The sequence below is a fragment of the Lepisosteus platostomus genome, chromosome 6 (assembly GCF_059453375.1).
Source record: "Lepisosteus platostomus isolate fLepPlt1 chromosome 6, fLepPlt1.hap1, whole genome shotgun sequence".
NCBI lineage: Eukaryota > Metazoa > Chordata > Actinopteri > Semionotiformes > Lepisosteidae > Lepisosteus > Lepisosteus platostomus.
In genome coordinates, this window is record NC_142616.1 from 63,479,351 (window position 1) to 63,623,529 (window position 144,179).

Sequence of the window (144,179 nt, forward strand, 5' to 3'; positions counted from 1 at the left end):
AAATGAATGTTTTTAGCCTCTGTAAAAAACTAGGGGAGGGTGATGCAACAAAGTGGCAACATTCAGGATCTTGCTCAAATGAGGAATGCTCTAAGTACTATGATTTCAAAGGCTGTGGTATGTATTCCCAGGAAGACTTATACTACTCACTCCTTCTCGCTCTGACAATTGTGAATGAAACAGCTGGATCTTTAACAACCTTTGTACAGAACTTCTGTAAACATTCTAACAAAACATTTTTTCTTATCTTACAAGTCAAGTTTTCCTGATAGTTATAGCAATTCAGGCATTTTTCAAACTTTAAATCACTCTGATCTTTCTTCCAAGTAAATATGTAGGAGTGTGAATAAATACTTTCGTATTTATCCAGTAGCAAGATTTGCAATACCCTGCCCAGTTTTCTACAGATGGAAATACACTTTCTACAAAAAAACTATTTCCCTTTCCATGAAATGTGTATGCATTATTCTGAACTCATTAAAAAAATGAAACACCCAAGATTGTAGTTTAAGAGCACTTTATTGTTCATTGAGGCTACTTTTAAGTACAAAAAAGGTGGCCTGCCAAAACCTTTTTTTTATTTTCAGGAGAAACAAGGCCACAGAAAGAGGGTATAATACAGATTTTACAAAACAGTTTAGGGTATTTAGAAGTACACTGTAGATGCATCTTCCATGTAAAGGAACTTTGTAAACAGTTTGTTTCAATGTCAGTTATCTAAGGAAGCACAGCTAGTCTTCCTCAGGAAATCAACTATTTAAATAACTTTTAAGATTAATCCCAGGCAGACCGGGTTCAGTGTGGAGTTACCCATCTCAGACGGGTAATTCTCTAGCTGAATACATTTGTTCAATTCGCTTACATAAGAGGCAAACTGCCCACAGATCAGCATCTTCAGTGTTCGATATTCTACTGTAACAATGCTCAGTAGCCTTTAGCAATAATAAACTAGTGGCTATTAATGCTAATGCAGTGTTCTCATAGAATAACTGTGTTCCTGCACTTTTTAACCTTATTACAGACAAATCTACAACAAACAAAAAAAAAGATCAACTTTTTTCTCAAAAAATGCATGATTACAATAAAGAACAGGGAAAATTAAATAGCTACATATCATTAACAAATTAATTGTTCCTCAAAAAAATACCTACGAATTTTTTTTCTGTACATTCGTTACGCACAGCGTAATGATGGTCTTAAAGTTACCTATATAAAAAAAGTGTATTTTTTTATTTAGTGATTTTCCTACAGTGTGTAGGGTATTGAAAGCCAAAGCAGAGACGAGTGTTTCCCACCCAGAAGAATGGAAGTGAAATGTGAAAAATACCTTAGGACACTTTACGGCTGTACTCCTCTCCTGTTCATCGGTTGACAGAGGAAATATCACGGCCAAATATGACACATGACTTTTCTGTAACATTTGCATTGAATTAAAAAAAAAATCGACAAGGAATTCGGCCGTGAATTTTTTGTTTTAAAGACGCCTTGATTAATCTCCATTCAGACATTTGTTTCAAATTGCAGCTGTCTGGCAGCCAGCTACCCTTTTCTAAAAAAAAATAGATTTATCATTTAGCACTGTCATATAATGTTTGAAACGTCCTATGACTGAATTGGGATGATGGAATGTATGGACACATGACTTCTATACAAGAATGCAAGATGAGAAGCGGTTTAGTAAAAGCCCAGCTGTGTTATATGAATGCTTCTGTCATCTTTGCTTCTAGTTAGTAGCTATCAATATTGAGCAAAACATAATGCAATACCTGTACAAAGTTCTCTAATGGAGGAATGTATGCTGCCTAGGCACAGGTTGATAAGTCAATAATTCACAAGCTGCTGCAACCTGCTACATAGCTAAGTTGTTTAAAGTAGCAGTTGAAACAATTAATAAAAAAAATAGGGAGCAGGTCAACTCTGAAGCTGACCAGTCTACAGCTGTTTATGTATACCTTATTCAGTCATGCGCAAAGCTATAGCATCCTGTACCACGGATTAACATTATATAAATCTAACTGTTTATATATATATATGGCCTGTCCGGAGGCTGTCCTCTGTTGCTGGCTGCTACCATAATGAATATCACATAAAAAAAATATTGAGTACAACTGTACCAGCAGTAAGTATATCTAGGACTGTTACTGACAAAAATAAACTAATCTGAAGAAAGGCTAATAGCATTAAGATTCATAATATCTATACATTAATAGATACCAGCTATTTAAAACATGCATCAGTAAGCACTATTTTACCCTTCAAACCTCAACTATGCTAGCAAACAGCAGTGCTAAGGAAACAACTACAAAACACATAAATGCCCATGTTTAGAAAATGATGCAGTCCAGTTGTGAGCACCAAGCATTAATAAAAGCATAGTCTGAAAACAGAGACAGAAAGACCTATAACCTGTATGAGACCTTCCCTCACCAAAGCACTTCTTTTTTGCCTTCATGCAGAAAGATGCAACATCACCTAACCATCGTTGTCAGCAGTTTGCCCTCGGAGCACAAAGAAAACGGTGCACGCCTGACATGAAGTCGACAAGCAACTCCTACCCATCTCCCAATAGTGCAAATCAGACCTGGCCTTTCTTTTCAAGTAAAAACATACAACATTACATAACGGAGGAGATAAAAAGCAAACCACACAAACTCTACACTCAAGAAACAAGAAAACAGGGAGGAAAGCACTGAAAGAATGGCTTATTCTTTATAGGGGCAGCAGATTTGCATCAGAGGTTTCTTTGGTAACTGAGGCAGGTGGTTGGGATGCTATCTGAAATAATTTCCTAATAAAAATAGTTCCTGCTAGTTTCTTTTTTCTTATTTTGGGCATCCTTTACTGCAAATGCCAAGCAAGTATGCAAAGGTACTTAAAAACTTCCTCCCCTTTCTCCAAATTGTTTGAATAGATATATATATTTAGCACTGTTCCAAGCTCAGCCAAATCATGCATGTTGCTCTGAGTTGAAGGGTTTGTGGTCCACTCTTCATGACACCACCGAGGGGGAGTGATTGTGGTTGACCATGTGAGAGGACGGAGGGGACTGGCCCCTTCGAGATGCCGATTCAGGGCTCCCGGACACGCTGCTCTTCGCAGCCTTGATCTGAAGCCAGGTCTCACCAAGGGCTTTGGCAAAATGGTCGTCGACGGAGCCGGTAATGGAAACAGAGTTTGTCACTGGCTCCGGCTCCTTGTAGTTCTTCCCAAGACTTCGGCGGAAGTGCTCTTCTATCACCGGGTCGCACGCGGTGTTAGCTAGGTGGAAGGAGACGCAAAAGCAGAAACGTTGAAATAAAAACGGTTCAAGGAAGCGCTTCAAATCGAATTGAAACTCCAGTGAAGGTCTGTTAGAAATGTACATACAAAAAGTGTATGCTGCGTAGTATTTAACAGATCTACAGCATTTTCTTCGAAATGTAAAGGAAAAAAATATACATCTGTCCTTAGAAGAAAAAAGTGGTTCCTTGTGTTCATCTCAAATTTAAAAAAAAAAAGCAAGATCCTATCAAAATCCCAGCTGACCAATGAATGTTTTTCCCGTGACCTGAAACTGGCCTCTGCCCAGCCAAGGGACAGAAAGTGCCTGTATTCCATGTCACAGCAGCATGGGTTTGTCAAAGCAGTCAACAGGGACATAGGCTGATGAGTTTAAAATTGGATTTGAAGTCGAGTACGTTTCTATGCAATTGGAGTTTTGATTTTACAACATAAGTAGGTGATACATCTACAGCTCAGAGTTTATATATATATTCTAAATTTCATCTTCATGGCACTTAACTGAACACTGAACAGACCAGAAGTCCAAGATTTCATTCTACAGTATTCCACATGATTCCACCTTTTTTCAGGTCAGATTCACAGACATTAATACATGCATTTTGACTTCGGGTGCTTTAAGGTGGACTGATTTCTGTTAGGGATAATTCCATTATATAGGCAGCACAAAGAAGAACAACAAGCTCTTGTAGGTCTTATAGAGGGGAACTGTGACTCACTGTTGGAGGGTCTCCTGTAGCTGGAGGGGAGGCTGGAGTTGCAACCACTGTGTGAAATGGGGCAGTGAGAGAGGTTACAATTCCGGTTGTTTGCAGAAGCACAGGTGATCACCGAGGGACGATTCTAAACAAATGACAAAACAAATATTTCACATTAAAAATCATTTTTTTAAATAAATTCAATCCAATTTTCTTTCACACTTTTAGTTTTATTAGTTACTAATGTATTTGGCTGCTGCTTTTATTCAAAGCAATTTACATTTGCACCCTTTCATACTGCTGGGTATTTTCACTGGAACAATTCAGCAAAGATACAACAGCAGTGTCTTGCCCGGGTTTTGAAACCCAAGTCCAGATCCCTGAGCACTGATCCATTTGTGGATAGTCAAGGCCCATATACACATGAACTGTGTTTAACAACACTGACAGGCTCTGACTGATGCTGTCACATTGCATCCAGTTAACGTCCAGTTAACATTGCATTAACATAACGTCCAGTTAACATTGCATCCAGTCCTCACAGTCACCACTGTAGGGGTACCTCACCTCAACACATTTACATGTGGCCATTGAACTTGCCGGTCTCGTTTACAAATGACAATGTGGTGTTGCAACCAAGAACGTAACGACATCTAATCTTGACTATGAATCTGGGTTTAAATTTCTAAAATACTGCAATTTATGTGCACAGTTAGACTCTCCAATACGGTTAATGATCTACATTCACATATTCTTAGCGGATAGTGTTATAAATAGTTTGGTGGCTGGCCATACGTCCAACATACTGTCAAGACTGAGTACCTAAATGTGCAGTGTGTGTGAATACGTTTCAATATATCTGAAGCAATCAAAATGTGGGCTTGACTCAAACTTTCCCACAAAACCTGATTTCAAATGCAAAGACTGTTCGAAAATAATGAGAAACAATTAATGACTATTATTATATAATACATACAAGCAGTACAGTCAATGGGAGTGTTTTGATTGAATTTTGGAGAAATCGCTTTAAACATTGCATGACAATTGTGTGACTGTAAATTGTTGTTGACTGTATCCAATAACGCTATAACGCAGACTTGAAGATTTGATTCCTCGTTTGCTAAGGGTCAGTTCTGCCGGAGCAATATGAACCAGCAGACAGTCGAGAGTCCTATTCCGGAAATGAATCAAGGGCTTAACACAGAGATAACCGCAGGCCCGGCACCGAGGAAAGGAGAGAGGGGGGGAAAACTGCTTCCACTGGGGGATGTCTTCTCTCCTCAAAACGCCTTTGTCAAGTCAAAGAAAACGAGGACTTCCTGCCACCGGTTTCTTACCTGCTGCCGCTCAATGGGGGAGATGGAAACGGTCCTGGCAGCGTCCATGCTGTTTTTGGTCAGTGCCAGTGGCTGATCCATTGCCAAGCTGGGCATGGGGGCATACACGTGATTGGCATGGATACTGATGGCAGGCACCGCAGCGCGCTCGATCGGGCTGCGGCTGCGATCTCTGTGGTCCTTGCGGTAGTCCCCATTGGCTGGCTTGCCTCTGCGGAAGATAAAGAGCTGTTATGCGCGGCCCCAGACGGCATGCAAAGTGCTTCACCTGTACTGCCCACAGAGGACTCCTCAGGACCCGGGGAAGCTGGGCAACGGCGAAGAAGTGGTCGGAGAAGCTTCTTTATTCGAATTTTAATTTCAGATGGTTTGCGTCTTTTATTCTCTACTCAGAGAAGAAAACACCCCAAATAAAACTTTGCTTTGCTTTCGGTGAGCCATGTAATTAACCGCCCAGTGCACTATAGTTACCCATAATAAACTGGGCTTGTTGTCTTTATAAGCAGAAATATCACGCTTCATCTGAGCAGCTCACCGTTCTTACAACAAGCAACACATTACAGCGTTCATTATGGGAATGGATGTGGAGGTGATCCAGACATGAAACAGACACCTGAGTGACAATATCAAAGGTGAACAGACACCTGTACACTCAACTGGTTCCACTGGCTGCAGGAACAGTCATGCTCTTGTGGGGAGTCATTTGTGTAAAAGAACAGCACCTCAATAGCTTCCATATTCACTGTACTCTGCTTTTATTCAAATTCAGTTGTGAATTAGAAAGCACAAACATTTAACATGTAGCCTGATCGAACCAAAGTCTGAAGGCACGGATTAGTTTCAAAGGTGACATTTACAAGACAGGATCTCTACTAAAAAAAAATGAAGAATATGAGCTGCACAGCTTCAAGGTCTCCTGTCTGTGCAGCAGGTTTAAATACCAGAAATAAAGTGAATTTTCTTACTAAGAGAAAATAGATGGGTCCTCAGTCTGCTTAGGGAGAATTTCACCTTCAAACAAGAACATCCAAAATGTACCAATTCGAAAGAAGAGAGGTGTATTTTCTCCCCACCACAGTGGTGTTGTTATACAGTACATTACGCCCTTCCTGTAGAATCAGGCTACACATGCTGCCAACTGTACAGAGGCCCAGGAAGGGGACTTCTGGGCTGTTCAAAGTTTAAATCAGAGCTTCTAAGAAGCCTGACAATACTAAAAATAATAATAAGTGGCTGACTTTCCGGATGAGTTTATAAGGACTGTGTAGTTGCCTTTGTTGATCCTGCAGCTTCTTTAATCACAGATTTGTGGTTCTGATGCACGTTGAGAATGTTCTACATCACAGCGGCACCACAGATTGCTTTCACACTCACAGCCTTTCAAATCTATCCCTGCAACAACTTCAGGAAGCAAAATCTGCAAAAGTATTCAAGCTTCAGAGGGTAATTAACTTTCTCAGTGCACCCATTATTAAAGTCCTTCCATAAACTGATAACATTTATAGACAGATCTTTGTAGTTTACATAGTCTACAATGACTGAGTGGCAATACAGGACAACAGATAGTAATGCCTGAGAAGTTCAGTAAGCTCAAAACTGAATAAAGAAATAAAGAAGAGCTTGGTTTGTGGCTCCAAGTCATTCTGGCTTTAGGCCAGGGGTCTAAAAACTTTATTGGTGGGCCTGGTGTCTTCTGTTTTTTGTTCCAACCTCAGTAGTCGATTAAGTCATTACCCTATTGTCTCACACCCATGTAGGAGTTTTCTTTCACCGTTGATTATGCAAAATTTTATTTTTCTGCCAAACACCTTGGAGAAGTATTACAATCATGCAATTATTGAATGAGACCAACTACGTAACTCAGAGGTCAGGTGGAACAAAGCCCACAAGAGGCCCTCCAGGAGTTCAGGTTTGAGAACCCTGGACCCTGTTTTGGTTGTGGAAATAGTTACCAGGTAACCAGACAGACAAGGAAACTGCACTGTACAGTGTAACATCCACCAGAAATGTCTTTTGCCACATAAAAATGGCCTGACTGAGAAAAGCCCATAGTACTTGAGGGCCAAGCAAATAAAAAAAAAACACAGGAGACTCAGTTTCCTTCCTTCTGCTCCTCTTTTATATTAAAATGTAGGATATATTCTGGTCATTTACTCCAGACATTCAAGGTCAAGCATCCTGTATGATCTCCTCTTTGGTAGCAGGAAAGCAGCTCGCAACACTCAAAACCATTCACGTATGCTCAGCAGTAGCTTGGTTTCTTTAAAAACAAGATACTTCACACTTCTTTAAATGGCAGGCCATACAAGCCCATTTCCCATTTCTTCTTCTCCTGTAGCTCAGCTTTCCGGCAGTGTTTGTATGGCTAACATGAAGAAACATTACTCAGAATTCTGTCTAGCCCCTTTTCTAGGCTAGTCGGGGGGGGGGGGGGGGGGGGATGGCTTCAATCTCCTAGACCTGCATTTAGTAAAAAGATACTGACCTTCAGCAACTGTTTATATCTGGCTCCAGTGCTCATCTTATTTTATAATAGTTGTGTAGTTCCAACAGTTCCATGGAACTAGCATTCTCATGTTCGCCTGGTAGCTTTAGTGGGTGTAACGTGATACTGTTTTCTTTCACTGTATATTTTGCTACAATACCAATATGATTTTACTTCTAGACTCTGTGGCCGATAGGTCAGAGCCCATACCTGTAAAGTCTTTTTTATAACTCGGCTAGTCAGGAGTTTGCTCACTCTCATGATGCCGATGTGAGAGCTGCCACGCTCATGAATGAATGTACAGACTGTAAACCCCATCAAGTTTGACAAACCTGCTAGCCAGAAAACAATTCAAATATGTCTCTGAATTTCAAGATTTTTTTCCCCTCATTTCTTTCCCCGTCAAACTTTTGTACTTCATTTCATACAAATAAAAGGAAGTACACAAGTATTTTTTTTTTACTACAACAAAAAGAAGGGCATGTATTAAATAATTCAACTCCTTTCACACCCAGAAGCAATAGGGAAGTTACAAATGCTCCAGATCAAGCCAGGCAAGAAAAATGGAAGATTCCACAAAATTTCACTGATCACTGATCAAAACTTGTGTGGCAGGCACACGTCTAACACTCAGAATGCACCTGATATGTCCTGTAAAGAATGAATGCGACAAATGATTAGTCAGAAGGGGTTAAAGGACAGCAGTAATTTGTTCCTCTCCTCAGCTCCTCTCGCCAGCTCCAAAGCAGCTGAAATATTGGAGGGGAAATGGGAGTGTGTGGGGGGGGATTGTGGATATGGCCTGCTATCTACAGCCAATAATTGCCTCTACCTCTATAGGAAAGCGCTACCTTACGGTTCAAATTAAATTCAGATGAAAATATGAGACGGCCATCTGTTTCCACAAAAAAAGGATAAGGGAAAAAAATGGAAGTTTTTTTGGTACTAACCTAACTTTAATCATTGCCAAAAAAGCATGAAGACGGCCCAGCGTCCTCCCACAAGAAAGCCTTGGGCCTCTGAAACTTGGCATGTTGTCTTCTGGAGGAAAAAAAGGGCTGGGCACCCTTCCAAAATAAAAGTCTCCTGCTTACCCTTTGTGTTGTTCTGCTGAATTAAAAGCATTGGCCTACTACCATATCTTGCACGGCGCACACATTTAACTTTGATTTCAAGATGACCCGTTCTATTCCCAAAAATATAAAACTTAGTACAACGGGACGGCACACTACGTAATGTAAAGATGTTCATAAACGTAAGAATGTTCCTTTTACAAAGTTCCTGGTTATGTGCAGGCTGCAATTAGTTTTTTTGAATGGATATAATATTATTTAGTCTATTATAAAATCATGATAAGCCCACAGGGACCACGTGACAAAGCAGTTTCTACTACCTTATTTAAGCACATACTCTTCCTATCAGTCTACAGTAAAGGGCTATATTTATAATATCCCCAAAGCTGCAGGCACGATGCTCTTTTACAAAACGGTGTGGCACTGAAGACCTTTGCGAAGGTGAAACATGGACCAAGTATTCAACGGTTTGCCTTGATCTTAGCCATTATCCTGAGGTGTGCAATTGCGTTCTCTCACACTGGTCTAGGAACCACAGAAGCCCTGATCAATGAAGTTAAATGTTAAATGAGTCTTGGGCTTCCTGTACAGTAGGCTTGAAATTAAATATTCAAAACCTCTAGGTCAGTTCTTTTTAACACAATTGGTTTTATTTCAATTACCCATCCCTCTGTAAACAAGGTACGGTCTAAGTTTGTAAAGTTCCTGGTGAAAAGCAGCTGTCTTCCTGAGTCAGTTAAAAGTGAATTCAATAATGACCTCTGAGATGATCTGATATTTTGTCCCCAACACTCCTTAAGTTAATGAATTACATGAATTGAGTCCCCTTTATCTCCCGACAACAACATAACGTATTAAGGAGCAGTTTAAATGCTTATCCTTAAAAAAGCTTGAACTTTTATTTTTTCTTCTTTTAACTCCTTGGAGGGTTGCTTTGGAAAGATACAGGAAACATCTGGGACAAATAAAAAAAAATGGAATAGACCACAGGATACAGCGACTCTCTGCAATTCCACCATGAAGGGCATCTCTCACAATCTTGATATATGGCTCAACACCATTTTCTGGCCCATTGTTATTGCAACACCTGCAACACTACAACAGTATAGTAAACCCCTGTGGTGCCCTGCATGGCTTGATGAAACAGTTTGTCTATATGATCAGTTTTAATAAATGCATTATATTGCTTTTATCATAAGAATGATTTAAAACTTGAAAATAGAATGAACAGAACATCAAACCTGTATTTAAAAGTCAGTGGTATACTCTGTTTGAGTTCCATTAAACTCAATTTGAATAAACTTATTTGCAAATAAAAAAAATAGGAAAGAGGTGAGAGTTCTTGGCAAATGTGTTTACATACAGTCTAAAACAAACACTACATTCCATTAAGTTACACACCCAAGATTTTAAAGGTATAATCGAAAATATCATGGAACGTGCTTACAGGTTAGGATACGTACAAGTTAGAGGTTTGTGGAATTTAGGTTATGGAATAAGATATTCAGCTCCAGATAAGAGAGAACTTCGCACCACACTGCAGCTGGTCTCTTTTCTGAATTTAACAAAGTCACTTGACTAAATATACTCTACTGGAAACAAAGAAAGGAGTTTCAAAAGACATTTGTCTATGCCAAGGTAGGTTGAAAACTTTGCAGAGCTAGAAAACAATTAAAAAGCACACATAAAGGAAAAGGGAACATATGTTATACTTATCATACAGTTGATTCTTAACAGCAGGAAGCTACTCATGGAAGGGCTCTGGGTACAGATTCTTCTATGTCCTCATCACGACAATGCAAGGAAACCATAAAAAAGCAAACAATACTTGGGTATATAGCACAAAGTGAGGGATTTAAATGGAAAAACCACGCTTTACAAAGCTTAAGTAAGACCTAGCCTAATTTGCAATATTTAGGTTTTGTCACCATACCACAAAAAGGGTATTATAGCTATAAAGAGTTTGAAGAGCAACAGAACTTTTTCTTGGTCTCAGAGTAATATCATATACAGGTGGGTTAAATGAACTAAATGTTTCAGTCAAAAAAAAAGGAGAACTCATTGAAATATACTATATCCTAAGGGGATACTACTTTAGATTCGGTAGTGAGAAAAAGGCAGCGCAACTGAATCGGAAGCAACTGGAATAAAACTTTAGATTCACTTAGTTACCGAACTAACAAATGAAGAAGTAGGTTGTATGGCATATTCTATAAACATCCTTATATTCTTAGGTTAATTATTATGCAAATAAAGCAATGATAACTTAAAGGTGGCTAGTAAGCTGTACATCCAGTTGCATAACAGATGTACAAATGGGAAGATTTTTGAAAATTGAAAATAAAAAATATTAAAAGCAAAATAAGTTTAGGGATTTAAGAACGTGAAGATGCTGATTCTTCATAATTTTTTCAAACTGCTGTACAAATCCATGAGAGTTCTGTAGTTCAATATGAAAATAAGAAAACTAGGATTCATTTTTAGTTTTTTAAAAAAAGTTTTAAAACAAGTTAGCAAACAAAGCACAGGTCAGGTTAAGTTACGGAAATGATCGCACTGCAAGAGCTACATCACTGAAAAACCTATTGCACTATAAAGGAGAAGTCGTCCTTGGAGACGTTACAGCAATAATACTAAGATTGGTAGTTGAAGGTAGGGATTTCAATTTCATACACCGGCCAAGGAAAAAAAAAAACAATACAGATTATCAAAGGTTTGTTCAAAGTACAGCCTTCTGATTCTATGAGGGCTACAAAGCGAGGTACAAGTTAAAATAACAGTGAATTAGATGATTTCATCAGCTCTAGCTACCTTGGCTTTTCCTAAGCTACATGTGCTGTTTGGCAGGGCGAAAACCATGAGAAAAGGTTGTTCTGGCAGTTCCCAGCTCCCAGCACTGACTCTTATGGCAGCAGAGGCGCCTGATGGGGGAAAGGCTGATGTCAGCCCTTCTGAGCACTGCTAGCTGACAGGATAAGGAGGCCTTTGTTTTCAGCTGAACTGTGAAAATGAGAAAATGGCTTCAGCCTGACAAGAAACCTACACAACACAGGTTAGCAGGAGCCCGTGTGTTGCTTTACCCTGTCCGCTGAATATTTTTTAAGCGCAAAAAACAATACAAAAAAAGCCCCGTTTTTTTTTAATTCATAAATGGCGGCTACTTGCCGATGAAAAATCATAAATGTTCAAATGTATGCTGGTGTAAATGTATACTGGTATACGCTTAATCTTCATATGATACACATCGTGTTTCTTTTTAACAGTGACACAGGGCGTCACAAAATAGGAGGAAATAATTAACAGGTGTGGTACGCTCAAATGAAATGGGGGGAAAAGCATCCTACAATAATTTCACGGCTATGTGCAGTGAGCTGCACTGATCTTTTAAAGTGGAACTTTGCAAACAGGATGTTTGAAACCCACAATGTCCAATAGCTCCATTTTGTTTTCAAAAAGCTGCTTTTCTCCAAAAAAGTATTGTTTAACACAGAAGAGAGAATCTAATTTCAACATTTTAAGTATAAAGTGTGTCCTGGAGCAAAAAAGATTGGCAGGAAAGGAGTAATTTTCCTCCCACAATGCCCTAGCCTGCCCTTCGTAGCCAGCAAACCATAACAGAAACCCGACACCTCCTCCATGACTGCTGGGCTAGGAAGTGTTAGGTATCAGCACTTCACAAAAACAACCAACAATGGGGAGAACTCTACTTGTCTCTGAAGTTCAGACTCCCCTGGACAAACCTTTAAGAAATGTAAGCCAGATATTTCACAAAAGGTACATTTTTTGGAGTGTATATATTTAGTCTTTAGTTTGAGTTAGAATATTCAAATATTCACATCCAGTAAAAAAAAAAAAGGCTTTGTGTACAAAGTGGTGTAAAGTTAAGAAAATGAAGATATTTTTTTAAATGAAACAGATCCTGTACTTTGTAAAGGCTTATCACCTGCTGACCAATATAAGACTACACACTGCACTGTCCAGATTCTTTCTATAGATATATATTTGGATAATTTAAGTCCAGATGTGACCAATTTAAAATTTGGTGAATTCCTGACATCAGCTGCGTCAGCATGCGTAGGCTGCAAAGGAACAAGTAATAGGTTTATTCCATGCTGAAAAAAAGAAGAAAGAAAACACAACATTTCGGACGTGGAGCCTTCTTCAGGTGTGTGAATTTTAGTATTACTGCCTCCTAACACTCAGTACATGCCACACTTTTCAAGATCTAGAAACACTCCTTCTACTACTACTGTAGGCATTACAATACACAAAAAATATCCTCATCCCAGCTTGAAAATGCCACCAACAGCCACTTTTCTTTTCCTCTGCAATTAACAAATTCAAATCACATGGTTAAAAATTAACCTTGATGTGAACAGAAGAGCACTTTCTTCTAAGACTGAAAAAGGCCTTTTGTAGACAAGGACAGGCTGTAGGAGTAGTTGAAACCACAGTGCAAAGATCATTAATTTAGTGGGTGGAATAATGCGCTACATAAAAAATCTGTTTGGTGCTTTTACATGTCAGTGGTAACTAAGCTGTGGAGTACCAATTTGAAGTACAAATGTCTTCAGTCGCAGTATATTTCAAATTCTATGACCTTATTTAAATGAAAAGATCCAAGTCTCAAAATTTTAAAATCAGTAGTTACTGAGGATTTACAGTAGTGAGTCTCTGAAGCGTCACAAAACTCAGTTTTTCGTGTTGCATGAAATTCACTGATTTCCAGTCAATGACAAACCCAGTACTAAAGGAGTAAAGCAGCCCAATTCAAACAAATAGATCACACAGCCATCCCAAATTTCAACACAGTCATCCCAACTTCACCACAACACTTTACTTCCAGTGTGATCAAAACATGTTTATTTGGCCCTGAAAACATGTTTCAAATAGTTAAAGGGATGGGATAAGACAGTGATTTGCCAGCTAAATAAAAATGTGCTCACTGCGTTTAACAAAAGAGATCCATTCTTTTTTCAAGCCGAAGCACCTCGGATTGTTTGGTTCCCTCCAGCACTTGGATCCTAATTTGTTACGCAAATTCCAAGGCCATGAACTACAGACTGGGTGCTCTGACTAACACCTCAGTGAGTTATTTAACAATAAATAGCTGTGTCTGTAGTCTTATGACTGAACACAGTGCCTTCGAAACAGGCAGGAATCTCAGGAATCCAAAGGCCTCTTGAGCAGCTACCATGAAGGCATGGCCAAGCACCACAAACAGACTATATGCTCCAATCACCGTCCAGGAATGCAAGGAATCTTTAGACCTCAGCTCCATGCCAACCGCTGCAGTATTCCAAAGCCCGAGAATTGTGCAGGAAAAACCCTTTTCAATTGATATGGCCTTTCTATAACCTCAAAGAAACAGACAGGGTTTCTGCATCTGCTATGTTTACCCTGCTCATCCACGAGTTAAGAGAAATAAATCCATCAGGAGTAGTACACTTCAGCTCCATCAAGCTTTGTAAATGGATGTAATATACAAATATGAATGCAAAGTGCTGTGCTTTTTATCCTGCACATCTAATTGACCATTGAATTGAATATTCACTCTCATTGTGAAGCCGAGAGTATTCTGATTGATATTATGACATCACTACAGCCAGAGTAAAAACTGTGAAGAATAAGAAAATGACAAAAAACAGGAATAATTGACTTACAGCTGTGCAGCAAATAATCGGCTCATTTTGGCCACGTGCTCATTGTCACAGTCAAGTTCATCCTCTACTTGGTCCCCACTGAATTTCCTCTTATTTGGGCTGATGGGTGGAGGCCCTGTCCTATGATTGGAGACAGAAGACATAGGCATGGACTGCATTCTGGGCTCTGCTCTTAAAGCAGCGTCACCTGCAAATCAGAAGCAAAACAATGCATCTTAGTAAACATGATTAATAAGACACCATGTGATGAAACTTAAAAAAAACTGAACTTAGACTTCAGTGTGCATGCTAATTTAAGTGTTTCACAAGACAGAAAACTCAGATACCATATCCAACCCAGGCAACATTTAAATGTTTAAAAACACCAGGACTACCACCTACCAATATAAACTGGTTTAAAAAAAAACATTACTGGAAAACCATCTAAGAACGATTTCATAAAATTGATATATTCACAGTCTAAAGGGATCAAAGCACTATTAAGTGCAATAAAATGTGGTCTTAAAATCATATAAAATACAGACATTCTAGGATAAGGAGCTTTAATTTATGTTTAAAAACAATTTGACAACAAAATCAAAAGATTTATAAATGGCAACACATAGCTGCACAACTAAAATGTCAAATTACCATAGAATATATTCAAAAGCATAGTATTAAATGCAGCAATGTATGAATCATATGGTCATTGCTTTTGCTTCTTGCTGTACAATACAAGACACTACCAAGTCTTTACGATTCCTGGGTGTTTTTAATTAAAACACTGTGTACAACTGTGTACTTTCAAACTACAGTACAGTCTCTTTGCTGAATATAGCATTGTGTACACAAGAAAAGCATAATTGTCAGTTGGGAGCACACATATATTTTCAGTATATCTGGAACTTGACAGGAACAAGTCTGCCTAAATACTGAAGGATCTGTTTGTGAAATGTTTAGCAGAAAACCAGTGTTTTCTAGATACAAGTGAAAAACATAGGTACTGTATCTCACGGTAGACCATACAATAAGATGAGTAGGATAACAGCTCAGTTTCAAATAGCAGTGACAAACGGACCTTTCTGCTAACAGAAGGTTTCACTAAAACAGGCGAGATCACAGCTTTACAGTGTTTAGCAGTGCTATGTATATTTCATCCTTTAAAGACCCTCTATAACCAGAAAAAAATCATTCTTTCTGTTGAAAGTCATTGTTTATCATAATGTATTATCTTTTTACTGTAGATCAGGCGCTTTTCAAGTCACATTCTTTGCCATTAAAATTCCTTTGCAAAATTAGACTACGGCAAAACCGTTCACTCTCAAATCAACACAAAGGTAGTAGCCTTTGAGGTACATTTCCTTCCTTAGAAAATGAACTCCCACACAATCCACAGGTAACTTTTCCTCTGCAAAACCTTTACAAAGATATTAACTCCCAATTAATATTTTCTGGGCTTCTACTGGATTTTAATGACTGTAAGAATAGTAATAGAAATCATTGTTTGTCCCCATCAACCCATTTCAATTTTAAACACAAGGGAAAAAACCACAGCTCTGTCTTCTAAACAAACGGCCCATTTTCCCGACTGGCTTGTCTCTTGCAGTCTGACCGCGCGCCATGGCAACGGGAATGACATCATTGGCCTGGCAAGAAAAAGCTCTGATAATACAACTACATTTCTGCAAATACTCCGTGTCACAGCTCCTGCAGCGTATTACTTAACTGACATGTCTGCTTGAGAAAAGTAGAACCTACGATATGCAACAGCTTATCTGCAAGCAGTTAAAGGATAAAGTGTTCAAATACACTTAATGCACTTGCTAATATGAATAAAAAGGGAACAGCCTAAAGACTGCACTGAAAAACATACAGCCACTGTAAAAACGAGTTTACACATTGAGATAATCCCAAAACTGGTTTCACAAAGTACTCAAAAAAACTAGTACTAAAATAAAGCTAATTTATACAAAGTTACAATGTAAATGCATACAAATCGGGTCTTTAGCGTTCAGTTCTACTACCAAGCTATAAGAACAAGAGGATAAAGGGAAACTTGCACTCACCCTTCCTCCCACCCATGCATAAAAAATGTTTTTTATATCACATTCAGCACATCAAAGGGCACCACTAACCTAAAAATGGAGCATGAGCCACATGAGTTTTGACGATCAAAATATTACCCAGGTTTGTTTTTTTCCTGCCTAGAGTCTGTAAACGAAACTGAAATGTAGCCTATGCACAACAGACGTGCCAAAATACAAATCTCTGCATCTAGATTTCAGCCGGATGATTAGGTTGAAGATGCATTGCACTAAACTCTATGAATGGAGGCAGGGGCTGGGAGCATATCTTGCCAGAGTTTGTGCTGAGACAGAGCATTATAGTACAGTAACTTTTGTTGAAGAAAAGGTCCTGAGCCATAAAGATCATTATCTGTCAAGAAAGGCGCATTAAAATGTTTGATCTAATCAAAGGCAGTCATTAAGTGAAAATGATCAAAGCAAGGCTCTCTCTTGCTACTTCAAAAAGTAAACTCAGGATGAGATCGTGTTTCAGGGCTATATGATCATTTTTTTTTTCACAGCTTTATAGCAAAGGTGCTACACTAATTTCAGCAGGCAGTTCAGGTTACGGATGCAATCCGACACAAAAGTGCTGCTTTTAAAAAAAGGTAGGAAAACAACTGGAAAAGTCAGTGAGAAAACAATTATAGTGTTAGAAGTAATGAAACTTAAAATGACTGAAGTGAACACGAATCATAAAGGCTCATAAGTGGGGAGTCTTTTCCGAGTTCCCAAAGATAAACTTTTTGTACTTCAGATGAATACAAAGACAAAACACTCGTGACCAGCTGCACATTAACACGTTTCACAAGTGTTTGGGTTTTACCCTTAACATCCAGAGAGCACGATCCCCTCAAATCACAACACAAGCAAGACTGAACAAAACGGCAATGGAATATCACTTTGAGGTTTTCACCTTTCAGCTCAAAGCAACTTTTTGGCCGCGTTCAGCAAGAAAAGTGTCAGTGTCAGCATTCTATCTGCTGGCTCTGTGCGATTGAATTGAAGCCAACCACAGAATGCAATTGCTTGCAGGGATGCCATCGCAGGCGGCTTGAAAGCCAGCAGCAGCAATGCGCACCAGATGTCATACAAGGCCCGAGGAGGCTGGAGAAAAAAAAACTGCCGACCCAATTCGCTCCAGTCAGGCGCCGACAGCCCAGCCTTAGGCTCATGTGCACTCTTCACTCTAAACAAGTTATCTCTTGAAAGCAATTAATCAAGCTTCTCTCCTTTTTAGGCCAATGACTGTCAATGAATGGCACTGGATAATGAATACAAAAAGGGAGACAGCTTTAGGCACTGACTTTTTTTAATTTAAAACTAGTTTATTACATAAGCACACTAAAGTCTGATACAGAATGGTACTTATAAAAAGGCCTAATACGCCATTTTCGCTTATGGCTATGAAATGTCCTACTGCATTTACTTAAACACAACAAATAAAAGTCCCATCTTGCTTATGTTGTTCAAAGCCATGAGTCATGAAGAAGAAAGTGGTCATATAAAGTGCACAGAGGTGTGTATGAAAAGTCTACAGCTCCAGCCTTCACTAGGCCATGTTGTTAGTTTTGTCTGGGGACTCGATGAACCTCTTTTCATACCTAGCCCTCCAAAAGGTAGTAGAGTGGGAAAATAAACTCAAGTCGTTTCATGAGGGAAGAACAGGCATTTTTTGGGAGAATCCAAGGCTTCATGGGCTCAGGATTTCTGCGAGTTGCCTTGATGGGACCTAAAAAGATCTAAACAAAGAGCCATCAGAGGAAGCAACCTCTCCTGTTCCCACGGAGACGACAGCATCGGAAGGACATAAAGAGTTCATAGATAGGAAGAAGAGTAGAAAAGCTTTTTCTGTACTTTCTCAAAACACAGATCATATTGCCATCATGATTATATATAGCTAACTAAAAAGGTATGCACTGATGTGACATTTACAATAAACCAGAACATGACCAGATTGCTCCACAACACTAACATGGTCTGGCTCAGGAACAGATTCACATAAGATGTAAGGCAAAAATCTGAAACACAAATATTCACAGGGTGAAGTGAGGCTGGAAACATTTCGAGAAGCAGGTGATTGTTTTGAAAAAACACATTTTGAAAAAGCACCAATTCTTGAAGAACTCTTAGAACTATTTCTCATTGAATGTGTTCAGCCTCATATGAAACAATTCTACTGTGGTGGCAGTGTGGTATCACACGTAGGGCCCCGGACTCACCATGTGAAAACTGTAGGCTTTCTGTTTCACAGGTACTTTTACTTTTCAGACTGCCCAGATGCATAATAATAATAATATTATATGAACCAAATAATAGTAATAAGATGACTTACTCTAGCAACTGTCTTTGTCGTCAGTGCCCTTGCAGCTGTGAAAACTAACCCTAGATGTTGATGGTGTTTTCACTAAAAAGCAACTCAGAAGCAAAGACACTGGTTGAGGAAACTAAAATTAAGAAATCAGCATAAACCAAAACAATAGGACAGTAAACAAACCTAAGTCGGAAGTTGACAACTCCAAAAAGCTTGAAATTGACTGCAAAACTGTGGTCCAAATCTTACATTGTTAAATTAAAAATAGGACACACATTCGCTGTGCTACTGTCTTGAATGGTGGCTCTGATTATACATTTCTACCCTCTGTCACTAAGCCATGTGATTAAACAGTGGAATGGCTGGGGGGAAACATTCCAGCTAGCACCCTGTTCATTAACTGGACCTGAGATCTATTATGCAGGCAGTTAAATAATGAATCCTTACATGTTATACCAGGTTAATACTTGAAAACAATCCCTGGAAAGCAGTAGTACCTCTTGTAACACTTACAGTCACAGTTACAGTCAGGATTTATTTTAATAAAGAGTATTATTAAAATACTTTTCTTGCTTAATCAAAAATATAAACCTTTAGCACACTAGTTTAGAACAGACGATAAAGGAAAAGTTTTCCCTGCATAAATAAAAAATATTAAAACTTAAAAATCGAATGTTTCTTTCAGTTATTGCAGGAAGAATATGCAAAACAGAACTCTCCTTTATAAACATCCATCTTTTTTATATCTGGTCAACAAAATAGCCACAGCTCAGACAGTGAAAAGCTGCCTGTTGAATTCTATAAATGCAAACATGGAGGACTGGGCACAAATACACACTCCTTCATGCCAAAGATGTGGAAAGTTACAGACCAAGAAAGATCTTCAGGTAACTCAGAAATAGTGCATGCGTTTTAAGATGACTCACGTCCAAAGTTTTTATAAAAAAGTAGGCCACATGCAAGTTTAGTCCTTACTATTTCTCTCTCTCCTCCTTCTCCATTATACTATTATACTAATACTACAATGTCTTGTGTATTGAGGAAGACTGTCCTGTTACAGAAGCAGCTTAATATCCTCATAGCCTATGGTATCAGACTATCAGTCTCTGCATTTATGCCAGACAAACACAAAGTGTTGTCTGCACACAAGAGTCCAAAATGCTTCCATAGGAATTTAGTAACAACTCTGTGCAAAACTTCAAAATATGGGCGTAAGCAAGTATTTGCTCAACTCTGAGCTTTCCAAGACAGCTTATAAATTATGCCAAAAACATACTTCACAAGTGTCTAGATTTTGTTTCAGGGTGTAATAAAGCTGAACCACCATAAAGACAACGTCAGCTGATTAGCCTTTCTCAGAATCAACAGTGAAATACAAACCAGAGGAAAAGTCGAAGCTATGGACAAATATGTTTTAAACTAAGAAAGGGAGGGGCTTCCTGACACAGGGTTGAGGGGAGTCTGATCTGATTCTGGACTATTGTTTGAACCATTAGCCACTGTTTATACTACACACTCTACACAGGAAACAGAACTCTGGCACACATGACGGAAATCACAAAAATGACTTGAAAATTCTAATTACAGTGAGTCAGCCCCATTCGAGCATTATGAAATTTGTATTCCCATCAAAACAAAACGCTTGGAAATGAAAAGCAATTCAGTATGGCTTATTATGGCAATGCTTGTGTAATTGCACAATAAGGCTGTGCAAATGGAACTCAGAACAGTACCACAGACAGTATGTAGCTGCAGTGCCGATTGCTACGTACTGTACTTGATAAAACGCACAACAATAAGTGACCCTATTCCACAAGTTGTGAGCTGTGTGGCACATGAAAGGACCGATTCATTCTTCACAAATGGAAAAAAAATCTGTTTACAGCACATAGACAGCTGTACTAAAGTTCAATGTGTGTTCACTGGAAACAGCACATGCAAGCGAGGAAGGCAATGATACAGTATGTAAAACTTTAAACATTTGTCACATATGTTCGTGGTTCAGCTATTTATACTGGAAAACAATTTTAAGGAGAGAAAAAAAACAGTGCAATAATGACAAATGACTTTCACTATTTTTAAACCATGTTTTTTTTTTTAAATCCTCATTCCTTGTTTAATGGACATAAGAAGGAACAAGTGACAACACATACTCCCTAGCAAGTCTTCCTGAAAGTGGAGCATTACAGCGTAAGACTGAGTCTTTGCATCTATAAAACACTATAAACTTAACATTCTTCATTCACCTGAAAATTCAATACATTACATAAGGGATACCCCAATGAAACCAATACAGTAGTTCTTAACATCCCAACCTATTTTACACTAACGTTTTTGAAAACATTACTAAATCCCTCCATTCCAACTTTCACATTTTACTTTTGCAACAGTCTGAAGTGTTAATTTCTGCCGATTTATACAGCTGGGCTTCTTTACTGAATCGGACTGAAGTACTTCAAGAGGATTACAGCAGTGCCTCACCTGAGATTTGATGACTACTACACAGGACAATTGTAAATCCCACTTTGCCATTAAGGCATTACAGTGAAGTGTTTCTCAACAGAATTCTGCCTCTTTAACAAGAAAAACATTCTATTATATAACCTAATACCTCTGTAATATGTGGAGGATTACACAACTAATATAATGCCTCCAGCAAATAAGTATACTAAATTAGCAGTAAGCAGTATAATTCTTTTCATAGCACATTCAGCTAAACAAACTTTCAGAAATACAGCAGTAGAAGAACTGAAGGTTTGAATGTGAAGTCTTAATTCTAGATTCATATTGGAATTAATGTACAGAGAGAAACTACAAATATCCATCAGACAATTAAGAAAGACCCAAGGGAGTTAAATACAATCGAAGGTAATCTCACGAGATCATAATGGATGTATCACAACAATTCAAGAATTTATGACCAAAGATTGCCGATATTTAAGATTTGCCACACTTCGGGGGTTCTTACAAATACTTTCTTTGGTTTGACTGATTGCAGCAGAAGCACCTACTGAGTTCAAAACACTTTAAGCCCAAAGCATGCTTACTAAGGAATTTCAAAGAGAAGAAAGTCTTTGAGAGTGCAGTGCCTAAGTTAGCCATGTAGTAAGGATCACTGGAAAGTTCTGGAAAGTGTCTTAATCTAAAACCTTTTCTTCTTACTGTAAATTTACAGTTCGAACGCAGAAACATTGCAAAGCAGGTTCTGTATATATTCAATAATATTTGGAATGGCCTTGTAAAACATTGCACCTTAATGGCAACATGGGGAATCACATGTTGCAACATAACTTCTCCTCCACACGTGAGAATAAACTTACAGCTTAGTTCGTTGCCATCGTCTACGATTGGCCTTTCTTTGCAACTGTAAATTGGAGAAACGGATCCAAAACCTTCCTTAAAAGTTCTGTAGCACTAACCCTGGCTCGCCAACGGAGCAATTAAAAGTTTTGCACCAGGACTCCACATTTTCTGCTACCTTCAGAACTAGAATATGAAAAACCTGACCGCTTTGTAGCTTCGCCACCTTACAGTGCACTGGCTTCCTGATCTGAACAGAGTACAAATCAGAACGAACCACAGATGTTTCTGCTCAGAATGCAGCCCATATCACATTACTGTCATTTGACAAGTGATTGCTGTGAACAGGAGGCTGGTACAGAGTGCTTCAGCTGCCCAGACTCCCAGACCATTCAGACAAGACCTGGAGTTTCTCTGATAAGCTCAAACCTCAAGACATTCAACAGATAACGGGATCCCTTGAACCGCTTTTAATAAGAAAACCATCAGCAGATCTCACTACTCATGCCACACTAGCACAGAAGAGTGTCCATTTGCTGCATTGCTAACTTAAACATCATACCTCAGCTCAAATATATACAGTAGTACTAAAACACAGATAAGGCTAATCTTGAACTTTAGAGTATCTGATAAGCCCAGGTTTTAAATGCTGTCTGCTGTAGTGTTTTACAGTCAAGATCTTCAGATAACTGGAGATGATCACAACTGGAACATTCTAACAAGACAAGCTACAGAAACATTGAACAAGTACTGTATACGAAAGTTGGTTTTGATCTTACAGAAACATAACTACCGCCATGTCTTTAGTTTCCCCACCCGGTATAGTTGTTAAACCCTGAAAAACCATTTCAGGACTGCGATTTCTGTGGTTATGATAGAAATCAAAGATGAATTCTAAAACTGAGAGCGTTTTATTGTTGAACTAGGTTTTAAATTACCGGACACATCACAGGAAAGCAAAAAAGAGAGCACAGCAACTGGACTGTAAAGAATCTTCCTTTAAACAATTAAAGATTTTAAGCTAAGTATGAAAACCATATGTCTCTTTACAAGGACAAATCTCTCCTCTCCAAATGACAATGACGCTAAACTTTCTCTCAACTACTTCCAAACTTCGGGAAAGCGTCTGGCCTTCCCTAGAAATAAATTGCAGCAACTGTCTGTGTGCGGTTTCAGTTAACAAAAAAAAACACTGCATTCTCAAATCTAATTAGTCGAGTACGGCCTTCTTTCCGTTATGTCGGCAAGCCATTGTAATTCGTTCAGTTTGCACGTAGTAAAGACGTGGTCGCAAGATATTTCACCGGACACCTCACTCAGCACATATTTCATAAGCAGCACAGCAATTAACTTTCACTACACGACGAACTCGATCTCCTCATTGATAAAAGCTCGCTTTCCTTCAAGGAAGGGAGGGGTTAGTGTGTCCGATTACTCCCCACTACGGGGCAGGAAACATCGTCCACTGTCGGTGATTTTTTTTTTCCCCCGTCCTCGGTTCAGCCCAGGAAATAAGTCAAACAAAGATTGAAGTCTGTACTACACCCGCCCCAGCTCTGAACACTACCATTTCAACACTGTCAAAAACCAGACGACGGCATCCCTTTGTGAATACGAAGTCACGTCTCCGAAACCATGTTATTTTAAAAGTAGTAGGAAAAGAAGTAGTCTGAGCACTGTACCAGCTAAGTTGGGACGTGATGCAATTTCCGTGCCCTCAAGACACTTTTTCCCCCCCGCCAACCTGTTACATTACTAATTATGCAACGTAGCAAGGAATCTCATCAAATCGTGTTAACATTAAATTACAGAGGCGATATATTTTCATGTAAGCAAGGTTTTGTGTGCTAAAAAAAAGGCACCGATCTGAAGACGTCACTAAAAAAACATCTGAAAACCCCCTGGATAATTTGACACCGCTACTACAACAATGGCCTTGAAAAGCAACAATGTAAACGCTAGGGGTAAAAGAAACACACACGCGAAAAGTTACGGTTTACCTTCGTAGCAAAGAATCCCAATGTTGTTGTTCATTTTGTCCAGATACTGGTAGTTCAACAGGTCCATTTTCGTAAGAAGCATTTATTGGGTTAGCAAAAAGACCAGCTTGTTTGCTTCCACCCAGGAGAGAGAGAGAGAGAAAACGGCACGACCGCTCGCTCAGCTTGTCTAGCACACAACTTCAAAAGCTAAAGGCCCAGCCTTTAACTTCTCTCTAAGCAAAACAAAAAAAAACTTCAACCCGTCAAGGGGTGATGCTTTCTTTAAAAGTAAGGGGCCGTATTGCGGTTTTCGCAAGGTTTTTAGAAAACCCTTGTGTATGCTGCGCTTTAAAAATAGATTTTGAAACTGTTGTTGGGACAAAAAGAGAGGCGCGCCAGTTCTCCTCACAGCCCGCTGCAAGTTAACTGCACTGACAAGCAGGCTATGCGTGGTATGACTCGTATGTAAACCAGTTTCCTCTATGTAGGCTCTGGCCACTGGGCATGCTCGTTAAATCCCTGGAGCGCCTCAAATGTCAGGGATTTTTTCTGCACAAGATCAGCCTCCAAAAGCGTCGAGGGCTTGAGCGAGTGAGGGAAATCACGAAGAGATGGAAAGGGGGGCCCCCCAAAAAAAGGCGGAGCCATGTTAGAACTGCGTGTCACAGGAAACAGTGCTGCCTCTGCGAAAATAAAATACAAAGAGGTCTTTTCAAGGATGCACAGTCTCCTTACTTTCCCCACACATAGTATTTATATTTAGAGCATTTCAGTCATTGGAGTTCAGTATAAAATCTGCAAGAGCACAGAAAAAAAAACCGGTTGATCTAATAATAAAGTCTTGTTCCATACAGAGATTGTAAGACTGAAATCTGCCCGTTGTACGCCCAAATATTATTTGGGAGTTTTGCTTGTCAATGAACTGATCTTAATTCTTAAACTATCCCGCTTTTAATTGGACAAAAAAATATTCACAAATGTTCATATTTATTTGTGGTGGTGGAGGGGAGTCACTATTACCTGTAAAGCGCTTTGAGTGGAGTGTCCAGAAAGCGCTATATAAGTGTAAGCAATTATTATATTAATTATAAAAAAAACTGTGTTTGTTAAAGGCAAAGCTGACATGACATCGGTAATCACCAAGCTGCTGAAACAACCAAATGTCTCCGTTATTTCTACAATTTTCTTGGCAGGCCACGGCTACTTTATCTGGTTTTTAACATCTGTATTTGACACAGTAACAATTCAAAAGTGTAACGACACGTTGATAGCGACAATAACACAAATAAACATTCAAAAACACTTTTAAGGTAAAATCGTGGACTTCAGAGCAGTAAGACATGTACACAATATTGCAGCTTAGGAAAGTCTCACATTCTACATGGATTAAGCTATAGCGAAGGCCCTATCAGAAATGTAAACAATGCTTTATACAAGATAGAGGTATCAGAAGATACAATCTCTACAATAACAGAGGATTGTGGTTTTACACTGGAAAACCCCTTTCCAAGAAATCCCACTTTAACAGCCAAATCAAATAATCAAATGTATGTCTATAACGTGTACTAACAATGCTACAATTAATTACAAAATATTAAAAGTAGATCTACAGGCCAGGAGCAGAATAGAACTGCTATAGAAACCATGTGTATGAGCAGTTTTATTTCTTAACATTTCATCATTTTATCATCTTGTTGCATATTGCAAATGAAGACGCAACCCTGAATTCAAACATTTTCCCAAAGAAAGCTTCTGCATAGTCCTTGTGTTTTTAAAGATGTCTTTAGATGAATTATCAGTACCTAAACTCCAGTCTTAGTTATGTTTAAAGGTTATCGTACTGAAATGCCTGCTTTGAGTTTAGAATAAAAAGCATGTTGACATATAACTTCGAGGAGGAAAAAAAAAACACTTTTTATATTGAAAAACCTTTACAGTAAAGAAAATAGTACTCATATGAATGAGTTTTAGCCCTCGAAGGCATGGTAAAAAAGTAAATGTGAAGAAATGTATTTTTAGGAACCGTCTCCTGGAAGCTTTTAATTCTGTTGATTATGAAATCTCCCAGGGTTCTGTGGTATTCTAAGGATTTTAGCCCTACATAATCTCTCTCAAAGAGCAAATACTGAGAAGTCAGTATTGTTTTCTGCGTTAAGTATGTTCTAGCTAAGCAGGATTTATGTTCTCCACAAAAGTAAACATCAGGTTCTGGGAAGAAGTTTTATATAACCATCCAAGATTACCCAAAGTAATAGGTGTGCACACATCCTGCTTAATGCTTTGAAATATGATGACAGAAATTAAAACATTAAACAGACTAAGAAAGAAATGTTTGGCTTTAGATTCACTATGGTTAGTCATGAAGTTGTAGTTGCATATACATCTACGATTAACTGACACTTTTTAAAACAGTTAACAGATTTAATTAACTCTTTTTAAGACCACTTTCATTAAAGATGAAACTTGAAAGACAATCTAGAGACACAGGGCAGCCATTCAGTCTGTAAAACCTGAAATAATTATAAATACTACAGCACAAACATATCCTTGATATTAACAAGGAGAATCAGAAGTAAAACCAAAGATTGTAACTCCTCCAAAAAACATGAGCACAAACCATAAATTCAACTAGATGCTTGACAATCCATCACTTGCAACTTTTTTTGTGGACAATCCCCAGCTAAATTTCTAAATAAAAGATATGAGCTTTAATGCTGATCTTGAAACGCAGTATGCAAAATTCCATGCAATACTACACTGACCCCTAGTGGTAAATATATCCAGAATTCAATTTTCATGACGTTCAAGGCTAGGTCTTGAATTTAAAAATTCAAGCCAGCATTTTGTGGGGTTTAATGATAGGTCTCATGAACTCTCACTGAAGTAAAGCAATTCAAAGCATTTTTGCTAGAAAGTGTGTCCAACAAGGATGTTTTAAAAGGCATGAACAGCTTGTCTTTGAACAGACAGAACATATCATTTATTAACAGGCTGCAATAAGAAGACGAAACCTCTAAGTAAAAATTTTCCTTAATTTTCTCATCTACCAATGTTACTACTGCAAATCATTTTTAGTAATCCATGATCTTTACTCTGTTTCTTTAACATGCTGCCCAGGAAGCTTTAGAAATGGTAAAGAAGTGGACTGGAGTGTCCAAAAAAGTGCTATATAAGTGTAAGGAATTATTAATTAAGATGTGGGATTAGTAAGATTTCAGTAAGAAGATGATCAACAGCACTGTCCTACTGATAGATCTTGTTATACGTTATAAAACTATTATATATGCACGTAAGGCCAGCACAGAGCCACAGTTATTATCACTGGTCTCTGGAATGATCCTGGAGTTTGCATATACTCCTTATGTCCACATGGGACTTTTCTGCCTGCTCCGATTTCTTCACACCTTCCAGGGATGTGCTGGCTATGATAACTAGCATCTCTAAATTCTCCTGGTGTGTGTGCATGCCCTGCAGGACACAGACATCCCATCAAGGGTGCCCTCCTTGCATGCCCAGTGCTTACAGGAAAGGCTCCAGGTTACAACACCCAGTGGCGCACATTGTGTTTCTGTACTGTCCAATAAAGAGGTAAAAAAACACATCAGAGGTAGTTTCCAGAACATGTGGTTTCTCATTTGCTGCGGATTGGGTTTGCCTTGCATTAAGATGAAAGAAATGAAATATAGCAACGTCTTCTTGAATTAGGTTTAAACACGCAGGACTCACAGGGCTCCACCTGAAACGTGTTTACACTGCACAAAACCCGACTTGTCTAGTCCACCTGGATTTAGAGCCTGACAAGACGTTAGACGATCACAACATCGCACTGCAGGTGGGTAGACACCCAGGTGGTAAGGCTTTCACAAACCACCATTACAACACTCCCAAAATCCTCTGCTCTGCACCTGCAATTTATTCCAGGTCATCAGAGTGATGAAAATCTCATCAATCAGGGCAAACCTCACTACCTTCAATCAATCCACACTGCAGCTGTGACTATGGAAGGTTTGTGAATGCATTTCATTAGACAGTTAGATGGATGACTGACTCCTAAGGGGACAGGTAAAGGTGTAAACTATCCAGAATCACAGAGTCGGCAATCCCCCCACCCCCAAAAGACTTGTTCTGCTTCAGAATAGAGGATTGAGAATAAATTACTGCTTGGAATAAATCTGCTTCACTTCGCATTTTCAATACCCATCAACCAAACACTCAGAAGGGTCAGCAGGACACCAGCCACAGTGTCTGTCATTCTAGGTTTCACTAATTGCTAGAAATGCTTTGTTGACCTTGTCAAATATTCAGTCAAATGCGGACTGTTTTAAATTGACAGGTCCTAAATGGGTTTGAGGCAGAGAGAATAATAGCTGAAAAAACAGCAGCGAAAACAGATCTAGGCTATTGTTTCACACATTTACACACATAAAGGACATTCATGTAATAATAAAATTAAAAGGCTGACTTCCAAAAACTCAGGTTATTAACACAAAAGACTTTTAGGGCAACACGCTCTACCGCTGATTGGAAACATTTTCTGTAGCTATACTGTTTGATATAAAGGAACCTTTACTGTACAGCTCTAAAGCTCATGAAAGGCTAGTCCATCATTTTGTACTAAACTATTACATATTAATATAGATCATATTACTTATGATCTCAAGAATGAAAGTGAACCATTCAAACAAAAGTCTTGAAATCCTTTGCATGTGAGGTTTGCCAACGGTGTCAAAATTCAGGTTTTTCAGGTCACACGTTGACAATATTGATTCATGCTTCAGTTTGCTGTCTTGATGTTTGGTTGACTTCAACATTTGAAACTTAAGATGTTATTTACTTAAAGCAGTTTTATTAACATATGCTACATATATTACCATTCATGTTCCTGGAGGATATCCTCAACAGTGTATACCCAAAAGTACATGAAATGTTGAAAAATGTTCAGTTTGTGTAAAGAGAAAAAACGACACTGTTGTTCTGACAGCTAAAAGTAGGATAAGGAGGAAAGGCTGCCTCACCCAGATTAATTTACACAGCAACTCCCTGCTGAGTATCAATGTAATTTTCCCTCCGGTCAAAGCACCACACACAGTTAAAAACTGGAACTTCTTAGTTTCAGACTTCATCCAGTGTTTTCATTTTAAAAAGTTGTTTTTCGAGTTTGAGGCAATGTTCAGCAGCCACAAACGTCACGTCTTTCTTTCACAGAGCTCAGAAGCAAAGCACATTTCAGCACCTTGATATACAGTAACTAATGATAACAAATGCGTATGGATACACACCTTTCCACTTATACATTCCAAACGTATTAGTTAACAAAACAGAGCATAATGCATTATATGTAATTTACTTCTAAATGAACATGAATCCAAAACCTCCAGCTTCCTTTGTTAGGGTGCTTAGAGAGTTAATGAAAGGGGTGTGCCTCTTCTTTAAAGCCTTATGGACAAAGCTCAAGCATTGGTTTACCTTTTGTTTCCTCAGCAGTTTTTGTAAGTACAGATCCACCAAAGCACAAAAACATGCTCTATTTCAAATATACTGATGTTTTTTTTTTAGATTTCCAAATTAATATCTAGCCAATGCCAGACTCCCTGGATTTCAGTTCAGCAAATGAACTATTTTCAGTGGTACTGCTTAATGTAACCGCGACCCTCACCAGGAAAAGAGGAGTGAAAACGGATGGATGGATGGACTACTTCATGTTTTAGATATTTGACAGAACATTTTCATGTTTGTATACTAAAGGACAGCACATTAACTCCTGCACAAAAGAAAATAAAGTTTACTGCTCAGTAAAGGAGCCTTAAGATTGTACAGAAGAGCTCCACATTAAATTTCCATTCTTGCTTTCTAATAACGTCCTGGTAAATCCCTGCCCTTAACTGTACAGGACTGCTGTAGGTGAAAATGATTTTATCCTCTGAAAGGTAAGAGCAGCCCTGTACTGACATATTTCATCTCCTTCAATGTTAGATCATCCAAATGCGCCACAAAGAAGGGTCCTCAGGTAAACCTAACAACATTCGAAGCAGCTTTGAAAAGATTTAAATGGTCACCTATGCCTTTGTACCCACCAGCCTGTGTGCAGCCTGGGTATTTGTGGTGCACAAATTCACGGTAAAAAAAAAAAAGTTACACTTATTCAAAATTGAAGCAGCCAGCCTTTGACATCAGCCAATTGTATTGTTCTGTTTCTATGGTTGCAAGACCTTAGTCCTAAGAGCTTTGCTCCTGGCCCCACTTCAGCTGACGCAACTCCCTCTGCTGCAATGAAGCTGTGACACTAATGTGAATGGGGGAGCCTCTGTGCCGGGTTATGGTTTGGGAACTCTGATTCTGCAGCAAACTGCAGGTTGCTACAGCTGCCCCACACATTCACTGTGAATTGCTTACAGCAGCAATGGAAAGTCTACCACACTTTTTAAAATTGTTTACCTTTTCATAGTTAACACTTGTTTTTTTCCCCCGATAAAGGTAAAATAGATTAAGATGTTGATTAAGATATTTAATACTACTGGATAAGATGTACTGTAAGTAGCTTATTTGACAGTATTACTGTAAGTTCCATGTTTTTTTTTTACCATTATCCCACTTGTTGCAAAAGTTGATAATGTTCAGATTTTCTGTAGAGGGAAGAATTACACAATCACCGAAAAGTACCAATCAGAGGAGTTTCAATTTTATTAAATGAGTAATTAAATACTCACTCTGAATACTTCACCCCCAGTACATGATCAATTGTTAGGAAAGAAATCTGGACATTGGCATAGGGCTACCTTCATTTCTTGCTCACATCTCCCTCCCTCCCCAGTACTGAATCAGGAAACATTAAACCTCACTAACCTCCAAAAGACCTTAATGCATTCTAAATAAAAAGCAGCCCACAGATGAAACAAAATAGTGCACCAAAGGGATTATTTAAACTAATTCCATGCTTTTCAATTGACCTCTCTCATCACCAAGACTATAGACCTAGCTCTAACTTTACTCTCACTTGCAAAGGGATTAGTGGGGGTCTATTCACACTGAAGACCTTGCCCCCACACCTCTGTTCAATACTAAAGAAAATGGTTCTCATTGGTTTTAAAGACCCATTGTCTCAAATTTCACACACTCTGCAAAATATCCAAGCCAAGTCAGAACAGTACCCCCATTCAGTGAGTTGCTTAATCCATTGTCTACAATTGTGGGTAGTTTAAGGAGACAACAACGGCTCACAAACACTGTATAATTGGAATGGCTCTGTCAACAGTGTGCAACTGGCCCAGACTCCATTGGGTGAATAGAACAGCTAGCATATAAATATACAATGCGGCAATTCAGAGTACTCTGGGCAAATAAAAAATAAAATAAGGTGTAATATACACATTTAATTACATACAGCCCTAGGCCTATACATATGCCCACACTCACAGAAGCAGTAGAATTTGTGAAACTATCGACTGTCAATTAATTTTAACCTAAAATATTAGAATAACCAATTTAGATCCATTAGAGTTGTCAACATCTGTGAAACAGGGCATATTTTGCGACTGTGCTAATTTAGAGCAGGACTGTGCACTCCAGGTGATTAGATATGGCAAATAATTGTGTAGTTTAGATGGGATGGTTGCAATTTATTTATGATCTCGTAAGAAATGGACTGGCATTAAGTAAATAGCAACCAAATGAGCAACGTGGACCAGATAGACTCTTCTTGCTTTTAAACTTTGTAATTATGCTTCTGTAGTCATATTAACCTATCCCCAAACACACAGAACATAAAACTTTTCTTTATGATGAAATATGTGAAACTAGTGGCCACTCAGAAAATGCCTTCAATGGCATGTTCATGTGATCCGAATCGTGGTATACTGGTAATTAAATCACATTCTTTGCTAATTTACAGCACCATGCTGGAAATTCAAATTTGGTATGGAGACAACATCAGTCGAGATTTTCTAATTGCACTTGAGCTTTCAGATATTTCAGACTATATTTAAGAAATGCATTGCAAAGGTACCAGTTACACACATGAAGGGCACGATCTTGTCTTATCCAGCAAAATTAATTAAAAACTCATGGCAGGGCTCTGAAGAAAAATTAGACTTGCAAATAGTCTGAGAAACTACAGTGTTGTAAACCCACCTGCACTAAAAGCTGAAATTACAGGAACGTACTCCATATATGGATCTATACATTCATTAATCCTTTTTGTTTGGGGCAGAGGACAAAACCCTTCTGTACAAAGGCTTATTTCACACTAATCTGCCTTGTATGGATCCCTTTTCGAATGAAGTAATACTACCTTAACATGTACAACCTCTGTGCAAACTGCTTCCTTTTAAAGAGGGTTTCTTCTCTTGTCACAACTTGAACACCTGAAGCATGCATGTTCAGATTATGCAAGAATAAAGCAGGACTTAAATGCCCTTAAATTTCCTTTTTCAGAAACTTTAATGCTGCAACAGCAATGACATTAGACAGGATCAGGATTTTGAATGTTTTAAAGGGGTTAATCATTCAAAATGACATAATTTGTTCAAATGTCGGTGAAATCCCTATTTGTGCACAAGACAGAATTAGATCTGTTGAGACTGCGGTAAGGCGATTAAAGGTTACACAACAATTTTGAAATTTCCAACGAGTTGAACACGGTTTTCCATGCTATGATGTAAGCAACCAGTTTTATTGAACCAAAGAAAAATCCCTGCCTTATTTAAAAGAAAATTCAACAGTCATTTCCAGTAGAGATTTTAAGTATGCCTCATCTCAGAAAAGAAATGAGCAATTTAAGGATTAATACAGTTTTTCATATGCAGGAAGTACAGTCAGATCATCCATGGAAATATTCAATATTTTGCAGCTTCATCTTTTCTAGTTCATTCTAATTCTAGGTCTAACTCATTGTCTTTCTCAATGTCATTTACATAATATAGGACAGCAGGAGTTCTCCCAGCTCTGAGTGATTTTAAGCAGCCCAAACTTCTGTTCTATGGGAGGAAAACCTTAGATCAGGCCTCAGTGTTAGCTTCCTGTGAAACAAGTTTCAACAAAACACTCTGATCCACTTCCTGTTTGGAGGAATATGAAGAAAAATGGGGGCACCTACGGGTAGTTGAGTAAAGTGTTTGGCTGTTAAAATTAAGCACTGCATCTCCATGAAGGAATTATTTTATACATTTTTTAGAAATTAATCTTAATTACAGCCTTTTTTATACACATATTATTTCTCCCAACAAGAGCCTGCAACACAAATAACGCACTGATGGCAAAACCTGTCACTCTTATAAAACTGCAGTTTTAAAGAGGGAAAACATTTCAGTATGAGTCACACTTTAGTAGAGATGACATTCTCTTTTGATCAAACCAAGAACTACTGCTCTTGTACACAAAAATGCAAGCTCCCCTTTTGACTAATGCTTATTAGCATAAATATTAGTTTATACATATTTTGATAACGTGGTGGTGTTTAGTTGCGATGGCAGTTACATTTATTTAGCACGTACCACATACCAAACATCGACTTAGAATCTTATGACAGTGGTAACTATCACATCTATAACCAGCAAACATATCACAGTGAAATGAGAGTTTGAGGGCTGTGAGAGGTGACAGCCCTCAAAAGAGCAGCTTAATTCTAACAAATTTAGAAACTCTTGATAACTCTTCACCATCTGGATGCTGACTTTGCCAGTCATGATAGTTAAAATCATGAATCAACACAATGCTGTGAAAATAAAGCACACTTCATGTCTAATTGTTTACATGTATTAAATGTCAATATATTAAATCACTCTTTGAGCAACCACTTTCTATTAGAGCAGAAAACACAGAAGATGTCAAGCAGCCCATCCATACTGCATACTTTTCACAACACCCAGAGAAAGTTCAATCGTAGCACTTCATTAGTGAGTATTACAGTATTTATACCTGCTGCACATACCCAAGCACAAAATACTTCATACACTTCTGGTCTCCAGATATCTGTTATACTCTCAGTGCTCTCTATATATACTGTACATACTAATTGTACAATAAGTGTGGTTAACTTCAAATCAGTGCTCCGGGCTAACCTGGGAAAGAAACATAAGGACCTCAACTAAATATGGCTCATAGACAAAAATAAACATTTTGGTTTTGTACAAAGTCAACATTTGTCATCTTATCCAAAACAGACAAAAAAAACTCCTAATACCATATACGGTTTCCTTCTTGTCTGATATATATAAAAAGGAAACATCATTTTACATTAGAGATCACTCTATATTTTAGTATTCTGCACTACAAATTCTAAACAATCCTCAACTCCATATCAGTTTTATTGCTTGTAAATTTGGAGACTTAAACCAGCCAGCCATGTATTATGCAAACTTTATGAGATATGGCACTACTTATGTCAAGGGGGAGAACATTTACAATACTCTTTCTTCAAAGAGGTGTAACGTCTTGTCACATTTCACAACCACTCTTCTCTGCAGGTATGGGTATTTTCATTGACAAAACATACAAAAATGTTCTTAGCAAGGAGGTCCAGTACAAATAAAATCACCAATTTGCAATCATACTTAACGATTTTACACCCAAGTACCACAACACACATTGCTTAGTATGTTCTTTAAGCAGCAGTGGCTACTTTTTCTCTTGCTTTTTGCATTTTTATTCCCCCCCCACAAATACACAAGTCTCCATGTTATAACTGTGCGAAACGGTAATTTGATACTACCCTCTCCACGTGGTTAAACTAACAGCATGGTAAGTAAACGCAGAAGATTGACTGACTCAAGAGTGAAACTGAATCCTGTAGTACATTCCTGCCATTATGCACAAAGATACTCAAAACAGAATCTCCTGCACTTAACTGCCGGCAAAGTTGTGTGTATCGTTTCAAACTAGTCTCTCAGCCACATTCAGAACCCTCATTTCTCCAATAGCTGCCTGCCTTAAGTTTCTTCATGTTTGTACCGTGTTGAGCTTGCATTCCAGTTCAGAAACTGCACACCACAGGATCTCCCATATCTGGTTGAGCAGCTGCAGTTTGCCCTCCTTGACCTCCTCTTTTTTTTGAGCACTGCATGCTGGTATCACCTTCAGAACGGAGCACACAATATGATTTAACCTACCCCATTCGTTGCTCAAAGATTTATGCGAGCCCCAGAAAAGGGGAGAATGAGGGCAAGGAGCCTAACACTCCAGCCTATCCAAGATATAAGTCACTCTATGCTCCTGCTCAGCATCCAAGTCCTTTATGAACTTTGGATCAGCTATTACTAAAGATTTACTAGTCCTGTCAGTAAAAGCAGAGGTCGCCCAGGCAAGGACAAATCAGTATGCCAGAACATGTTTCTTTTGGCAGAGGATGATCAACGGCAGCACTACAAAAACACATGAAACCCAAGACCTCTAAACCAAGCAGGCAAAACAATGCCATCAGACAGATGTGTGGAAAAAATATATTTTGTTTTATCGAAGCTGCTGCTCTTGTGCTCTCAGAAACCACACACAACAGAAATCAACAAGAGGAGGAGGTGACTCTTTTTACCCCAGTGGTGTATTCCCTCATGTACTTTTTCTGAGGGAAAACAGCTTTTTTTATGATGAATGGTTCATATACAGTATTTAACAATAATTACATTAATACTTCAGCAGCTCAGACACGTCCCTTTATTTCATGCTAAGTGTCACTGGCCAACCTACGAAGATCAAAGAAGGAACAGCAACTATTACTCATATTTTTGCAGCACAATAATTATTATTGTGCTACATGAAAGGATCAAGTCTTTTTGACAGAGTGCCAAAAACCATTGTTCCAGCTCTGGCTAGGGCTTGTCATAATAGCCTGGGGAGAAAGCAGATAAGCAGTTTTTTCATGTATCTTACTGCAAGCACCCAGGGAATGATAACTTGCCAATACTGTTCCTCCTCCAAATAAAAACAAATAAAACCAGTTATGCTTATTAACCCTTACGTTTCCTTCTCAGTGCTCTTGCACACAGAGAAGTATCGCCTTACTCTGCTCATATCAGATTCAGACATCAATACACCCATCCCTCAATTTATAAACCTCATTCAATTATCGAAAACATTTGTTTCAACAAGGTATTTCCTTTCACTTTACATGTCCAACTGTCTGATCACTCAGTTGCTTATTTTTACCCTAACAGAGCATTGATCTGTCCAAGTAGGATCACTAATAATCATTACCCTATCTGCCTTAATGCAGCGGTCAAGACAGACAAGATAAATAAAATGTTTAAAAATCCTATGAACACACATGCACTAAGGAACTCTTTTTGGGAGGTGACAGTGGGAGATCAGACTTTGAAGACAGCATCTTCCATTGTAAAAATCTCTTTGTGAGAGAATAACGAAGTATCCAGAGAAAAATAAAATCTGGCCTGCCTTAAAATATACTTTGAAGTCTAAAACAACTATTATTGTTGAGTCTTAGGGATGCACTAAGTAAGAGTGAATAAAGTCCTGAAGATTGTCTAAAATCTTTCATTGATCAATAAAGTCAATGAATCAAAAACAAACTGAAAGATCAAATAAGACCAGACAGCATCCGCTCATTTGCTGCCTTACAGATGTTCTGTCTGTTAGGATGTTGTGTGAAATCATTGTCTCGATAAACTGGGTGGATGCTTGGATGCTTGGTATGGAAACTGTGCCGCATTACCATATTCATCTTAAACCCTTTCTTCCAGACTTTGGAACTACAAAGTGATATTAGGCTGAGATTCCCTAAAAGCATGTCTTCCAGGAGATCTATGGAATGGTAACAAATTTAGAAGTCAGAATAAAAAGAGATCTTATAGGAATGGATGCAAAGAGATTGGATTTTAAATTGTCCCTATTTTTGAAAGCCACCCAATTTGCAATCTGTAATTATTGTTTTATTTAAAGCTCATCCGACCCGCCCACCCTTTAAGCCCATTCGTGGTTTGACATGCTGCAAGCACCACAGTGCCCCCACAGGAGGGCTCGCACTGATTGGAGGAGCAGTCTGTCACTCACACATGTCACTACAAACCTGCGGGTTCACAGGAAGCCACAGGTGCAATTTCACCCAGAGCCAGCAGAATCCAGGCTCACTAATCCATGCCCCTCCTCTGGCAGAGCTCTGCCACTTACGTTTTACCACATGGGGTCTCCACGCGACAATCGGTGACATGACTCCGGCTTGAACTTACAACAGGCTATAGAGCGCAACCTGTTCTTGAAGCAAAGCCCCTTTATTGGTCAGGCCAGTCAGGAACTCCAAGTTGAAAATAAATGCAGTACAACAACTTCCCAGCGCATGGGAATGTGTAGGAAAAGGTTTGATTCCTCTGAATACTGGAGTACCAAAATGATACAAAGTCAAAAAAAGGTAAAAGAGCAGTGTTTTCACTTAACGAATTAATCTTGATGGCTGGAAAAACTGACAGACCAGACCAGTTAAGAAATGTACCCGGGAAAGAAAATCTGGATTAGACAGACAACAGGTGGAAAGAAACTGAAGATAAAGAACAAGGGACAGAAGAGGACTGGAGAAATTCTCATGGGGTAAATGTTTTATTCCTCTGTCACTTGCAGTGAGACCCAGGTACAGTAGGTAGAGCATCACCGGACTTCAAAAGATCCTCTGATCCTCTGATGCAAAACACGTCTAAGTTTTGGTTTCCAACTGCCCATTCAGCAAGCGTAGATTTTTTCCATCGTTAAAATGCAAATGCATTCTCATTTGCATCTTTTCATTATCTGTATAATCAGATGCAACTGTAGTTAACTTTATTTTGTTGGTTTTGGAAGTGTTTTCGGGAAGTTTGTTTGCATATGTAAGCCATTTAGGTAGATTTCATGTTGGTTTAGCCTACACAAAGGAGTGGTAGGGAGAAATTCCATCATCACCCCAACAATTTGCAAAACCTTTTACGTCTTTGAAGTTTCACAGTACACATTTCAGATGTTTCTGCACCATTTAAAGTGACTGTATACTGTATATACTGTACACACAGTATTTTAATGCACACAGACATGGAGATTTAATAAAGTGGGTTTATTTTTGTTTAATCAGTTCTTAGCCAAAGAACACTACAAAATTGAACTCTTTGGCATTCGCAACTTTGTTGATAAAAAGGTCTCCATTCTCACTTAAAAGCTACTACTGGAGGTAGTGAAATACTGTTCAATGTATTGTTTACTACCATTTTTGTGGTACCTATATATTATAGCTTTAAGATATTCACTGGTGATGCCCAAATACCAGAGAAATTGTTTTGGAGGTGACACTTTGGTAAAAACACTTTTTGGAGCTTTCACCATCATCATTGTGGTTTACCTCTAAATTATACATAACGTCTACTTCTAACATTATCTGTATAAGCAGAATTCAGATGTTAAATGAGTAATAAACTTGTCTGTATGTCATAGCCTAAGGCAAAGCCAGAAGTAGGTTATCTTTTTCACTTAATACCAAAAAGGATGCCTTATATTGTGCAAAATTGTACTAAGGAATGTTTTGTTTCAGTCAGCATACAAAACTATGGAGTACTGGGATTCCTTTATTGAACTTACCTGGAAAAGATTTCAAGAGTAGACATTTTGCCTAATTAAATTAGCATAATTGCCTGATTAAGAGCATTTTGTTCAGGGGTATTTTGATACACCAGTGAGAAAATGTAAAGCATAGACTCAACCCTATTTTTATTAGGAAATTTTGTTAATGTACGTCTTTACACAAAGACTTGTGTGGGATCTAGAACAAGCTACAGAGGCAAATTTACACCACAGGAAATCGCCACAAGATTACCTACTTGCAGCTAATTAAGCGAGATGTGTCAAACAATCTCCTCTCATGTGTAACTGTTCTTTTATTTTCATGTATTTCTAGCATTCTCTACTGCAAGACAGCATCCATAAAAGAATCTGAAGTCAATTTTCCATTCCTACACACATTTAATATTACCTGTACGTTTATCAAAACACTCAGGACTGAGGTAAGACAAAGCACGTATGTCTTGTCTGTATCAAGGGTGGTTTTGGTTTATGCCCAGCTGTTTCACTCTTCATTCTGACATGAACGCACTCTTTCCAGGCTGGAACATCAAGCTATATCTTGGTGCTGGAGGCATGAGGCAAGCAGACATGCCTGCTGCCTTGGTTTTGACAAGAAATTCAATTATGTGCCAAGTGCCGGGGGAGGAATGGAGATGCACACCGCTGAAAGCACTCGTAGCTCAGAGACTCGGGTGAAGGCAGGTCTCGCCCACATGAAAGCAGGCAGTTCTCAGTTTGGAATGGGCTTTCACAAGGTCAATCAGCAGCTTCTCGTGCTACACTTATTTTTTTTTAGATTATATATATATTTTTTAAAAAGTGCCGATAATAAATAATGTTGATATGAGCTCGAATCGTTTTTTTTCACTAATGACTAATGATGAAACCCCCAAAATGTCAGCTTTCAAGAGAAATCTTTCCACCAACACAATGCTCTTATTCTGTTGCAACTCACCATTACGAGTTACTAGTGGCTTTAGCTACAGTACCACCACAGGAAGGAAACTGAAGTTTAAGACAAAACTGCTCGAACTTGTAGCCACCTTGTTAAAGAACACTAAAGATCTGCCCTACCTGGGTCAAGCGAACAGACAAATCTATAGCTTTATTTTAACCCTTGTCAGTTTTAACCAAAACTGGCTGCTAACTACCTTCTTAATCCCTATGGAAGCAGTAAGGGTGTACGTTTCCCACATGGTTTCTGCATTTTGGCTTACTTTTTGTTGAATAAATGATGACATGTTGAAATCTGTGATGTGTCGTCTGTTATCTGAGGATAGATTTGTCTAATTATAGAAGTTGTCGAGGACCAGACGATTGTTATTTATGCCCTGATATGTAAAAGCATTGAACTGAAAGAGGGTGTACTGTCTTTTTCATCCGACTGTATATTAAAACGATACGATTATGAAATATACTTATGGAATTGAACATTTTGAAATCAATTTGAGAAAAAATAAAATCAAAGCTAAATCACTTTTTTTTCTCCTTGCACATTAGGCCTTTATTTAAAAAAAAAAGATTAAAATTAAACTTCTCTGCAAGCTGCTTTAAGTTAATGGCAAGAAAGCATATACTGTACACAGTGGTATTTGCTACCGGTAATAGCAAACAGCTGCATCTTTTTCTGTTTTGTTCAGAACCATCCGGCAGAAGTGGAAGGGCTACCTATCAGCAAAAGGGCTTTATTTCTTAGTATACTAACTGAAAAGGGAATTATTCCATAGTTATTCTTCTTTCGTCCTCTTATATTCAAAATCTCTTCCCATCTCCAACAGCTGCAATTGTCTAAAAATATGCAAGATCGTGATCATCTGTGCCATGAAGGCCCTTCACAGACTGCACTTGTACAGAATGGCTCCTCCAGCACTTTGTGTACAGCAGTGCCCCCAGATTTATATCAAGTGGGGGAATTAAAACACAAAGCCCCAAGACTGTTCTGTTTTTATCTGTTCCATTGAGGCAATGCTGGCCCACTCAAACTTAACATGTCATTGGATAGGAGTCACTGGTTATTTATCTCCCCAGAGCGTGACAGGAAATAAGACTAGTCATCACCTGTAACACAAGAAAGGAGCTGTCAGGAATATCAAACGTCCAGGGTACTGAATCAGAAAGGACTTTTGTGCAGCAGAATTTTCTGAGGAAAATGCGTTTTTAATTTGTTATTGCCACGCTGTTTGTCCAGGATGACTGGCCCGCTGCAGCCCGCAGTTACCGTAGTTTGCATCTTAGGTCGGCTTTTACAATTGAAAGCAGACAACGTTAATATGCAAATAAGCACAATAGTTCTGGAAAATCTGAAATAATGCAGCTTTTGTCATTGTACGCCTTTAGCTTTCACAAGATTATTATATAGGATATATTTTAAATATTCATATCAAACCAAGCTGTTACAAAGAAGATACTAATGGAGGTCAAGGGAAAGAAGGCGTCACACGGGCCAATGCAAATTAACTCTTATCTTGGCTGAAGGGGAAAGGTGCATATAATGGATTATAAAAGCAGTAATCTATTGTATTAGAGAATGATACAACACTTGTAATGTACTGTACAGTACAAAACGTTAAATTTAAGTTGCGAGAAATTATTAGATGTTAAAGTACAGTATAGCATGGCCTAGATCATCAGCCTGTACAAGTTATTTGGCGTCCTGGCCAAATTTCCCATTGGCCCTTACCAATCATGGCCTCCTAATAATCCCCATCTATGAATTGGTTTCCTTACTCTGCTTTCCTCCCCACTGAGAGCTGATGTGTGATGAGAGTTCTGTCGCACTATGGCTGCCGTCGCATCATCAAGGTGGATGCTGCACATTGGTGGTGGTGGGGGGAAGTCCCCATTACCTGTAAAGTGCTTTGAGTGGAGTGTCCAGAAAAGCACTATATAAATGTAAGCAATTATTATTATTATTATGCCAGTCCTTTCTACCTATGCTGGATGTTAGACTTAAATATTAACTAGATTCTTAAAGGAGCGGGCACTGATGAAAGCAAGTGCAGAGCACTCACACATCACTACAAACCAGCTTGGAGTACTACTGGGAAGTCATTACTCTCACTGCCTTCTGGAAGCAGGTCCATGCTGTCACGCTGATAGCTCTTTTTAGCTCTGTTGCGCTTGCAAAGGGAAAGGCAACAGCATGAGGTCTGTGTATTTCTGATGATAATCGGTTTTGAAACATATAATATAATAACATATAATATCTGTTTTGAGACATAACAGAAACAAAATAACATATTCATTCCACTTGATCAGGCAAAACCTTGTTTTCCAAAACCCATTCACAAAATTCCAGTTAAAGATGACACAGTCAAGAACCTTTTAATGGGAACTACTTTCACAAACAGATCTGGCTTGACAGCGGTTTATAGTTTGAGGTGCAAGAGTACAAAATGGTTTAATTTACGATGCTCTGTATTTTCACCTCTGAAAGTAAAAAGAGAGAGACACCCTCTTAAATACCATACACAAGACTCCTTTTCCAAAGACAGGATACACCTAGTTATCATTGGGGGTAGGAGATGATTATTTTTATTTTATTAGAGGAGTGGAATGTAAGTTTCTACAGATTCAGTACAGGATGGTACTTGTAGATCTGGAACAATGACATATACATACCCTTTTAAAAGGCCCGAGTAATATACAGAGTGGTAGAACATAATATAAGCATGCAGGCAGTTTAATGAATCCTGTAAAACAGGTAACGGCTCACACGAAACAGAGTGTATATTTTCTTTTATTGTATGTATTCTGAAACTCACCATCTCTTCTCTGGGTAGCAGCCTGATATCCTAATCTGCTGTTCACCTTCCATAACTCTACATCCTGAATTAGCCTCTAACTTTTTAGTTACTTCACAACAAATTCATTTCTCCACTTACTGAAAGTAAAGAAACCGTCAACCTTCTTGTGGACTAAATAAACACTCTTAGTCCCTGTCTCACCTTTACCACAGCTGTGCTTACCAAGTGCTGGCTGTGCCCTCAACCCTCGTTCTTTTTCCCACTCTTTGAATCAACGGGCTGACAATCTTCGCAGCTCTCTTTGGCCTTTTCTTTTCTCTCACTCTTAATCCTGGGCACCTGTACTCAACACCACCTGTAGCAGGTGGTTTTCCAGACAGCCTCATGATATTTTTGGTTCAATGGATCACCTCGCCTCTCAGTTGCCTTCTGCAATTACTATGCGGTCCTGTTCCACGTGTTTTTGGTTCGGCACCACTTTTTCACATGCGCCATTCAGATCCGATCGCTTTCTGACCCCCATCCCTCCCTCACTCCTTCTTACAAACAACTCCCACACTCAGAGTGTCCTTAAACCTGCACAGAACATTTTACTACAACAGCAATGTTTTGCAAGATTTTACACAAATTTTACATTCAGTGGTAGGAAACAAAAGAAACCAGTACTTTTTACCTTAGATACTGTGCTAAACTGGCTTGCTTTTAAAGACTGATTCCAATGTAAAGGCAATGTTTGCTAAATAAAATCTCATTTGAAAACATGTTCATTTTGAATTGTGTTCCTCTACACGTGGGTATGCCCTGACAGCCATTTGACATTGTTCAATTTCTTTAGTGCGCTTGTTGTGTTTTCTCCTAGGCTAAAAACCCTGCAAGAACTGGCCTTTGCCCTGTTTTGAACCAGTCCTAGCACCCTCAAAACAGGAGGTGTCACCTCACTGCCCCCTTAATAGCAAACTCTGTCAGATGCAGGAACTTTGAGAAGCAAAAGGCAGACTTTCAGGATCCACAGCCAGGAGCTGCATTGATTGCTACTACAGCTGCCAGCCCATTGGTCAGCAATGACATCATTTTATTGCATTTTTCTTCCCTGTGAGGGTTAGAGACCTTGAAAGTAGCTGATAAGCAAACACAATAAGAGGAGCAGAGCTTTGTGCCTAACCTCCCCAACACACAAAAAACAGCTCAAAAGAACAGCATGGAACAAAGGAGTAGCTTCTCTATGAAATCTTATATAATTGCACCACATTAATGAAGAGCAGGCTTCATATCCGCGTTACATCCAGTCCAGTAAAATGTAAACCATTCCTATACGGAATGTAGGGTTTGTTTTCAAATTCAGCCATTTACCTTTTACTACAATTCATTTGAAAAAGATCAAATATATAGCACAAGAGAGAACAAAATCTAAGAATTCATACAGCCAGCAAAACTTTGGATAAGAAGGATGAATTTGTTCATTCATCCCCTGACTTTTACTAAGACTATTCATTTCACCAAAACAAAAACGCTGCCTTTCAACCCCATGTTCATCAGTTCGAAGCGCCACTCTGCCTCAGTCTTTTATACCTACAGATTGAGTGGCTTTGTAATGAACTGATAAAATTTGCTTGGCAAATTGCTTTCAAGGCAGCCATTTGCATATGAAAAGCATGTGACATCTGGAGCAACCACTCTGTGTAACAGCCGAATGCTTTATTCCCAGGAAGAAGCAGAGTTTAGAAGAACTCTATTCAGTGCAAGGTGCAGGTGTGAAATATTTACTTGCTGGTCTACAGCCTTTTTCAAACGTGCCCATCCAAAACGATAGGCCGCTGTGGCGTAACCAGTCAAAGTTTCAGATGTTTGGAGAAAGAAACACGTGGAGGCTTCTGGTCAACTGCGACACAGCGCAAAACCTAAAAAATAAGAACATGCTCGCCAAGAAGGACAGCAGCACACATTGTGCAAACACTTTAGACACCAACACCACTCTGCCCATTAACCACAACTGGCCACAGGTTGTATAGACAAAAGCATTGCAGTGGAAGGGAACGTGTGTGTTTGGTACTGTACTGAATAAATGCCACGGGGGGGGGAATCTTTCACAGGAAAATCATTGAGCAGTAAAGGTCAGCATCCAGCTCTGTTCTGTGTGTTGAAATTACAAAACCAGTGGCAAAGCCAAAGCAAACAGACTTTTCCAATGAGCAAGTTTCAGAAATGAAAAACCTCTTGCTAGGATAGAGCTCTAATGCATTCCTTATTATAGAAAGCATTGTATATATTTCTCTTTCTTAAACTGGCTGCATACAGTAGGTTGTTTCAGCAAAGAAAGGCCTTATTTTGAATAGATATTTCTATATTTCTATATTTACTCTTCACAGTATAGGGGTATGCATTCCAAAGGTTTGTCATCAATAGAAACAGAACAGCAGTGCTTCTGGGTTAGCAGTGCTAATTTACTATTATGGACACAGATCTGTTGTACACTGCTTGTGCATAATGCTTTGTAAAAATACAACACCATGACATCTGTTCTATTCATAATGAAATAGAGGATGGGGGAAAAACAAGGGGTTTTGAAAAAACTAGTTCACACAGTATACATTAAAATTCCACGCTATTTTATTTCTTCTTTTAAATGGAGGGAATGATTTAAAATATCTCAGTCTAGGATCTAGTTATTTTTACAAAGGAGGTTTAAAAATCATATTTACCTATTATTTTGCTTGGAGCATTTTGCAAGAAGTCCTTAGAGTTACATAACTTGTTGAATCATAGTATAATACTTCATATGGTAGCTATCATGTCCTGACCGGTTTCTTCATTTCAAGTCAATTATAAAGGACATTCAGAGTTGCTTTACACTCAGCTCCATAAGAGTAATCCAAATAATCTGATTAAAAAGCACACATAAGTACTTCTACTAAATCAGCAGTGAAAATCTGTAATTCAGTTATTTTTATAAAGAAATCATAAACAACTTCACGTCAAACTGGCCAAGTAAGAAAACTGCCTGCTGAGCAAGTTTGTTTGTCCTAATCCAAGCAAGAATTTGCCATGTTTGAACAATAGACAGAATAGAAAGCCTACACCTTTACAAGCACTTGCGGAAAATGTCTACAGCAGCAATCTGTTGTAGTGTCTCTTTGGATTGCACAAAACAGAGATACAGTAAGTAACACGGATAAAAAAAACCACTATGCAGACAAAATATGTCCATCATAGTTCCATTTGACAACTGTCAAAATGATAGCAACAAATATTGAAATTGCAAATATCCTCCTTACCTTAGCAGGAATAATCCCTCTAGAGTAATCAGCCTGAATATTGTTAAGCTCATGCTAAGATATGTGTGTGGATGACTATATCAGCTCCTCCAGCTGGAAATCCTAAATCCTAAAAATCCTAAAAACTCAAGATTTTTTTCTCCAACTTTTCAGATGTAGCAATTTTATTTTAAATGTTCTCCCCAGGAATTTTCGTCATGCATTACCTGTAATAACGTTTTTTTTTAATTTTCTAAATGAAGGAGTATCTACCAAAATACCAGCTTGAAGGAAATCAAGGCATTAATCAAAGTCTTGCCCTTTTAAAGGCAGCCAGCAGAGCTAAGCTAATTATAGGATGTTTCCTGCCACATTTCCCTGTGGATTAAAACAAGCACACAGCGACTACCACCTGAGCTGTCCTCTGAATGACAGAAATTCCCCCGAAGAGACAAGATAGCTAAAAACATCAAAACAGTCACAAACGACAGAAGGCCACTCAGCCATCAAGCTCCTTTCCTTCTATTTTTCCATGAATTCCCCTTCGAAAACACCCACTCCAAACTGGGCATTTTAGAGTACCCAAACAAACTTAACTTGCATGTCTTTGCGGGTGAAAGGAAACTACAGTCCCTGGACTAATCCCACACACCCAAGGTAAAAACATGAAAGCACCACAAAGACTGGAAATGAACCCTTAACCTGGACCGTGGAGCTGTAAGGCAGCTGTGCCAACCAGCATGCAACTGTGCCAGTGAAATATACTTGGCTGCTGTTTTTATCCAAAGCCACTAACATTTGATCATTATATAAAGCACAGTTTTCCAGTTACTAGTCCTCAGCTCCACTCTGCTGCCATCAGATGATTAACAATGTCCAAACTGTGGACTTACCATGTAATCCGGAAACAGTACTCACGACGGGTAATGAGCTCTCAAATTCAGAACAAAACAATGCAATTTTCTCGCCATACTGGATGAAATCTCAGGTTAACAAAATGTTTTGCTATCATTATGTCGAGTGACATCTTAACAAAACACTCAAGTGATTGTTCAGTTGCCAGAAGGTTATTTGCTGCTTTTGCAGGTGTCCCACAAGATCATCATTATTTTCTACCTGCAATAATTTGAGTAGGGATTTAGCTATTTCACACTGACAATCCCCATGTTGTTGTAAAAGAATACTGCTCTATAATCAAACTCACATTAGTGAAAGTAAGCCCTCACACTGACTAAATAGGTGCCCTTATTAAGCAATATAATAAGTAATATAAATATAAATATAATATAAATAAATGTAAATATAAATAAATTGACTCAGTGTGCAAATGGAAGAAACACTGTACACTTTACAGTTTTTGACTATGCATGTTTCTTCATATATTCCACCTTTCCAAACAGAAAATAAAAATGTATCATTTGCACGTAATATCATATTACACCCTATTTCATTAATTAATTGGATAAGTCTCAATTAAGCCACCAAGCCACCTACATTTTCCTGTTTCTCTTAGGGTATCTTATTCCCCTAATTCCCTCAATATTGTTGGCACAGCATCCTTGATCACATTTTGAAACTTGCATTTACAAATGACAGGTAACCAGAGGCACATGTCTTTAACATTTATGGAAGAAAAACTAAATGACTTAAATACAATCAATTTTAATTTGAGCATTAACATGTTTCATTTCCAAATACACCAATTACAACACTTTAGGTTCAGCTTTCAAGCGTATTTAATTTGAATTGTGACTGCAGTAATACAGCCAGCACCACAAGTTATCTTAAAATGCTTTTTGACTCAAGTTTTCCTTAAACAACAGGATGTGAAGAAACATGAAATGATTAAGCCTAAGCCTATTTTAGTCAGTTCCAGTAGTTTGAAAAGTGCTCATAAATAAATCTAGTATTAATTTATCATTTGCTTGTAGATGCACATTCAAATAACTATATTAAGTATACATCCCCAAGAGACCATTTCGACGTCTTAAATAGATTCTCAACTTACGTTTCTCATCATCTGCGTGTACTAAAGACGCTGCTCTTGACAAAACATCCAAAGGAGTTTCCATTCTTGGCAAGATCCTACAAGTAAAATAAAATATTACAAAGTGTTGCCAACTGTGTTGTTGAGGGATTATGAAAGGAAGAGACTTTGGCTTCATTTTATCAAGAAATGTCAAGTATCCAAAACAAGGCAGAAACATAGTAACAGAACAACGATTCACGGTGACGCATCGTGCTGCCTTTCAAAGTCAAAATCTTTTGTATAATGCATCTTTATAACTGCACTGTGCAAAAAAGAAATTTAACTGGAAAAAAACGTACTCGTAGTTTCAGTTACAGTTCATTGGCCCCAAGCTCCTTGTTTACGTCTACAATAACACATAATAAATGATGAATGAAAGTGAAGCACCGTAGTTTAAATCTTAGGATAGAGAGCATTGCTACAGCGAAGTCTCATGTGTGCGTCCTACACTTCTACATTCCAAGGATACCACTTATCCTATACTTATTGAAAGAAAAACGACCATTAAAACAGTGGCAGTTAACCCAGCCCTTTTTTAAAATAAGCAACTATAAAATACAGACAATTCAGAGTATAAGGCATCTTTTAAATGATTCTTGAGAGGAAAGTGTATTCAATTAGCATTCCCAAGACGTTTTGTATACATCTCAAGAAATGATCGTCATTAGACAAATGTTAGCATATCTTCAGACGTAGTTCTATACGGCATTCAAGCATTTATTTTTAAAGGGACTTGAAATGATTCAGCCTTTTGTTATTTTCTCAAACATTTCTCCATAGAGGGAGTCAGAACTTTAAATCCATGAGCCGTATCAGCACGTCAAATTTTCTAAGAAAATGACACAGGATTGCAAAATTGTCGAATGGTTACAAAGAACGCATCTGCCGACTTGCACGCTGCGTTTCCCTCAACACTTCATGCTCTCGTTTTGTGAAACGTAAGAAATGCACCGCGCTCATAATGACGTTCGCATACCAAGAAACACGCTACGTTTTGAAGTTAATCGCATGTTTTATGCGTGCAGCGCTTTGACAAATACTGCACATACTGTAGCGTTCAGAGCTTTACGTAAGTTTTCTGTGCATCCTCAACGGCTTCTTGAACGTAGCGCAAACACGTTACACGTTACACGCTACACTTCACAATACAACTTGGACACACATTCATCAACCACTTTTTAAGACCACTTCAGCGTGCGCGAAGCTTGCTCCGATCACTGAAGTAGTCTTCAATGTTTCCTCATCCCCTGTTGGCGATCAGCATTCCTACCACTGTTCTCCTCCATGTACATGCCTGTTGCCATCGTAATACATAGGTACATACCACCTTGTAGTGCCACTTTTGGAGTCCTGAGGGTTGAAATGCAGAGGGTTTTGCTGTTACTGGAACTCAACTCCAGATCCAGTCTCGGGTCACGGAGAATGCCTATGAAGATGAAGTATCCGAGAGCTGAAACAAAGGCAAAAGAGCTTGTTCTGATTTAGGACCTCGCAGGGAACTACACAAGAGGAAGAATGTGAGGAATGATGGAATTCTCTTCCTAGCAGGTGGTGAAAGTGAAGAATTCTTATTGGCTAAACTCTCCGAAGTGAGATCAGCATAAATTATGATAATCGCACGCGTTACATCACATCCTCGCCAGCAGCAGGTACAGGACAATAAGGAAGTTGCAGTCTCATATTCCAACAACAACAAGCGTGCTTCGGTGTTTGATGGGGTGCAGGATTCCTCTTGGTCCTAAACGCAACTGCTGTGTATCACTATGTGTGGACGAAAGCAACTCATTGAAATTAAAACGCTTAGCTCTACGGCACCCTCTTTCACTCCGTTCTGCAGGATTGAATCTTTTTTTTTAATAATTGCATCCAGTTTTACTCCTGTAACCTGTTATGTGGGATGATACAAAGCAGAGAAAGTAAATCAATACGGAACAGAGCCAGAAAGCAACGCTTTGATGTCATCTACATCGAGTAATCTACAAAAGTAGTATTTATGCAAGTAAACGATAGCTTCACAGTTCCGATCTGTAAAAAAAAAACACTTTGTGTGCGTAATGCTATCAGAAATATTGGAACATTCATTAATTTCACTAAAACACGTAATGTGGTGTTGTGTATCAAAGTAATGAAATAACAACTGATAAACCCATTTATTCATTTATAGCCAAAGCAGTAGCACATACCATACTTGAAGCCATAAAACAACAGAAGCTAAGCAAATATACAGAATAAACAGTAGTTACTATACATTACTTTTAGCAAATGTCTTAAGATGTTTTCCGATGTTCTACTATTCACTCAGTGCTTTTCCTTCTTTATGTATGTACATGTACTGTACTGTATGTTGTTGTTGTTTAAAGATCATAGTTAATCGTGGCAATTCTGTATTTTAAAGTAGAAAGAGCAGCCTTTTCTATCCCTGGTGTCCTGGCCATAGTCCACTCAGGTCTTTTGCAATTTGGCCATCCTCAGATATTTCTAATTAGTTAACAATCAGTATAAACTAATGTAATTAAAAGGTTAGTTACTTGAAACACTAAGATTTAGCTCTTTGAATATTGGCAAAAAAAATCAATAGAGTGATATGTTATAACCTAAACTTTTAATATTGTTGAACCATCACAAATTAAGAGATTTTAAGATTGTAAAACACCTACCCAGTTTATACTGTTTTCAAAAATGTAATTCATACCAGCAAGGTAGGATTTTAATTTGAGCTCATTCCAACTGCTCCTTAAACCTTCAGTTTGAGGCAACAGAGCTGTCTTAAATTCTCCAATCCAAATCTACATAATTTACTGCGCAGATTTAGGGAAACAATTGCCTTTGTTAGGTATAAGCACCTAGAGTATTAAAGATTACATAAGACAAGGCACATGCTTGCCATATTTTTTCAACATGTAACTGATTCGTTACACTTAGAATACTGAATGGTAGGAACGGCTGTCAAATCAACATCATTGAAAGCTTAAATGCCAGATGCATTTTAAATAATCTTACAACAAGCAGAGCCTGTAAAACTTTATTTTCACTTTGGAAGGCCTGATTTCACAGGAAGCATGGGGAACATTCCAAGCTGCCTTTCCTTGACCTGAATTGGTGCTTGCCAGCTGCCTGCCTTTCCAATTCGTCCCCAAGTAGCTCCTTTCCCCGAACTTACCACCTGCTTTAACGATCTTGGCGTTTGCTTCTTTTCGGTGTTGAACAGCAATCCTAAACATCTTTTATTGAATTCATGTCGACTAATGTGACTTTGTAATATTGGACTTCTGAGCTATGGGAATAAAGTGAAATTATTTTAGAAACTTCTTAGCACATAAGGCTGCCCAAGAAAAGCCTATTCCTCTTGAAATATCAGGAGGAATGCCAAATAGTTTCACTTGCACATTTATTCGAAAACCAGCATAATGCAGTAGGTCATTGGGTGAACATATTCTGAAACACAATGGAAGCAAATATTGCCATGGCTGGTGAAGCCACAATGATGCTATGTTGTCAGGAAAAAGGCAGTAATGTTAAAACTGTAAGCTCCTCCATGGTTTGGCACAATCTGCATATAATCATACTGGATAATGTTATGTGTTTGTCCTTTTTTGTAGTTTTAGCATGTTTTAGACATCCAGGTACTTTAGTATTGCTCTTGCCTATCTCATAAACAGACAAATTCCACATATGGTTAATTGTCCTAGCATACACAGATAGGTGATAAATGGTTTTAAATTGTTTTATTTATCATTAACAAGATAAGGAGACATTTTTCAGTGGAATTGATCATCACTAATTACGGGATTTCTAAACCACTTTAAGAATAGCAAATGAATGTGCTATGAATGACAGACAGATAGGTCTAAACAAAGCTATATTGCAGGACTCATTATATAAATGCTATAAAACTTAAGTAATAAGGCCAAATTAATCTTTGACAAATAATGGGATACATCAGCACATATCCTTTAGTATAAATGCAAAATGTCTAGGTTGGCATGATAAAACAATTATCCAACACAACATCAGGAAAAACACACCAAAACATTTAAAAATTGTTCTAATAAACAAGGAGTTAAGCTGCATCGTTATGGTAGTTAACGGTTGTAGATCATTTCTAAAAGTGAGACCTCAAGCCATGTGAATAACTACAGGATAGCAAAGTCCCAAGAGAATTGTGCAAAAATAACGTCTTTCTGCTGCAACTTCCCATGGAAGTGAAGCTTGTAAATTATTTGCCAGTTTGCTTTAGTGAAAAGGATAAAATTGACTCAGCATACAGAGCTCTGGCCCAGAAGTAAAGCAAAAGGACAAATTACCGTGGATGAAATGAGAAAACGCTGAATCTGTGTCTACAAGATCTGTTGTATGGTCACATCAGAAAACAGTTTCAAATTTGAATGTGGTGGAATTTTTGAAAAATTCAGTAAAATAGTTTTGCTATTTTACACTTTGCATAAAAATTTTATTTAATATATTTGAGGCAAAATTTTGGGAAGAGAATTGAATTGTATATGTATAGGTAAATGCTCTGGCTGAATTTACAAATGTGGAGAGGAACTCTTAATTTACACCTTCTGTTTCTAAGTAAATGACAAGGACATGCAAACACTAAGGCTGGAATATACGATGAGAGGCTGTTGTTACCGAAAATAACCCGATTGTGAAACAGCAAGATTGATTTATTTGCCTAAACTATAACCTAAAACATCATATCATGAACCATCCAGAAAGGGAATATTGTGAGAATCCTCCTGAGTAACTGTAGATCAGATTCACTTGTTAAAATAATTGCTGTACATAATTTACAACCAACCTGAAGTCAGACATTTTAATACAGAGATGTGTCTGTAATAGGGCAGCAAGATTGTACAGTGGTTAGCATTGCTGCCTAATAACGCTGAGGCCCTGGGTTTAATTCTCTGGACCTGGGGTGCCATCTGCCATCTGCATGGCGTTTTTATATTCTTCCCATGTTCGCACGATTTTTCCCCTAGTCCTCCAGTTTCCTCCCACAATCCAAACACATGCTGGTATGTTAAGTGGCTTCTGGGAAAATTGGCCCTGGTGTGAGAGTGCGCAGGTCCTGTATGTGTTTGTGGCAGCAGTTCAAGCAGGTAGCTGCATCAGCATGCATAGGCTGCAAAGGAACAAGTAAAGGTTTATTCCACACTGAAAAGAGAAGAAAAACACAACGTTTCAGCTGTGGAGCCTTCTTCGGGTGTTTGTTTGTGTCAGTCTGCCCTGCAACAAACCTTTGGCCCTCCAGGGGTATGACCCTGCTTTCTGCCCATTTCTTGCCAGGATAGGATCCAGCTCCCACACAAGTTTTGTGCTAACATACCTCATATTTCATGAAACTCATATCTAGCTTTTTGAGGAGCACATTTTCCAGAATGTTTTCCCCTCCAGAACAAAGAAAGCTCTTTAAAACCCAGCCGTAAAGGACCAAGAGGGAAATGCACTTCAAATTCAAGTGTTACCTTTGCGTTGATAAGTGAAGTTGTCAAATGAAAATAAACAAAGCAATGAAACTGGTGACTTTTATAGCAAATATATTCAACAGGTCCATAAAGTAGATGACTTCATTCAGGTGGACTTCCTTCTTGATCCCTTCCACATTTTCCGGAGCTTTTTCAGACTATATGATACAGTTTTTATCAAGCCTGAGGAAACAGAAGATGTTGAAGTAAAAAGCATCTTTCATCTTACACATTATGCACATTACTTACTTTTTAACCTACGGGGTTGACAGTCATTCATTAAAAAGAAAATTAAAATAGTCAAAATAAACCATTATAAGAGAGTATTTTTATTTCAAATTTAAATCTGCATCTATTTTTTAAATGTTACATTTTTACACAAAAGAGGTACCCAATATTTTTCCCTTATTGTCTCTTGCATTAATATAAAAAACAGTATTGTATTACTCTTATTTATATGTAAGATTTCCAATCCCATATTTAAAAGCTGTTTATCTTATAACTGAAGGCAACACACATCCATTCAGCAGCCCAGGCTGACTCTCTCTCTTACCAGCAGTTACAATGCCTTTGGCACTCTGTGTTAGGCTTGATGTCTTGACAATTGAAGATATTCCTGAAGGAGCAAAATTAAATAAAGTGAAGTGTCATTTTGTGACATGCTGAGAGAAAAAAGTACTGTGCGCATTTAAAGTTTAAAGAAAAGCCTAGAAAATGACTTATTTTAGTACTATGTAAGTAGAGGTCAGTGCACTAACTGGAAACTTGGATTTCATACGGAAAAACACTATTAAGTCTTGATGAGAGGCTTTGTTTAAAACTTTTGAGGTGAAATTGTTTCAATTACAGAACAATTACAGAGACAATATTTTGTGCCTTTTATAAAGACAGCATAGTAGTCAGCATTTCCTATGAATGTGCACCTAGCACTGAAAACTGTAAAAAAGCATAAACTCTTTTCAAGCGCAGATTTGAAAAAAACAACTATTTATTTTACTGGAATACAGGTTCTGGAATACACATTCTGAGACAGAGACCCATCCTGCAAGTACAAGTGTGTCAAAGACAGAAGATAATTTGAAACAACAGTTTGAAACAAGCATTTTATTAACTCCTGTCTCCTGTATCATTCATGCCAACTTTATATGATATATTTAAAGTAAGGAATCAGGTAATACAAGATTTTGATATTTTCAGGTTTGACAGGTTCTTCAAGTACAGGTTTTTAAATTGCTGTTGCTTAAACTACAGCAGCTAACTATTTTTATGGTTATAATGATCAAAACACTTTAAGAAAATATATTCTCATTTATTATTATGCTCCCAATAAGGTTAAGTGAAATTCTAAAGTTTGACACCATGCATATTGGCAGAAACCCTGCAGTTATGATGAATGGCGTGAGATAGTCTGATCACTGCAGGAAATGTAATATTTACTTTTCCACTCCATTCAAAGGTACAATTGTCCAGGTAAAAAGAGGAAGTGAAACAGAAGATTCATTGAGAAGCATGTCACTTTGTGGATAGGTGCAGACATCCAGCAAGACAAAATGAGCAATGCTGAATTCAGGGAGAAGTCAAGAGTGCACAGATGAAGCTTACCTTGCTGCACCACTAATCCACAGTCTGGATCCTGAGCCACCTGCAGTAAGATTTCTTCTACATCCCTGTTCTTTCCAGGTGGATCTACAAGACGTGTAATCTCTTGCTGAAGAGTCCTGGGTAGCCCCATCAGCTGTGTGAACTGACCCTCTGGACTTTTATCAATCTTGAAAAAAAAGTATTTGAAACAAAAGTAGTTTTTAAACACCCAATTACAGTCAGGAGAAATCCTGCACATTTGCTTTTATTCCAATACAGCACTCCCAGCATGAATGAATGAAAATATCAAGATAAATAATAAGCATTCTTATTAATTATTAAAAACACATTCTTTGTTCCATTTGCAGCATCGCGTGTTCATTATACATAAGCATAACAATTTATAGCTTTGGATCTACTGCATCCTTCCTTCATAAACCCGGACAGATTCTCACAGATTTTTTTAAATTTATTATTGTAGTTATAACCCATTTTCTACCACTTAATTCAGATTTAGTGCTAGCTTTTTCTAATTGGGTTAAAACCTGATTTTTTTAGAAATGTAATTATTATAACTGGATATCCGTAAAGGATGTCCAGTGTAGGTCGTTTTGTGCAGTGGACAGCAACATTTGAAGTACAATAAAGGTGTTCTGGCATCGCTCAGTAATTTTAATGAGATTTCCTCCTCACTTAAGAAGAACCGTAAGAGCCATCACTTATGATGAGTATAGGCATACACTGCCTGGTTACCAAAAATGATTGGTTACACCCATCTAGCAACAGGGGACAGCATAAGAGGGGTATGGATAGTAAAAATGATGGAAGAAAACAATGGCACAAAATCCTATTCTGCGTTGTGAAGGGAGTGTCTGTACTCCAGCCCTACCTGGCACTGTAAATGGACTTAGCAGGCTGATTATGCCTCTCAATCTAAATCATTAAAGTAAATCCAAACTGAGGTTCATGAGCCAGATGTATTAGTGGTTCCATCCTTGATACTCTCTGCTTCCCCCACTGGTAGTACAGTGGATTTGTACATACTGCTCAAGGCAAAGGCACATTCAAGTAAAAATCTTTTAAATCTGTGTTTGTGTGGTAGTCTCCAAAATCGTGTTTTCAAATTTCCTGCGAAAACAACAAATTAATGCAACAAAGGAGATGTCTCACCTCTAATTTCCCCTGCAGTGGCTTGTAAACCACCTGTGAGCATTCATGAAGAATGTTGCCGTAGAGGTTCTGAAAGTGTGGCAGATTACCCCTGACAATATTCAGAACCTTGGATCGGTCTTCTCCTATTACCATCCTAAAATCCCCTACGACAAAAACAAAGGGTATTGAACAGCCTGTACAGTAAACATACAGGACATATCTGTAAAACCAGGCAGTAATCCACAGCTATCGCCGATTAATGTTTAATATTAATTCATCTAAAACCTCATATGATGAAGCCCAGTTTTACTTATTGCTAAAAGCTTTAAATCACCTCAGTGTCACTTGCACAGGTGTTAAGTGTTTATTGTCTTTAGTGTAGATGATCCAGTAGGTGGCACTTTTTCCAATGCAGCAGAATTTCCAAATCAATGTAAATCACCTAATATGGTGACAGGGGACGTTGCATCTTTAGATGAGATGTTAAGCCAAGGCTCTGACTGCCTGGGCCATCAAAGACCCAGGAGCACTGCTTAACAGAGTAGGAGTGTTAACCCACAGAACTATACATACTAATGCTACTGCTGTACCTATATATTTCCTTTTATAGATTTAACGAGAATCTCCCCCTAAAATATTGATAAAGGCCTATGGCACAGAACACGTGGTTTTAAGATAATCACCGGCATAGGAGAGTCCAGCAATTTGGACAAAGAGATCCTCCACTGAGAAGCTCTCAGGCAGCATGAGAAAGGCGGCCGTGACTGCACTCTTCAGGTTACTGACCAGAGCCGCCCGCAGCTTGCTGCTGTCATTCTGAACCAGGATTTTAACCTAGAAAACACCAGCTGTCATCCATTTTTACAGCTTTGTGGGCACTCAAGATACCAAACCAATAACAATACATATCAAAGCAATGCTGTAAAAATCATGCAAGAATAAGAATTAAAGATAAGGATTACAAAAAAGGAAGATGTCAACTATCAAAATTTGTACCACTTTATTCACCCCCACAAGAGCGCTAATTACATGTCACTCCTTCATTGTTTTTTTTTCTATTTCTTCATCTTATAAAATAAAAATTCCCTAGTAATTACGAGAAGCAGGAAAAAAAGTACTGTTTGAAGTGCAAGGAATTAGAGATTTCTCATTCACTTAACCCTTGGGCCAACACTGATTTTTAATTCTAAATTATTTTTGGATGTGACATGAGGATTTGTTAGTGAATGAGATAAATAAAAAAAATCTTCTTCAAAGACTCTATTAAAGATCACAACTTCAAACTGAAATTAAATTTCCCTTTGAACCGATGCAAAAGTCAAATGTATTCTGAATCAAGCCCTCACTCAGAAACATTTTTTAATAAATACTGCCACCACCTGGCCATTAAATATAATTGCACTCAGATTAAGTCATAAAACCTACATTTCCATTTATCCCCAAGGGCCCTTTCAACTAAAATGCTCTCATAAATACTGGAAATACACATCATTACAAATGGCAATTCACTGTATGCTTTTAAGTAACTATAGATAAAGTCAACCCATTTCATAGGTAGGTAAATGTCTGTTTTATGTCCTTACTGGTTTATGGAGCCTCCCAGCAATATATAAGGTCTTCCAGTGAAACAAGTCCTCAATCAAAGCATCTGTGCTAATGACCCCATACTTGATCATCTGTAATATAAAAAATGGCTTTATCATTTTGCTTGTAAGATAAGAATATTAATTTTCACTATTTACAATTTTATATCAAAGCCTTATATGGTATAAAGAACCTGTAGAGCAGTTTTATGCAGCTGTTAACAAGAAAAGACTCACCCTGCCATCACATTGTACTAATGTGTTATAATAGACTCGAGCTCCATGTTGGCTCTGAACGTTGCTGACATGTCTGGGACCCAGGTACCTCAGGAAGGAATAATGCTTGTGGTTTTTCTTCAGATTCATTGTGTGCCAAGAGACTGGATCATCCACAGCAAACACAAAATCAAGCATATTACTCTGGGGGAGATTTGATCAAATAAAAATAAAAAGGTTAGAATAGTACACAATAAAATCAAATACACATAGACAAATTGTATTTCCTAATTTATAGTATTGTAATTCTCAAAAGTAATTCTACATGTTTAACCGGGAATTTTCAATAAGCGATTGAATAAGAACTCAGAAAACAGGTAATTAGACGTTCTGTCTAAATTGTTCAAATTACCAAATTAAACTCAGGGGAGCTGCCTATCTCCTATTTAAATACTTCTATCCACTTTCTGTAAGCTGTCCTACCTGAAGTCAAGTAAGTTGTGAATTTTGCATTACTCCTTTTTCCATTTCTTAGCAAAGACAGCTGGTGCATGTAAATTATTGGGGGTGTCAAGCTCAGTTCCAGCAGAGCCTAGTGTGTCCTGGGTTTTGGTGCACCCTGAGCTCTCAGTGATATACTGTCACAGCCCAACTAGATTAGAGCATAATTGTAACCCTTCTAACCAAGGTGATTTACAGGTAACTGTACCTTTGAGGAATTGAATGTTTAGAGCAATCAATTACAACAGACTTTAAGCAAACCCTAGATAAGTCTAAGAAAATAACCAAAATATTTTCAAAGATTACTCAGTTGGGAACAAACCCCAGACAGAAGACACAGGTCACTCCCGGAATTGAGTCTAACACCTAAGACATGGTCGACGAGTCTATCTGCACACAGAATGAATATTCTGATGTAATTGGCTCTAATGGGTAGATGGTTTTTAAGTGTACTGAACATAAAAGTACAAAACAAAAGTGCGTTTGTATGTACTGTATATACTCTAACTGCAAATAAACCTTTTCTTAGCAACGTTCACGTTCGATTTAACAGATGACGGGAAAATAAGAAAATGTGACTTTGCTGAAAAATGCTTGATGCTATCCCGCCCATTTAAAGTACAAAACATCTAAACCTTTTAATTTTAGTCATTTCTCCTTAAGTTTCCTCTGTGCTTACCCCCATCTGCCCATGGGTTGTCCCAGATTGTCTAAACACGCCCGATCCGTAGGCAAAAGCCAAGCTCATGTCCTGGGGAAACCGAGACAAAATCTTGCGGTAGATGACACTTGTGGTCTGTACTGCTGGTAAAGACATGGTAGTAAGTTGTAAAAAAGAAAATGCATAAATAATACATTCAAATGAAGGCAATATTCTAAGAAAAATGAACGTTAAAACTAAATTCTACCGATACAACATAGTGCCCGGCTTTCTCATGAATACCTAGCAATCACTGCCCACATAAAACTTAATATCTACGGACATCAATAGTCCTACAATATAACCCTTCCACATGTTGTAACTGTAAAGGTTACTGCAAAATTCACATGATAAATGTTACAAAAACCATAGAACGGGAAACAAATCAGATTAAGAGAATTTAAACAACTCCCTCTAGTGGTGTGGAGGTTTTTACTGTCACTGTAGGGAATAATATTCCCAAAATTCATATTTGCAACTATTTGGTGTGTTTTATTAATGTAATATTTTATCAAATTGACGGTGTCAACTAATGTCAATATCCCGTAAATAGAGTATGGGTTCACAACAATTAATATTATAAAAATAGGTACGGGCAAGTATACATTCTATACATAACAGCACCATTATGTAATTCTTTTAGTAAAAATGGCCATTTTAATAAAATCTATAATTACTATTAACACTCTTACTGCTACAAAAAGATGATTTGATACTTTCGTGTAAAGAGATTAATCATATGCTATATGTCTGGAAGAATAAACCCGAGCTTGATACTGTATATGCCTTTTTACGTTTTTCACATGTGCCATAAAGAAAAGTATTTTTTCATGCTTAATGAAATAAAGTGAGGTGAATGCATTAGACGTGTAAGGAATAATTTTAAGGTTGAAAAACGACTAATTGCTGAGGAATGGATGTCAAAAAAAGGTTATTAAAAGGTTATTAACAGGTTATGGCTGGTGACATTTCGTTTAATAGGGAAATGGTCTTATATGTGAGGTTGTTTTTTCATTGCATGCTGATTCTGTTGCTGGATGTTTTCCAAATTTCTAGTACAAGGACATTAGAGCACCCTACAACAAAAGTAGTTTGGGTACAATACAAGTAATTTTAATACAGCATCGAATTTATTTTAATGTCATGCTGTGAAATCTGAAACAAGTATAACTGAATAGGCATTTGATTTGAAAACATTTAAGTCGAGATCGAAGATTTTTTCGCGCACATCAAGTTACATACAGCCTTCCTTTTCTGACCCACTTATTCTCAATAGGATTATGTGTCTTTCATCTTCTGTGGTGCCTTTCTTGCAGTTCTGATGATGCCTCCGGAGATTAATTTTACTGTCAGAACATCTAAATATAAACCTCTTTTCATGCTGCAGTTTTAATTGGCCCTTTCCAAACAAAAGTTTCTCTACTGTAACTCAAGCTGTCTGAAATTTACCGACATACTTGAAAAAGGGATAAAGGTCTCTCTTTGGCTCAGATTTGTGTAGTAGGGTACAAGACAGATTTACAGGGTTATCATTAAATTCAGATATTAAGCATTTGTATTTTATTTAGTTTCTAGAAAGAAAAATGTCGACATTCATATCTATCACAAAAGCTGTCATATCCATGATTTACACTTTGTTTACATTTGACTAAGCAAATCATTTCATTCAGTTCAGCTTAATACGGAGATAATCGAGAAACCAGATGCCTTCTGCATTAAGACATGCATCACTGTCAGGCAGAAATTTTGAACCTGAGACAATTTTCATTCTTTAAACTGATTTATTTTGGATTTATATTTTTTCAAAAAAATATTGCAGGCTTTATTATCCTTTTAATAAACCTAAATTATATTTTGTCTTCTTCCAGCATTATTACAACGTTTATTTCTCAGCTGCATGAAATCAACATTATACACAGGGTGTTTTTATTTGCTTTGGCAGTTACTGTTGGGCAATATACACTATTTTGGGTGCTTATTACTAGATAAGCTGGCCCTCGAGCATTTCCTTTAAAAACTTTACTCTTTTGTGCATCTGACATCTGTGCCCTTGCACTGTAGGTAATCCAGTTTGCAATCTCTTGAGCTATTTACGCATACAAGTCTCCCAGGAGCAGGAAACAGTTTTTTGAATCACACTGTTGTCTCCTACAAAATGTGAAAGACTCCAACAGCATCAGTTCCATATCTTGCTGCTCCCTCTTGGGAACATCAAATGAGTTGAAGTTATTCCTCTTGCAATATTAATGTCCCTTTAATCTAATTACGCAACACATAATTAAAGCACGACAGCTTGGTAGCTTATGCATCATAGTTGTTATATAATTACTTTCAGGTCTTTAATAAACTTGTTAAATTATATGTACAGTATTAGAGCACAAGATTTGTGTTTGCTTGTTTTACTGTCCCAATCCCACAATCTAACAAGACATGGCTGGACTGTGATACTCAAGCACAACTGGATCCACTCTGTGTTTGTACAGAGGCTGTAAGCTATCTCTATCAACACAAGGTGCTTCTAATTACTTGAAATGTTGGGAATGGCTGTTGAAATCATAATGGCAAATGGTGATAATCAGGAAAGTTACACAATGGCACATGTTAATGCTACTGTATGTGTCTGCTATATAAGATGCTTTAAAAATGTACATTATTCAGTACAAAACAATGGTAGCCAAAATAAAGACGTGCGTTTGGGTAAAAAGAATTACCTATTGTTTGCAGAAATAAATAGAACAATCTGGGTCAAAGGCCCACTCAGCAGACGAAATGATAATAGGCTGGAGATATTTCTTTCACTCAATATCACAGTGAACATGCTAGTGAAGAAAGCACATCTAAAGCAACGGGACTGCACAAACAAGGTTTGCACTGAGCTAGAATAGGTTCAGTGGGCTGCTGTTAATTGAGAAATGATCCAGCATCCAATGGTCACCCCAGGCTTATTGTAGATATCTGAAAATGAGGTCTTCTTTTGTGATAATCTATCTCATGAATAATAAAGTGTCTGTGCCACATGAGTGTAAAAATACACTGCAAATCGGAAAACAATGATGAGCACTTCAGCTTTCTATTAAGAGATTTTAATTATCCTGTCATCAACATAACAATATTTAGGACACACTCTTGTAGGTAAGTAGTTTCTATATCCAAGCCAGGCTCATTCTGGTTTCTGTGATGTTAAGTAGACAAGAGAGGATATGACTCCCACCTCACCCGATGTTGCATGAGGTTCTAGCTCTGAGATTACTCCCAAGAACGCTAATTTCATTCATACAGCTGGGTGGGCTGCAGAAAATCGAATAGAGTACCATGAACCAGGTATAACAGCAGGGGCTGCAGCTGGGGCTTGAAGCCACAGCCCACCAGTTATTAGACCACAGATTTAACCACTAAACTACCCCAAGAACTTTCTTGACGCACTTAAATTTCCTTTTTCCTATTGAATGCAAATTTGTCTAGATAGATAATGGCAGAATGGATCTGGGCAGCTAGCCTTATGAAATGTTGTGGCATCCTGTTAAATATGCTGAATGGTATTTTCATCTCAAAGAGATTCCATTTCCTAAATTCCATTTCCATATGGAAATATTTTCATTTTTCGGCTATGCTATAAAGAACAAGGTCTCACTTAGTTAAGAAGCAATGAAAATGCTGAATGTATATTTAACTTCACCAACCTACCAGGCTGTGGTTATTAGTTGCACGTGCTGTATTTTCTCCATTTGTAATCTTAGAATTTCTGTATAACAAAATGTTGTTGGTATAATGTATGGCTAAAAAAATATGTCTTGATTGCTAAAGATTTTTAACTATTACTGCTTTAAAACGTAAAACGTTTCGACATCAAATATCAGATCGATAGTAAATTTGTCAGTACTTGGTATTTGGATTGTCTTGTTTTAAAGTTAGTTATTTTTCAATAATAAATCAAAAAGGAGAAAAAAATCCTCAGAATTAAGTAATCTACAGAGGGGACAAAATGTATAGGTAATAGGTGATCATACAGATGATCTAAGCATTTTAAATTAATTGTTCAGATAGGTAATCTTAGGTAATATAAATATGGGACATTTATTTAAGAATTTCAAGATGGACTGAGTGTCGATGACGTTGGTTTGATGTAATCTCACAATATGGAAAAACAGGTTCTTTAATATGACTTTCTTGCATCATTACCCATCATTTTTATTACAAAAAAATAAAAATGTAGGCACATAAGAACCATCAAGAACTTAAAATATGATGAAATACATTGATATTTTCATATTTTTTGCAGTATGAATTAAGTATAGAAAATATATTAGATGATATCCATAATTTTCTTTAGAATTGTCATGTGGCATAATTTCAAATACACAACTGCTGATTACAAAACAACACACTGGAGATTTGGCAAGTTTGAATTCTGTATTTTTTAAAAAGCCATTCAAAGTAGAAATGTTTATAATTATGTATGTTATCTGTATCCCTGATTGTGGCAAAAGATACAAAATTATCATAGTAATGAAGTATAATTGCAGCCAATTAAGTTTGAAGGCAGAGGGGTAACATCCATTATGTGAGCACCCTGCAATCAAAATCTTATATTTGAATACTGTATGCAATTTCAAAAACAAAAGAAGAAAACATACTTCTTCTATCATGTTGGAAACCAAATCTGTTCAAATTTTTTCTTATAATAAATTGATATTACTACAAAAATGATTACTCAATGCCATATTTAATATACTTTTTAAAAAATATTTGTGTGCAATAAATAAAATTAAAAAAATCAGTAACAGGGCCACACCGGTATTATATGTGTATAGAACTGTTCAGTTCGCAAAAAAAGAGAAAATTGTCACGTTGTGGAAGTTTGTGTGTTTTCTTTTATTTGTATGAGAGAGACGTTAAAGAGAAAAAAGTTTTGGTTTACCCGTAAATATGGACATGTTTTGACTATTAACACCAACGTGGAAGAAGCAGAGAGCTAAACTGTTCAATGACATATGCATTTAGTTAACACGATGCATGTCAGTGATGGTTGACTTGGTATAGTTGTTAGTTCTGCTGCCTCACAGGGTCCTGGGTCAGTTTTCACATTGGGAGCCTTCTGAGTGGAGTCTGAATGCTCCCTGTGTTTCAATGTGTTTGGTTTGCCCTGTGCCTGACAGGTGTCCGATCCAGTCTGCAGCCTGGCCTTCCTCTCTATGCATCTACACCTACTGTACCATCAATAAGCAGCTTCCTTATAACTGATTTATAAATCATATTCACAGTAATATTTAATGATTTTTACACTTCTGTGGAAATTTAATATTTGGCAGCAGTTAAAAAACTGATTTGTATCAATGCATACAATTTAGTCACAACAGCTATATCTACATCGTATGTTCTAATTCTTACAGCTCTTTGATGTGATACTAAACATAAAAAAATGCAAGCTACACATTAATAGTCTTTATGTCAGGCTCTAATACAAACAGCTCTGGGATCTTCACCTTCAGGTGCGCTCACTGACTCTTACAGTTTTCAGCGGACAAGACAAGAAAATGTAGCAAAGACAACTACTGTGATAGTTCAATTTCTTTAAAAAAAAGCAAAAGCTGAACAACATGGACTGAATATTAAAGGCTTCTAGCCAACTTAAGAAGCATTCTGTGAATGGAGTAAAATTCATTTTTTAAGCTGTTTTACATAATTATTTAATAGTATACTGTATATGCAAACTGCAGCATGTTTTGACTTGCTATCTAATTCCATGCATTTCCAGTCAGTGCTTTATGATTTATAACACAGTGATCCACAGTATAATTCTTGAAATACCAATACACTACAAGTTTTATATTTATGGCTGTAGAGTCTTGTGAACTATTAATTAAGACAATTTGATTATTTAATTAAATGAACAAGAGCTAAGGTGGATGAAAACAAGAACAACCTTTATCTCTCCAGAATCAGAACTGAGTAAGAAAAAACCTAAAAGATATTAATAAATCATGAAACTGGATAAATAAAAATAAAGTATCCTACACTATTTACTGTAGAGGAAACTGAGATACAGTATAGCACTAAACCACACCCATTTACTAAACATGTGCCCTGGACTTTGGTTACTTTCAGAGCATTATGTTATAGAAATATCTGGGCACATTTTCATGTCACAGTTGGCTTTCTGAGAGAAAATTTTCAAAAATGCAGTTGCCATGGAGAGCCAGATGTTGATTTACTGCATACTTCCAAAAGGTTTAATACTCTGGCAACATAAAGAAACCAATGGAAGTTACAACTTGGTGACGTATTAAATACAACAATTATGTAATTTTGTCTGAGTACTCCTAAACGTGAATGCATCTAGATCACACATCATTTCATTGTTCAGAAAGATGGACAGCCTGGCTGCTATGCGATTAATTTTAATTTGTTTTCTGTATGACTGCACCTAACAACCAAGCCAGTTCTTTCTGCACAGGCAAGATCTGTATTTATACTTGTGAAAAAACACACAACTTGCTTTAAACGTGAATTGGTTTAAATCATTGTTTTTGTATGATACAATGGGCTTAATGTTCAAACCGTTTTTGAGGACTAAACAATTTAATTCCCTTTTTAATTTGTATATCTTGATTAACAGCATGTGTTGAAATCACCATAAATGTTGAAACTAAGGAGATTCATTTAGAGTGTACACTTTACAGAGTGTGTTGTTTTCTGAACAATGTTTTTCAAGTAATTTAATTAAAGAAAAAATTAGAACCTAAACAAACACAAAAGAGATGCGCTTGGCTGAACAAGCTTTACTTGAAAATTCTGTCAGTCCACGGGTTAACACTTAATGAACACAAACTGAGAGCAAATGAGGCTGAATGCGATTAAACTAAACATCTCTTCTTTCTTTTTCCATTGTGCTTTTTTGTGTGTGATTTAAAAAAACAGACAAGCACACAAAACAGACAAAAACAACATATGCAAACGCTAATGTGCAGGATATTTATTTTAAACTTTCTGTATTGTCAGTTTAAACTGTTTTTGTTATATGACTGGTATGTGAAAATTAACGTGAGCAGATATACAGTATAATTACATGACCTTAATAAAATAATCTCTTGCTCTATCATATATATTTTTTATTTTTAATCTCATAGATGGAAACTCTAGCACACCAGAACAATACAGTAAGTACGTATTACCCTTTAAGAATAACTGGAGTCTGAAAATGGACAAGTCGCAGTTTGTTTCAATGTCTTTGAAATGCATTCAGGACTCGATCACATATCCCATTTTCAACCACTTCTGTCATGTTTAATCAATCAGCAGGATGTTTCCAGCTCTCTGCAGAGTAACTCTTCACTAAGAGGCTTAAAAAACAACTTGTGGAATCTCTATGTGCTGTTCTGGTGTTTGTTGCTTCAGTTAGAGCAGATTTTGTCTGTTCTTCACCATACTTTTATATCACTTCCTATCTCCCTGATGCTTGTTCTTTCAAGTTTGAATTATTCCAAAGTTGCTGTTGAACTGCTGACCCACGTAGAACCTTCAAAACTGTGTAGTGCCTGAATTATCAACATTACAGCAGTGATCCACCATGAGAGACAAGACACTGGTTTGCTGTAAGAAATATTCTGTATTTGTTCTTTTTCACAGTAGTGAGATATAAATAGCCCATCTTAACAGCTTGCATTGCACGGAGTTCCAGGACAATAGTCCACTGTAAAGAACTGAAACACAACACATAACCAGAATGCAGCAATTAATGAATTTAAACATAAATGTAAAACGGATATCAACTTAATATTTTTGTACAACTAATTATTTCTTGCATAAGAACATAAGAAAGGCTATGGGCCCATCTACCCAAAATGGCAAACAAAATGTTAAGATACTTAAGAGTCTACAATTCAAATCAAGGGATGTTACAGAGACAAAATACGGTATATAGTATAACACATTAGTATGGCCTTTTTAGAATATTGTGTTTAATTCTGGTCAGAATGTTACAGAAACTAATCACTGTTCTGGATTCAGTCCAGGCGTGTCCTCACTGACAGGCTGAAGGGACAGAGAAGAGAATGAAGGTTCCCGATAGACATGTTAAAAAATCCGCTGAAAAAAGCGGCATGACCATCTTCAGAACGGACGATGAAACAGGAACCAGAGGAGCTGAAAACCGAGAACTTGTAAACAATACGGAAGCGCATTTAAAACAGAGAACAGCTACCCAGGCGTGCTGCTGAAATTCCTACTTCTTAATTCGGAAAAAAAAACAGCAGGATGAGACCCTTGATCAATAAGCTCCTCCCAAAACGAGTTGGATGGGCTGAATGACCTCTTGTTTGTGACCTGTCTTACGTTCTAACGTGTCCCAGTAGGTTTGCGACACTTTCCAAGCCCCGGGGAGGGTTGGGTTATCTTAAACAGGCTCCTGCTCAGTGAGGTCCCTCACGTTCATATGCTCTTAATTCCTCCTCCGCTTTCTGCTCCAACCTGGAGGAACGACAGAGTCGCCGTGCCAATGTCGTTCGCGATCAGGTTACAGCTAGCCATCTCTCGGGCATCTCTCTGCCCTCAACGCCGCACAGTGCACAGGCAGAGACTCTTTTGTGTGAGGCAAGGGAACAAAGAAGAGGACCTGAAAAAGAAAGGTCATATGCCCCCAGCTGGTTGGCAATGCTTTTTAAGCTCCAGGGGTTTATGATTATATTGCCATTACAGGGCTCGCACGGAATGAGACCTGTTAACGCTGGCGTTTTGTTTTTTTGTGCCATCAGAGTCGAAGCAGAATTTTATCTTTGGCTTTTTGAATTAATACTCGGAAGAAGTTAAAACAGGGCTTGTAGATGATGTGCAGTGAGTCAGAAGGCTGGAAGTTGAAACTGTCAACTGCATTGTTATAGAACAGATTGGGAAACAAAGTATGCGGTGCTAGCTAGTAATTATCTGCGCATTTCACAAAGCAAATCTCTGTGCTATAGATGTTTCGTTATTTCTTAGTTTCTGTCTAGCCATGTGTGTCCGCATTTGATACCATTTTTCAGTTCTGCTTCATTTCACCTCCCCCTTTCTGAAAACTATAAATCACAGCTGTGAGAGGTTAACGCTATAGTATTGTTTCGTAGCTTCAATTAACCTTGTAATGAATCCGAGATTGCAAAGTAACAGAAGGAGTTGTATTTAGTTATTTTGGAAGCTGTAGTCAGTTGTACCCTATTGATTGATGAAAAGGAAGACATAGTTGTTTTTTAGTAACTAATTGCAATATACGAATATGCAATCTACATCTATATATAAACGTATTTCAATTAATCAAATTAACCTTTTTACTGGTCATAATTTGGCAAAATGTAATTTTTCTTTCCAGTAATTCATGCGATAGTTTTCTTGCCTGGATTATCTGCAGGCATATTTATAAAAAAAAACTATATATATAATAGGTGGGCTGAGAGAACATGGAGAATTGCTTTTGGGTATATCTGAATGTCAGAGCTTATACAACTTCAATCTTTCAAATTGTAATTCTTAGTCAGTGATATTCTGTCCCCTAGGGAAATGGCATATGTCAATCAAATGTTCACAGAAAGCATGCCATCTTTAATTTGAGACTCTCCTGAAGCACTAAGTACCTACTGTATATACGTTTATACAAGTAGTGTTTAAGTACAGTACAAGTGTGGTGTTTTTATTTTGTGTGAGTTTTCTCTTTGCACTAATGAACGTAAGCATTGAGAGAAATGGAATAACATTCTTCTTATGAACTTCAAGGATATAGAACACACAGGATATAGAAGAAACAGAAAAAGTGTTTTGTCTCCATTTAAATGAACAAATTGTTCTAGGATGCTTTAATTCATTAACATGTCATGTATGCAGCAGTTCTTATTTGCTTTGGTTTAATGAAAGGTGAAAATTCAAATAATTTTAATTTCTTGTGCATTGTGTTCTTGGTTCATTCAGAAAAGGATTTACGAAGATGACAGGTTAGAAAAGGGAAAGATATTTTATTTGGGCTCCATACACCAATATTTCAGGACCTATGGTCTTGGTTTAATCAGAACAATAAAAATGAGTTTTATTGTGGGTTTCTTTCCGGATTTTTTCAGCTTTCAGAAAAAATATTCCAGTTACAATCACATTAAGGACAAATGGGCCATCCTCCTTTGAGACATTTTTGATTTTTATACGGCTTATATTTTATGCGGCTTAACAGTGGCAGAAATACAGGCAGCAATCTAAGCACCATGGTTTCAGCAGTGGCAGTTGAGTACTGAAGCTTCCATTAAGGAGTTCCCTTTGCTTTTATGTTGTTCCTGAAAGCTAAAACTAATGGAATATTGATAAGCAGTCAGAAACCACAGAGAGGGAATTCTCAGCACACAAGGCAAGGTTTGTCACAGAGGAATGAAAGAATAGACCCTTCTGAGATGGGTAAAAATCCCCTGGAAGATTTTAGCATGTCATGGAGGGATACTCAGAACACACATCAGGCTAAGCAAAAAAGTAAAGAAATATTATTCATTTAAATGTAAATATTCATAATATTGCATTTAAAGACCCATGTCTCATTGTTGCATGAATGCATGTTCTTTCCTGTCAAGCGGTGTTTTGCTTTAACATCTTACAAATCATGTATACTAATGGCAGAAAAATAATACAATTAGAGATTTTAACTTGTCCATTTCTAATGACAGACATAGTTCAAAACTCTTAGATAACTGGTAATCATTCTCATTGGCTGCATTTATTTAAGTGCAAAGAAATATTTTATTGTGATTTCCTAGGCTGTTTTGAATATTTCTCTCTATTGGTAAACAATAGCAAACTAGTTGGGCGAGATGGGCTAAATGGTCATCTCTCAGCTTGTGCAGGAAACCATTCCTACTGTATGTTCAATCGTGTTACAAAATCCTATGGGCAGGTATGTGCAGGAATTAAATATCAAAGACATCACATTCAAATTGGTTCTGCATTAGCCTGAAGCAAGAATAAAGCTTCAATCCAATACATTCAGATTACCTTAAATATTGTAAGAAAAGCAGGACATTCTGAAACTACGTTTTTTTAACAAGGTGGATGACATTTCTTTTGACCTTTCAGAAGGGCTTCCATTAAGTGTTTAAAATATATTCATTTTCGAAAAAGAAAAAGATCAGTGTGGGTTTTTTCACATTTCATTTTGAATGGGAATAGAATTATCTAGGTATGATATGAGCCATTGTTCAATGCCATTTATATTCCATTAGACACGTCTACAATAAAGACTAGAGAAGAAATTATTCACAGCAAACACAAAGATAACACATAGAATTTGTTCGACTGATTTTTTTATCCTTATGTTTATAGAATAGCTCAATGCCTTGTGTTTCCCTGATTGAGCAAATAAGGACAATCTGTACATTTGCTGAGAATAGCACCTCTCTGTAGTCTACACAGAAACCATAAACTTGCCTGAAAATGTTTTGACAAGGAAAGTCACCTTGAACGTTTAAATGTAAAGACAAAGTGTTGAAGATCTGCTAATTTTTTTCTTTTATAAAGAAGTGAGATTTGACCTCCGTTGTAATGGTGTCTACAAAGAAAAGTGGTAGTACTGATCTGGAATATTACAGAACTAGAGACAGCACAGGAAACATTTATACTGTAGGTCTATAGGAGAATTTTTTTTCACATTTGCCATGTATTGTGGAGAATCATCAAGATGCCATTATGTGGTGAATTGTTGTAAAATGTGGTAGCTCAGGTGGAAACATACTGTAGCACAGGAGACTGAGGTGCACAGTTATGAGTTTCCCATTTTGCTTTTTCTTCTTTTGCTTCTCTTAAAGCCAATTAACACTGATATATTAGCAAGTACTCTTGTTTTTCACAATAAACACTTCAGGATGGCATTTACTGTATATTAACATATCAAATATTAAGCACACAGCAAATGTATTCCATTATTTTTGTTTTATTCTATTTTGTAGATGTTCTGTATTTAGCCCAGTATACTTCTAAACAAGCAGAAACAACAACTTACAAATACAATTGTACACAGGACAGATTGAGAACCATTGATTGATGAATGAAAAACAACCCTAACTTGAAAGTCTGCTTTCAAGAATAATGTATTATTAATGTCAATAATCTGATATAAAGTGCTAAAACACACAAATGTACAAATACATTTGAGGCATTTAACACATTATATATTTTGTATGTTTTGTAACATCAGGCATGCATTCTTCTTCTTAATTATATTGGCGACAGCAACAAGAGTACGAACAAGAACGAGAATGAGAACATAAAACAAGAACGAGAACACAATTTTACTTTTCATCCAGATGGGTCCCGAGGAGCTTTATAAATGGGAGGGACTCCACCCACCACTGAGTTTCAGACTCTACTTGGGTGACGTGCAGTAGACAGCAGCTGATCCAGCAGACCCACTACATAGCCAATTAGGTACAAAAGTGAGAACTTGCTTCATCAGGTAAATTAAACTGACCTCAGTTAGTATGTGAATACCCAAAGTTGACATTAAACGAATAAACATCTTTATTCTTGTGAACTGTGCCATGGAATCTTTACATTTTCATTTTAAAGTTAAAATGTCATCTTAATGATAGCACCTGTTAGAACACACGGTCCCCAGCTACCACACGGGGTTAGAGTTCTCAAGGTTTATAATTAAGATATTATTCATTATCCAGTACTTTCTATAATATTTGCTATTTACATTCAGAGCTGAATTACTGTGTTGAATTAATGCATTAATTTATGGAGATTCTTTAAGGAAATATACATATTGGCAAAAGACCACGTTGCTTGCTTTTTTGAGCTTCAACGTGCTCAAGAATGTGGACAAAGCAAACATATGTCAACTTAAAAACAGTGTTTTTCACTATTTTAAGTATTTTTGTTCTTGAAATAAATATTCTGCTCAATCAGTATTCTATCACTCTGTGGTTTGAAAAAAACCTGAAATTCTCAACTTAATGCAGTTAAAATATTTACATTTTATTCTTTTCAGAATTCCCTTTTTTTCTGTATCACATCTACTGTTCCTTTACTTTTAAATGAAGAAGATTTTTTACTAGTGGTGTGCTGTGGGGATGAGAGACAATAGCTGCTGAATTTATGAATGATATATGTAAAGCCCCCTTTAAAACGGTGTGTAGATATACAGTTTGAGCTCCTATCCCTAAATCTAAATAAATCATAACTGCGTTGCAAACATGATTTTGAATGTCCAACAGATCTAATTGACTCCGTGGTGCTTAAGACCGAGCCAACAGGTCTTGTGAGGAAAGGGTTAACAACCTTGAATAGATTCCTCTGAGACTGTAGCTGATGTCTGCCTCCCGCTCTGCTCATCCATTAATTAATTCTCTGAGCCGTTTTCTGTTTTTCTTTATTAACCGCTCGCACTGTGGAAGGCAGGACGTGAAGGTCAGTAGTGGCGGGGGGGCAGAGGTTAAATGCCAGAGCGCCAGCATAGAGAGCATTCACCATCATTTCCTTTTGCAGATTCATTGGAAATCCCTTGCTGGCTGAGGGAAGCACGTTGCCCTGTGATGTAGCAGAGAGAGAGAGAGAGAAAGGGGGGGGAGAGTGAACAAGCAAGCAACCGAGACAGCGAGAGAGAGAGCGGGGAGAGAGATCTTTTGCAGGCATTCAGCTTGTCAGAGCTGTGCTGGATGGTGTCTGGCTGTAGATCCGCTATTTGGGAAGAGACCTACCACGAGAAAGAGAGGGGGGAAAGAAAGAAGAAGGAGGAAGCAGCAAGTGACTCACTAGAAACGTGCCCATTTCCAGATTGCATGGATAACTGAAGAGTCTCTCTCTCTGCCTGTACACTAGGAGCATCCCACTGACAGAACCAGACCTTAAGCTGTGCATCAGGCTTGAACAACCTTCACGGAGATCCTTATCAGGACTGACATCGGAACACTTACATCGGCTACGCCATGAACTTCCTGCGGCGCAGGCTGTCAGACAGCAGTTTCATTGCCAACCTGCCCAATGGGTACATGACCGACCTCCAGAGGCCAGAACCCCAGCAGCCACCACCCCCAGCCCCGGCTCCCGCTACGTCTCCTGCCCCAGAGAGACGGCAGGCCGCCCAGTCAACGGGAGGAGGCTTCTTCAGCTCCATCTCCAATGTTGTGAAGCAAACGGCCGCCTCGGCAGGATTAGTGGAGCAGACCTCCACCACAGTGACCAAGAAGTTCAAGGTTCTTCTGGTCATTGATGAGGCGCACAATGACTGGTAGGTCAAAGCCATACCCGAAGCCATTGAGTGTGGATGAGTTATGCAGTTCAAGAGGTCTGCTTATTCATCATCTGATTTAATTTTAAACTCCACATTTGTTAGGATTTAGGAACTCTGAAGTAATTTAGTAAGGCACAAAACAGTAGTAGACTGTAGAGAAAAGAAACAACAGGCAAGACAGTCCAGCAAACCCTGCTGTAGAGAAGGACACAACTAGATTATCAGCACCTTGGAGAGTAACTTATGCAACTTCATTTTCTCTTGCAAAGACATGTCTGTCTTTTTGCAGTCAGTACTTGGAATCTTTGCATCACCACAAAGAGTTGAAAATATGTAATGATTTGTTTTCTATTTTCTAGCTTACTTATAATATTTTAACTAGCCTACACATGTCTTCTAAAATCCCGGTAATGTGGTTATATTAGGGCTGTGTTAGCATACTTACAGAAAAGAAGACATTTTTAATTTAAACCTTTTAAATTTAGGAAAACAATCACCTATCAGTCGTAAAAAAGGAAATTTTCAGTTTGTATATTCATGGATTGCCACTGTCCCACCTTTGGAAATTGTTTCTCCTGCTTATCTCTCTTGTTTCAAAGTACTGCAAGTAATTCTGATTTTTTATCCACATTCCTCCATATTTAAATTATCTACATTAAGCATTGCATAATACACATATACATTATATACTGTACTTTATTGTGGTGATTCCTGTAACAGATTAGATTTATCTCCACATAATGAGGAAGGCATTAGATGTAAAATGAAAACATTTGTCTTTTTTCCTTGGGATTATGTAGCTACTGTATGTCTGTGTGAAGCTGGCACTGCTATGACAAAAGACAGGTGTCTCAACTAAACCTTTTACTGCTTAGCTTAGGATTTGATTGATGTATGATCTTCTCCACATTCTGTATGTACCTACAGTATGCACATTTATAAGTATGTAATTAATGTATGCATCTAAGTTTATTTGGGAGAATGAGGTGTTGACAAGGTGAATTTGCAGCCATTAGAATTCGTGCTGGATGATGATCTGTCACATAGGAGGTGCTATTGGGTTATGTTGTGATAAACACTAAATTTGTGCCACTAAATTTAATATAAGAATTGTGAGAAGTGATAACCGTAGAAAACCGCTTACTGCTTCTATATTATCATCCTTTACTACCAACTGTTCTGTTTATTGTGTAAATCAATGGTACTTTCAAATATTTCATTATATATTGCCGCATATATAAGCCGCATTTATAATAATTTCTGGTGTAGTACGTAATAGTTTACCTGGCACATCTTTGCAAATTACAAAACAGTATGTCATATCAGTTTCTGATGGGGATGAGATTCTTTTGCAAGCAATGTTTGTCATTTTGTAAGCATAATTTTACAGTATAGCTTTTTTGAAATTATTCATTATTTATGTCCACCAGGCATCTATAAGACCATTGCCACTTACAATTAGTGTTACAAAGCTGATTTACACTTACCCACATAATGTTACGAAACAGAGAAATTCTAAAATTCCATTCCAATATCTTTCAATATCACATGATGTATATTGTATATATCTTAAATAAACAATACAATATCTTTATCACATTGCCTTTACTTCCACTAAATGCTAAAAAGTGAAGCTCCTATGGGCTTGTACTGTATTTGTGTACAGGTAATAGCTGAATTAATTTCTTTGTTGAATAAATAATGTTTTTTCATTTACCCATAGTGAAACCTAATGATGACTGTAGAAATTGCATAAAAACATAAGTAAGATCTCACCCAGCTTCTTCTTGAAAGATGCAATGGTATGGTGTTCAACAAATAAGATGGGCAGTTTATTCTGCAACCCTTCATGTTTAAACATATTTCTACTTCCCTTAGGGCTTTTATTTTAACAATCCAGAAAATCATCTACTTGTGATTTAGATTAAAAAATGCACTTCCCCTGTGGAGCCCTCAGTAGTTTGCAGAAAAGGCTTGCCAGCCATGAGCCATAATGCACTCTAAAGCAGATACAGATAACAAATAAATATTTTATTATAATGTTGAAGAGGAATGGGGTATATGTTTTGCAATGGAAGATGGTCTCGAAGATGTTTTCATTTTAATGAATTTATATCTGAACTTATATTATATGTCTTTATATAATATAATTAATATCTGAACATGCTCTCAAGTCTAAAGTTTTTTTTTAAATCAACTACAGACCAAACTATTTTTTGCTAAAACGCTTTACTAAAAAAAAATTCAACATACCAGCATTCAAAATAGAGAGACCCCTACTTACACACTGAGCAAAACATGTTTGCTCTGGATGTTAATAGGCACATTGAGATGTACTGAGGGGTAAAAAATATTAGGTCTAGTTAAAGCCAGCAGCCATATCACCCTGCAACTGACAACAGGCAGCCCACTGAAGCTAAGCAGGTGTGAGCCTGGTCAGTACCTGGATGGCAGACCTCCTGGGAAAAACTAAGGTTGCTGCTGGAGGTGTTAGTGGGGCCAGCAGGGGGCACTCACCCTGTGGTCCATGTGGGTCCTAATGCCCCAGTATAGTGATGGGGACATTATACTATAAACAGGTGCCGTCCTTCAGATGAGAGGTCCTGACTCTCTGTGGCCATTTCTCGAAAAGAGTAGGGGTGTAACCCCGGCGTCCTGGCCAAATTTCCCATTGGCCCTTACCAATCATGGCCTCCTAATAATCCCCATCTATGAATTGGCTTCATTGCTCTCCTCCCCACTGAGAGCTGATGTGTGGTGCGCACTATAGCTGCCGTCGCATCATCCAGGTGGATGCTGCACATTGGTGGTGGTGGAGTCCCCATTACCTGTAAAGCACTTTGAGTGGAGTGTCCAGAAAAGTGCTATATAAGTGTAAGCAATTATTATAAAGTATATTTTGCTCGTATGGCTTAAAATTAAATATTTTAATATTATGTGGCATTTGATTGTTTTTATTTTGTTAGATTGCTGGTATAAAACTAGAAAATCTATAATAGTTTCTGACTATTAATGTTGTTGCCTTAGATTGATGAGTGATACACGTTCCTGTATCTGGGCCTGTGATAAGTAAACCTTTTCTTGAGCAAAGAGAGGACATTGAACACAAGATAACTGTGTAAGAAACCTGCAACTGGAGCACATCTGAACATCTGAAGTAATGAGAAAATCATTAGATTGCAACAGGATTTATCACACTTTTAATGTCAAAACCCATATCAATGGGAATATGAGCTTTAAATAAAGTTATTTTCTTCAGTCATGAAGCTACCTCTGCTTTCTTTCTCTGTTTCTTGCTTGGTTTCTGTTCTGCTTAGGTCGGTGAAACTAATTGCTCATTCACCATCTGAACCAGGAGTGATATACTGTACTATATACTAGGAGGGGTAAGAACACTAAAGCAAGCCACAAACAGATTTGGAAATTCTGAAAACTGTTTCAGTCAGTTAATTACAGGAACAGAGTCATCAGCTCTTGGCAAAAAAATAACTTGTGGATGTGTAGATGATATTCAAACATAGAAATAAATAAACAGAATCTTCTATAGAACTTTGTGACATAAAGCAAAAATGTATTACACTAGGTCATCTAAAACACTCAAAATTGATTTCAGTCACTCTGTTCAACTTGGAATCTCAGCAGGAGTGGATGCCCTAGAGCCAATTTGTTTAGTATTTATTAAGTTTCTATGATTGATGTTTTAAACATTGTAAAAGTGAAAGAATGAGTTGAGCCAGAAAGAAATGAATAATTTCTGAAAATAATATTTGAAACTTTAGCTGAACCTATAAAACAAGGATTTGGGGATATGAATTGGGACCTGTCTTTATCTCGACAGGAAACCTTATTTCAGCACTGAACCAATAACATTTTGTAATGTTAAAATGTTCTCCTTATTTCTCTTTTTATTAACATATACAATAGTAATAAGTAGATGTTCTTCATATCTACTACAAGAAATTGTGTGAATTCAGTTATTTACCTATCCCCTAAGTTTTCAAACCCTTGTCTAAACTTTCAATATTCTGTCTATAACCATATGATTTAGTTATTTATTGTTATTTATTCAGGTTATTTATTCTTAATATTATTCTTACTAATGCATATTCTATTCTATTCTGTATGTTGCACATTTATTAAGCACCTGCATGGTATTCAAATTTACACACCTTTCAAATGTTTAGAAAGCAAACAAACTCCATGTGGCCACTGTTTTCAGTGGGACTTAAATCTCACGTGACTGTGTATGTCTTTTCTCTGTTCACAAGTGTAATGCCTACATTGGCTGAATGTGCCCTGTTTTATAAGAGTATATGTGTGCATTTTAGTTTAGCTTTTGGCTAATGAAGTCTGAAGAGGAGCTGGTGTAGAACTGGGGCTCGCGTTCTTTATCAAATTATGATAACACCTATGACAATATTAGTCAATGGTGGTCATCAGGAGGGCTCTGGGAATACTTTGTGTATTTTGTGCCAAAACTTTACTGAGATGCCAACAAATATCTGTAGGAGTGAGTTTAAACCTTTTTAAGATTTAGGAAACTGTCCACCTGCCTATGTCCAAAGAATTGATTCTTAAGCTTTTTTTAAATAAAAACCCTATATCTACATTCCTATTATATAACAAGCTTTGAAGCTTCATTTCAGCCCAGCAGTCATCTTGCAGTTCCTTTTCCAGTTCATTAATAACATGTATTTAGGAGATACAATCCAACCCCCAGAATGTGATTGCGGGAACAAGTCTTCACTGATATTGTGGCTTTAAGTAATTTTGTTTGAAGGACAACTGCTTGAATATGATTTCTGCACTGGGGTAGAGTTGGGGAAGGTGGTGGGGAGTAAGCATACTGATTTTATACTGTATTTATAACTGAGAGACAGTTTACAAACTAAAATAACCTCATTAAACCAAGATTAAAATAAAATGATACATTCAAAGCTATTGCATTAGTATGTTGAGTCCTGGGGAAAAGTGGTTTGGGGGTATTTTTTTTGTGAGAATTAAGACTTGCCCTTCTCCCAGTTTTTCATCATGGACTCCAATAAGATTTTGTGTCACAGACCGTTCAGAGGAAGTGAATTTGTGGTGGGTGGCATGGTGGTGCAGGAGTTGGCAGTGCTGCTGGGGCCCTGGGTTCAATTCCAGACCCAGGGTGCTATGTGGCTGGAGTTTGTGTTTGGGTTTCCCCTAGTCTTGCTTCCTCTCACAGTCCAAAGACATGCTGGTAGGTTAATTTGTTTCTAGGAAAATTGGCCCTGGTGTGAGAACGTGCATTTGTATGTGTTTCTGCCCTGTGGTGGACTGGCATGCCATCTGGGGTATAATCCTGGCCTGCACCTATTGCTTGCTGGAATGGGCTTTAGATCCCCTGTAACCCTGTATTGGATGAAGCAGACAGAAAATGGCTGGATGGATCAATTTGTGACAGAAGCCAGACAAGTTACCTTTTAATATGAATCATGAAGAAATCAATCAATGTCCTAATTCTTATTGTACAGGTTAGGCTCAACTAGAATATGCTAACTTTTGGGAAATATACTACAGCACGTAAGACATTACATTTTTTATAGTTGGTCTGATGTTATGGCAATTACATTTTTCAGAACGAATATTTGTACTGTTCATTCGAGGTGGTTTGGAGTCCTGGGCATTAAATGAATTTGGAGACATGCTCTTCATTGCTTGTTGTTAATGTAGGAGGAAGCTAATTAGCCAAAGGGAACAGAAGCAGATAAAGTCAATCTAATTTACTGCAGGACCTAAAGCATGACTTGGTTTTGTTATTACGGCACTTATAATATAAGGTTTGTTAGTCATCACAGAATGTTAGGTAGCAGTATCATATTTTTAATTGGCGATATAAAAAAGGGCTATAATATGATTAAATTTGAACACATTTATATATAATAAAAAATAGCAGCTTGATGAAAATTTACTCTTGCAATTTTCACATTTCTGTTCTCATCTTAATATTTTGTAGTAAAACAGAACCTTCTGTATAAACACAGCAAAATGGATTGATGGGTTCTGGCTGATATTTGCAATACTTTGTTGTGAAATGCATTAGTTCCATAAATAATTTATCCTTCTCTTATAATGACCAATAAACTTGGATGTTTATTTTATTAAAGGAATTTCCATTACCAGATTACCCCCTCAACACACCAAAAATAATTATGTGTAAATCACAAGGCTTAAGATATTAGTACTTCATGGTTTGTAAGCATTAGACCAAGCAAAAAGGGCTTTTTGATTGGGTTACCTAATTTTATATCTATATGTTGTCATATCAACAAGTTCTCATAAAGTGCTTGGAAATATGCTTTTATTTATCCTTGTAAGATTTCAATACTCTCTTGTCATGCCTAACACATATAATCCAATTATTAATCTGTTTTTCCTCCCAAACATGTCTCCATCCAGTGCCAAGGGATTGTGTCACTGTCCAGTGATACACACACTTTCACAGCTGAGGAACAACAGCTATAAAAAAGCTCTTCAGTTAAATCGATGACTTTATTTGTGAAAGAGAGCAGTAGGCAAGCAAAAGGAAAAAACTGACCAATTTCAGCCTTGTTGACTCTAAATGCTAAACATTGTACAATTAAGAGTATCAAGTAGGATTTTTATACAGATTAGCTATATTTAATATAGGTAAGAAGTGGAAATAGCCAAACAAAATACAGAAGATATTTAAATCTAATGCTTATGTTGTCAAAATAATGTTCACTCTTATTCCTCTGATTTCCAAAGGGGAATGACTTGCAGTTAAAATGCACATCGCATTCATCTCATGGACAGTGTTTGCTGCCTTAGTAATTTTGGAATGCTATTTTCATTATTACAGGAAGAATTCAAGAATCCATTTTCTGAAGTCTAAGCTTTGTATCTCATTTAGAGTTACATTTAAATGTGCTATTTCTTTTTGCTGTTAGGCATACATTTCAACTCTGTATTTGTAGCTTTATTTCTTTAGTTTGACCATTTTAAAATTCACCATAAAACGTTATGGTATAAAATTGTACCATAAAATTGTACACTTTGTTAGCTGAAATACAATATATTTTGTTATTGGCAATATACTGTAATATTTGTTTGGGGGGGTATTTCATTGCAGAGAAAAGCAGATATGTCGATAGTATCTAAGCTATATCTAAGTGGATCAGTAACTCATTGCCCACAAACAGTGAATGAGAAAACATTTTACCTATTTAGCTTCATACAGCAGAAGCACATACATCTCAAAATGCTCTTGATTCTGCTTTCTAACTGCTTGACCATCCTGTCTTTCAGTGGGACTCTGTGTGCAGAAATATTTCATGTGGTGCTTAATTCCTGGCAGTGTTGTCATGGCAGCCATGCTGAAAAGCCCCTCCTATAAACACTGCATCACATTTTCATCCTCATCATTCGGCTACACTCCCCCTTCACTCACTGGCTAATGTGAGATGTCGTGTAACTGATGCAGTCCCAATGCATGCTCCTCTTTTTCTTTACCACAAGGTAAACTTACCCCCTTCAGAGCAAATTTTCATACATGTATTTTTCTAAAAAGGGCATATTTGTCTTCTTCATCGTAGGCTTAATGGACTATGGATAACAATTCTTGTGAATTTAGACTCAGCAGGTACCTGCTTGACATACATTGTCAATGCACAGAGCTATAAACCCGGCAGAAGTGAACATTTCTATTGGGTCTCAATGTAGATTCATACAGATATCTGTCTCACATAAGAAGCACTGAATTAATCATGCCTCCCTTCTATAATTCAGTATTTTTTCAGTCATGTGCAGTTGCAACCCCCACTAGGACGCGTTCTGCTCTGAGGAATATCTAGTGGTCTAACAGGATTCACAGTGTATATGGGCTACAAAGCAGGCAGTGCTTGCCTCCATTTTAAGGTGGCCTTTTGCATTTACAACAGTTGCTGCTCAGTCTCTCATTCTAATGGATTTGCTTCCCTAAGCTCTGATGTTCCATTTAAGAAGCTATTTCCGGTGTAGTCAGGCTTTACGGCGAACAGCCCTAACAAGCAACTGCACATTTCAAAATATGTACCTAATCTGATAAGTGACAAAGCCAACGCATCATACTAAACCTGTTTCAAAGACGCAACTGAATGAGTCAGCCAGCAAGAGCTGTCTTTTGTGGGGTGGGGGGGGACTGCAATCACCCCACTAACACTTTTTTTGTCCCTCAAATAAATTATTTCCATTTAAGCAGTGGGCTCTGGAGTTCTTCTAAGTTTTGGGGTCCAAGAAATGTGCAAAATTTAAGTAGCATTATTTCTATACAGAGATTAGATTTTTTTCCCTTTATTTTGGGTTGCATTCTAAAAGAAAAGGACAACCATTAAGGCTGATCTTCAGATTCATTACCAGCGTCTGTGTCTTGAGTATTTTATCCTTCCAGCAATAACCAGTTTAGGCTCACTTAAAAGAGGAAAACTATACTGCATTAATGCGTCCGAAGCTAGGAAATAAACTCAAGTACATTAATTGCGGGGGGGGGGGTTTGTGCTGGTTTTGTTTCATTCTCTTTGAGCATTTTCAAGGTTTCAAAACCTGCTTAGAATATTTTAAAATTGAAAAAAGATTTAAAGATACAGTATATCCCTTCCAACTTAGGATGCATTCACGGTCTTCTGTCTTCTTTATCCTTTTATGATTGTCACTGGGACCATTACAATTGCGTTTTGAATATTAAGTTTGCACTGTGTGCACTGTGTAATGTTTGAGCATTCATTTATCAGCCCAAGCAAAAGTAAACAAGATTAAATTATGTTATGGAAAATTAGTCAATTGTGTATGGCTATGACAGTCTGTTAAATAACATATTGCTAAATCAAAGAAATTTCTTCTGCATGTAGAAAAATATTATGCATTCTGTTACGTAGTTGACATATTCAGACTTCATCCATTGACTTCAGTTTTACTTTCCGAATGTTTGCCTGTGCCATGTATTAGGCAGTACTCTTCCCTTTATATTGCACAACATTCATTCAACATCATTCACATCATTGTGACATTAAAGGATGATTTTGTCCTCCTGTCACTGCTAATTTATAAAGACCAAATGTGTCAGATACAGTATGCTACAGTGCATTAAAGTTGTGAAAGAAGGAACTCTATATAATGTAAACACTAAAAGAAAAATATTTAGCAAATTACAGTTGAAATTATATGCATGAAACATATTTTCTAAATTTAAAAAACATTTACATCTGTTTGTTTCCATACCTGAATCACCCAGAGCAAACCTGAAATACTAGAAAACTCATCAGCTGTTCATTTCTAGAATAAAAAAATATGTGGGTGGTTACACTTCACTGATCAGCTTGTCCAAGCATCTGGTTTCAAAAAGTCACCTTGTTTTCTGGGCTCAGCTTCATTGTTTTATTATAGATTCTTTGCAAGGAATGTTGCTTAAGTGCCTCAAGGCTATAGAAGCACGAATTCATCCGGATTGATTTTATGTCTTTTGGGGTAAAAGGCAGATATAAACCTGCTTTGATTTGCTGCAGAGAGCTGAGATCTTCTCTTCAGAAATGAAGCTGAACTAAAACAAATGGCAAATATTCTCAATTTCCTTTTTCAGGAGCTCAAGATGAAATTAGAAAGTGGTGTACTTTTCCTGAACAATTGGAGATATCAAAGAGACAAGTGTTAGTCAACATTGTCAAGAGACAAATATTTAATGTTAGTTTGACATTGTGCCTGCTCCATATAGGGTACTTTTTAAAGAAAATGAGAACATATTCAGTTTACTATTTATGCTCACAATAAAGTGAAGTGCTACCTTGTTCAGAAACCTCTGCAGTTAGTATTTCTCCATACATTTCTTTAATCAGTTCACACAAAATAAAAGCAAAATCAATAGTGTCACTGTGAGAGCGTTATAGCATTGTAATGTTTTTTTTTCTATGTATCTTACTCTTAATTTTGTAAGGCTTATTGACTGTATTGACTAATTAATAACATGCATTACAATTTACAGCTGCGCCAGTCCTTTAAAAATAAAATGTGCTGCACCAGTCTAGTCACTGGACAAAAAAGCCACTTCCTGAGAGCTCCAAAAAACTGAGCTGGTAAGAACAGAGCTGTCGTTTGAAGATGAGAAAGCACAAATGGGTTAGACAGAAATTACAGACCAGCTGCACAGGATGTGAGGCAAACTGCGTTACTAAGAAAAGCCACAGGCTCCAATTTTAAAGGGGCTAACCTTCTGTAGACACTGCTGCAGTGGTCATTTATGGCTCACTGAGGTAACTACTTAAAATGCGGTGTATTCAACTCCTTAAGGACATTTGTAAATTATCATGGCATGCAGCCTTAGAGGTACTATGGGTAGTTCAATTCAATGCCAATAATTAGCATAAGTGCTTCTAATTTGAAAAGCAATTGACTGTTTTGAAAAGATAAATCCTGACATCCTGATATCACGGACATAGCTAAAATGGATCACTTTGATATTGGCTTTAATCTCTCTGGATACTGGGGTTTCTCCAGTTATAACACCATCTAATTTCAAAACTGATGTGGTAGCTTTAAGCTGAAGAAATGTCTTCCCATAACTAATGATGAAAAACGTATTATCTTTCAACCTGACATTTCCACACATCTTATTGTCTCATACTAAGACGTGTTTTTTCTTAATGAATCCCCAGCTAAGTATTACTTGAGCTGTTGCTCTTGTAATCTTCAGAAAATCTTCAGAATTCTGACTCCATGGTGGTATGTGTGTGAGTCACATTTATAGTTGCAACGATGAGTGAGGACTGAACCAGCACATTGCCGTAGATTGTGAAGTAAAAATGTCATACTGTCCTCAATAGACCATAGAACACACTGAATACATTACATTCCCGTGCAATTGAACACATTTAATTAATTTACCTTTGTATCCCCCATTCTTGTTAAATTATTTAAGAATATTTACTGTATATGTATTTTTTTCTTCATAGAAGATTTTGTATTATTTTGCCATAAAATAAGGCGATCCTGATATAATTCATGCTCAGTGCACGTTGTATACTGTATGTTAATCACATAAGTACCAAAGGGTTCATTTCAAAAGACTTCCCACTTGCATAGCAATTATATAAGCTGATCAATTAATACTTAGAATGGTCTTTCAACCAGCAAGTTCTTCTGAATTCAATCTGACAATTTCAGGGCATTACAAGACTAAACAATTGTAAAAAAAAAAAGTATGCTTACAAACAGAAAAGTTGATAAGGAAAAACAAAATTCTTCTTCAGTCTTCTACCCTCCACGAATCGGAAAGCTGAAGGCTGTTTAATGAATTCTGCTTCTCAATTTATTGAAGTTAAAAAATGGCTTAGATGAGTATGTGTGCTGGAGAATAAGAATCTGCAGATTAATAGCAAGTGATAGATCAGGCTGTAAAATTTAGGTTAGTCTGACCATGAATGACAACAGGAATAATTCAGATTAGTGGAGCATGAAAACATTACTAAATAAATATTATATACACAAAACATTTTTTGGTGCAGGCAAAAATCATCTAACAAGTCTGAGGTGTGAGTGACCTTCCCCATCAACTCAGCATTAACATGTAAAGTCTTATAATGGCATAGATAACCTATTGGTAAAGGCTTCATTCAGTTTCTTAACTGTCAGATATCAGCAGAACATGACTTGGTATTCACCTAATAACATTTTTGGGGAAAAAAAGGATTTAATGCTTAGTGTTACTTTAGTTCGGTTAAACAGAGGTCAGCCAATCTCTTCCATTAGGAAATTAACTGAATTAAAATTTGATTTTTGCTTCCTCTTGTTGAATGTACTTGCTGGCATGCACAAATTGATTCCAGCAAAGTCTGTTTTAAAAACCTGTTTTTCGCTGAAAGCCGTGATTGAAATGCTTACCTAATACTTTAGTGAATTTACCCTAGTGACGCTTGAGCTCCTCAAGGGCATTAATGAGAATATATCATCCAATAAACAACCCTACTGAACCCTCCTTTTTTATAAGACAGTCCCTGTAGAAAGTCATTTTAAATCCAATCCTTGGATATCCCTTCTGATAAATACTGTAAATACAAGGTTGTAAGAAAGATGTGCATATTTAAAAATATCAGACATATACAATTTCAAAAAGCTAAAGCATGGCGATCGCTCAGCAAGTGTTCAAGTCTATGTGGGGGTGTATGTACACCATGTGGTAAAGTGTCTGTCTTGTGGAAGCTGTCCATTACATTCCCTCCACCCACACACTCTCTGCTGATGCAACATCTTCGAGGCAAGTAGATTAGTGGATTCTGACGGGCATTATCAACATCCTGCGACAGCGAGTCCTGCAACCGGACAGTTCGTCTTCTCAATTAGAATTCTGATCCCACAATGATTTGCCACGTAATTGTATTAAAACAGCTGCAGGAGTCTGTGAATTGCACAGACTGATTTCACCTTACATGTTAGATTCTAGAAAATTACTGCAAGGGTTTTTTTGTGTGTGTGTGTTGCTATATGTTAAGATTTAGTAGAGGCCAAAAGGGGTAAAGATGATTGATAAGATCATTTAATTTCAGTTAAAAAAACAAACAATTTCCCTGCTTTCATACTGTAAATGATATACAGTTAGATATTTATACAGCCATCACATTCAGTATTAAAACACGAAACATGGCATTTCTTTGCATTTGAGTATTGCATCTCAAAATTGATACTGTTTGTTGAAGTAAATGCCTAATTTCATGTTTAAAACGTATTTCCTTTCAGCAGTTGTAATGTGCTGAATATATGATTTCAAAATAAATAACAACACCCAAGAATTTGAGGATGTTTTTTGAGTATTGTGGTATAGTGAGATGCCCATAGGATGAGGAGACTAGGACACCCATCTAAGTGTAGGAGGGCTTGAGGAGGGATTTACACTACAAAATGCAATAAAAGGGGTTTGTGTATGATGTGTGCTGTCCTGTACAGGGAAGTCTAGTGCTCTGTTTTAATATGAACACCATGCAAACCCGAAATGCTGTGGCCCAATAACCTGTTGAGAGTTTAATACGGTCTACTTATAGCATTGAAACAGCTTGATTTCAAACTCTGTTAAAGAAATACAAGTTAAAACACCTGCAATGTTCTACTACATGGCCAATATGAAACATTTTCCTTCCTTTGTTTAAATATGGAGTTTCAGAGTGTCTTGCAGTTTTTAACACTTACATCCCAAGCGATTCTTTTCTTGGAAACGTGTTTGATGGACACTTTCTGATCATGGTTTACTAAAACGTACACAGAATCTTTATCCAGTTGGATACACATACATTTCCACGTCCCGTGTACACTCCTGATCTGCATGAATGAAATTTAACTATGAAACTAATTATATAATGACTAAATGGGAACTGTGAGAAGACAAATCGAAGCTCTGCTCTGTACCCATATTTTGTTTAGTACATAAACTAGATTCAATATATTTATGCAAAATCAGAGTTTAATTTCTGAACATGAACTTACAGTATGTACATTGCATACATTTCAATGTTTTCAATATTGGAGTGACTCGTAGCAGTAACAACAGAAAATGTGATTTTGAAACATCAAACTTCAAAAACGAAATATAAATTACCCATCATTCTGTATCTGCAGAGTGTATTGGATGTTAATGTTGAGAGCTACAGCTTACAAGTTATTTGCAAGCACTAACTGTGGGTTCTTTGGATTGTACAATGTAGTAAGCTCTGGGCTGACTACTCCTATCCTGGAGAAATATGCCAAATTAAAACATGGTATTTACATAATAGAGGATCTTATATAAAACCACCACAAGAGTTAATAGAACAACTATACATGTGCTAGTGCAACTGCAATCCCTATATATGCAGTATACACTTTTGAAAATCCACCTGCCTTTTAAATGATATCACTAAAATTAACACCACTGAAATTTATATCTTAATAATTATACTTTTTATTTAATTTTTGTTCTCTCCCCCTCCAAAAAACTCCCTTAATCACTGTCAATGACCGCATTAATCCATAGCACTTTTTTTTAAAAGAACCAAATTTTTGCAATTGAATACAATCAATGAATGATAAATCGTAAGCAATCTCATTTATTTGTGTTGACAGTGTTAGCAAGGTAACAGAACCATGAGAGATGAAGATGGAAATAGTCTCTTTCACTAAAGAGGTTATTGCAAATCTGAGCAATAAATTACCTACTGTACCTGTCAGTACTAGGCTTTCAAAACACAGTATGTGCAATGCATTTCTAAAAGAAAAACCTTGCACTTGTTTGAAAAGATTTAAGTGAAATCTGAAGAGCGAGCAGCACAAATACTGTATATTCATACATGGAAACTGCTCCTGTTATGCCTTTGTATCAGGAAAAACACAGTTCTGTATTCAGTCATAATACATACCTCCAGATTCCAGGCAATCTACTGTATGAATGTGTACTATACACCCACCTTAAACAATACAGTTCAGAAACATAATTAAACAGGAATGGAATGGACTGAAATTAATTTACCATTCTGAATTAAGACAATGGCACAACAGCTCACAATGCACATTTTCTTCAGTGAATAGCTCTTCAATGTCTTGCTAATGAGAACAGAGTCAAAGTTTTTGTTCATATCAAATCAAAAGATTAAAGTGTATTCAGGCAAAATATATAAAAAAGAAGTATAAAAGAAACCTTGGAAGCAATAATATTTAAAATGAATACGGTATAAGCAAAACTAAAATTATTAAAAATTAAACCCAATGTTTTCATTCCAATTTGGACTAATTAGCCAAAATAGAATATCAGGTGGGGAGCTGTGTCAGCATGCGTAGGCTGCAAAGGAACAAGTAATAGGTTTATCCCATGCTAAAAAAAAGAAGAGAGAAAACAACGTTTCAGCCGTGGAGCCTTCTTCAGGTGTGGAAACTCCATCCCACACCTGAAGAAGGCTCCACGGCCGAAACGTTGTGTTTTCTCTCTTCTTTTTTTCAGCATGGAATAAACAAAAGAATATCTTTTAATTTCAGTTTTGTGGATTTAATCATAAGGACAATACTTATTGATATTGCAGGCTAGCCTATAAACAGACATCTTAAATACCTATCCTGGCATTATCAATTTGATCACTTCTCAACAAGTGAATAAGCCAGAGGCCCCCTACTCCTTAAGACTGTGAAACTTCTTAATTTCCTCCAGTTATTCTAAACCCTAACTGCACTATTAGCATTTGGACATTGTGAAAAGAACAAATTATTGTTTGCAGGCAGTGCTTTGAAAGGATTTGAATCTGCAACATACGTTTTTTAATAGTAACAGGGATAGGTTTTCTGCCTTGTACTTATGCAGTTTTGGAGGAGTGAAGCTTAACTGTTAGTCATCTGCCCTCTCCATCTCCATGAAATCTCCATGAGACTGTGTATGTTAAAAAGGTTAGATACACCCTAAACCTAAAGCAACCTCAGTACCATCACCCTGCCAACAATCTTTTCCCTCTCAGGAAAATGTAATCCTCTCTCCAGGCAGATTGCCAGAGATGTTTAAAGAGCCAGGGTGCTTCTTTGCATTTTGATTCATTTTTTCAAGAGCCCATCATTTGCAGAGATTTGAGAAGCTGGCTATGAGGTGTATGTATTTGTGGCAATGCAATTATATAATGCTGCTTTAAACTTAATATCCAAATAGAGGAAATCATTGCTACTAGATACCTTTATTTACAGAAAAAATTTCAACATTGTAGTGTGATGTAATGTATACAGTATGTTATTCATCCTTCTCATTCCCAACAGCAGACTTGGAGTTTTGGTATTACCTACAGTATTATGTAAGTCTGAACTTGTTATATCGGTTAAGTGTATTGAACACTGGGTTTTCTGAAGTGCTCCAGACAATATAGCCTCAGTGTAAAGAGGTATTCTGAAGCTACTGCTTCATCATGCTGTGAGATTGCAAACTCTTGATCTTGATATGTTTTTTTGAACAAACTGCATTTTAATAACAAATCATTTGAACCCTTACCACAGTTGCAGGTTTACAGTGTGCAACATTTTTTTCACAAAATGATCTGAAGCATACTGTACAGTATATTTTCCCTGGATTCAAAAGACATTAATTGGGTATTTTAGAAGTAAATCTCTATTTTTCCTTTTAAATATTCGTATACTATACACTTCTATAAACTTTGTACAATTGTGCTTTGACCCACATCAATTTTATGACAATACGACAAAGATACACATTCATAGCATTTGAACACCCCAAGCAAATAGAAGATCAGAATATTTTTGAAACATTGGTAAAGAGGTAAAAAACGCTCCAAGGAGCTAACTTTTCCCGAATGTCCTTGAACCTACGGTGCTGTGTGTTTCTTTTTCTGTAAACACTTTCTTTACCTGTCAAGAAATGGCATTGGTATATTATTTCTTCTAGTCGGTTAAAAATGCTGTTTGAAAAATTCAGCAGCTGACCTAACATAACAAAACATAGCAAAACCCAGTGGAAATAGGAGTAATATAAAAAAATAACTTTTTATCAGAAGCTATGATAATATTTTTTGATTCATTTTCTCCATTTAGAAAATAAAGCAAACTGATCAATTACTGAAGTGAACATCTTTTCTTGGAGGTGCTGGAACTCAGCGATTGTTAATTCACCATGTTAACAATCACTGAGCTGTCTATATGCATAGTATTATCTCATGCAAATTGCTTTCTTATGTAATTAGCTACTTTATAACCCTACAGTTCATTATACTAGAACAAATTCAAATCAAGAAGCTGCAAGAGTGGCGAAATGTAAAGCAAAACTTTCAGTACCAAACCTTCTTTTGGTAATTTGAAAAAATATATAAAATTCTAAACTAATATTGGAAATTATGTTAACAAATTCAGAGTACTTGTTTCTATCATTAAATGAGGTATGTACAATGCAATAAAGAAGGAGTGTAATTTAAAACATATTAAAATCAGAAAAAAATAGGTCAAAAGACTCGAGAGATTTTCATTTTTCTCCCAGGAAAGACAATTCTATTGAGCTAAAACTTTATTTTAAGAGGCAGAGCTATCCTTTACAATGAATACAAGTGCAAATAAAGGACTGGGGTTGTAATGGGGTTTGACATCTTTGTTTGACCTGATTGCCAGTACTGAACACTTAAAATATGAGTAGAATTCTTTGTTAATTTAATGACAAAGTCTAAAGGATGAATGTTAGCTGTGCATTCTTTTTTTAATAAGCTACCACTGCCACTCTTCCTCCATTCCGAAGGCTCTCTGTAGTAATTAGATCTGTGTTTGACTGGCAAGAGATCCTGCTCCCTAGTAATCATTTCTGGCTTTTTAAAAAAGGCATCTTGCTGTAAAATTGCTGGGCGCCTTAATGACTAGCAGGCAGTCTTTAAAGGAACAAAGCAGTGTGATTTCAAGATGCACATCCCCCAAGTTTTATTTAAAAAATAAATGGGGTTGACTTACAGAATAAGGTTCTTCCTCACTGTGATTTTAGTGTCGGATGTGAGGATCCTTGTATCATTCAATGCCATCAAATCTGTATTTTAATTGACATATATCAGGGGCTGGAGGTGTGTATTATTTACTCTTATTCAGGTTAACATCATAGACTTTTCCACAGACCCACAAACTAATTCCACACTACACATTATGGATTCACTTAAAAATGAGACATAAGAACCTTGACACATCGTTCCTGCAGCTTCTTACCTTTATCAGTACCTCTGGCAGCTGAATTGCATCCTTACCCACAGAGACACACATAAATTGGAATTGCACTTAAATACTTAGTGGAAATTGCTTGAAATTCCCTATGTGACAGAGGGAACTAACAGAGATAGGTGTATTTATTTGCAAATCGTGTGACCCCTATTATTGATCACAGACACTAGCTACTCAGCTAATTCTTTTACTCGTTAAGGTAATTTGGTCCACTTCAATAAATCTAGGTTTGACAAAACAAAGGGATTGAATACTTATGCAATCTTGACTTCATTGTTCTATCACACGAATGATCTATTAATTTGTTTTGGGGTTTTGCTTTGAATGTGTGTATTCATTTGTGTATGTGAAAAAAATGAATTGCTACTTCTAAGGACCATGACTGCAAGCTTTAAAGCAACAAGATGTGGAAACTGCAAGGGTCTGAGTACATTTACAAAGCAGTGCATGTAACCGTAGTTATCAGTTTGAGAAAAGCAAAAGAAATTCGAGGTGAGATTTATATTCTCACCTATCACTTCTGTCTGTCGTGTTGAAAACTGCACTTCAGCACAGAATAATCTCAGAATAATCCAAGATTTTGTTTTTAGAGAAACCAGTAGAAACTCAGTGATAATTTCCACAATGTTTACTAAGTCTTTTAAAATTAGTCCTGTATGAAAGATTAACACAAAAATCTAAACATCTCTATATTGTAATGGTGAAATTTAGGAAAATGGCACTGCTTGACATTGCAGGAGGAAGTCTGTAAAGTAAACTCTCACTTAATTAACACTTTTCTCTTTTTAGCTCAAGTGTCAAAAAACCCAGTAAATTTGAAAACATGTTGCTGTGAATTTTCTTGTGAAGTGTGCGATATGAATGCATCTTGTGATGAGTGTGAAATGACAAAGAGTATCTAATACCTAATTCTATCCCTAACATCAAGCTTAGTCACAGTCAAGACATTGTACTGTAGGTTTAGTCGTGCACATGACTTTTTCACAGGGCTGTTTACTTAAGGATTTCAGGAAAATAGACACTCCCTGTATAAATGCATTATTAGACAATATTGTCTAACTAATTTAAATTTAGACTGACTCGACCTCTTTTAAATCATGTATAATTTGTTGCTCTTTTTTCATTCTACAGACTAGCAGACAAATTCAATTTTGTCCAGAAACTAACTTAATCAATTATTTCAAATCTCTTTTCTCTGAATACCTTTATGCAACTTGTCATTACTTTTGGATGGTCTGTTTGTGGTATGGAAATCTCTGAATAGGTCTGATCTGATTTGTTGAATTCTGAAATTGAATCACATGTATCCCTGGATAATGTCTCCACTGAGATTAGCAGTGCATATTATATGACTGTAATACCTTCTTTAGGTACCTGGAGTTAAGATGTCTTATGATTCATTCTTACTGTATAGCACAGTCTGCCTTAAATAGCTGTAGATTTCTTTAGCTTCCCTTATAATGAAATTACATCTTAAATCACTCATTTATTGTTGAGTAATAGGTTAGGTCTGTTTGCAAATAAATCCACCCTGAAGCATTTTAAACTTTAAGCACAGCAAAACAGGAAATGACTCCAATCGTATATTATCTCAAGATTCATGACAATATCTGCATCTTTAAATATATTTTAAAGCCATTCAGATTTAATACAAACATTCCTTTCTGAGATACAAAGCATAAGTTTGGAGGACCTGTTTTACTTGCACTCAAAAGCCAATAATAAAGTCAAGCACATGGATTTCATCAGAATCAGCAGATGAACAAAACAATTGGACACTACAGGGAAGTGCATCTACAACTGAGAACAGGAGAATCTGTGTTACATAGATGGTTGTGAGTCTGAAGAAAGCAACCCAGTTAAGTTTTTGAAGCTGATACCCTGGCTTCTATCAAGAAACAGCTGGATGAGATCATTGCTGCTTAGTAGCTACTAGCAACCAAATGGACTATGTGGGCAAAGTGTTCTCCTCTCATTTGTAATCATTGTTGTGTTCTAACTGTAACAGTTTTTTTACATTTAAATTGCTAATGAAGTGCATGTGAGCTCCATGCATTTGGCTTGTAAATGAGAAGTACCTAATGGCTTTTAGTCAGACTAGAAAGATAGCACAGAAAAGCTGACATTATCTTTTGAAAAATCGGTGTCTGAGAAGTGGTCTTAGCACAGAACATGCATTGGAGCTCTTATTAAAATAACCATCACTAGTCACATATTTAAACCTCACACCCTTTATAAGCTTTAGTGCGAATAATGAAATTGTTATCACTTAATGTTATAAGAGGGTTATAATTGTTAGCACTTAATATCTTGTTTGTACTGAGTCTTGTTTAAAGACAAGAAGGTTATACCTAGGGATGTTTTGTTTTTAGTAGATGTGATTATGCATGTGGGACTGCCACATTTAATAATAATTTTGACCAGATCAATGCTAGTTTTGAATAACAAAGAAAGACCCAAATCCGAATTCTCCAAAAAGATCTCGGAAACCAATTAAGGATGTAGATGGTGACAGGAGAAAATGCATCAAATAAACAAACTACTTCACCAGGCAGGGCTGGCACTAGGCTATGTTGATACTGTACAGGGGATAATAATATTTGTTGGGGCATTATGGGAAGTAGGGTCTACTTCTTAATTGTCCAATCCAGGGGAACTGAGAATTTTGTGAATGGCATGGTACTTTTTGTCTTTTTCTGGAGGTGTAACACAGCAGTTTCTTGTTGGGACCATGGTATTAGTCTATCCATCAGGGATTTGACACTGTTGTTTTCAAAATAAAAGTGTATTTGCTCACTAGGAATCACAAACCAAGAAAGGCACTGCTCATTTTTTATCTTTAAAACCAAACACACACTTTGTGTGATTGTTTTGGTTTTTTTTTTTTGCTTTATGTGCTTTTTTCATAAAGTTGGCTGCATGCCTGGGTGAGGCTGTTTTTCCCGGCAGTAGTAATTATAGATATTTGAAGGATCTATAGCTGGGGAGACCAAAACGCCTTTTATCTACAGTATGGGTTTGGATGATTGAAAATAAAACACAAAATGAACATTGAATTGGAAATTAAATGAAATAATTGATTAGGACACAAATGAAAACAAAATCTCATCTTGTGATTCTATCATTTTAAGGCCCATTCACACTCATTACAAGGTCCTGAAAGGATATAATGCAATACTTCCATTTGTTGTGTTAACATTTGGAAATGTTCATTTCAATCGACTGTTGAATAAAAATCATTCAGAGGTGAATGTTGTTGTCCCAACATGACCCAAAAAGAGGAAGATGATATGTTTCATATACAGTAGGTAGCACAGACTGAATCAGCACTTTTGGTATTTCTGTTCAGGCTCGGTATTTCAACTCCTGTCTCTCAGTATAAACATCCCTAAGAGTCTGGGGAGTGATTGGACTGTATCAATTTGAACTCTACACTAAGAAACCTGTAACAGGTGCATAAAGCTGTCAGCCTGTGGCTTTCCTTAAGAGCTTTTCATCATATTTAGATTAAATTTAAAAAGTAACACACTGATGTCTTTGATTATTATCCATGGTTTTACATTTGCTCCTTAGTCTCAATGAAGTGTGCCACCAAGAACCCATAAAATGTGACTTTAACAATCAATATTGTTGTCAAGATGCAAATGATTCATGAAATGCCCCAAAGATGCAATAAATGACTTTCATATTGCTGAGAAAGTCTGCTCACATAGTGAATATCATATTTTAATAAGAAACAGAGTGAAAGGTAATAAAATTGGTTCTCTGACATGGCTCTCACCACTACTTATAATATTGCTACAAAAATTAATACATTTGGCTGCAAAAAAGAAATGTGCTGTAAATGACTGATGACACATACAGTATTTCAAAGCATGTTTTTTAATTTTAGTTATGTTTTCAGGGTTCAAGATATGATTTAGTAAGGGGGTTATTTCTGTGAAAATAATGAACACTTGAAATATTTGCCTGCTTGCACTCCAGGAGAGGCTCTGGTAAATATAAATGTAGAATTCTCATCTCTTCTTTTTGCTGTTTGTCAATCAAAGCTCTAACCTGTAAAAGATTAATTAACTCTGTGTCGTATTTTAATCACTCTTTATGCTTCTTCTAACCTTCTAACCCAATGGGTATAAATTCATGTTTAATATTTTTTGACTTGTGCATGACTGTGCTGTTAATATAAAAAAGAACACAGTATACTGTACAGTACATTACAGTACAGTAAAAGTGTTTACATTTATTTAAATATCTATGAACTGCAATAAATTTGCAGTATGACATTTGTTACAACACATCATGGACATGATTTCCCATAAAGGCTGATGAATTATTTTTTAAGTCAGATAAATGTTACAGTGTTATATTACTAATATTTTACTAACTTTCTTAATAGCTTTCTGTAAGACCTTTGAGAACCTTACAGTATGCCAATGTAGCCAGATCAGAGTGTGACAAATATTTTAAGATTTATGTTGTTTTTTTTTCTCTAAGAATTATTCTGCATGTATCTTAAATCAAAATGAGTGCCATAAACTCAGACAATATTCCTAATGGAGAATAGGGAACCACTGTCATCCTTTAAGAATCTGTATTTCTTTCCTGTGCAATCCTTGATCATTCCCTTTGTCACGGATTATGGTTTGACAAGTCCAGTTAATAAGGTAACTGCAAAGCTCCAATCCAGCAGTGAGAGTTTTGACTCAGTGGAGTATTATAAATGGCACATGTTACTTCTGTCCTATTTCTGAACTGCAAAGCGGTAAGACCTTCAGCACTACATCAAAGCCTATCCTGAATAATGCATCAAAGACCTTAAACATTATTTCTGCAAATGGCTTTGACCGATATGATTAACATAAAAATAAACAACACATTCAATGTGTAAAAAGTAAATCAAATTAATCTACTGCACAAAGCCCATTTCAAATGCTTTTAATGGGCAAACTTAGACAGTTTATACCAATTAATGCTTGGAAAATTTGATTACAATTTTTTAAAGATAAAACCCAGAGGAGGTATGGAGGATCAAAGAGTTGCCTGTTAAATTCTCTGCTTGCTGCATTAGGATCTCTAAGCACAGGGATATCTTTGTAAAGCATTACACTTGGAAGGCGTACTGTAAATGAATGTCGTTTTTAATGTTATATAATGCATTTATTTTATAAACACATATTGCTTAATTAAAAGCATTTTTTCCCCATGAAATTGACTTGTTTTAATAGAAAATGAATCTTTATTTTGAGGAAGGACTACAGAGTGTTAAAAGAGAATTCAGTTGGAAAAAGGTTGTGTAGGCCCCTTTGAAGACATAGATAGCTGGTAGTGACTAAACCATGGGCTCCTGAAAACCTCTCTTCTACCACTGCTCTTATAAAATAAGTTATGATTCCACAGTGGGGCTTCACTGTCACAAACAGTAGGAATCTTAAGGACTGACTCAGTGAGTGATTCTAAATTTATAATGAAACTATTTTCCCTGGTTACAAAACCTTGCAGTTTTCGTAAGAAGGATGTATTTTCACCTTCAATGAACCACAGTCTACCAACCTGAAACAAGTTTAGAACTGAAAAAGTTTTCCTTATTTTATCAACTGCAGAAGGGCTACAGTTTCAATTTCAGTATGGATTTGTACTTTGGGGTAAATTAAATGTCATTGAATGTGTTTATGATATAGTTTTGCCGCAACCCTCTGTTTTATATGATACTATTGTATGATAACAACTAGGTATATCTCTGTTTTCTGCCACCTTCTAGGATCGTTGATGGTAGTTCTTTGGAATTTCAATTAGTGTTGTACAAATAAGTTGATTATTGTGTTTTCTAATATTCCATGCCTCATATCTTTTGTTGTCTCAATTGTTTGATGAAAAATATGCCAATAAGACTCAGGTCTATTGTACTAGTACAATAAGGAACTTATTGAGCATTGGAATTCTTGAAAAGTGCTTGAATGCCCATTTTATTTAAATTGCTTCCAAAAAAGTATTTTTAAAAAACTATCAAAAGAGAAACTACTTTTATACCATTTTCATTTTCTGAAAAGGTTGAGTTGAGATTGAGAATAATCTACACAGTAAAACTAGAAAAATATTTTACACCAAGAATGTGGAATTTTTTATTAAGATATTATGACACTAACATACCAGATATTTACTTTCCAGCATAGATTGGAAATATGCAATGTCTCCTTAAATAATTACAGTATCATTCTATTTAAAATACAAAAATAGAATTTATTATTTTTTGTTAAATCTAAAATATTTCATTTATAAACAAGAATTGTATATTTTACATCTTTTATCTTGAGATAAATGACTAAGCTTAATAGCTTCTGAGAATTCATAACTTGATAATAGGTTTTTAAAATGTCAGACTTCTTCAATTAAAGTGCTTTACCCCGAAGTAGGCCTTCAAATACATACAGTAAGTGATGAGGTTTCCAAAGTTTAACATTGTGCTGCATTATGTATTGAGCCAAAAGGAAGGTATTTTTACAGTACAAAACTAAAAAAGTATCAAATGTTTACTTAGAGAGTATGTACTTTGAAAACGTGGCCTTTTATAGACACTAATTTGGTTTCTTCATAACCAGACTTCGTAGATCAATCTTTTTTGATGGCAGACAAGTAGAACATTATGAGGGAGGCTGCATCATTTAAAGATAATAATGACTTGGGTTTGCATTTGGAAGGGAGCTGTTTCAAAACTTGTGCTTAAGAAGAAACCACTTTGCAAAATGGATCAAGTATGTAGATAGAATCAATGCAAGCTTATTAAAAATAAAGAGTTTATGGAATTGTGGTCACTGAAAGAAAAATCTATAGCAGTAAATGTAACCATAGCAGCTTGAAATCTGGTGTATGATGATACAGTATATTTCAGCAAAATACAGTAGATACACCATTTGGGAGAGATTCTACAAGCAAGATTTTCCATGTAACATTCTTGTTTCATGACTTGACCTGATTACAGAATATAGTTTCATTTAAACTCAAATCTAAATAATAAAATAATTTAAATAGATTGTAATATAAAGCTGCTCAAGGCTCAAGTTGCTTTGTATATTCCCAGAGGAGAAATAGATTTTAGGATTGTTAAATATTTTTTTCCCCTAGATAATCTCCGCGTGCCCCTTGAAGACATTGATCTTCAAAGGGTTGTTTGATTCTGAAACAACACACTCAACTACTGTACGTTGTCAAAGCTGATAGCGTCACTTCTTTCTAGATGAGATCCTTGAATTATTCTAAAACCAAATGAGCTAGGTTGGTCTCCTCTCACTTGCAAACATTCTTATGTTCTTTACTTTTTGTACAATGTGTCACAGCTAGGCAGTGAATGTGTTCTCTCCTGCTTTGTTTATTCTAATTAAAGACATGTATCTAATGGCGAACATTTAGCACCTCCATTTTCTAAGTTCTTATAGTGAACATTTTTTTCTGCTGTTTTTTCTGCTGTCATTTGCCATATTTCTCCTCTCATGCTCCTAAAAGAACAAACCAGTGACGGACAAAAAAATTAAAGAACTAAAAATAGTCCTGCCAGGGTGATTCGTAATGAACATTTATTTTAGAAAATAAGCAGCAAACTTCCAGGGAAGAAAAACCTTTGAAACTTATCCTGGTAGCTCTCTTTTCCCCTCATTAGTGGAGGAATCAGTCTTTGTTTAAGAGATGACAAAAAAAAGCTGTGATTCGTTTTGGTTTAAAAAGCTTATAAAAATATATACTACACACTTGTGTTATGGATATTTCAAAAGTACCCACAATTATATAATTTGAATATTAAAAAAATTAAATGTTGTATCACCTTAAACAATGGTATTTGAGATTTAATTTGATTTAAACAAATATATACTATACAATACTAAGATTAAAAAGCATGTGTAACAGAGGATTGCTGATTGCTTCTCATGGGTCGATCAATATCACTTTCTCAGGCAGCCATAAAGGGCTGCAAAGTATATAATGTGTTTAGCTTCGAAGAGTAGAACAGAGCAGGAGCAAGACAAAGCGATATCTCTCTTTTTCCCTTACAGGTAAAACTGATTAACGGCTGCATTTGATGTTGAAAAGCATTAACTCTGTACATCCCCAACACATGACACAATGGTCTGGTTTAGATGCAGAGGGGATACCTTGCAAATCCTAACTATGATGTTAAAGACTGCAGATATTTTCATTCGCATTTCAACCACATATAATTTGGGGAAACATGAAAAATATTTTGAAGAGTTAGTATGTGTAGTGTATATGCACTGTGGTGAAAATCTTAGATTTGTATTAGAAATGTGTTTGACATTTTGCAGTGTTTTACTCTTCTCAGTCAATACTGGTCTTCCTTAAGCAGAAGCACGATTCCATGGTAAAATTCTACTGAAATGTAGAGATTTTGAGGTTAATGATTAATCATGATTGATTTGTATTTTGTAGCACAAAAAAGTGCCGTCTCAGCTTTATGGATGGGTACAAAGCTCATCCATTCCATGATTATGGCAAGGATCATCTGACAATGCGTAAAATTGATTTGATCGGAAGGTGTAATGGATTGCCTACTGCTACACTTCATAAGGACAGCTCATTGATAGTCCACCTTGAATTATGATGACCAAGTTCTTGAATATTCTGATACTGGGCATTAAAAATCGCTAAATAACACAAAGATTATTTCTCACTCAGAACAAACTGTATTTACTGTATAACAGTCAAATTTGTTGTAACATTAAAATATAGTGGAAGCTTTTAGTAAATTGTTCAAGCTCATACTGTAGCATCCATATTGTAACTCCCGATTATGTCTAAGGTATCTAAGAAATTTTCATTATATACAGTACAGTATACAGTACAGTGCTTGTGTATAAAAACTTATATACTATACAATTTATAACAAACAGTATTTAAAACCCTTTAAATAGTATTGTATACTGAATGTAAGCTCCTTGAGTCTTCCAGTACATTATATACTGTATGGACAGCTTGTCGTGTTCTGTTTTGAATGATCAGAGAATTTTGGGCACTCGTTTTAATACTGCCTTTATGAAAGTCAGACAACAGCCTCAAGCAGAGGATGGCCATCTGCCGTGCTTAGCTCAGCGTTGCGTTTTTCAAAACGTCATGAATGTCAGGAGAGTCTTTTCAGAATCCTGAAGGGTGAACAACAACAACTGCAGCCTGGGTTTTACACATCAGAAGGTTGACACCATTGGCAAGTGTTAATGGTTTTTTTTTCTAACGCTCATTTGGGGAAATGTTCAATACTTAGAACTGAAGAATTTTCAAAATTTCGAAGCCATTTAATTTTGGCAAATAAACCAAAAACTGCCAATTGTTTTCACACTTCTATTTCCAAGTAATTATTATATGTTTACTGTTATTTTTTATTATTGTGGACTTCAAATGCCACTGCTAAATGATTTACTCCATATACCTCATTCAAAAAAATAATCACAATCACACAAAAGATCCATCATAGACATTTCTACATGCTACACAGCAAAACACATTTGTTCAATAAATGGGAAACAAATGGAGAAATCCTTTATTATCCTCCATATGATATATGACATGAATGCATAATAAATCTATTTGAAAAACATAAATCTTTTGCATAATATTGTTCAATGGGTGTCTCTGTATTTTGCTTTATACTCAGTTGCCTCTCCTTGAAGTGTTTATTGCTTTTAATAGTCCATTAATTTTTCCCACTAACTCTAGAGCAGTGCACAAACAAAGTGACAACTTCATCAGAGTATAAAAGAAGGAAGCTATCAAAATGAACTCATGGGGTATTAAGTTATTTTTATATCTCCTTGTTCCAAGTTTTGAAATGGAAAAATTGCAATTTGCCATTATCTTCATAAAGTCCATATGGCTGAACATCTGGTGTTTTTTAAATTCGTAGTTTATAAGGACTATGCAGAGAAACAAGCCTTGCTTGTACTTGTATAATCAACCATTTGTTACAATGATATAACCAAGCACTAAAGGTCTCCTATACTGTAGCGGAGTAATTGTGAGAGAAATCTATCTATTGTTATTAATATTTAAAATATTTTATTAAAACTGTATTATTTCCTTCCTATTTTGGAAGTGCAAATGTTCCTTTCGCATTTATATTTTTCTTAAAACTCCTATGCCCTGGTTGCAAGCTAACAGATCAGACACCTAACATACTGTATAAAACAGCCACAGGTGAGGTGAGCCGTTAACATCATGATAACATTAACCAGCACTGTGCAAAATTTACAGAATAATTTATGGTTGTAATGCTAGCAAAAATAAAAATAAAAATGATCAAACCTGCAGTCTTTATTCTTTTTTTTTCTCACTTTCGGCCTTTTCAGTGGATGTTGTGTAGTGAAAGCGTTTTTGTATTGTACTGTATATAGCCGCACCAGAGCCACTGGAGCCAATTCTGCATTTTAGTTAGCTCTCCATTTAGAGAAAATCTGTCTCCAATTATATTTTGGCTTTGAATAGAGTAAATGACTTCATTATGTTGAATAGGCTATCAATAAAATGGGCAGTGCCAATGTGCTGTACAACAATGACACCACTCTTTTCACACAAAGAGCTACAGAACATAAGCTTTCATAGTCACTCTGCAGTCCTTACTTCTGATGGACTGGTGAAACCTCTACAGGAAGAGTCAAGGAGCTCCAGTCATTTGATGTGGCTCCTTTCAGTTCCCAGCAGGTGAACTAAATGTCCAGCTATATTAAGTTAACCGTTTCAAAAACGGCTTTCGAAAAAATGAAAGCGGTAGAACAGGGCTCGCATGTGGACTGTACCTGCCCCTTAGAAAATCCTAGAACCTGTCCTTCATCCCCACATTGAGGAGAAACTGAAGAATAGAAACCCAGCACAAAAGGTTTGAAGAAACCACAGCAGACAGAGCTGTCATCTGTGAAGAAAGAAGCCTTATGGTGCACACACATGGCTGTTGTTTATTTGTCTTGATTTTTTAAAAAGTCAGATTTCTGTACTCGGGAGTGTGAAGAGGAATTAAATATTAATCTCGCACACAAAAAAAATGGAAAGTGAGGGGGAGGTAAATGGCAAAAACATTAACATTTAGAATGATCAAACAGAGCAAAATAGGAAAATATACACACACTAAAGCAAACAAGAATAACTACAGTTTTCTTTAAACAATCATAATGCAGAAGAGCTGGTCTTCTGTGCAGAACCTTACATTTTCTGGCAGAAAGACAATTACATGGAATTTGATCATGTGATAGATTTACATCAGGTTGTTTTTCAGTAAGTTGCTTCAGCACACACTTGAGGAGGTGAACAGTCACATCACAAGTCACACATTCCTTTGTAGTCAAAAGCTAATGAATACCAATTAGGTAAAAATGAACAAGAAACACACAATTTGGTTAGAATAATATTATATAACCTCCTCTTGACAGCTTTGCCCTTTCACCTGTAGGGGATTGAATCACTTTCTCTTGAGACTGGTAAATGCTTAAATTGACACATTTTTCCTTGCACTAAAACATAATTTCTGGAACGTATTAGTCATACAAGAATGGAGTGTTTACTAATGAAGTATGAAAGCAATTGTTCCAATATTTTACCTAATTACTATGAGTTTCCGTGACATCTGGCTATCATTTCATATTAGCAGCCCACTATTATGAAAATGTTTTGTTTTTTTTCAGCCAGAGAAAATTAAGAAAATTGTTTTATTTTCATTTAAAATGGTGTTAGGTTGGATGATCCAAGTATCATACTGAAGAATGTTGATTCTTCGAGAGACCAAACTACATCAGGACAATTACTGTATATTTATTTTGCTTTATTTCAGTTTCCTTAAAGAAAATAAGGAGAAAATGAATGCATACCCAAAGATTATAGCCTCTGTCCAGTAAAAATCAATGCAAATAGTAGAATCAACAGTGCACAATGAATAAGATATGCTTTAAATAAATTATTTATTTATCAATGTAGTTGAATTATATTTTCAATAAATGTAATTTATTATCATTGTACATTTAAATTGAATTAGAATTATTAATATACAGTATACATTGTTAAGCAGAGTGAGTGTGCTCACAGTTGATTTTAACTTTCTTAAAATCCGTTGTTGGAAAACCAAAGGCTTAAAAAGTGACTTTCAGTGTTTCGGCTAGGGTTTCACCTCAAGGAATTCTCTGACATACAGTACCTCCAGATTCTTCATCTGCATAAGTAGTTTCACCCTACTTTTTCCCTCAGATGCTGAGATAAGAATATAGTGCAGATGTAGTGATAGATCAATGGGGAGGGAGGAGCCTGAATAATAATAATAATAATAATAATAATAATAATAATAATAATAATTGCTTACACTTATATAGCGCTTTTCTGGACACTCCACTCAGATCGCTTTACAGGTAATGGGGACTCCCCTCCACCGCCATTTACCTGGTGCAGCATTTACCTGGATGATGTGACAGCAGCCATAGCGCATCAGAACGCTCACCACACATCAGCTATCAGTGGGGAGGAGAGCAGAGTAATGAAGCCAATTCATAGATGGGGATTATTAGGAGGCCATGATTGGTAAGGGCCAATGGGAAATTTGGCCAGGACGCCGGGGTTACACCCCTACTCTTTTCGAGAAACTCCCTGGGATTTTTAATGACCACAGAGAGTCAGGACCTCGGTTTTACGTCTCATCTGAAGGACAGTGCCTGTTTGTAGTATAGTGTCCCCATCGCAATACTGGGGCATTAGGACCCACATGGACTGCAGGGTGAGTGCCCCCTGCTGGCCCCACTAACACCTCTTCCAGCAGCAACCTTAGTTTTTCCCAGGAGGTCTCCCATCCAGGTACTCACCAGGCTCACACCTGCTGAGCTCCAGTGGGTTGCCAGTTGTGAGCTGCAGAGTGATATGGCTAATGGCAGCATGGCTACATGCTGGAATACAGAAAGAGAGGGAAAAAAACAAAAACACAGACACGTACGGGGACGTAACAACGTATTTTTTCCTCATTTTGCTGTTGAAGCTCCAAATCTTTCTTGTGCTCAAGGCTGTTCATTAATGTCATAGAGCAAGTCAAAAACCTGCCCAAGCAGAGATCAAGAAAGATAGTGCTCCCATGGCTTCCAATAGACAAAGCTGGGTGCAGCAGACTTGATGTGATATCAAGGATATGTATCTTATTTCCTGGTTTATAGTTGTGCATTAGGTCTTTGTGTCATAATACAATAAAGGATGGAAAGCTGTATTTACAGTCCTGAATCTGACAAGTAATGTCATATTTCCCACATTTCTGGTAAAAAAAAACATTCTGCATTGAAAAGCAACAATATTCACTTATAAAGTGATATATACAAATCATGGAAAAATATGCCAAAAATACTCCACCTTTACCTTCATCTATCTAACAGAGATGCCAGAAGTGTCCTTTTCCATTTCTAGGTTTGTGCATGCCTTTCAACCAGCAAACACAGACACTGCAGGTAAGCTAGGAAAATTCAGTCTATCTAGTTGAAACCTCACGTGGGTAGATTATCATAGACAGTCTGAGCGCTCAATCCCACACAGTAAGCAGGTGCCAAACTCACAGCGTAAAACGTCTCCCCCGGCACCTGCAGTCTGAGTGCTTTTGTGAGAATTGGGTGTGACATTACTGGAACAGTTTTATTCTGTACTATTAGATCTTTTAAACATGGGAAGCACTTTGTGGAACTGATCACATTTTCCCTTTTATTTCCAATGATACACAACCAACACTTGACAACTGAGGATAGAGAAGATCTGAGATATTTTCTTTCTCTGAAAACAAACTTTCAGGACTACACATTATGTACTGTACTTTGAATGCATACAGTATTTCTTTGAAAAACCTACTTGTATAAGATCCGGGCATAATGTAGGATAAAGTGGAACAGAAGAAAATGTAGGATGCTGAGTCTTTTTTTATTTTATATTCAATACAGGAGTTGGCATGCACACTTCTTTGCACAGTTTTGTTGTGTGACTCCATGAGAATGGTATGTACTACATTCATTATGTCTGTAAGTCATAAGCTTCAATGACAAAAATGACATAAAGGACAATGCAGATTCTGGTATATTAAAGAGCATCCACTTGTCTTCTCGAAGCTTAGAGATCGAAGTGATGTACTGTGTAGTTTAAATAATTAGAAATTCTTGTGCATCTGTATTCCTAAAGCACCAAGCCTTACCCTTGGCTTGGTGCTTTAGGAATGACAACCCTGAAGCCACATGATTAATTCCATGAGTGGGAAACATCAGCCTCCAAATTAATTAACTGAAAAACACTCCTGATTTCTTTCAGCTTTGCTCATACTGCAGAGAAATTAGATCTTATTGTGTTTGCAAAGGTACTGTAGGTGGTCATGTTAATGTCTCCAGAAGCAAAAGGGTCTCGTCTCTGATGCTTCCTCAATATTCTTTGTACTGTACCACTTTCTGGTAGCTGAAAAACTCTGTCTAGATTACTTTAATGTAGCACTTACAGTACAATACCAACCAAGAGGTGCTCCTGCTTTACCCATAGGCTGCTGAGATGGAAAATTGCACAAAAGCGAGCAGATGAAAAGCATAGTGTCACTTTATTAAATATTGCAATTAATTAAAAAGGTAGATCTTGTTGAGGACTATATGTGTGCCTCTTTATAAACTTCACATTTACACCACAATTTGGTGAAATTAAACAGAATGAAAACATAACCCCATTTAGCAATTTCAATTGGCAAATGCCCAGAAAAAAAATCACATTGTAATAAGAATACGGTGTAATTTCATTCCTTATCTAATTTAATTTATTCCTGCAAAGCTTTTACCAAAGCATTCAATAAGTACTGCGAACCTGGTTGGTTCCTACATTCTAGTTTTAAATTTGTATCTGCTGTTCTTAATTTTCTGGTTATGTCCTTGTCATCCAGCTGTTCTTTGTTAAACAGATGCTAAAAGATGGGTTCCATGCTAATTAATGCAATTCAAGAGAACTGAATGATTCCTTTTGCTTTATTCATGTGATGCCGAGCCTGATTCTATAGATCCTCCTTAACATACATCTATAAAAAGCTAAAAATATAATGACCTAAAATAAACAAAACATTTTGATGGTTTGATACATCATCAATTTCCCTTCGGGATCAATAAAGTCCTATCTATCTATCTATCTATCTATCTATCTATCTATCTATCTATCTATCTATCTATCTATCTATCTATCTATCTATCTATCTATCTACATGAGCCATGAGATGACATTCAGATGAATGTAAGTATTTACAGCATGGCTCTTGGTAGATATCAATTAGTGCAAATTGCATCCAATGCACAACCTCCAAGTCCTAAAAACTACTTCTGTGAGGGATCCATACTGTAGATCTTTAGGGCAATATGTATAAATGCAAACTTTGGCTAATTTACAGTAAATGTTATCCAGTAAATACCAGAAATTATACAGAATGCTGTTTAAAATTCAAGAGACATTTTCAAAATATTCAATCATTTAGTGGCAGTCGCACATAACTCACAGTATTAATTATAGCGCTGAAGAATGGTGACTTTTTTCCATAAAACTCACAGGAGACAGAAAGAAGATCGCAGTTAATCATTGGAAAGGACGTTCTTAATTGAATAGCTGGAACACAGGCTTCTCAGAAGGAATTACAGATGCTTCCAATATGAAGGAATAAAAAGATCAAGTTTGTTGTAAAAAAATCTACTGTCACCTTTCTGCTGTGTGTGTTTCTGTTTTACTAGTTACTTAAAGCATCTTTAATGCAAAAGAGAAAATTCCATGCATGAGTTAGAGACATGCTAAGGCATCGATTGCCATCTTCTTTCTGCATTGACCTGTTTTTTCCTGTGCTTTTCAGTCTCTCACTGAGTCACAGCATTTTCCGTGTCTTCTTAAAAGCACCGAGGGCTCCTAGATGGGTGATTTTCTGGAAAATATATATGCTTTTGTGAATCATCACTATGAAAAAAATAAAAAATGCTATGGTAGCTTTCTTTCTTGCAATTTAAGCACTGGCTGGATTTCACAACTAGTCACGATTTTTACTTCCAAATTTAACCCATGGCTGTGAAAGCATCAATTTCATTACATGCTTTAATTTTTTTTCTTTACTTATGCAATGATCTGTGTGTCACGCTGCTGTTAAGCATAGCTCTTGTATCATTTTTAATCTACAAAAAGCTACAAATACTGCTTAGTATGTAACGCCTTAAAACATCTCATTGTACACTTCCACATTAACCAGATCGATGACAATCTCCTTGAAGCGCCGGTTAATTACTGCTCATATTTATCTAGCAGTTAGCCATTGACAGCTGAACATTTGAACACAGCTGAACAGTGGAGGGGTAAATCAAATTAAGCATCATAGCCAAATTCACTTTGTTTAAGAAATTATTCAGCTTGTTATAGTCTACATGGCTATGAAATACCTAAAAAGTAAAAAGGATCTTAGAGCAAACTCCAGATAAAAAATACATTAATCAATTTAGACATATTGTTACAGTATATTACTGCTATATATTTTACCGGTGGTACTGTTATACTCTTGGATTACAGTAAGACATAAGGTACATTTCTAAAAAAGGTCTATATACTTTGGATCAGCCTAGACACAAGGGATAAATATAAGAAACTACAGGCAAAAAAAGAGATATTAATATTTAATTACTTGGAAACCAAATTCTAAACATTATTTCTTAAAAGGCTATGAAGCTGGTCTAATGTTCTCTTAACCCAATCTGTGAAAAAGTAATAAAGCATTACTTGGCAGACATATTGTTGTCCATTTACCTGTCCAGAGACTCAGAAAAGGAATCCTCAGACTTTGAGTGGTTTCACCATGGTTTAAAATAAGGAGACAGGCAGGTGTCTGAATTAGCCTACAGTATGCAGAAACACATTACTCTGATTTCTAACAGGGAAGTGTAAACTGATTCTTAAACAATCCATGCAAGGCTAGTCAGAAAAGATTTTAATTAGTGTCATAGTTTGTGAGTGTTTGGCAAGCAAATCAATTAGTTAAAAGTGTTGTTTAGTGGGGTACCATTTTGTATTGGAGCTCAAACACTACAAATAGATTTATTTTTCCATAGCTCTTGAGCCTGTAAACAACCACAAATTAATTCCCTGCACAATATGTGTTCTTCATGTTAACTTGCTTTTTGACTGAAACAACCCAAATTTGCTATTTTAAAGACAACATTTTGAGCTTTAAAAATATTACTTTCATAGCCAGTAGCAAAATCGCTTTGTTGGTCAGTCAACAGTAAAACTAAATTTATATTAATTATCACTCCAAACAAAGTGAAACAGTAAATTATACGAGCATCAAAACTAACAGTGTATCACTATTTGAGAAATAACACTTTGTAAATTCGTCAGTGTAAGTCAGTTCAAATTTAACAGTCTAGTTTCAAGATGAGTGGTTAAGTTGATTTTAGAACATGAATGACAAATCTTGAGAAACGAGAAATTTCCATCTTAAGGGAGGTACTGTAAGATGCATAACCAAAGCTATGTTATTATAAATTGACGAAACCCTGATCAGGGCAGTTTTTGTGTCAGCTAATGTTAAATATGTTTTCTGAGCATCAAACAGAAGATGGCAGCAGACCCCAAGGAAAGCTATTTTTTTTTCAACTTTACTTTTTAATACATTTATGTATCTGGGATGCAATTCAGCTGGTAAGGGTGGAGCAAATCTTAGACAAAATATGCTGAAGAGATCAAGGTTGGCAGCTCAGTCTAGACTCTTATCAGCTGAAAACAGACCTTATCTACAGTTTTGAGGATTGTGATAGCAGAAGGAAGCTTCCTCAAGGATGGGTCCTGGGTGCCAAAGAAAGTTGTGAGGAGGGAAAACTGGCTGAAAATCAACAAAGCAAGACCTAGCGTGGCTGAGCACTTAAATGTACTAGTGAAAGCCATTTTGATTATTGAAAATATTAATTTATTACATTTCCTAGCACTTCAAAGGCTGAGGTGATGACTTTGGTTTTAAATGTTGTCATACGCCAAGCCACATTAAAAACACTATTTGCATATTTCAAAGAAATATAGGACTTTTTGAATGGTGACAGCTGCAGGATTCAGTGTAGACAGCAAGTACAGAGAGAACCCCCGTTATAGTAGCTTCTGAAATGCAGCTAATGTTCAGAAAATGTAAAATAGCTGATTTTAACACTAATAACAAGAGTAGGCTGCACACTAGGTGCACTCTTCAGTGTATTGTTTGCCTGCTCCCACATAATTCTGCTCTTAAGAAGATAGCTATTATTTGACAAAACACCAGGCCTCACACTGCAGAAGTCACTTCAATCTGTGCGATCTTAGGTTAGAGTGTCAGAGACACTGCTCCACAAAAGAGTTTTCTGCTTGCTGTGTTTTTAAGCTCCGGCCAAGTCTTCTCAAATTTTCATTCTTCTGCCAAAGTCCTCCGAGCGCCTCTGGTTACTTGCAGAAGAGACGTGTAAGACTTTGGCTTGGATGACTTGAAGTGCTCAACCCCAATCAGCAAATTTTCTCGTTCAGAATAAAAACAAGAGCACTTTTCATTTCACTCTCATCGGCTGCCATCTAAAACATTCTCTGGAATGAAGTCACTTTCTGGCTGTAAATCAATGTGTTATAAAAGATTTTCTTCTCATGCATTGGCCTGTTCTGATCACAGGACCTGGTCTTCTCAATATTACAGTATGTGCCCTATACAAATAAACCAGGAATAGTTTGGAATCTTCAGACTTTCTTATTTCTGAGGTGAAGAAATAATATGTGTAGAAAAGATTTAAATGCCTTTCACATTTAAGAGATTGAATTCCAGAAGCTCATACAGTACCAATTCATTACATTTTTTCAACCATTTATTTACTGTACTTGTATATGGGTCCCATTTCCTGAAAAGCTACTGTGTAAGTGTTCATCCTCCCTAGAGTTAGACGTTCTGACCTTTCCCTTTCACTCCCCACCAGGAAAGGGGGGGGGTTGGCCATCTTGAATTCTTCAGCCTCATTGGGATGTTAGCAAATGCTATACTGTATCGCATAACTTACTCTTCTCTGGTGACTACCACACACCTGTTAAAGGTTAAATAGGGATAGCATTGTAACTTTCTTTAGCTGCTCCCTTCTCCACTCTACCAACACTCCAAAGATACAGTACAATACATTAATTGATACTATTAACTCACTGCTATTCACAATTCACTTTACAGTTTTCTAATTGCTTGTGGAGTCTGGTTAAGGAATGCTTTAGTTCAGCGCTGAAGGTCCGCACTGTCAAACCCCCTCCCCCTCATTTATAAGGAAAGAACCAGGGAGGCAGCTTCAAGGGTGCAGGAGGGGTACTAAAAAAGATGCAAAGAGATGTGGGTAATTTTTACGTCTTTTTATATGGCAATGAGAATTTATTTGGGAGTATTTAGGAGAGAGAAAGTGGGAGATTACAATTTCACCTCCTCCAGAAATGCATTTAAATGACACCATTTTGCATACTTTGCATTCCAGAGAAGGCAACTTAATACTATCTGGTTCATCACATCCAGACCAATGAGACAAACCTTAGAATTCAATTCAGCTGTGGAAATTGGATCTCTCTGCCTTACCTGAGCACTGCTTCTGCCTAATCTCCAATTTCTCTTAACTTTTTAACTTACTGTCTCTGAACCATTTTCAACTACCGTAATTTTTTTAATCATAGCTTACAGTAGACAAAATTGTCACTTCACATTCAGTAGCATGCAGGTAAACCTCAGACCATCTGTCACTTCCTCTCACCGTACTGAAATAAAGTACAATTACGCAGAATACAAAAAATCGGACTATTCAAGTTTGCAAATGTGTTTATTACATTTGATATTTTCTCACCTTTCTTAGTCTTGCTAGGGAAGGGAGATTAAGAGAAGCTTTTGTGAGACGAAGTAGAGGAATTTTCTTCTAACCCCACAGCATTCAGGACTTGTTTAGAGTTTAAGCTCTTCAAAGCTAATGACTTTTGTCAGCCACCAGCTGACATCACTCTTTTTCAACAAATGTTTATTTTCAAAGATGAAGTCATTTGTTTTATAATTGAGGAAAAACCAGATCTGCCAACTTTGTGTGATTTAGCAGCATGTTTCAGCAATTCCTCGTAGCAAAAAAAAACATGAAATGTTGTTAATGTGTTTTTTTCCATTAATGTTGTCTTGAGCAACCCCAAGGTATTAGACAGACAAATTAATGGAGTGTTTATTTTAAGAAACACAAAATCATCATTTATAATAGCCAGGCAATCTGACTAAGGCTTATTGCTTATGTTGTAGAGTCATTAACTGGAAGGACCTTCTTAAAAAGGTAAACATAAGTACATTTAAATCACTTTATCCTCAAAATACATTCTAAATGTTTTATTCTTATGACATAAACAGCATTTTATGCAAATATGAAGTGACATTGCAAGCATAGGAATCTGTATTATGTACCTCGGTACAAGTAAGTAGAAAATTACAATTAGGGTTGGGTTCAGGCTAAGAGCTAAAGTTACAACCAGTTTAAGGGTTGGAATTGAGAGGAAAAGTAGATGTTCAGTTACAAAAAGAAAACTGGCCTGGCTGTTTTACCATAATTGTAACTTGTCATCGGTTTCTGATATACCCATGTGTAATGGCTGGGGTCTATTTGCAAAGTGGACATTTTTCACTTTATTATTGACCCTTATATACACAATATACTGTATACACTTACATTACAAACTGTAATTCTGGACGTAGTGCTGACAGTTTTCAAATATTAACATAACTGCATCTAGCAGTATAGAAAAACAAAACCATGGGTCAGATCATTTAAGTTTTAGGAAGCACGTTTTGGTCATTTTTCCAGATGGATTTTCAGATAAAGTGGTTAAGACATGGGTGGATAGATGACTTTGCATGAGAAACCTATTTTTAATGCATTTTGTAATGCATAAACTGATTTCTTTCTTTTGAGTACAGATCATTAACATTTTGACCCTTTCTTGTCCACTAGGGCCAAACATTTCCGTGGAAAGAAAGTCCAAGGGGAGTATGACATCAAAGTGGAACAGGTAAGTTCTTCAAAATAGTCAGTCCTACAATACTAATTATCCATATGCATATAAATCACCATTTAAGTGTCCAAGTTTAACCTATTGCTGTCATGCACACTGCTTATGGTGGACTGAAGCAATGGCTCTGAAATATAATATGAACCCATGCGCTGGGCGATACAACCAAGAGAATCTGGGAAACAGCAAGCAGCTCGCGGGCTAAGAGTGATGTGTGCACACAGAGGAGAGGAGCTGCAGGCTGGGGAGAAGGGAAGAGCATAGTGTGGATAAACACTTCCCAAATCATAGGTCAAGAGCAATCATGGGTCAAAGCCAAAGACACAGCTGAGGCACAAAGGGGCAAATCCAGATTCGTAGTAGAGACAAGCAGGCAAGGTTCGTAGCACACAGGAAACACGCAGGTCCAAAGCATGAAGGGTCCAGAGACATGATCTGTTGGGTTGAGAATCCAGGTAAGACCACAAGCGAGAACACAGGAACAAAACTAGAGACAGGAGCTTTGGTCAGAGCTGAACTCTATACCAGAACCAAGAGAAGGGCTGAGCAGCCCTTAGATATCCATGAACCACCTGGAGCGGCACGAAACCGCCTCCAGGTGAGCCAGGTGACCTGTTAATTGGACTTTCACACTAATGCTTGCTCACCCTGCATCCAGTACAACCTTGACAATTATTGCTCAAGTTCATAAGAAGCTTACTGGTTCAACCAGTAAGGCACTAGTTCAGAGAACGGGTTGACTGAATGGCCATATCTGGTCTACATAATGTCATGAGACAAATGTGACTGGGATTCCCTAGGTCTCTGAGCACAACTTACAAAGTCCCAGTGGGCAAACAAGAATTAGTCAGCCAGGGTCATTGTAGCTTCAAATATCCCCTGCTGACACTACTGTTGTACCACAGAGCAAGGTTCTAGACCCTGTTTGCTCCAGTTTAAAAAGGTGTATATAGAGCACCAGCAATGCTGAGGGTAATCAAAAATGGACAAGCATGGTAAAGTCACCTACCCTGAGTCTGTGAAACATGGAATAGAAACCAGGACAATCTACAACCACTAGGCTCTACTATGAACTTGATTCCTAACACAGCAGAGCAACAATGGCTTTAGAATGGTTTAATTCTGAAGTTCTGAACATTAGAGCATGGAGTAAGGGAGGCTTTTCTCATTTCTCAGTATAGCATTAAAAGCTGTTTGGCATTAAACAGATGTAAAACATCCTTATTATCTTATGTAAACACGCTAAAGTACATGTGATGTGCTTGTTGAGAAAAAAAAAGGTTTCTGACAACCATTTTATCTTGCTTTCATTGTATTTAAGAGTAATTGGCATTTTTGTTATATTTTTCTAACAAAATGTTAAACATACATTTTCTACATTTCCGAACAGTTAAATATATGCCTGACATTATGTTAGTAATAAAGCAAAGTGTCCAGATGGACATAGATCATGTGTTAAAAAACTAAGAAAGTTGGTTACTAAGTCTGTTTAGTGGTTGTTTCCTGTTTATAGCTTTTTTTACCTAGAAGTAAGACAAAGTTGTTTACCAGTAAAGACACCATTCTTTGATCTTATTTTGAGTGAACACAGTGTATCAGCCTGTTAGCTATTTAATTATTTCCTCCTTGCCTTTTGTAAAATTGTTCTGTTTTCCATGACAGCTGCCAGCAACATATATTTTCACAATGAGGCTATCAGTTTTTTTTTCTAATGCAATTACCTGGTTAGTCATGGGAGAAAAGATTTCTTTGTGTTGAATACCTACAGGTGTGATGAATATAATTTAATTTTAGTTGACAAACTTCATACACAACATTTCTATGCTTAACACAAATGAGTAAAAAACTATTTACAACTATGTTCTGCAAACAGTTGTGCATCACAATTGTTTGCCTGCAGTACACAGCTAATCTTAAAATACAGCTTGATACAAATTTAATCATGCCCGTGATACAATGTAATTGAAAGTTTGTTTGAAAAAAATGCCAATAGACATTCAGTATCTATTGTATGGAAAAGCAACATGAAAAACATTAAGAAATGAAATGGGATATAACAACAAAATTCTGATGAAAATATTGCCTATTTTGCTTAATATGCTATGTTGAAAATTATTAATATCCCTGCAACCTAAAAAGGTGTTTAAAACTTCTCAGTAGGGAAGTTCCTCCATGTAGTACTTCTTCACATCCTTCAGATTATAAGGCTTGTGCTTGTGAAATGATTTCTTTAGTTCATATCACAAAGGTTCGCAAAGGACTGACATTGGGAGATTACAATGGTCAGTCAAGAACCTTGATTGGATGCTTCCTTAGACATTTCAAAGTAGAAGCAGTGTGATTTGGGTGACTGTCTTGCTGTAAAGTCCAAGCCTGACCATTGTACTTTTAAAAGTATAGTAAAGTATTTTTTACAGCTGCTTTATTTATTTATTCAGTACTTCTTGTCATTCATTTCTATCATAATTTAATTAATCAGTGCTAAAATATTGATGTATATCTGTTTCATTTATTTTTCTAAATCAACTTTTAGTTACAGGCCATTAGGGGCGTTAAAACATTTTGAAACAAGTACTGTAGATGACAGAGAAGCCCCAAATACAACTTCCAGTTACAGGTTATTGCAGTACGTTTTTTTTTTTAAATTTGATTTCTCATCCTGTGGGAAAACATCCTCACAGAAATGCCTTATTGTTAAATTGAACAACTCATCTTGACACAATAACACCATACAATATTAATGCTAGTGGTATTCACGAGTTTGTTTGCATGGCATTTCCAAATGTAGAACTTGGTATTTACACAGTAATGGAAAAAAATACAACTGCTTGCATTATGAACAGTCCAGTCTAGACCAGCTAACCACTGGTTTCACCATAGGTTGTGACATTCAGGAGGTTACAGGGTTCTCTTCTATCATTAAAATTGTTTTTTTTCCTATTTTACTATAACTTTCAATGCTTTTCTTTTTCTTTGTGAATCCCCATATTTGGAAACAGCTGTTCTTAATCAAATCAAGTTGCTCCTACACCCCCCATATGAGCTGAGGACAGATGAAGATAATGTTCACACTCTCTCCCAAATGCACCTCTGCAAGATAATCAGGTTCTTATCCACAACGTGGGGTTCACAGCAGCAAGGATACAGCTAAGGGATTTAAAACAAGGACAGATGATGGCCTCGCGAATGCCACTTCATGCTCACTGCTGTCTGGAAGGCCAAAAAGTCTGTAACTTTAAGGCAAACCCTATGAGGATACCCTGACCTACCTGAATTCATCTACTGTATATGCCATCTCTGTCAGCACCCAAGTCATCACGTTGTACCACATGTGCTGTTCCAGTCATAGACACCTGATTGTAATCCCAAATTCAAACCAGCAACATCTGTACTATAGGTCCAAACTGGTGAGCGCCTAATAGATTAAGTAAAAAGGATTTTTTTTATTTTAATTTTTATTTTTACATTTTAGACAAACTGTAATTCTCATTACATAATCATCTGGAGAAATTAGCATAGTGTTCCTGGTTCTAATTTTGCTTTTGTACATATATAGTGGCGGCTCTCTCAAACTCAGTGGAAAGGATTCCCAATTTAAAGGCAAATTCCTTTTACCTTTTCAATGAAATGGTCATTTATCAATAAGGTACCCTTGACATAAAACCAGTGAAAGGATAATATGAAGTCTTTGAAGTCTCATGGTACTGTTACTGGAAATAACTGGAACAGTGAAAAAAGGCAAAAGACAAAGGACACTACTGTACATTTAAGCCTTGTTTTTATTTTCCTCTCATTCCCTTCAAATGTACATGGTATTTAAACACAGTAGTAAATATCCTCCTGGTGCCTGCTAATACAGAGCAGTGGTTAGGGATCTATTAGACATCACTCTGTAATGTTCCTCAAAGTGGAACCAGATTTTCAGATTTCTAATTTGCTTACACAGCATCACATCACATGCTTCCACATGCTTGGAACAACGTGGCCTCTCAAAAGATCCAGCCTTAATTTGCCATAGCTTTCAGCCTCCACGTAACTGCTTCTAACTCTTCACACGGCAGAGTGTTTCTGTGTTTAATTACGGCACATGTCAAGTGCTTCCAGAATGGTGTGTCCGCTCCTACTCTGGATCTGCTTTAATAAACGACAATAATAAGAAGCCGGGGCCTACACGAACACACACAAATACCGGTATTGACTGATTTTGCCACTTGAGGATGCCTCTGCACAGTATTAGTGCTGGTATTTTTCCTCCATTCAGAGCCACGTCTGCCTCCGGAGAAATAACTGACTTTCTTTTACATAATAAAAAATGACACCCCCAGTGGCAAAATCTACTGAAATTAGGAATGTGCTCTTGTGCACACAGACGTTCAGCTAACATATGTGTCATGGTTACGGTGTACTTCAGAGAAAACACGTGGAAGGAGCCAGATGTTTCCTATTTTATGAATGGTTCCTCCATCAAAAGTCTCCGCAGACTTCCTTATGACAACATTGCAGTCACTGAAATCAAACAAGACGCTGTTAAAGTGGAATTATTTTATTTTATTTCACAAGTGTTTTGTAATACAATTCTGCTTTTAACCCTTCATCGGCTACTTTGTTTTACTTAAATTTTAATCGTTTAGGACGGCAGGAAGAGAGTAAAAAGTAAAGAAGAAAAATTGATAATACCATCACTACTGAAGCCTGCTTCTTTAAATAAGAAGTTATAATATGTTGCCTGAATACAACAGCATATCCTTTTTTTTAAATAGGGAGCTGTGGGTTTGTATTACCATGTATGTCCCAGATTATCTCAGTACCCTTATTGATTTAACATTTCTGTTACTGTAGCTTCTGTGTTTTACCACCTGAATATAATAAAATATGCAAATGTGCATATTTTGTGCACGTCAGTGCAAATAGTTCTACCAGAGTTCAAGACTTAAAAGGAAAGCAATTAATTTTTTTAGTTGAAAAATATAAACTTTTTTTCTACATTAAAAAAAAATCCAATTTAAAGTGCACGTTTTTGGCATTCGGAACACTAAATGAAACACTTGTGTCATTAATATCCTGTATTCAGTTAAAGGTATTATATTACATAACTAATTAAATTTTTGTCTTTTCTGGTTGTTTTGATTTTTAAGATTCTTTTGTGTTTGTTGCCATTGGTAGTGTTTTTAGAGAGAATGTGGCCAGTTTTTTGTACACCATCTTTAATTGTTTGATTTCCTGCCCAGAATTTTTTTTTGGTTTCTTTCAGAAAGAAATTTAATCCCTGCTGCTCAAGCAGTGCATACAATTTGCTTTCCATATTCATTACTGTGGAAAAAAATGAGTCTGTTTGAATCTACCATGTTACATGAAAAGTAATGGAACAATATGTATAAAGAAAACTTAATCTTATTAGAATTCCTGAATGGACAGATCTTATTCACTCTGAGGTGACTACACGAGTAGAAAAAGCAGTCTCCACAACTGCACATGTACTGTATTCATCTTTGCAGTCTTCTATACTGATGGAAAAAAGAAATGCAACACCTCCTCCTCCACACTCTGGCCCTCCCATCTGCGTGGGACAGGCTGAAGAGTGACTCATCCGTGAAGAGGACCTGATGCCACTGCTGACGAGTCCATCGCAGCCTCTGCGGGCCCAAGCCCGTCGGGTGTGACGTCTAGGAGGTGTGAGCAGAGGGCCTCTGACAGGTCGCCTTGCTCTGAGGCCAGCAGCATGGAGTCTCACTGATGAGGGCATTGTGTCTGCTGGCAGTTTCAGCAGCAGTACGGGTGGCAGATCTGAAACGATCTCTCAGATGGACCAGTCTGATGTGTTGGTCCTGCTCTGGTCACTCAAGGGTGACCGGATCTTGGATGGTCATCTGTCCTGCCGGACTACTGAAGCCTTCTCTGCAGTCGGGACACAGTGGAGCAGCTTACTCCACACTGTCTGGCACCGCTGTCACATGATATGCCTGCCTGCAGCATGCCAATGGCCCTCTCCTTTGCTTCTGGTGACATTCGAGGCATTATGGAATGCACAGAAAACTGACTAAGTGTGGCCTTTCTCTTGCAGTGACCTAGAGTAGGCTTTTGAATTAAGGCCTTTTTAAAGGTGACCTGATCAGGCACTGTTCCACCTGGACCTCGTTGGGTAAAAGTGCACCTAACGAGCTTTCGTGTGATTGGCAAGTTGCGATGCCTCACTGCACAAGTTGTATTGCTGGTCAGAGGGCTTAAAACAAATTGACAACTTTTTCTGAAAGTACATAAGATATAACTATAGTATTCTCATTCCAGAAAATGTTGCATTTCTTTTTTCCATCAGTATATATTGTGGTTTGTTTCTCCCCTCCCTTACGAAACAGGTTGGTGTGGAGCTAAAAGCAGATGACTCACCTTACAGGATGCCCAACAAGGAATATCAAAGGATTCATGCAGGCTTTCATACTATAAAACACCCACAGTCATCACGTTTGTTTTGAAACTGTGAATTTGGGAACTAAATTACCTTTTCCTTCTTCTGTGAATTTCAATTTTAGGCGGAGTTCTCCGAGATCAACCTTGTGTCTCATGCTGACGGTACCTGCAATGTAGACATGCAAGTCTTTCGAAGTGGTACAAAGGTGGTCAGGTATGTCTGAAGAGCACCATTCAGGACTTTGTAGTTTGAGAGATTTTCCAGCTTTGAAATCAGCCTGAATAAGTGATAAAACCGAAGCAATTAAATTCTGTTTGCTTTCATTTGTTTTGCTGAAAAACAAATGTACTTGTATATAATGTTAGTGCCTTCATTTATGCATTAATTATACAGTATTACAATTTGTATTATAAGATAAGTGACCAAAACTCACTTGACTTAAACTCAACACTTTTAACAATATCCTAACATTTTGTTTGCATTTTTTAATTGCTTTCCCACATTGTCTAGAATATATAAAATGTCAGCTTAAACACCTAAGTCTGTTTTATAAGTAATTGGCTTTATCTCCACTGGTAAGTAATTGGTCATTGGTTTCATCTCCAATTTTGTATTTCTAGTTTGCTCTTGCCACCTGCATGCAAAACCCTGCACATGTCTACATTAGAAGTCAACTGCCATGTGTGTTTTCCCAGTCTGGAATTGTATTTAAATATTTTTCACTGTTCAATCTTCTGTTCTGTATTCACAAAATGTATGGTTACTTGCATTGTTAAGCGCCTTGGGATAACCATGTTGTGAAAAGTGCTATATACAAAAAAAACTGAATTGAATTGAATTTGCTGCTTCTAAAGTGTTAGGTAATCCTCTTAATATGGTATAATCAGAAAGCTTGACCAGTTTACTAACTAGCCATGATCTAGATCATTGATATACTGTACAGTAAATAATGTATAACAGCAGTGATCCTAGTACATATCCCTGTGATAGGTCACTAATTACCCCATAAAGAGAGAGAACCTGCTCAGAAAGTGGGATGTGAGACCCAATCTACTCTTTCTTAACTGACAGATGTTATGTGCTATAGACAGAGTATTATGTCATTTATCAGAAAATATTTTGTTTTGTTTCAGTTTACTTTTCACCCACATTGGCACAGACCTCCTTCCTATGATACTGCTGCAGTACATTCTGAAACATTTCAGTGCAGCAAAATATGGAGATAATACAAGATCACAGCCAGTCAATAGCAAAGTTAAATGAAACCTTACAAAATACTCAGGATGCTTGAGACTTGGTAAATGAATATCCATGCATGAGGAAAACAGAAGTGGTCTGTCACGGAGCATAACTGAACTAAAATATGTTAGAATGTAGTTACTGTACACGCATGACAGCTGTTTCAAGTTAGATCTGGAGTTAATTCCCAATCCTATACTTTCACACTACACTGCACTGGAGTTTCTAGCCAGCTACAGCTTTTCCTCCCTTGGTACAAAGGCAAAAGATTGAATATTGCTGGGGAAAGAAGTGTGATTCTCTCTCATCTCCCAGGGTTACGTCTAATTAAACATAAAAGCTCTGGCGGATGTCATGGTTTCTGTGGGGAATTCACAGCTTTTAGTGAGTTTATTAAGGATTCATATCTATTTACAGTCAAAACGGGCTTCTTAATTATTTATTTAATTATTTTTCTTTTAGAACAGGGGTCGACAAACTTTTTAGAGCAAGGGCCACTAAAAAAAAATGTACTAACCTTCTTGGGCCTTCTGAGTGAAATCCCCTCTCTAGCCGATAAACTCGCCGACTGGAATAGGTCGCGTTTCTCCGGGCACATCACCTCCGTGACCTCTTGCGTACACTGCTTAATAAACTCATCGTCCGTGAAGGGTTTGCTAGAAGCTGTGATAACTAGCCCAGGTAGCCGCAACATTTTCTTAAATTGTTCTAATTTTTCCCTCCGTCCATCTCAGGTGTATTCCGAAAACCTAGCCTGTTGTTTTGTCTCGCAATGCAATTTGATGTTGTTTCCCGACAGATAAGACACATTACCTTTTCTTTCCAAGGTCCACAAAAGTGCTCTTCTGACCATTTGTCTTTGGATTTTCGCCCCTCTGCATCGATCTTTCTTTTTTTTTCGACACGGCAGGAATAACCTGTCAGATGTTACTTTAAGAACCGTTTGAAATCATTACCTGCTTTCAAAAAAGATAGCATACGCTAGACTTTATTTGCATGACTGAGCCAATCACAGTAGGCAATACAAAATCCAAATGTATTTACGGTAAGAATCAGTTGTAGCACAGGCGCAGGTAACCTAGGATAAAGTTAGTCAGATAGGCTAAAAGTAAAATGCATCGTGCAATAGGTGTTGTTCTGCAATTGATCATTAGTGCTGAGAGAGAGCAGCAGAGCTAACAAGTAGAAGATTTTCCAAATGTGATGCAAAAAGTAACCCTCGAGATTCAAACAGTAGTGAGCTCCTGGCCACTCAGAAAAGTTCTGCGGGCCGTAGTATGCCGACCCCTGGTTTAGAATATCATTAACCACATTTAGGTAAAGTACGAGAGGCTGACAAAGTTAGCTGGCCTATTCAAACAATTTTATCATGCAGACTGTGCACAGTAGGGAAATGAAATGTGGTGCACATACTGTACAGTGCAAATGGGTGATTCGGCGAAAAGACACTTTCTTCTGATTTGAACTTCTCAATATACAGTATATTACAAAACTAATAATATTATTGAAACTAAAGTGCCAGTATTCTACCATTAGCACAATTTGTATGAAAAATAAAGTTTTGGCAAAATGATGGAGCGGATTTTGACCTAGAATGAAAAACTTCTTATGTGTTTTGTAAATGCAATGCAGCTTCCAAAGAATATACTTGGGTGATGCTATGAAATTAATTTTCGTACACCTAAACCTTTAGAGGAACCAGAGAACAAAAGTGAAAACTATGTTTTTTTTTAGCATAAAGGGTTATGGCTTCTTTCATTCTTGAATGAATTAGCTAGTAGAAACCAAACAAGCTAGATGGACCTATTGGCTTCCTCTCTAAGTATTAACATAGTACTTTAAAGTCTGAACTCTCATCTGGGATTTATTATTTGTGTGAATTGTGTTATTATAGTGAAATATAATTCATGCCTAAGTTACAAAATATCAGTTTCTTATTTTTTCTGTACATAAGCATTCAACTAAGACAACACAGTCTTCTGAACAGTAGTAAGATCTGTTCCTTATCACTGTCATTGCATTACAGGTCATTCAAGCCTGACTTTGTTTTGATCCGACAACACGCCTTCAGTATGGCAGAGAACGAAGATTTTCGCAACATGATTATCGGTCTGCATTATGGTGGAGTTCCCAGCATAAACTCCATGGAATCTATTTACAACCTCTGTGACAAACCCTGGACGGTAAGTTTTGCTCTTGGATTTCGGAATGGTATGATCTCTCACCAAAAAGTAAATCCGATTATTTTTACTCGATAAAAAATGATATTTCTAGAATAACAAAACATATTCGGCATTGCAGCATCATTGTTAGTTCTGAGTTCCTCAATTAAACTTGTGGTATCTTGTCACCACAAAAGACGTTTCCAAGAAATGTTTACTGTATCCTAAAGAATGTTAAGTGCATAACACAACAATGTTGTTGTTGAACACATGACACGTTATTATATTAAAGCATAATGCTATTAAAGGGATAAAATGTTTCCTAAATTGCCTATTTATTTCTGCATTTTCAATTAATTTATCATGTTCATCACATTCATTTTCAAAGGGTTACTATGATATGGTGTTGTTAAGTATGCTTCTAAGTTCCTTCCTAAAATGCCTTTGGTGCATTTTATTCAAATAGTGCAGTATACAACATCTCCGCAGAATTCACAGTAAAAGCAATTGACCAAGAAGTCAGCTTGGAAACAAATATGAAATAAACAAGCTTTTTGATCATAAAAGGAGTTACATCTTTTAGAATATTTTATCAAATCCTTTTAGTGACACTGTCTTTAATGACAAAATCTTTAAAGTTTTTTCATTCACAATTTCTTGACTAGTCCTATAACATATTAATGAAGTCTTTTTTGGAACCAGAACAGTTCATAATCCCTGCTGCTTCAGTGGTGTACTGTTGTGTATGTTTTTATCAAGCACACAGCAAGATATACTGGCCAGAAAAAAAAAATGACTTAGAGCAGTAATCTAGTCCACAGCAAGATTTAAAAAGCAGAAATTTAAAGGAAAGTGGACATCTTCAAAACTTAATTAAAGGCTGAAAAAGTTTTAGACGCACCACAAAACGTCACGTTAGCTAAGGGGAAGGATTAGCTCATTCTTTTCTAACCACTTCCACACAATCAAATGGCATGGGTATAAATTTTCATTATACAGTGCATGGTCCAATCTCACATTTTAGCAGCCTTTCTGAGGGCAGTAGCAGTTGCTCCAGTGGCATATCCTGAGACATTTTCTAAAATAAATCCAACAATACAGTCCTTATATGGAATGAAAGAAATATTCAGTCTCAGAATTCAGTATCCCATTTCTTAATACAATACATGCAGATAAGTAAGATGCAACAAAGTTACATTGTGAGATCAATAGATTTTGAATCCAAAGTCTAGAAGCTTATTATAACAACATTTAGTCAACTGTAGTGTTCATAATGACCCCCGACTAGCTCTGTTGGTAGAGCATGAGACTCCTAATCTCAGGGTAGTGGGTTCGTGTCCCATGTCGGGCACAAGGTTCTCTAAGAACCCCTACTGGGCGGCAGCAGTATGGGGCGGTGTTGGTGGTGGAGGATCATGTTTCCGTGACAACAGCAACAACACCCGCAGTATCTGTGCAGAAAAAAGGCCTGGCGATCTACTTCCGCATGGTGCGATGAAAACTCTATGGATAGTGACGGGAGAACTGTCCACAGGGTAGCCATGAGTCGACACCAACTCGACAGCACTCATCCCATCCCTCATTGGTCATCATAGATATTTCAACTCTGTATAATCCATTTTTTACTTTTACTGCACTTCTCACTGACTCTACTGACTGTGTTGTATTGTTGTCTAATTGTATCATTTCGTTACACTGTGCTGTGTTGACCGTGCTAAGCTGCTGTTGCACTGCAATTTCCCTCACGGGATCAAAAAGGTATCTATCGATTGCACTGGCAATTTTGTGCTGGTTGCTGGGTCCCAGTGTTCTATGACTTAGCAGTAATTGCTTCAGTACGAATGTGTAACAATGAGCTTTTCTTAGCCTCCTGAAATATCATACTGTATATTTCAAATTTCTAAAAACATATAATATAGGTATTGTCTGTTTTTCTAAATAAAATTTTAAATCAAATGATTAAACTACTTTGCAAGAACTTTGCAATAATTGAATCTGCAGCAGTATCATTTTGTCAGCAGTTTCCCTACTTATGCTCTCCAGTTACTGAGTGCCTTTCTAAATACTTAATGCCTAATTGACGTGTAATTGTATCCGTACACAATACGTGACATTTACACAAGTAGAGTACAAGTTCAAACTTATGTGTGATGTAAACTGATTTGAAAGCAGTTGTTTTTTTCTTTTCTTCCTCTCAGTTTTCCCAGTTGATAAGTGCCAGCAAGAGTCTTGGTCCTGAGAAATTTCCCCTCATAGAGCAGACGTTCTACCCAGACTATAAGGAAATGGTAAGGCTTGCTCAACTGTTTGCTTTATTTTTTATCCCATTTTAAGTACACCTGAATGAATGATAATTCTCCACTTTATCGTAATAAAAAAGAGGAGATAAGCTGTACTTCTGTGGAGCTGAAAAGTACACACACCTGTTCTATTGGTGCCCCTGCTCTGCTAATGGTCTTGTTTGTTCTCATATATATACTGTATATGGCTAGATCTGTATAACCGATAAGTATGAAAAGTTGATTGTGCAATTCAGTTCAGATTGTGATGTAGTATCTTAAGTTAATGCACAAGTCTCCTTTGCAATCTATTTAGATTTTTTAAATGAGTGCATTTTTTATTTGTTCAGTTGAATCAAATGTATCTAATATTAAATTCCCTGCAATTTGAAAAAAACGAAACGAATACTGAAAATAAAAGTAATCATTTGAATGCGATGATTGCGATGATTGACAAAATGTGCTGACTGCTCTAATTCCTTAAATTAAACTGATGAGCAGACACGGAATATTTAACTATCCCCAGAATTGTTTTATCTGCTCTGTCAGTGACTAGTAGAGGTATACTGCTTTGCCGATAGTACGTGTAGTTTCTAATTAATTAACAAGAGTACATCTTGCCAATACTTTTTTGTTTGGAGACAAAACACACCACAATAAAGTCAAGCGACTGACACATTTATACTGACAACAAATAACCTTGCTGGTTATATTTGTAAGACAAATAAGATGGATGAATTAATTCATGAGGTACTCTATTGCAAGATTTTTATAAACAATCTTTTTGGTATGATATGGTAGAACAGTCCACTAATATTGAAAGGTGAAAAAACATAAATACGCATACAAACATTCATTTGTTTAAAACAATGTGCCACAGATACATTAACTATGGTTATTTCTGACACCATTAGGTAATAATTACATTACAAAGGGATGTATTAGATTTTTGGAAAATGAAACAAATTTTTGTTTTCATTTCAGCGTTACAAAGTATTTATGGAACATCTGTTAAAAGACAGAATAAAATTGAAAAATAAATCATGTGTTTAAACTATACAATTTCTATCTGCCAACTTTTATATTTTAAGCTGTGAGTGTTTACATTGTTAATAACACAAATATATACATTCTCATAATGTATACAGAACATTCTGGGCAAAAAGAGCACATTAAACCATTGTATAGCATATGAGCCAAAAAGCATTTGTATGCTAAATTTCTGATCCATTCTTTTGTTAATCTTGTGACTTGGTAGTAAAATACTCAGTTTCCTTACAGCACACACCCAAGATCATGAAGAAATGTGTTAAAACAAATACTTAACATTAAATAAAATCAAGGAGAAATTGTGTGTAAGATAACAATCTTTTTATGAAAAGAAGGGGTTTTTAAGCCCAGTTCTTGAAGGGCCTGACATCATCTTGTTGTTTTTTTTCATCCTGAGTAGTCAATTAAACAATTAATCAAATTATTTCCTAAGAATATACAGAATACAGAATAAGTTTTTTCTTAAGGCTTTCTACACTTGATTAAGCAAAATATTCACTTTATTAAAGGTACAGCTACCTATAAAACCTCAGAATCTTCTTAGAAGTATTACACTTCCGCACTTAATTAAATAACATGATCAACGATATCACGTAACTGGGAGCTTGGGTGGAACAATATCAGGAAGACATTAGGAATTGACACTACGTCCTTCAAAAATTGAGTTTGACACCATCACATAAAAACTAGACATTCCAATAATGTGAATTAAGCATCAGTACATGCATAAGACAGGATATAAAAAGAGATATAAACATCTTGATTGTTGGTTTTCTTGAATCTACTTGGTCTGAAAATCATGTAAATATCAAAACACCAGAAGTGGTGTGCAACTTGTCATAACCTTGTCCTCCTAATCCATTCATTTGCAGAATTTTAGTGCATCCAGCTTGTTAATTGCTTAATTACATGACTATTTTTTCAGTAACATAATTAAGCAGCTAATTGCCCTAAAGTACTGTACTGCAATGGATTGCAAGATCCAGAATCAGACAGCATCTATTCTAGAATAACAATTATTATTATTGCTTTTATACTGGTTTATGTCTCTGCTATAGACCTAAGCAGATTTTTTTTGACAGCTAGAAACAAATTATTAGGAAGTACATTAGGAAATTAACAGTGATCAAAATTACTTACTAGCGAACAAAAAATGCTAACCTGAAATCTAAAACAAGAAGTCATTTCTCACATCCAAGTTAATACATTCCACTCTATATGGGTTTTTCTAACATATGAATAGGAACACACTTGCCATGCACTAGTCGGGACTGTGCGATTTACATAGCATGGTTATGAAAGAGAGGATGAAAATGTGTGCCCTGTGGTAATGTGGGCATATATGTTTGCTTTAAAGAAAAATAAAGTATCCTGACGTAATCAAGTCCTTAAACAGATGCGTTTGAGCAAATACTGCATTAAAAAGTCTGGAAATAGCTTCTTGTCAGCAATCTTATACATTCACACATGTTGAAACATAGGCAACTGAGCTTCAGACAGAATCAGAAGAGTGCACTGAGCTGCAGGCATTCCAGGTTGAAGGACCTAGAGATGGAGCAATTATGCAGCTTGTCTAAGAGCATTGCCTCTTTACCTTTCCCCTTTACAGTGAGTCCTTCTTAGGGGTCTGAAATGTCCATGAACTCTTTTTCTGGGGGAGGCCCCCCCCTGTACCAGCTACAGGAACCATCGCTTCGCTTGATGCAGGCATACTCTTTGGCCTGTTCTCCATTCAGACTTTTATCTGTCAGCCAGTCTGTCCAGAGACACTCATTTTCTGCAGTTGTGGAGCATGGTAGGCTATAGCAACTAGAAATCTGAGAGAAGAGAGTACAATTTCAGCGGGGAGTGATAAGTGAAAGTCCGCTGATACAGTATGACATATTTCAGCAATTGACCAGTTTCCCTCTCCATCACATCATCAACTTAAATGAATAAAAAAGCAAATCTATTAGCCATCGTTTTTCTAAGGGAAGGTAATGGTATACATCTGTTAAATTTTATGTATGGTTAGAATTTAATCAGAAGTGAAGTTCATTGTTTTTTGGCTACAAACTAAGCTATTCTAAAAACAAGCACAGGTAAAAAATTAGGAATCCTGAAAAATGCAAAAATGACTGAGGCGTTCTTGTTGTACTTTTAGATTTGCAATTTAATCGGTACTTTTTTTTCTCTTCAACTATCACTAGTTGATCTGATGGGAGAAGCAACAGTTGTTGTGTTTGCATGCAGGCAGAAAATAAATGTGGTTTAAGAAGCTAAAGAACTCACTCTGCAGTCGCAGCCCATTTCGTATCTTTGATTGAGGTTTTTCTTTTGGGACATTGAAAGGTTATCCCAGGGCTCAATGAAATCACAAAGACCAATAGAAACTTTTCCATCACTCCCCATTCTGCCTGGGAAACAGAAGACAAAAATGTTAAGTCTTTGGCAGGTCATTTATTAAAGGCACAGCACTGCCTTTCCACCATGTGTGTTAACCTGGGAACTTAATAAGACACAGCCTGCTGGAGTTCTAATGAACCGTACAGAATGCTGTGTGAATTGGCTGTATCAAACATATTACCCTCTCGCATGAGGTGAAGTGGAATCACTCAGGGATGTTTCAGTCTTGCATCTCTTTTATAGTCGATGGATCATATTGCAACACAAAGTCCATAGCAGTAGAGAAGTAAACCTTCTACACTGTACAATGATTCTCCTAAGTACTGTAATTCATGGGTTACAATCCAGTTTCCTAAAAGCTAAGAACAATTTCATATATATATGTACTGTATATTAAGGACTGTTTATTTACCTATTAATACACATCTAGTAAAAACCACAGTACAGAGTACAACACTCTGAGATAGCTTTATTCAATGTTTATAATTATCTAATTTACAGTACACTGGCTAAAAAAATGACTGAGAAAATGTGAAAGGTATGTCACTGGAAGTAGCAGGCCCTTGGTGGTTTATAGTTAACTGTACCTTACATGTATTTACGTTAAGTGAATTAATTCACATACATACAAGTTTACACTGTATTTATCTATAATTGTAACTGTTTTGAATTGTCACCTTGGATTATTAATTATAAATAATAATAGGAACAAAACATGCTCTGGACGCTAATTCAGGGTTCTAGTTCACAGGCTCTTGTACATATTAACTTTCACCACAGTCCTTCACCGGATTTTCAGCAGATGGCAGTATTTGTTATTGTAGACAAACATTAGAGACAGGTAAGATTTCATTTTATTTTGGCGCAAATACAAATGGCTTGAGCAACTCCAGCTTTCACTTAATTACTTAAGTTGATTTTGGAAGAAAAAATAATTATTTATTAAAATCCTTCAATTAAATCTTCTAGAAAATAACCTTATTACCTGTCCTTTATAAAACCATTCATACTGTATGTAACTATTGCTCCAAGCAGCTGGTGATGTTATATTGTGAAAGTATGGCTTTGTCTTACCTGACAGAAGGTATTGAACTTTGTTGCTGGCATCCAGCTTCACGCCACAGAGGGAAGAGAAAACAGGAGTGTATACATACTGGATGTCCTTCACTTTTTCGAAGCCTTTGAACATCTTAAAAGACGGGATGTGTGTTAATATACAGTATATGCGTGTCAATTCAATTCACAACAATTTGAAATGCTTGCATTTGTTTTGATGTTGTGTCGATGAAAGGTACTTTTATATTTGGAAAACAGCATTGCAACACCTTCTCTTAAGGCAAACTGAAACTTAGGATGGATTTTATCATTAGCATGTGAGTAAACAAGCTTGACAGCTACAAATATGAAAAAAAGAACTCTAGACTCCCCTGCTCTGAAATGGCATTCCTTATTTTGAAGAAGTCAAGTGAAGTATGAAGAGAAATTTGAATAACATGGTGTTTCTGGGCCAGGGTGTAGGTAATGCACAGAAATTCATCCTTGGCTGCTGACATAGAGAAGTTAAGAGAATATTCAGGAACATTTTTATAATTGTCCATCTTCTGTATTTATACCTTGAGTTCTAACTGTAGACTGTATCCAAGAAAAAAATATCTCTATTTTTATCAATGCAATTATAGTCAGCGTGGTGCAGGTCTTATCAGCATTTTTGTCTTTTACAGTATAAATGTCCATGGTTATGTAATAATTGCTATAGTCATTTTTCCTTCCATTATCTGCCACAAAGCAGTAACAGTTGAATAGACTTTGATTGTAAGAGGTGTACAGAACAAAGTGAGATTCGGGGATAACACATGACGAGCTTTGAAAGCAACAGAAACCTTGTCAGCAAAGCCAAATACAATGATCAGAATAAAATATAAAGGTTTTGTTTTTTTGTAATCATCACACTGATTTTAGTACATCTTACCTTTATCAGTTTCACTTCATATTGAATAATCTTTAAGTGAGGATAAGAGTCCGGAGATACAATCTTTTCACCTGAGACCTTTGCCCGAATCACTGTAAAAAAAACATTCCAGATACATGAAATTAAGTACAGAAATGCTCTAAGAGTAAAAAAGAAAAAAAATGCAGAATGATTTCTAAATCTGTGTTCCTTGTGAAAGTCTATAAAAGGAAATTGCACTACCCACCCCCATCTTTGACATGAAAGCAGTATAATATGAGCTTCTTCATGTCTTTCTGTGGTGCTTAACCCACAGATTTCAATTTTGCAGGCATTACATTGATATGTGACCATTTTGTGTCATTTATCCCATACAAATGTAAAGTTTTTGCACACGCAAAAACATCAGACGTGCTCGGTATCTGCTCACATCCACAGTCACCCCATTCCATATGAGCACATCACATATCACACACTAGATCTAGGAAATGTGCTCTTGCTGGTAATAGAAACTATGTGTGATCCATTTTTGCAATGGTTCCTCATGAGAAGAACCATTTGCAGACAACCAGCAGGAACAGACCAGTTTCCTCACTTCTGTCTCAAATACAGAACCCAAGCAAACTTTGACCGAAAGCAGATTTAAACTAGAAAGATAAATGAAAACAAATCCAATTTCACTGAGAGCCAGTTACATTTTTTGTAGAATTCCAAATATTGTACTTTGTAAGTACAGATTGTTTTTAGACAGTATATACTGTGAAGAGTTTCTATACAAATATCACTTAGTGTGACTAAACTTAAAACAATAAAAAGTACAGAAAAGGCTTCTCTATGGTTCAGCAGTTGTCTGGACCTCGAAAAACAGATCCAGTATATCAGGAAAAGATCCTTTTGTTTGAATGTGCTTATGACTAAAAATAAGTCTCCTGTTGTTTCCCCATTGCTCTACAATGTTGAACGTAATGCTCAGATAGCCAGATTATTTCATCCATTATGTACAGTGACATCCACCAAGCCACACAATTCCAGAGATATTTCATTTTACTGGGAGGGCTGTTTCATTTCTGAATGTTTATACAGAAATATTAATATGTAAGTACAGACAACCTCTCTTTTTTATATCATTTTCATAAAAAGGCATAAGACTTTGTGCTCGATTGCCTGGAATGGTATCAAGCACTTGAAAGCTTGTTCTTTCAAAGCAATTTTGCAAGTTTCTCACCATTCAAAGCTACAGTAAATCTCAGACAAGCGAACCTAATAAGCTAAGCCAAACTGTTTGGTGGTTCTTCATTATACACAGAACTCCCTATAGGCCTTTGAGAGTAAGCTGAGATCACCAAGCTCATTTCAGGTGTTAATGTGGACCCAGACCACCAGAGGTTAAAATTCTGCACAACTTTCCTTCTCACTGTTTTTTTTTCATTAACCAATCTGGCTAGTGGGATGGAATGCTGATGTTGTTCTTTGGAATTCCCTACTAAAGCCTCTGGAATGCTAAGCAAGTGTCCCTATCACCACTTTTGCCAGTGCCCTGGGACCAGAGTTATGTCAGTGATGTAGTAAATCTATCAGGCTCTATTCGGCTTTGCCATTTTCAAAACTCAGACGTTATAAGACATCTCTGCTTTCTTCCAGGAACTGGTGTAATAACATAATATTGTGAGTAACTCACATAACATGCAAGTTACTCACAACATTATGTCAGCTTTAAGTCCAATGGTTCAATGAGTGAGCGTAAATCTCTGATTTTGTAGAAAGGTATGTGTTTCAAAGTTTGAGTAGCTGTCCATAATGTTTAATGTATTGCCGAGAATATGAAAGCTGCGCTTTTATGGAATGGAAAATGAATAATTGTAAATTATTTCTAGATTGTTTTGTAGAGGCAGTGAATGAAACAATGTATGAGTAAGGCCTTTAATTCATAAAGTATATCTCTCAACCAACCTCTCATGTCCCTGAAGGATAAAATACTGGATATTACTGAAAGAAAGTCAATCGAATAATATATATTTTAAAAGATGTGATTTAAGGGCGACATGATGGTGCAGAGGTTAGCAGCAGTGCCTAGCAGAGCTTGGTCACTGGGTTCTATCTGTGTGGAGTTTGCATGTTCTCCCTGTGTTCTCCATTTTTTGAGTTATCCCTGGGTGTTCCGGTTGCCTCCCACAGTCCAAAAACTACTGGCTTCTGGGAAAACTGGCAGTGGTATGATTGTGTGTGTCTGTGTACTGTATATCCTGTGACGGACTGGCATACCGTCCAGGTTGTATTCCACCCTATGCCCATTGCTTGCTCACACGTGATCCTGAATTGGTTGAAGAGGTTTAGAATGTGGACAATTGTATGGATGGAAGACTGTGATTTCTACTGTGCTACATTTTTACAAAGCAAGTAAAAGATGTGATAAGGAAATTGTTACACTGAGGATTCCATCATACAGTCCAGCTTACAACACTGAATCATATATTTTACAGCTCAGGCTTTTGAGCTTCTCCATACTCTACATTTGTGAGTCATTTCCATTTGAAATTCTCCATTTTAAAATAACTCATATAATGTGAATCATGTAGCTCTCTTTCTCTTTTTGGCCTAAAATGAATCTGGGTACTCTGGGATGATATCATCTTTGTGCAATGTACAGGAGAAAAATATAAGCCACATTACACAACATTGTAAATCGATGCCTAACCACTGCACAGTTTCCGTATGCTTCTGTTGAACTGATTAAAACCAGAAGTCATGTGAAATAAGATTTCCCAAAATATAGAAACCAATCCTTTCATATTTCCATGCCACAGATTTCTGCAAGGAAGTCGGCTTCATGTAGGTTTTTTTTTTCCATTCTCTCTACCCCAAGAATCTTTAAGGAAAAATATTAACTATTTCACAAGCCAGGAGAAGCCTTGCTGTTGTTTGACTGAAGGCATACAAGGGAGAATATTCTAATCATTCTAAAATAGGAGAGACTATAGTTCTCGGAGTGAGTTTCCCTGTTTATTACGATTAAAAGACAATTGTCATAAGTATTGAGTATGAATTTATATTTGTACATGGAAACTAGAACACGTTTTAGCCATAGCAGTAGGTATTTTCCTGTTTTGTGATGTGACAAGCAGGACAGCTGACACTTCTTCCCTTCTGCCCTGCTCTAAAGTCTGCTTTCCTACAAAGCCCTGTATTGTGATCTCAGCAATGGCCAGGGTAAACAACAGTGCATCACACAAGATAAGGGACTGCAACTGCCTGTAGAAGTGAGATCAGCAATGCGTATGTGAGCTTGACTTCCCGTGCAATAGTTCTAGAACATTATGGTCTGATTTACAATACCTCTGAGTTACTTTTTTCTCTCAAATGTGGGTCTGCATGTACAGTATGTTCCCCAGTCCTTAATTCAAAAATGCAGTCTATTAAATTAATTTATCTAGCAATCAGCAATCAACAAACAGTCCTTAATTCAGAAATGCAATGTCTTCAATTAATTTATCTAACAATCAGCGGGCATTTTTTGATGCCACGTAAGAAAAATCATTGAATCATCCCCTTTTCCAAACCTGCTCCCATTTCTGTTCCTCAGACAAGCTCGGCTCCAGTTTGCACCCACACTCGGAGCTCGTGTGTCCAGCACACAGGGATTGCTTCTAAAAGCATCCACTGGGCCAAAAGCTAAAGGTTCTTCCTTGCCTGCTAGAGCTGTCAGAGGGCATGTGGTTCCTGCCAGTTGTACCAAATGTATGGTTACCAGGGTGCTGTGAAAAGATGGGCTTTGTTGACAAAAGGGATGCTGTCAAGCGATGACAGAGAGCCACACTACTAATCATTTAGACAAAAAAGGCCCAGTAAAAACCGTTTAGCCCAGACCTAATTAATTTCTGTGCTTGTTTTTGCTGGGAGGCGAAACTAAATACCGCACTTTAAGTCTGGCCTCACACATTTAACTGGTCAGTAAGAACATGCAGACACAAACCATGCTCTGTCCTGTATGGGGCTAAGTTGTATTCACAGATGTCTCCAGTCAGTGGTCTGCAGTGTTCCAAAATTCCTTCTTTTCCTTGTACTGCGATCACCTCTACTCTCAATCCGAAGAGTAGCACACAAACTTAAAAAGCAAAGCCCTCCAAATATGTGCTGAACCTAATATGAATCTAGGAACTATATATATATATTTAACCCCTTTTCATAGGGATCCTATGCCCCTATCAATAACTAATAATCCTAAGGTACTGTATATAAGAGTATATAAACCATAATTGTCACATACAGTATGTTTTAAAAAAACATCACTAAAAAACAACTTTAGAAAAATCAATATTCTCAAATGAATCCCAGGCCTTGTCATGTTCACAAAGATTTCCTGTCAGAGCCTTTAAAGCCATTAATCAGTATGCAAACAGTTTCCTCTCTCCTATAGAGATGCTAATTTGGTGACATTTTTGAAACTCATGTTGTACATTTACTGTTAGTGAGGTTTGGAAGCATTCCAACACTGCCTGGGCCCTCTGAACCTTACAGCCTGCTAAATGTCACATTTCCTTTGTGTTTTGAAGACTTAGATTTGGTACCCAACACCCATAAAATGTTTTCCATAGTCTGTTGGTTTTCTAATTTCATTAGAAATAACAGCCCTCTGTCAAAAAAACTAGAGTTTGGATTAATTGAACTGCATTGAATTGCATTTATCATCACAATTTAAAACTTTAAGCATTACAGAATGATTGTTTCAGCTTTAAACTAGCAGCAGGACAATGTTTTAAAATATCTTCAAAGTATTATAGAATTCTGTTAATGGAATTATAGAATTTCCAGAAAGTACATCATTTTCAGAATATCATTTTTTAAATATGTATGTTTAATATAACTTTTTTTTTAACACAATAGAAATTGACTAGCTTTGGAGTTGTTTAATTCACTTAGCCCATCAAGTCTTATGAGGTACTGTAAACCCCTTAAGATATTTTATTTAGGTAATTTAGATATTTTGCTAATTCCCTTAAATGCTTTGTTTTGTTAATTTGTACTTTATCACAGGAAAGCAACCAGTCAATTTTACTAGACCTTTTTCATGATATTTTATGTATATGTATCATCACAGGTGTGTTCCAACTGCAACTAAACTGGTCCGAGACATAAATAGTACAGAAAAAAAACAAAAGCCTTAATCCAAAAATGGAAGTAAACAATTTGAAATAATTCGCATAAATCCTTAAACAAAGCATTCTCAAATTAATGTTCACATGATTTTTTATACATTTTATAAGTATGATCTTAAACAAATCAGTGTATTTTTCTAAAGAGGAATCTCTAGGTTACATTCAGCAAAATATCCATGATCAATTACATCTATTTCCTGAGAGAAATTAATAAGTATAGCAAGAAATTTGAAATTCAATATATTTTAAGGATACTTTATATTGTATTTTGCTCCAACAATAAGATAATAACATAATATTTTGAAACCCAGTGTTTCACTACATAACCCTATTAAAATGCCATGGATGGTGGCTCATGCTGGTTTTTATGTTGTTAAAACATTTTATTAAAATTATTTTAAAATATTAATGTTTTGTTCTGGATTTGTATATGTACTTGTCAAACTGATGCTATAAAAGATTCTACCTTAATACCATTTATTCAGTAAAAAAAGTGTGTCAATAATTTTGCATTGCACTGACCACACAAAATGTAACCTTTTCATCATTTAACTGGTCTTTTTTATGAAACATTGCATACATTTCTGAAGTGTCGCACACCTACAGTAACTGTTGTTAAACAAAATGTGTGCATGACAAAAAGCACTAGAAATGAGCTTAAACAGTGACAGAGAGAGTGTGTGAAGGAAGGGAGGGAGAGAGATGAGAGACAGCAAGGAGAAACAGCCTCTGACCAAGTGCAGACTCAGTGACCACAGCCTGCCATAGGAACTGTGACAGACATACCTATATCAGAGTAGCAGAACGCCTGCTGTGGGTGCGCTGGAGCACAGCTGCATGCCTCTACCACATCTTCCAGCTGTACGGTCAAGAGAACGAGCATTAAGGCAAGCCAGCCAGGTACAGGAACTCTCATGGTGATCTTCGAACAGAAGTATTCTTTTCCTTTGAGTGCGCTGCCTTTATCTCAGGATTAACTTCCTACAAACTCAGTTTCCTCCTCCTGGGATGAATGTGCTGTTGAATGCTGAGACACTGATCTACAACACATAAAAGCTCTTCTCTTTCGACTGGCTTCAACTGGTGCTCTCTGACTCCACAGTGTGTGGCTGACGGAACCCCTTATGTACATCTCTGACTTTGAAGGTCCCACCCCTCTGTGAGAAAGCACGCCCAACTTTGTACAAAATAGTTCCGTCATACTTCTCAAGCAAACCCAGACACCAAATCATTACATGCAGTAGTGAAACCTTTCACACCGGGAAACAAGGCAGATTAATATTTAACTAAAAGAGGACCTAACTCCTGCAGTGCCAGCTGTTGCTACATTTACATTCTAAATGCCTTTATTATATTAAAGAACCATTACAAAAATTGAAATCAGGTTTTTTTTCATCCATCTTGTGATTTGTAGCCTAAAGCAAGTGCTTTTTATCGTGATTCTTTAGGCTCCCTTTAAAATCCTAACAGATGAAGGCTGCCAGATGACTAAATCATTTTTTTGTTATGAAAAAGAGAAACCCAAGCTTAAACATGCTTTTTCCTTTGTCATTTTTAAACCAAGTAATCAGCCATAAATTTGACATAAAAGAAGAAGAAATATAATAACCTTGCTTCCTATTTTAGGTTGGTCTGTCATTCCGGTCTTGATTGCTCTGCAGGACCTGAATCATTATAATTAGTGGTGAATAACTGTCAGTCCCTTGGGGGTTTATCCCACTAACTAAGAAGACATGAATGCTGCAGGGGTCACACCTGGTTATTTCAAAGAGTAACTGTAATCATTCATCAGTTACTGTACCAGTCATACCTAGACCGTTTAAAAAACACAACTACATTAAACAAGAAAGCAATATGATACAGGAATATGGCTTTCCAACATATGCATTATTAAAGTTACATTTTTCATTTTATTAAACATTTCATTGCCTACTAAAACATTCTTGCAATCCAATGTTTTTAATACACTTTTGCTGTAATTACTGTAGATTATTAATCCCTCCTATGTGGACCTGGTCTGTGCACTGCATTTTTCGTAGGATGCTTAAGATCTTCTTCAGCTGATCGTGTCTATATGTATGCCAATCCTTGTCTTTATGGACATCACAGCCTATTTTGGTTAGTCAAAGCACTGCAATCACCTTCAGGTCTTACTGTACATAATAAGAATTTCGAGATTATCTCAAAGAGGTCTGTAAATTAGTTCAGTCAAAGTATCAAAATTCAGAATAAAATCTTGTGCACAATAATATTGATTTACATCAGTTAGAGTATGCGTTAGAGTAATCAATATGTTCTTGTGTAAAAACAAAATGTCCCTACTGAAGAATTAAAGCTTCACCACAAACACAATTTGTGGTGATTATACTTAGCAAATTTGTAAGTGAGAGACTCAGTCCTAGTATGTTGGTATTTCTGTGCTTAATAACAGGTTGGTTTTATATAAAAACTCATAAGGTCACTTCTTATGTGTTGATCCTAGAAACACTGTTTCAAGATTGCAAGTCTGCTGCATGAGGCATGAATCCAAAAAGTATGGTGTTGTAAGATATATTTATGTCATTCTATCATGAAACAATGACACAATTTTCAGGAAATGGTTACTGTATGAAATAGCAATGTCTTCTCTAAAACAAAGTAACATAATCTCCAAGGGTTTCAAATGTACCGACAAAACTGGGAGAAAAATAAAAACTCCTGTCTTTTTAAGCTCGAAACACAATGGAAAACTGATAAACTGGGGTCTCATTTTAACAGCACCTCAAGAAGGATAGGCAAAAGATTAGTAGTGTAATCTGTTCTCTGACTTTCATTATGTTTAAATTACCAAGACGAGAGGCACCAAGGTGCATGAAAGCTTCCATAGATGGTAATCTCATAAATGCCCTGCAAAATGAACCACTTAATGTATCCCTGTCATTTGCACCAGTTGTTTACTTTCATTTCAATTAACAGGCATGTGCTGATTAATCTCAGAGGATAGCTAAACCCAAGCTCTATCAGTGTGTTAATGCTATCAAACTAGTAAAACAATGAAAGAAAATCTGTATGGTTGCACTATCATAAGGCTATTTTGTTTTCAAGTCAGGCTGATTTAAAATATTAAATACTTTCTACATTTTTGCAATGCATTCTCAAAGGCCCTAATGCACACTTTTACATAAATGTATAAATTATAATGCATACATATCATAAGAGCATTTATAAAAGTAATCAAAACCCCAGGGCATCTACTCGAATGGTGTCTAAGAGTCTAAGAAATAGATGTTCTCGGAAACAGGGGGGGTATGTAGACGAGACATGGTTAGACTGATCATTTAATTTGTTTTATTTATGAAATTCTGCAGAATTTTATTCTGCTTGCATCTTGCTCTTTTTGAGGTGATCCTTAAGATTTGTAAATACGTTTGAAAGAGGGTTAATAAACCTGTTAGAACAGAAATTAATCACACCATAATTCCACCATTACCCTTGGGGGCTGAAGGAAATAATATCATTAGGGCTGGACGAAAATGGCTTTGACATAATAGTGCAGATTAGTTTATTATACCAATACAAATACCAAGACATGTCACTGAAAATGGTTTATTCCCCCTAGTGGTTATTATGGGGAACTTGCATGGAAGTAAGTTCCAAATGTCTTTGTAATGTCATATTAAAAATGAGATTGGCTTAATGCTTTAAAATAGCATTGCTGAAAATAGGTGAAAATGAAGTAAAAGAAATGCAGATGTGAGAGGGAAATTCAAAAATAAGACATGCAACCATCTATTATCAGAATGCTGATTATTTCCAGCACAGATTAGAGAAACCTGGAACCACAGGTTTTAAGGAGCGAGTACACATTGGACTAGATGATAGTCCATCAGAGCATTCAGGTGCACTAACCCCCATGCCTACAAGCTAAACAAATTGGCAACCTGAATGTAATGAAATCTCCTCATCATCTTATTTTCACTTTTAAGGCAAATTAACACTTGTTCAACCAAAGACCAAGTTATAGTTTCCCCTGCCTTCTGATGTAAGGGCCCACACAGCTGTGAAAAGGAATTTCATATACAGTAGGCTCACCTCTATAACAGCAGGTGTTAGCATTAGTCTCAGTCACTCATACACTCATAACAGTAGTTATAATAAAAGTAATTTCCTCAGAATAATACTACCCATTCTAGAATCTACCAAAAGTAAAGGTGTGGTAGTTATTATAAGTCCTCAATATATATAAATCTTGATAAAATATAAAAAAATGACACTTCCCTCTTCATTTTGGGTGTTGTCTGATATAAACCCATTTCTTTCGAAAATCTCTTTGTTTGTACAGGATTATGCTGGTCGCAGACGTACACGAATAAAATGTCAGTTTTTTTTTCCTTTCAGGCATTTTGAGGTCAGGTGTTTTCAAGTGTTTTGACATCATTATCTTTCAGATTGCCATGCCTACATTCCCTGTTGTTGTGAAGATTGGGCACGCTCATTCAGGCATGGGCAAGGTAAGGCCTGCTCTCTCCTTTGTCTCCTGCCAATTACCAATAGTAAAACAGACACAACAAAGAATTTGGAACATTTATCTCTGCCATCCTTAAGCTTTTGCTAGTCATTTTCAGAGTGTGATTAGCGTATCATGTGTCTATCTAGTTACGTATTGCACACTGAGCTCTACTGGAGAGTAGAGAGGATACAAGCTACAGCTGGCTTATAACATTGACTCCTTCTTCTGTGTCTTTTTCATTCCCGATCATCTAAAGGTGAAGATAGACAATCACTATGACTTCCAAGACATTGCCAGTGTGGTCGCACTCACACAGACCTACGCTACCACAGAGCCCTACATTGACTCCAAGTATGACATCAGGATTCAAAAGATAGGCAATAATTACAAAGCTTACATGTAAGTATTTCCATATTTTAACTTTTTTTAAATGTAGACTTGCCGGTTATTTTTGTGGTATCCTTCCGATGTGAAATAGCCAGTGGTATGTTTTTCATGCCTTCGCCCAAAGCTACAGACTGTAGACAGACCCCAGCCCCACTTTAAGCCGCTTGTCTGTCAGCTTGTCCCAGTCCCGTGCCACAGGTGCATTGCCATTTGGGGAAGAGGCATGATCCTCTTCAGCAGCACTGCATGCCTACAAGCAGACCACAGGGGGCGCTGTGCCACTGACAGCCGAGATAGCCCTACTAAACCCTACTCCTAATAATAATTATAATACTTTACACTTATATAGCACTTTTCTTGACACTCCACTCAAAGCGCTTTATGGATAATGGGGACTCCCCTCCACCACCACCAGTGTGCAGCCCCACCTGGATGATGCAGCAGCAGCCATAGTGTGTCAGTCCAATCCCCACACACCAGCTCTCGGTGGGGAGGAGAACAGAGTGATGAAGCCAGTTCTGAGATGGGCATTATTTGGAGGACATGATCGGTAAAAGCCAATGGGAAATTTTCCAGGACACCGGGGTAACCTCCTACTCTTTTTTAAAAAACACACTGGGTTTTTTAGCTAATCGTGAGTCCGGACTTGACCTTCACATAATGAAGGAGCCCCTTGGGCACCCTGTATTTTAACTTGTGGCATTAAATAAATGTTTATAAATGTTCATGTGCCGGTATATAAAATGCATATACTTTTGCGTTATTATGCTACCCTCAAGTAGTATAGTGGACTGAAAGTGGATAGATGATTTTCTTTTAATTTTCAGATTGGTGTGATGATTGTTATGACCTTTGATTGTTATAATTTGTTATGAGCTTTGTGGCCTTCTCATGCCATGACCCCAGAGTTTAGGAATTCTATCCCTAATGCTATCAGAGAGTAACCTTCGCCGAGCACATTCACATCAAGACTCAAAACCTTCTTCTTTAGAAGGGCCTTTTATTTAATAGGTTCTGCTTTACATTCCTACTGCATTCCAAACCCTTATTGTAATTGTGTTGATTCTGCTATTTGCTCTCCTTATGTACTTTCTTTTCTTACTGTAAAGCACATTCAGAAGCCACTTTTAGAGGTGCTGTGTAAAATAAAGTTTATTATTATTGTAGCTCACAAAACTACTAGCGGCACAGCAACTTGGCTAGTCAAGTTTAAAAATTAGTATAAAAGTAAAAATATCCTGTGATTGAAAGATTGTCGAGTGCCTTTTCGTAGTGTGGACGTTTTCTTTGTACATTGGAAATGCATTCTGGAAGGACCTAAAGAGGGTACCTGTAATTTGCTTGCAATTCTGACTCATGCAGTGAACAGCTGTAATGCAAATGGTCTGCTAATAAACATGTCGCATGCACAATTACTTTGGTGAAGACCTGATACAACATAGCTTTGGAATGCAGCTTTTCCAATGACAATGACAAATACGTTTGGAGAATCATAAAAGTTTAATGGGCAGGAAAAAGTCTGAATACACACTGACAGCCTTCTAAAAAAAAGATAGAGAAGCCTGTTTTTTTTTCCACCATGAGTCACAATGGCTTGTAGTTAAAACAGTAACTGCAAAAATGGTTTTCTGCTCCATGTCTTCACCTACAGTACATTACTTTTGGAATACGGAGCTTTTGCTTAACCCCCTTGGCTGAGGGCCAGCCATCTGGCTGTGGGACGAGAAAGTCAGGGGCGGAGATGGGGTGGAGGAGACTTACATAAGCTTACTATGGTGTTTATAGTTTTTCAGGAAGTGATGTCATGGAGAATTACGAGTTAGAGTACCAGAAATCAGGGAGACCCTAGCTGTAGTCATCCCTCCTGAACATTAAACATTCCATTGAAATGAATCCCAGCCAAAGGAGGGGAGAGGTTTAGAATCGAATCTAAAAAAATGTAGTTGTAATTCTCCCAAGGGACATTTAGGAAACTACAACAGTTAATTCTATTATGACATGAACATTTTTCTATGACTTAATATAAAATGTCACTGCGGCAGGTTTTGAAACCACATAAAAGCAGACCTTTTAGAATATAAGAATATTTCAATATAATAGGTACAGTAGGTCAGTTAGTGTTTAGATTTAAGCCATACATCTAAAATCTGGTTTCATGCATATTAAGAATGATCTTTAATTAGTTTAATAAGTCAATATTAGTTTATGTTTCTATCAAAATGAAATAAAATAACATTTAAACATTAAATTACAATTCTCACTGTACAATCCCAAAAAATGACCTTCGTTTCCAAAGTCACACTATAGATTGTTGAACAGCCGATTGTTAAGTCAATATTCATGTTAAGTAATCCACTAAGCATACATGTGTATTTCATGGCCTCTTTTATATCCTTAATTGAAATAAAGTGAAGCAGTAATGAAATACTCTTTCTCCTTTCATTTAATTGTGCATGTTTTTGCACAAGAATTACAGCTGCCATTAATGCAATGCTGTTCTCCCATGTGTGATTGTCATGGTTTGATTGACACAGTGAGAAGACATACAGTACCATTGGGGAGTTCATATTTTTCTGGTGCAGTTGAGTTAGCTTCAGATGTCACTATAAATCAATAGGTCTTTGTATTAGGGGTCCATAATTTGTGTGATCCACCTCAATTTCTTCACTTTATATTAAAATGACGACAAGGCGTTAACCACTTCTTCTGTCAGTCTTCAGCATCAACACAACTGTGATTTGCTGGAAGTACTGTAGCTAACTAAAATACAAAATAACCGTATTCACCCCCCGGGGGGCAATTTAAGATGCTTTGCTGTAGATGGTGCCAGTTGCCTACGCGCTCCATATGAAAATATAGTGCATTCGTGCTGTCTGCTGACTTTGCATTTGTTTATATTAGTACTTGTATGATCCTTCAACAGGAGAACTTCTATCTCTGGCAACTGGAAGACAAACACTGGCTCAGCCATGCTGGAGCAAGTTGCCATGACTGACAAGTGAGTACTACAGTGCTGGAGGTAAACTAACTGAATACATACAGTATACTGTATAATGAGTTTATTAGCATAAACTCTACTGCTTAATTCTGATCTTAGTTAATTCAGTTGCGAGGGCATTTCAATGAATATGGTATCTGCAAGACCTCTTGCTATCGTGCTATCCTGGCCCATGGTTACATGCATTATCAACATAAAGATGGTGGGCCTTGTGCACCCTGAAAGCTGGTTTCTCTTGCTAAACCAGTCTTGGAAGGCCGTTTGTCACAACCATCCTGCAGCAACAGGGTGTCATCATGTTGTGTGATGATGCCCAGCTGCATACTGGCAACTGCGCCTATGATCACTCGTGGTGTTACAGTAGTGAGGTGCTAGACCTCCGTCCTGACAGGTCTGAACTGGCTGGCAGATGGTGCAGTGGCCTCTGGGTTACATAAGCTTGACAGGAATTTCAAATAGATTTGATGTTTTGGTGACATGGAAGGAAATATCCCTAATCAGGACATTGGTCTCAATGTGGAAGAATGACCATGGCCTTTGTATTGGTTATACCAAGAACTGTGTGCTAATGAATAACGGGACCTTTTGTTGCTTTTTGTATTGAATCACCTTTGTACGAACCAACTGGTTGATAATGTGAATTGAAATGCATATTAAGAAAACATCCTAGCTTCACCCTGAGGTCTTTAAATGGAGAAGAAAATATGGAATATTTTTTGTGAGAAGTTGTCAGCACCTGGTAAAATAAAAAGAACCTTTTGATAATCAGCAGACCGAAACCCAGGACTGAGATCTAGTACATTTTCTAGTGCATCCAGATGGTACACCAGTTGTGCCTGTTCTTGAAGTTATTAACCTGTATGTTTCTAAAAGAATAGGAGAAAATTGTGAGCAAGATGAAGCAATGTAAGATAAACTAATGAGAGTCTGTTTTTTCTTCAGCAAAAGTCTCCAAACTGCCTTGAACTTAACAGAAACACACTGAGTTCCTGTAAATGGGTTTTTATAAAACTGCAGCTATTTAGACAAGTAGATGTGCTTTATCATTACCTCCCAGTTGGGTTATTGTGGTGCAAATTAGTACTAACATTAGGACATTACTTTGCTAATTATAGCCAGCTACCATAATTAAAGTTTAATAAAAGTTTAATACTAATTTGAAAACTTCTAGATTAAGTAGCCGGGAAGGATTTTAAACTGCTTTATTTTAAAGACTTGGGTCAAGGTCTGGTTTTAGCATCTTTTCAAAAAAGATCAAATAAAAAATCGAAATCAGGAACAGAAATATGGGAGCAATAAGTCCTTTTACTTCCTAAATTAAATTCAAGCTTCCTCTGCTATATTCAAAAGTCAGAACCAAAGCCAAACAAATGTATAATTTAATGATTAAATAATCAAGAATCAGAATACGTTTTGTCATGAAACAATATCTCAAGGCTTATCTGAATGCCTGATTCTATTCAAACACATCTAGTGCTATGGTGGTACATACAGATATTCTCAGCATAGCACAAGGCCATGTACTGTACCATATCACAAGCACAATAACGTGCATGACTTTCCTTCTGTGCACACCTGTGAAGTTGATGCGAACCATTGGGTTGACTTGTGTGAAAGTCTTCTTGACCTCCAATAAGTAAAACATTGATACAATATGTGTTAGTTTTATACTTACTGTATAATTGTTTTCAGGAGTAAATGTTATTTTCTTTCATTCAACAGGTATAGGCTGTGGGTGGATACCTGCTCTGAGATTTTTGGTGGCTT

At 36.9% G+C, this 144,179-nt stretch overlaps 4 protein-coding genes across 7 annotated transcripts in view; 1 reads left to right on the plus strand and 3 right to left on the minus strand.

Moving 5' to 3' along the window:
- Positions 1-500: 500 nt before the first annotated feature.
- vgll4b (vestigial-like family member 4b) lies at positions 501-49,259 on the minus strand. 3 transcript variants are annotated; one of them, XM_088636837.1, is made up of 6 exons: positions 49,050-49,259; positions 47,702-47,778; positions 14,536-14,722; positions 5,315-5,525; positions 3,999-4,122; positions 501-3,258 (listed from the first exon to the last, which is right to left on the minus strand). In XM_088636837.1, the coding sequence occupies exons 2-6, from the start codon at positions 47,763-47,765 to the stop codon at positions 2,990-2,992; spliced, it is 855 nt and encodes a 284-aa protein (XP_088492963.1). In that variant the 5' UTR covers positions 47,766-47,778; positions 49,050-49,259; the 3' UTR covers positions 501-2,989. The 3 variants fall into 3 exon arrangements, with proteins under 3 accessions (XP_088492963.1, XP_088492962.1, XP_088492961.1); XM_088636836.1 differs by having other exon boundaries at positions 49,047-49,259; XM_088636835.1 differs by lacking the exons at positions 47,702-47,778; positions 49,050-49,259 and adding an exon at positions 24,195-24,766.
- Positions 49,260-51,432: 2,173 nt separating this feature from the next.
- tamm41 (TAM41 mitochondrial translocator assembly and maintenance homolog) lies at positions 51,433-59,302 on the minus strand. 2 transcript variants are annotated; one of them, XR_015939665.1, is made up of 9 exons: positions 58,903-59,302; positions 57,744-57,926; positions 57,507-57,599; positions 56,607-56,757; positions 55,942-56,087; positions 54,793-54,958; positions 53,744-53,806; positions 53,191-53,373; positions 51,433-52,847 (listed from the first exon to the last, which is right to left on the minus strand). XR_015939665.1 is itself a non-coding variant. In XM_088636838.1 (8 exons), exons 1-8 carry the CDS (start codon positions 59,038-59,040, stop codon positions 53,297-53,299), a joined length of 1,017 nt encoding a protein of 338 aa, XP_088492964.1. In that variant the 5' UTR covers positions 59,041-59,302; the 3' UTR covers positions 51,433-53,296. The 2 variants fall into 2 exon arrangements, 1 of the variants encoding a protein (XP_088492964.1); XM_088636838.1 differs by having other exon boundaries at positions 51,433-53,373.
- Positions 59,303-72,238: 12,936 nt separating this feature from the next.
- syn2b (synapsin IIb) overlaps positions 72,239-144,179 on the plus strand; it is an 88,842-nt gene continuing 16,901 nt past the window's right edge. Inside the window, exons 1-9 of the mRNA XM_088636839.1 lie at positions 72,239-73,150; positions 111,859-111,916; positions 118,444-118,535; positions 121,588-121,744; positions 123,922-124,011; positions 138,966-139,028; positions 139,284-139,426; positions 142,338-142,412; positions 144,135-144,179. The exon at positions 144,135-144,179 is cut by the window's right edge and continues 58 nt beyond it. Coding sequence (XP_088492965.1) covers positions 72,849-73,150; positions 111,859-111,916; positions 118,444-118,535; positions 121,588-121,744; positions 123,922-124,011; positions 138,966-139,028; positions 139,284-139,426; positions 142,338-142,412; positions 144,135-144,179 — 1,025 coding nt within the window. The 5' untranslated portion in view covers positions 72,239-72,848. The remainder of the gene's footprint in view (positions 73,151-111,858; positions 111,917-118,443; positions 118,536-121,587; positions 121,745-123,921; positions 124,012-138,965; positions 139,029-139,283; positions 139,427-142,337; positions 142,413-144,134) is intronic.
- Positions 124,754-135,652, minus strand: LOC148662097 (metalloproteinase inhibitor 2-like). Its single transcript, XM_088636842.1, has 5 exons — positions 135,325-135,652; positions 129,407-129,498; positions 128,512-128,626; positions 127,324-127,448; positions 124,754-126,869 (listed from the first exon to the last, which is right to left on the minus strand). The coding sequence occupies exons 1-5, from the start codon at positions 135,452-135,454 to the stop codon at positions 126,672-126,674; spliced, it is 660 nt and encodes a 219-aa protein (XP_088492968.1). The 5' UTR covers positions 135,455-135,652; the 3' UTR covers positions 124,754-126,671.

What these genes read in the sequence shown, in the direction of transcription:
- tamm41 (XM_088636838.1), bottom strand. Translation starts at nt 59,040, where the DNA reads ATGTCTTTACCAGCAGTACAGACCACAAGTGTCATCTACCGCAAGATT. An exon ending in TGGATTAGTGGTGCAGCAAG is followed by an intron (nt 53,807 to 54,792) that starts GTAAGCTTCATC and finishes TTGCTCCTTCAG; the next exon opens with GAATATCTTCAATTGTCAAG. An exon ending in CAAAGGCATTGTAACTGCTG is followed by an intron (nt 53,374 to 53,743) that starts GTAAGAGAGAGA and finishes CTGTTTCCTCAG; the next exon opens with GCTTGATAAAAACTGTATCA.
- vgll4b (XM_088636835.1), bottom strand. Translation starts at nt 24,276, where the DNA reads ATGCTTCTTACGAAAATGGACCTGTTGAACTACCAGTATCTGGACAAA. An exon ending in TGGGATTCTTTGCTACGAAG is followed by an intron (nt 14,723 to 24,194) that starts GTAAACCGTAAC and finishes TCTGATTTGCAG; the next exon opens with GTGACGCTGCTTTAAGAGCA. An exon ending in CGATTATTTGCTGCACAGCT is followed by an intron (nt 5,526 to 14,535) that starts GTAAGTCAATTA and finishes TATCTTCCGCAG; the next exon opens with AGGCAAGCCAGCCAATGGGG.
- LOC148662097 (XM_088636842.1), bottom strand. Translation starts at nt 135,454, where the DNA reads ATGAGAGTTCCTGTACCTGGCTGGCTTGCCTTAATGCTCGTTCTCTTG. An exon ending in ATGAAGTGAAACTGATAAAG is followed by an intron (nt 128,627 to 129,406) that starts GTAAGATGTACT and finishes CCGTCTTTTAAG; the next exon opens with ATGTTCAAAGGCTTCGAAAA. An exon ending in AGTTCAATACCTTCTGTCAG is followed by an intron (nt 127,449 to 128,511) that starts GTAAGACAAAGC and finishes TCTGTTTCCCAG; the next exon opens with GCAGAATGGGGAGTGATGGA.